Source organism: Dunckerocampus dactyliophorus, chromosome 13 (genome assembly GCF_027744805.1).
Source record: "Dunckerocampus dactyliophorus isolate RoL2022-P2 chromosome 13, RoL_Ddac_1.1, whole genome shotgun sequence".
NCBI classification, from domain to species: Eukaryota; Metazoa; Chordata; class Actinopteri; order Syngnathiformes; family Syngnathidae; genus Dunckerocampus; species Dunckerocampus dactyliophorus.
In genome coordinates this window covers 26,317,892-26,438,867 of record NC_072831.1, presented here as the reverse complement: position 1 = coordinate 26,438,867, position 120,976 = coordinate 26,317,892, and the positions used below count along the sequence as shown (strand labels likewise).

Sequence of the window (120,976 nt, the reverse complement as noted above, 5' to 3'; positions counted from 1 at the left end):
CCCACATGTCAACATATGTATCTGAATGTAAGGAAAATTTTCCAGAATATGAGGGAAAATAAGGGATATTCTGGTCTTTATCCAGATTTCGCGGAAATGATTTGTCTTTTTTGTGTAACTAACTAGTGAGTTAGCTAGTGTGCACTGTAGATGGTGACCTATCAACAACGCATGCTGAAACAACACAAATCCTCTTTTGTGGCATTGATGCTGACTGATAGTCGCCAAATTACTTTTGAATCTTAGACTACATGCTCATATCGTTTTTCCCAAAGGATCAAGGGGCAGACATCTTCATAAAAATAGCCCCGGGAAGACCACCAGCCTGGCCTATGGGCTAATCCCTTGAACACACACACACACACACACACACACACACACGGATAGGTCAGTGACAGGGATGTGGCTGCAACCCTGCCAAGATGAACTATCTTCTGTCTACACTTAACATTCCCTTCTCTTGCATTCAATCTCAAAGGAATAACGTACAGCTCCATTGGCGACGGGTGTCAGGGTTTGACATCATGTCAAGAGTTCAGGTAGAGAGAATGATTCGACTCTATTTTGTATTTCTAAGAAGATTACACGAGTTATCTGCTGTTTTGGATTAAAGCGCTAGAGCATTGCGCTTGTGTCCAGATGAGTGGAGGACAATAAAAAAAAGTAAAGACCTTAAAGTGTCACCGCCTCTCAAAGGTTCATCATTCGTAGACGCAAAGTCACGACAAGCCAAATTGCATGTCAACAATCAGCAGATGACTGTGTGCTCGCCACTTTCTAATCCTACATCATGCGCGCATGTTTTGAAGCTTTCATTTCCGCGTAGTTGACAGACGACAGGTGCGTTGAGATTATACGCAACACAAAAAAAATCTGCCTATCTTGCATATTCTTGCTGGCGTAATCCTCTCATTTCGACTCATGGTCTGCTGCCAGCTGATTCCGTCTGTCTGGCCCCAACTAAATAGGCCTTTATTTGACCTGGACTTGGGGTGTGGTCTTATCTCTGTGTATTCAGGCTTTGCAAATCCAGTGTTAAGAGGTTGTTCTCCCCCCACACTTAAATCGCAAGATCCACAAGTATTTACTCTGGCAGCCCCTTTAAAGGCGACGACTTGTTGGAGAGCAACGCGTCAACGCGACACAGTTGCGACTCTCTCTCTCTTTCATTTGTTGGGGCGTACAAAGGCCTCTGCGCTACAGATCTGACAGCTGGTTGGCATGGCGATGACAGCCTAAGTGGCATCTATTAGATGAGGGCTGACTCTGGAGGTTAATGAGAGGGCTCACACAAATGTGGCCCTCAGGCACACACAGAGCTTGATTTCAAACAAACAGGACAGCCACATTTGAGGATGGAGGGGTGTGGAGGGGTTGTTAGATCACAGAACCTTACACCTCTTCATTATTTGGGTCCAATGAACAGCATATAGTGGGTTGGTAGGTAGGTTGGTCAGTCATAATGAGACAGATCGAGAGGCCCATTGGTTGTTAGTGAGGTCAATAGCTAAAAAGGCTAAAGGCTAAAAAGGTCTGATGGACGGACAGGTGGCTAGTTAAGTAGGTAGATGTAGCTTGTTAGTTGTTCAGTCCAACAGAGGGCTGGGCAGACAGACATGTAGGCTGGACGTTCCCTCTGGCATTTCCAAAGACGAATGGACAGATGAGTTGGTAGGTAAATAGTATATAATAATGGATATGTTGGTCAGTAGTAGTGAGAGAGATAGGGAGGCTGGTTGGTTTCGCAGATGGATGGACAGGTGAGTGCAGTAGCTAGGTTGGTCAATAGATAGATAGGTAGTATGGTTTGTGCGGATGGACAGATGGGTAGGTTGGCCTTTAGCAAACATACATTTCAGGAGTTTGGTTGGCCAATAGTTAGTCAAGATACAGACAATAGGTAAGATGGATGGACAGATGGGCAGGTAGGTCGGTGCTAGACAAGACCGGTAGTTTGGTTGGTTCTATAGATAGGTAGGGCAGACGTTCACATAGATGAATGGACAGATTTGTTTGTTAGGCAAGCAGCTAGATAGATTGGACAGACGAGAAGGTAAGTCAGTTAACAAACAAAAAAGCAAGTCGACCAATCTGGCACATAGGTAATATGGTTCGTCCAGTGAACGGCTGGACAGATAGGGTAGGTAGGTCGATGTTTGGACAGAAAGATGGTGAGATAGGTAGGTAGTAAGTCAGGTAGATACATTGGTTGGTTAAATGTAGGTAGAAAGGTTGGTCAATGGACAAGACAAATTGGTTTGGGACACTCTCAGTGTGTTTGAGGCCCGAAGGAAACCATCTCCTTACTGACACTTCCCTGACTCCTTCAAACTATCGGGACAATCCCTCCCCAAGTCAACTGAGCCCTCCCATTAATCCGCAAATGACATCAGTGGATTAATGACATCACTGATCCTGCTATCACACACACACACTTATCACACACTTTGACTCTCGCCAAGGCAAAGACGAGTGTGAAGGAGTGGAAATACTAGAGCCCTTGCGAGGTTTAGGGCGTAACTAACAACAGGTTCGAGGATTGAGGCGTAACCACCACAACACACTCTCCTTGCTATCATCAATCACTTATCTGGGCTTTTGGACCATCTATTTATACCCCTGCACGCATTATATTGCACTATGTGTGTGTTGTGGAAACTACATCTGAGATGCAGTACATGCTACAGCAGCAGCTTAGGTAGCATACATAACAGATTTTATCATATGCTTCAAAAGTGGGATAATTCGGGAAAATACGGCTTTAAAGTTGCACAAAAATCTTTGCGAGTTTGAAACTTGCAAGACCGCAGTTCGGCAAGCATTAAAGGATTGACCGCGTTTTGTTTTTTCTTTGGATTTTTTTTTTTAAACCACACATTTAAAGGACAACCATATACACAGGAAGTTAGGTGGACTAACAATGAAAGCAGTAGGGTTGACATATGTATCGTCACTTGTTTAGAGGTGTCTTAGAATAGTCGGCTATTTGATGATTTGATTCGGAGGCTATGCCTATCGTTAACTAGCAGTTTGTACCCAAATTTTAGCTTGCAGTTCAAAGCAGAAAATCAACCGAGGACAGCAAAACAAAACAAAACACTAGTTGGGACACTCGTATGCCAAGGTACCGCTGTATAAATGACCGTAAAAAATACCAGCAGTGCTTTGGTACCTTCTCGCTTCTCTGGCAAGTCGACATAGTCGGTGGCAATTCCAATCACAGTGACAGTAGATACTGTACAAATAACTTTGGTCTTGTTGTGAGAGCCATCTGCCAGGGCTTTGAAGCTAAATTTAACAATCAAAATACCCTTTTCTTGTTGGCTTGTTTTTGTTTGTATTTTTAGGCCAGTAAAAACAGAAATGGTCCCTGGACCGGACTTTGGACACCACTGGTTTACACGTAAGCCTTTTAATAAAATCCCATTTGTATGAATTAGTGAAAAGAAAGTATCCCGTATGCTTCACTTGTCTTTTATTTTTCTTTGACACTACTGGACATCTAAGAGTTCAAATACAACATTTGGCAAAATACAGTGATTTTGGCAAAAAAAAAATTCAAAAATTCAACACTGATTGACTCACCCGTTTAAAAAATGAAGCGAGATGAGCGTTTCTGGCTGTTTCTGTAAGGACATCAGCAACATCAGTGCTGGGCAGCACCCCGTAATGACACTGGAACGGAAAAAAGACGGCATCTCCACCACGTTGATTTGGCAAAACAAGAAAGAGAAAACAGCAGGTGAAAGAGACACACAAAAAAACTGTTCAAAGTGTCTGAATGGCAGTGTCATAGTCTTGTCAACAATGGATGACAACATTTCCATCTAAAGCAGAACACACCAAAAAAAAGTGCTACTCATCAAAAATTACATTTTACGTGTAACATTGCTTCCCTTTGCCACGTTACAACACTTCATGAAGAGATTTGAACATTTAAAACCAACCTTTCCACTTTGAGGTTTGATTTAGAGTCACTTCCACACTTAAAGATGATTTTTTTTTGTATATACAGGATTCACTATGGCACTCCATAAGAACATAGTCCAGTGTAGAGCCGAGGAAATGAATGACAATGTTAGCTTGCATAAAAACACTTGATGTGAATTTGCACAGTGCTAAATGGAATCGTCAAGTTGACAGCAGGGATGGGCGTTTGATTGGGGTCAGTCAATTCAGCCATAGAAATGGGAGTGCACTGCTGGGCTGCAACCAGCAGGGGCACTGTTGATTCTGCCTCAACCAGTGCGCTGTCGAGAGAAGCGCAACACGTCGTCAGCTATGGGAGGTCGAGCTACATCAACTGGCATGGAAACAGGAGTCCAGAACATTTAGCGGCAGCTTACAAATAACAATTAATAAATGGAAATGTGGTCAAATCCCTGGTCGATAGCTGCAGATTGCTGTTTCAGATGCATCGTTCAGTAGATTTTGCAAAAATGTCTTAATTATATTTATTTACAGTCGATAAAACCTTGATGTATTACGTGTAAACATCTGTAAACAAGAGCGTAAACAAAACCAACCCTCCAAAAAAAATAATGAAAAGATGGAAAGTTGTCACATTCGTCACTGCACAGCTGCTTGCGAAAAAATCAAAAATAAGCTCTTAAATATTTGACTGGACAACATGCATCCAAAACAGCATAATAAGGAAAAGAGACACCACCACTCCATAACATTAGATAAACCTGAATAAACTTAATGATGTGCAATACAAGAGCTGTACTAACAGTATTTTCAAAGAAAACAGCTTCCAGTTTCCAAATGTTAAGGTACAGCTCTCAGTGTAATGAAGAGCACCACAATTGTTAAATTAATACCTCTCTGAGCATTATTATCTTTGAAAAGGCTTGTTTTTGATATCGCTCTTGTATCGGATCTAGGTGTACCTAATGTAATGGCTATGGACTCTACATGTGTATATAAAAGCCCAAAAATATGCAGGGAGAAATGGCAAAACGTGCGCAATAGGACACACGCATGACGCTTGAGCTCAGTAGACACTGCATAGGTGACTTGAATCGCAAGCACAGATGTTCATTATTGTGTGATGTCTCACTGGGATATATATTTAGGTCCTTTTTCGTTGTTACGTCAGACACGTCTGCCATTAAGTGATACTAAATTAGAATCAGATGAAAATAAAAGAGGTCACACTTTACAATAAGGTACACAAAATTACAATTACAACTACTCTACTCATTAGTTCTTCATTAGTTCCTCAGTAACTTGTCTAAATGTATGTGCCTTAGTCATTAGTTCATTAGTTGTTCATTAGTTCCTCAGTAACTAGTCTAAAATTATGTGCCTTAGCCATTAGTTCCTCATTAGTTCTTCATTAGTTTCTCAGTAACTAGTCTAAAATTATGTGCCTTAGTCATTAATTCCTCATTAGTTCTTCATTAGTTCCTCAGTAAGCACTGTATTTTTTGTACCTTATTGTAAAATGTGACCATAAAATACATCTTTTTCTGTCAGACAAATAAGCACTCACATTTAAGTCCACCAGTGCAGTAGCGGCAAAATGAGGAATGGTAAAGTAAATTATGTACATGACATGCATTTGTAATGTTAAGGGGAAAAAAAACCCTTATGAATAAATCACCACAGCTTGTTATCCCCACGAAGTGACCTCTGACCTCGAGCATCTTTTATCCAGGTGTGACATGTCTCTCAAGAAAGAAAATACAGTGGAACATCCTAAAGTTTGTACATTTTGGAATTTTACCAAAATAGCCATAAAAGATTTCCGTGACCCGCTTAGTCGCTGGGTCATTTAAGTACAGAGTTTGGCTTCTCAAAACAATATGCAATAAACCAGTATCTTTACTTAAATGACCCGACAACTAAGCAGAACTACGTTCCTCGTCACGGAAATCCGGCCAGAACTGGACTCGCGGGACCACGTGGGGGGGGCTAGTCATTGTTGATGCATTACACTGCTGATGGGGATGTCGTACAACTTCATGTCAAAAAATCCAAACTATCCCTTTAACAGGAGAATATCGATCTGCTGCAAACTAGTTAGCCAGTTCTATTATTGTTTTTACATCAACAGTTGTTATTATAGTGTTTTTCATTTGGAACTTCATTTCACTTGTGAGACCAAGGATTTACAATGGCCACAGAACGGATTATTTTATAATTCCACAGTTCCCAATGGGATAAATTGATTTCATTTGATTGTGTTTACCGCTGTAAACGGTAAATGGGCTTTCACTGGTACAATTGTCCTTCGTTTATAGCGGTTAAGTGCTTCCAGACCCGAGCATGTTAAATGAATTTCCACGATATTGGATTCAATGTTAATAAATGGAATATTTTCATAGTTACAGCATAGAAAACCTGTTTCTGACTTTCTAAATACGGTTATTAACATTATTAGAGCCCTGTAGACATGAAATAACACCCCTACAAGCACCTTTATGGTCCTATTATCCATTGTTTACACAACATTGCAACTTTTATACTGTAGGGACTCGAGACAGCCGTTAGTTAGCTCGCTAGCTAGCGTGCTAACAACCTAGCAAGCTAACCAGTGAGCCTCAAAATTTTTTCTTTTAATAAGCCAAAAATCTACCACATCCACACGGGATGGGAGGAGAGCTTTTTTTTCACTCTTATCATAGCCGTCACAACAATGTGACGGCTATTGTTGTTCCTAAGTTACAAACCGCATAGTAATGAGTAATAATTTGATGCTATTCCTCTCTGATTCTAAGGTTATCAAGCTAACCTGTGCTCCTGTAAATAGTTGAGGTGTAAAATAAACTCAAGAAAATCTACTGGAGTTGAGTTGATAAAGCGTCCTCTGCAATCTTCTCGGCCTTCTCAAGGTAAGGCTGGTGAAAGTCCTAAAGAACTTGACAGGGAGACCACTCTACTACCTGAGCCATGCCACTGTAATCCGTAAATGTTTGAAGATCAGTTGAAAATTCACACTCCAAAAATTTGCTTAAAAGTTACGTGATTGACCTCATTCCTGATGTCAGCATGTCATATTTCAAGAGTCATTTTTGTGAATATTCTCATTCGTCCAGGTCATTACACTCTCAGGGCTTTGAATCGATCGCAACGAGCTGTCCTATCTAGTCTTGAGCATGAACTGATGAACCTTGCTGAGATGTGAGGCAAAACATCTTCTTAGACAACTTGAAGAGTCCAATTGCGGTCGATTCAATGCCCTGAGATTTCAAGAGTCGTTTAAAATCAATCGCGGTCTTGTCCTTTGTGGCCAGAGAAATAAGTCTCGCGGTAACGTAGTCATACGGCCCTGCAGTCTGAACAGACGTCACTTCGCAGGGAAGACAGCAATGCAAAAGGCAAAAAAAATAAGGCTTGGCAAAATTGGCATGAAACGTAAATCTAATGAACTCAGTGGCACAAACTCTGCATAGTCCAGCAACGTTGTCTCAGCCCCAGAACCACTTGTCCAGGTTGTTGACCGTCTTGTACTCCCTGTGCCTGCGCAGGTAATCACAGGCCAGACACGTGTGCTCGGCCCAGAATAACGCCTTCTTCACTTTAAAGTGCCGCCGCCACTCAAAGTACCTGAGGTACATCTCCTCGTTTTTGTCCAGGAGGAGCAGGTAGTCAGCCAGCTCCTTGGGCGACGAGAAGTCGTCTACGTGGATGAAGGCATCCCCTTGGACGAAGTTCTCGTAGTTCTGGCGTGACGGGCCCAGCACCACGGGGACCGTCCCCACAGCAAGCGGGTTGTAGAGTTTCTCTGTGATGTAGTCCTTGTGGATTGAGTTCTCGAAAGCCAGGTAGAACTTACAGCTGGCCATGGTGGGGAAGTAGTCTTGGTCGGAGATGTACTCCCCAAAGGCTTGTCCGTACGCATGGACCTCGATGTGTTTGTACAGCTCGTTGTAGTACTTGACCCGCACATGCTCTTGGTTCCAGTTGCTCACAATCCAGCAAATCAGCTTGTTTTTGCTGGGCGGAACAAAGTCCTCCTCGCCCTCGGCGGCCACGATGGACCCGTAAGGCACTTCAATGTCGGCATCCCGGCGGTAGTTGAGGGTCAGGTTGAACAGATTCTCGATGCCGGAGAGCTGAGAGGAGTGCGACGGAGACTCAAAGTTCATCCAAATCCACTTTTGGAAGGACGGACGCTGCAGTGGTGGTAGGTTGGACAAGTCCGAGCAGATGTCCCGGTGGTGGATTAGGACACCATCTGACTTGTTGTAGAGGTTCCTGTCGGCCGTGATAAAGCAGCCCTCGATGTTGAAGAGCGAGCCACACACGTTCAGGTCGTAGGTCTGTCCGAAGGGCCAGAGCCAGATGAGCACTGTGGTGACATTTTTATCGCTCTTGGCGTAGAAGATGCCTTTGACCCGCTCGGTGGACGCCGTTGACTCGACGGGACCAGATAGCCAGCCGGTGGACGGTTTAAAATACATCAAAAAGAGAGTCACAAAGCATCCCAGGATGAATGTGGCGACAAGAAGGGGTCGTAGGATTCTGTGAGCGGTTGCAGATGACATACTCCTGGACGGGCACAAGGACAACATCACAGGACAGTGCTCTCCATCGTTTTGCAACATGCATGACAATCAATTACAGTGGCTCAGTGACTTTCAACCTGTTTCAAGCTAGGGATTTTGCGCGTATTTTCTGTGTCACTCGTCAGTGAGAAAAGCAATGGCATGGAAAGGAAGGGTCAAAGTCAACCACAGAATTTCCTGGCTTCTCTAGACGGTGGCACTGAAATCGCCATATGTAATTCTCTGATTGTGAGTCGCCGTGTGAAAGCGCACACTTGTGTCAACATCCCGCTCACTTCGCTCAGTGTGAGGGGAAAATGTTGGGAAGTACTCGAAATTGGATTTTGGTCGTTTTTGGAGGTCATCGGATCGTGCTGTTCTAAATAACTGTTGATAGGATGATGATACTGAAATAAAACCAGAGGGATGAGTTTTCCAATGATACTATTGGCATCCATCTCTAAAACCAGGAATTGCCTGAACCAGGATTCTGGAGGGGGGGCATGAACTGTTGAATGGAAGGCTGTACAGCAATGAAACCAACAGCAATCCAACGGTACTACCAGTGTGCACTTACAATACCAGGAAGGACCACACCATCGACTTTGGTCATATGGAGACGAAACTCATGTTACTACGCTTGGCCTTCTACGATACTGGGGAATAGGTTTGTTTTCATTACTCTGAATACTGTATGTATGCCATTACGGCACCATATCATTTCCAGGAGATTATAGCTAGGTAGTGTAGCTCATAGAAGGGGTTGGAGTCATGAAGACTGACCTTAACTGAGGCAAGTGAGACCTGCAGTTCTTTGGATGTTGTTGTGGGGTCTTTTGTGACCTCTTGGATGAGTCGTCGCTGCGCTTTTTTCCATACAGGGCATTGGATTTTTTTTTTTGGATTTGGATTTTTTTTCCTCACTAAATAAGAAGTTTAATTTAAAAACTGCATTTTGTGTTCAGTTATGTGGTCAATGACTAATATTGAAATTTGTTTGATGATTTGAAACATTTAAATGTGGCAAATGTGCAAAAAAAAGGAAATCAGGAACACTGTATGGAGGCTGGCAAAATTGTCGAGTTCATTTTCATTTATCGTGTGATTAATTCATTTTTTTTTCTGAATGAGAAATCTCGTCATGTTTTAATCTTGAAAGATCTTGTGACACCCCTACAGTTTGCAGAAATACACATCACCAGATATGCTTAAATACCATACGCATCAAAGTTGATGCATAGCAAAAATAATGGCTCATTTAGCTAATAATTGTGCATGCAGTGTACAAGGTGTGTCAGAAAATTTCCTGGACTGGTATTACAAGAGATACATTTCAAAATCAAACTACAAGTTGTCCCTTTTGAAGTAATCTCCCTGGAGTCCAATGCCCTTTGCCAGCCTTCTCCGCCACGCCTTCATGCACTCCTGGAAGGATTCTTCTTCTTCTTGATGTCATCCACCTCTCCAAAACAGGTCCCCTTGATGAACTCTTGAGCTTGAAAAAGAGGAAAAAAATCACCCAGAGCAAGGTGTGCTCCAGCCCGGCGATGCCTCAGTCAGCCAGGAACGGTCGGATGCTCAGAGCACTGTGAGCAGGAGTGTTGTCCTGCCACATCTCTCGCCTCTTGTGGGGCACTGAACAAATCAAACGCCGCAGGATCTTTTCGTAGACGTGTTGGTTGATCGTCTTGCTGTGTGGCAAGAACTTGCAATGGCGAAGCCTCTCATGTTGAAAAATCAACATCAACAGGTTTTGGAACTTTTCTGACACACCTCGGATAATCGAATAAGTCCCTTTGACAGACTGGTGACATGAAACCAGACCTGATTTTTCCTCATACCAACCTGGAGGATTTTGACCTGCAGCTGTAATCCAAGCGCGAGGGTGCGGAGCGGAGGCGGTGGGGAATGCCGTTGTTTCCTACATGGAGCCGTCCGTGGAATAGGTGCCGTCGGGTGATGAGCAGCCTTTGGCTGTTGCGTAATTTAACAAATACTATACTGGCTGTGTCGTGTCTTGAACTGGTCCAGCAGGTCCTCTTAAGCGGGTCGCCTTTATTACAAAAAAAAAAAAGTCATTAGTGTCAAGCTATGTCCACACGAGCACGTGTGCGTTCTGAAAATGTTCTTAATTGAAATGCAACAAATGTTGATTGATCAGGATCATGCTGTGAGGTGCAGCTCATTATATGGATTCAGTGGTAGAACTCTCCAACCTCTTTCCTTCTGCCGTGATGCGGCCAGCATTGAAATAATCCTCTGTGTCTGGCTAATTGTCCTTCCCTCGCTCCATTCCGGTAGTTTTGTAGAACAAAACAGGCATATACAGTACAGTAATTCCTCGCCACTTCACGCCTTCAGTTGGGCTGCTTCGCTCTACCACAGTTTTTTAAAATACGTTAATAAATCATGCTGTTTCATAGATCTATTATCAGTCAAAAAAGATGCATATTTTAGCAAATCTTACATATGTTTTGGCCAAATTAAGCATTTTGAAATTTAAAAAAGGCTAAATGAAGTAAAATACAAATATAAGGCATTCAGAAGACACATTCACAGATGCTGTGAATGATCTGCAGTATTGAACACTGGTCACTAGGTGTCAGTAATGTTATTGTAATGTTCGGCTTTTATTTCAGGTTTGAATGATCTCACAACAGGCACAATTGTGTGCCCCAATCCCACAGCTAAATCAACTTTTGGAGACAGTCCTGACGCTTGCTGGATTTTCTCTGGACCTCTCTCCTTGAAGTTCTTAACGATCTGGTATCCTTAGCCCTTTTTGTGTTAAGCAATGTAGACTGCACGTGTTTCCTTGCAGGTAACCACAGTTAACAGAGGAAAAGCAGGCTTCAAGCGCCACCCCCTTCTTAAAGCTTCCAGCCTGTTATTCTCACTCAGTCAGGATGACAGTCACCTCCAGGCTTTGTCCTGGTCAACACTCTCAACCAGAGAATCACGAACACGATTTCAGCTGGTCCTTTTGTGGCAGCGCTGAAATGCAGTACAGATGTTTTTTGGGGATTAAGTTAATTTTCATGACAAAGAGGGACTTTGCAATTTATTTCCGTTCATCTTATGACTCTTCATAACATTCCGGAGTTATAAATATTTCTGCCATTCTCAAAACTTTTGGCCGTGACTCGCAGCAGCAGCAACAGCAGGGTCCTTCTAATCCCGCCCATATTGGCGCCTTTGTTTGTCGCAAAAGTATGTTAAGTATGTTTAATTTGCGAAAAGGCCTCTCAGTATGTTTAAAAACCAGCAAGGTAACATTCGTCATTGTGCAAATTCTACTTTTCTCCCACCCCCCGTCCATACACGGGCGCTGAAACTGGAGTTTTGGAAAGTCTTCACCCTGGCTGGAGTTTTCCAAAATCTTAGTTTTTAAGTACAGGAAGGCCAAAATGTATAGAAAAATGTGTATTTTTAGAAAATCTGTGCTCATGTGGACGTAGACCTACAAGAGAAAACTGGAATGGAGCTTGTATGCAAGAGGGTCTGGAAAGTGTGCATCTGCTGCATGTGATTGGTTTTAAGGGGCTTGTGTGAGCATGGCGCCATCTTAAGGCCCCCTGCGTGTTGCTTAGAGCAGTCACGCACACGCACACAAACAAGACGCTTATGTATTAAAAAAAAAAAAAGCTACAACCACTGTAAAATAAATCTAAAAAAACAAAATACACCTTTAAACACAACACATCGAGATGTATCGAACATTCCCTCTGCTTTTTTAACATGAACAACTGCTCAAGTGAAAAAATAGGTTCACCACTGCAGAAGGCAAAACAAAAATGAAATAAAAATACTCGCAACTTTTAACGATGACATAATGAGATGTAGCACTGCACTTTTGAACAAAAATAGAAGTCAACTATTGTGTACTGCTTTCCTATTCATTGCAGTAAGTTCCATTTCCTGTTCTGTGGTTATCGCTTTTTTCCCCTCTTTGCCCTCGCTGGCACCATTCCTATCCTCCTCACTGAGCTGAAGTCTGACAAGATTTGCTGACATTGTATTGGTCTTTGGAAGCTGCACTATACCCTTAGTAGCCTACCTCCTATACAGAAGACTGGGCTGGTTTAGGACCGCTGGTCCTCCATTAGCACATCATCTGGAGGTTGATGATGTGCATTCAAAGTCCACCCCTACCCCTCCCTCGTGTGAGCGAAGCAGATCACTGTAACGCCTTTTAAAGGCTTACTGTATCGATACATTTTACATGCAGACAAATCCTCTTACGCTGCTGGATCGGGCTTTTCTGTCAGCGCCACTGGCGATAAGCACTTTGCTGTTCTATGCACACCTTTTGTGACATAATAATAATAATAATATAGTATACTGTGTGTATGTACAGACAGACTGTAAAGTTGCAAAGCGGTGACTAAAATGAGGCCAGCGTGACTCATGCAGTGTCTTTTAGTACTGACACGATTGTGGCGATGCTGTTTTGTGGTTTAACAGGGTGGTGGGGTGGGGTGTGGGGGGTGGTTGTTGTTGGCAAATGCATTGTGATGTATTTAGGACATGGCAGCTCTGCATGGTTGAGTAGTCCAGGAGAGGCAATTTGATAGGAACTGCGAGAAATGCTCATTTCTTTTATTTTATTTTATTTTGGATATGCTCTGACTGCCACCATTATGGGCACTGAGTGCACTGCATGGCTCACACCTACAATGTAGCAGCTGAAGGTCATTTGCAGCCGCTGTGATGCTGCGATGCCTAAACGCACGCTTGTGCAAAACGGCACGGCACAGCTCGGCGTGAAAGCACGGACGAACCGCTGGAATGCGTGCAGTGCTGCGTGAAAGGCGCGCGGTGTCATTTCACAACGTCAAAACGGACATCTTGTGCGGAACGAGCGGCTTTTGTGCAGGATAATTAGTAGGGAAGCAAGCAGGTGCGTAGATGGGAATATGCTGGAATGAAAGCTGCAAGCATTTCACTCACCATCTCGACAGGCGCGAATCAAAATAGATCCTCCTTGTCATTTCCTCCTGCAGGATGCTTGTGGAATCATCAAAAAATGGTCCGTCGTGTGAGCATGAGGACCACATCCGAACCAGCCCGAAACCATCCTTTTTTTCCCCTCCTTTGCTGCACCTCCTCACTTGTCATGTGTGGATGCGGTGGAGATTTAGAGGAGGACAATAATAAGCGATTAACCCTTCAAGTTACATGTTCAGTTGGTGCATTTATCCTCCCGCTGCTGTGATGCGATGGTCTGGCTGGTCATGCATGCACACCTGTTCACCTTACCGCCACTTGGGGGCGCCACTGGGCCTCTTTAAAGGTTGGCGCACAGGTTAGACCAGGGGTGTCCAAAGTGCCGCCCGGGGGCCATTTCCCGATAGCGGCTGTTTTTTTTGTTGTTGTTTTTTTTTTTCATTCTAAAAATGTAATTTAACAAGAAAATTAAAAAAATTAAAAGAAATAACAACAGCAAAAATTTTAAAATCAGCAGTAATTTTACAAGAATAAAGTGAAAATATTAAGAGAAAAAAGTTGTAGTCTAACAAGAAAAAGTTTTAATTTACCAAGATTAAAATGGGAATGTGAGGAATAATAACGTGGTTTTAATCGCATAAAATTTAAATCTGACAGAAAAAAGACGTTATTTTTTTAAAGTTAAATTTTGTAATTATGAGAAACAAACAAAGCAAAATAAAGTTTTTGGAAAATTAGGTTGGGGAAAAAGTCATAATAAAAGTTATAATGTTGCGGTGTGCACGGTGGTCTAGTGGTTAGCACGTTGGCCAACACAGTAACAGCCTGGAGATCGGGAAGACCTGGGTTCGATTCTCCCGGGCATTTCTGTGTGGAGTTTGCATGTTCTCCCCGTGTGCGCGTGGGTTTTCTCCGGGTACTCCGGTTTCCTCCCACATTCCAAAAACATGCAGGTGAGGTTAATTGGCGACTCTAAATAGTCCATAGGTATGAATGTGAGTGTGAATGGTTGTTTGTCTATATGTGCCCTGCCATTGGCTGGCGACCAGGGTGTACCCCACCTGTCGCCCGAAGTCAGCTGGGATAGGCTCCAGCATGCCCCCACGACCCTAATGAGGAGGAAGCGGTATAGAAAATGGATGGATGGATGTTGCGGCGTGGCGGCGGCCAACCCTCCAGAGCTCTCCTTGAATTGCATAATAGGCACAATCCCATCTCATCACATACACGGGTGGAAGTTGCTTTATGAGGCGCCTCCTGCCTGTTCTGTGACACCCGTCCGTCGGGTGGGGTTGTGGACCTGTCCGCTGACCACCGGGGCGCGGTGGCTCACTCTGTCTTGCCTGCCCTTCCCGGGGGGCACCGATTGATGCTGGGGCTTTTGCTGTGGGTGTTTTTTAAAATTCTTTTCATGAAGGTGAAATATATTTAAGTCGTAATGGTATGAAAAACAAAAAAATATATTTTTGGAAAAATTGTGTTATTGGAATAAGGACAAAATATTGTGGCAATAAAATCATAATATGAGAAGAAAATTTACAAGAAAGGAAGTAGTTGTAAAAAAACAAACAAAAAAACAGCAGAAATAGAAAAAAACAGCTGTAATTTTATGGGAATAAAGACAAAAAAAGTCAATTCTAATGGCAAAAAAGTCACAATTTTAAGGAAACAAACATGTGACATTATGAAGATAAATAATGGAACACTTGGAAAACACATCAGATCTAAACTGGGGGAAAAATGATCTTGAATATCTTTCCTGATAATAAGCAGGTGATGTATTAGTAACAAAATGATGCCACATAATTTGATAGAAATGAAAATGATCACCCTATAGAGGGGGGAAATCAAAGACACCCCAAATATCAAAGTGAAAAAAATGATGTAGCACACTGGTCCATTTTGCTAAAATGTCATTGTAGCAACTCAAAATGATTCTCAGTAGTTTGTGTGGCCCCCACGTGCTTGTACGCATGCCTGACAACGTCGGGGCATGCTCCTAATGAGACTATGGATGGTGTCTGGGGGATCTCCTCCCAGATCTGGACCAGGGAATCACTGCGGTACCTGGACGCATGGAGGAGATTCCAGGAGACAGGTAGTTACTCCAGGAGAGCTGGACAGGGCCGTAGAAGGTCCTTCAACCCTCAGCAGGATCGATATCTGCTCCGTTGTGCAAGGAGGAACAGGATGAGCACTGCCAGAGCCCTACAAAATGACCTCCAGCAGGCCACTGGTGTGAATGTTTCTGACCAAACAATCAGAAACAGGCTCCATGAGGGTGGCCTGAGGGCCTGACGTCCTGTAGTGTGCCCTGTGCTCACTGCCCAGCACCGTAGAGCTCGATTGGCATTTGCCATAGACCACCAGAATTGGCAACTACACCACTGGTGCCCTGTGCTCTTCCTTGATGAGAGCAAGTTCAACCTGAGCACATGCGACAGACGTGAAAGGGTCTGGAGATGCCGTGGAGAACGTTATGCTGCCTGCAACATCATTCAGCATGACCGGTTTGGTGGTGGGTCAGTGATGGTCTGGGGAGGCATATATCCCTGGAAGGACGCACAGACCTCTACAGGTTAGATAACGGCACCCTGACTGCTATTAGGTATCGGGATGAAATCCTTGGACCCATTGTCAGAACCTATGCTGGTGCAGTGGGACCTGGGTTCCTCCTGGTCCACGACAATGCCTGACCTCATGTGGCTAGTGTATGCAGGTAGTTCCTGGAGGATGAAGGAATTGATACCATTGACTGGCCCCCACGTTCACCTGACCTAAACCCAATAGAACACCTCTGGGATATTATGTTTAGGTCCATCCGGCGCCACCAGGTTGCTCCTCAGACTGTCCAGGAGCTCATTGATGCCCTGGTCCAGATCTGGGAGGAGATCCCCCAGGACACCATCCATAGTCTCATTAAGAGCATGCCCCGACGTTGTCAGGCATGCGTACAAGCACGTGGGGGCCACACAAACTACTGAGAATCATTTTGAGTTGCTACAATGACATTTTAGCAAAATGGACCAGTGTGCTGCATCATTTTTTCACTTTGATATTTGGGGTGTCTTTGATTTCCCCCCTCTATAGGGTGATCATTTTCATTTCTATCAAATTATGTGGCATCATTTTGTTACTAATACATCACCCACTTATTATCACGAAAGATATTCAAGATCATTTTTCCCCCAGTTTAGATCTGATTCTTTAATTTTTTTTGAGCAGTATATATATATACACAATACACATCTGTAATGTTTTATGTGTTAAGTGTTGTTATGCCTACAAGTGCCGATGGTGCAAAAGTAATGTTACATCTCTGGAATGAAATTCTCTGAGAAAATAAAAATATCAAGTATGAAATAATGAAATATTAGCTATATTGGCAAAACTAACTAAAAAAAAAAAAAAAAAAACACGTCGTGGGAAAACGGGCCATTTGGTCACCTCGCGTTAAGGCAGACAGGTCAAACTGAAATGTTTGCATTTGAATGCATGCAGCAGCGACATCCAGTGGCCGAATCGGGTTACTAGTATTTTCTGCTGTACAGGGTGTATCCAAAAAAAAGTAAGACTCTCCAAAAAGTAGCCAGTAAAGTTACAACTGAATATTTTCATGAAATGTCTTAGTTTGCATATGTTGGTATGGACATCATCCTTCCCTCCATCCCAAAATGTATTGCATAATTGCATGCATGACTGAACACAGGCCCGTTTTCTGGTGGGCAAAAAAAGAAAAATTCCTCCAAAAAACTAAAGGGTTGAAATTTAAGGAAAAGTCATAAACTGTGATGCAAAATGAGAATTTTTGTACTTCTATGCTGCGATACCCAGATTAACCCTTTGTTTCAGCCTGTTTGCACTGGGGTAATGCATGTAAGTTTTTGTCAACTTTCTTTAGATCCTGCACTGCTCGTCATTCCCGTCCCGTGTTAACTTCAGCTCCGATTCGCTGTTCAGTGCCATCGGGGTCATGTGGTGGTGTCACATACACTTTTGATTTGAGATGTCCTCAGAAAAAAAGTCCAGCGGTGTCAAATCAATAACACGGTCACCAAAAATCTGTCATCCGATGAGTTACTGTTGTCCTGCGGTGTGGTGGAGCACCATGTTGGGCACACCAAGCACGTGCCAACCGACCATAACGACGTGCTCATTCAACACTCCGAGATAATAGTCACCGTTGATGTTGTTGCGGGGAAAAGTACGGTCCAACAATTCAACCAAGTAAATTGTAAAAAGGTTGTTACTTGTGTACATTTTGCATTGGTGCTGCATGGTGAATACATTAAGGCCAGATTACATGAAGACAAAACAGCGTGGAAGTGAACTGGAATAAATAGATATACTTTATTAATCCAGTGAGGGAAATGAAGGAATGATGATTAGCCATGTCGATGCTGTGGGTGTTACTTTCCCTTGTCGTATATTATAATGAACGCGATTGCTCCCTGCTACCACTTATTGATTATAAACGGCATTGCCAAACTCTCAAAATGATCCAAAACGTAAGGAAAGTATTATGAAGTGCCACTTTTGGTCACCAGTGCACCATGATTTGCATCTCTGAGCGCGTCTGTCATGCAAGTGAGGGTTATTCCTGCCACCTCCTGCGCTCACCGCTAAACAGGGCGGCCCACTTGCGGGTGATTTCCAAGTAGAAGGTGGGCCTGTTGGGCAAATAGTCCAGATAAACAGTTTGGCCCGTTTTGGGGACGGCCATCTCGATCTGAGTGCCCTCGTGCCATTCATTGAACGACGTCACGGAGATGAAATGGGGCTTGGCCTGCAGGGCGGCGCTCAGAGAGGTCTCGTAATATTTTCCGTTGATGCGGTTCCTCGTGTTCTTGCTGTTCCACGGCCGCACGCTGACGTCTATGTAGCCCGGCCCCACGCTGGGGATGAAGATCAGGTTGTTGTCCTCACAGAAGGCCTTGATGGCGTCCCAGTTGCGCTGGGTGGAGCCATAGGAGAAGCCTTTGGTGGCGAAGTAGGTGTAGACGCCGTCAAAACCGGCCGTCAGCACCTCCAGTTTGTGCTTCTCCTCCACCAGCAGGGCGATAAAGACGGCGTCATAGGGCGTGTCCCGGATGCTGTCGCTCTCGGTGTGCTTGAGCAGCTTGGCCCACTGCTCAGAGTTCATCAGGTACGAGTCGTACACGTAGAAGAGCGGAAGTAGCTTACCCGTGCTGGTGTGGTACCTGAAGAAGGCCCGGTGGTCTCCGTACCTGAGGCGGACCAGAGGTGTCACAAAGTGTACTTGTATTGGTTCTTTTGGTATTGTTTCTCTTTCTTTTTAATTGCGTGATGCGTCACAGCTTACTTTTCAATTATGTATTTGACATTTGCGTACATATTGACTTCATCTCTCCCTTTGTAAGGCTCAATGTGAAACGCCACCTGCGGACAAATAAAACAACAGAATTTAGAGGCGACCAGCACACTTGTTCTGCTCGACATTCATGGAGCTTTTAAAACTAGAATGAGGCCGCACGGTGCCCTAGTGGTTAGCATGTTGGCCACGCAGTCAGGAGATCGCGGAAGTCAGGGTTCGAATCTCCATTTGGACATGCATGTTAGGTTAACTGGCGATTAGAAATTGTCCATAGGAATGAATGAGAGTGTGGATGGTTGTCTATATCTGCGACGTTTGTCTGCGATTGGCTGGCGACCAGTACTGGTGTACCCCGCCTCTCGCCTGAAGTCAGCTGGGATAGGCTCCAGCATACCCCCACGACCCCACGGCATAGAAGACGGATGAATGGAAGGAAAGCTAGAATGACATTCAGTAGCAACAACTGCTAACAAAAGTGAAGTGTTTTCTTATCCTGGTTTAAAGGATGACGTAATTCTGACCAACGTCTTTATTCTGAGTGTATGAGTGGTCTCAATAAACAGAAATGCAAAGAATAACAATAAGTGGATATTATCACTCACTCTGTGACGTTTCATGCAGAAGTACAGTTTGCTGCATTTCAGTGTGCTCGGAAATCCCAGGAAATTCACTCAAAACGTGAATTCAACTTAAATGATGTGGTGTCTTTGAACGCAACTCCTCATTGCTCATAATAAACACCGTTAAAGTCCAATTCAAATATTCTGCTTAAAGAAACCAGTGTTAGGTAAATCGATTTTCATGACGTGTGCCATCTCTTGATTTAAATTCTCAGTTCATTTGGCGCTGTTAATACATACAAATATATATAATCCTGCCCTGCATGCATCTTTCTTTCAATACAGTAAAATGGGCATATTTCAGACACAGTGTGACGTGATTAATCACGATTAATTTGAAAACCGAGTTTCACTGTGACTTAAATTAATTACGTATATTGAAAGTGGGGAGAAAAAGTTGAGTATTTGTTTTGGTAAATGTATAGACAGGACTACCACTGTGAGTAAAACGGGCAAAAAGAGAACATACCTTGAATGAATTTGCGCCATAGTGTTACGCAATTGCATAACAAAGCAAGCTATAACACAAAACCACTGAATGACGTTAATGGCAGTTGCAAGCTGGCACACCTTAATGTGGTACTGATGAGCCACGTCCAGCAGCAAAGGCATGATGTCGTCCACTGCCTCGCCGTTGTCGTCCTTTAAGTGGGGAGGATACCAGGAAATGGCGATGACACCTGAGGAGGTTAACGCAGCAGCTTGAGAAAAACACTGAAAAAAAAATAGATGATTAAAGGTTAAATGGGTTATTTTGTCTCACCTATGGCAGCTGTACGTAGCTGCTGCATGTGCGCTTCAATGACAGCCGGGTCTCTGGAACTGTAAGCCCCCAGAGCTGGGTAGAAGTTGGACCCCAAATCCTCAGGTGGGCTGTGCCTGCCTTGTGGATACCTCTCAGCCACCTTGGCATCCCAGTGGGGTATTTGAAGGTGGTTCCAGTGGATGTACTTGCCATCAAAGCTGGGGTTCCCATACCAGATGTAGTAAAAGGCATGGAGGTAGTAGTTGGGTGGAGGGAACTTGCTGAGGTCCTTGCCTGCCAAGGTGTTTTCAATCCTCTTCCTCCACTTGGGCTCATTCTCTTTGGCAGGGTCCATCTTGCCCAGTGACTGCTCTCTTGTGTCGCCTGTGTCCTCCAGGGTGAGGGACTTGCGCACCGCTGTTACAATGAGCACAAGCACCACCACAGCCAGCAATGTGATCCATGATTTACGCTTGAACCTGGCCATTCTTCACTTTGGGCTGCTGTCCTCTCACGGATCATTGTTGGGACAGCAATTTAGGACCCTGCAAGAATGACAGTGTGAATAACAAGTGTTGTAATAGATGTGGAATGTGCGTGTGTGTGCGGGGGGGGTGGTAAAAAAGTTTTGCTTCTTCCTACTCCTTTTGGACATGTGAAACTGTCAAAGAATGATTCATGAGATGTATTCCATTGTAACCTTCATGTTCAAATAAACTAATACCAAACCAAAAAGGGAGAGAGGATACCTTTCAATCTTCGCCATTTTAAACATATTGGCGATGGAGATGAGTTTTATTTTGGAGAGCAGGACGTGCTTCCGTTGCTTTGTGAGTCCCCTCTGCTGTATCACGGCGATTGAAAACAGCAAATAGCGTTACAGTGCATAATATTTATTCTTTATTTCAACAGTACACACACACACACACGCACCATGATAGCATCAAGTTTTTTCTCAATATTTGACGTACAGTTCGACCGGAAACTCGGACATGTCGGCCTTCAACATAACATACCTAGCGTAACAGCTGTTAGCTAACGGGCACGGCTTACATTTTAAACAAAACTACTGGGAAAAAAGCACACGACTACATGTTAGGATTTTGGACAGTCCCTTCAACGTTAGCACAGTATTAATTAAGTGGTTTTCAAATGCAGTTTAGCTAAATATAGCGGTTGACCAAGCTATAGCATGACGCTCCCCACTAGTTAATAAAACAGCAATGTAACCAGTAATTATTTGGGCTGCACATGAGTCAATCTAACTTCTGATATTTGCTAACTCAACTTTGGACTGATCACCATACCCAATGACAGGCGTTGCTGCTATCAGTGTATTAGTGTCCGACTAAGAAATATATATCTATAGCGCAAGGACTAGCTTGGTCATACCTGTCACTCCGCCAGTTTCCCCTATTTTTGCCTCTTTCCCAGCGTTCACCCGTTTCCGTATTTTTATTTTTTTTAACTTTAATTAGGACAAAAAAATACCGATAAGACACCCACAGAGTTAGCCGGAGCAGCACAGCTTCCGCTCGGCTCGTCCTCGGCAACACTGAGTAACACCACTGAACTCTACACTACTGGAAGGGGCGTCCCTGCTGACCGCATGAAGCCATTGGTCGGCCATCTTGCTTCACCCAATAAAAGCACACACGCATACACATACATGTATCTTCATTCACTACATTTATAATGGTTCGGTATAAAAATTAACACGAATTAACAAAAATTACATTGAAACAGAGTAAATCTACTAGACCCAAATCTCAAAATTTCCTTCCAGTTTAAGGTTTTTCCTACCTCCATGGTATGAAATTACAATGCATAACGGGGCCATTCGGGGCAATTCAATGTATAGAGCACTGATCTGTATAATATATCTGGATAGCTCATTGGCGATGACTTGTGAAGCCACACGGCCGCTATATTGCCACTCGCAAGAAACACTCACTGAACTCTATACATGGAATGGCCCCGATCGCTTGCTGCGCATTGGGAGGCTTGAAGCCACCGGAAGTATAGAAGTCGCCGTGTTGTTTCACCCAAAACAAGAAAGCCGCACAACTAAGAGGAGTTCGAGATGCCGTCTTGTGCTGCTATTAATTTCACAAATCGTGATACTCGTGAAAATCGCGAGAAGGGACTTACATTTCACAGGTAGGTAAATGCTTATAAATAATAAAAATAGTTTAAAAAATAGATACTTTAAACCTGTAAGCATCTTTTCATCTAAGTAGTTTTAAATGACCCCTTATTCTCCTTTAGATTTCCACACTGCAATGCTCAACTTCTAAAGCAATGGGTAGTAAATATGCGGACAGACAGGTGGATTCCTGCAGCCAGAGCGCAACTCTGTTCAAGTCATTTCACCGAGGAGAACTTCGACAGGACCGGCCAGACTGTTAGATTATGACAAAATGCAGTTCCAACAATATTTGACTTTCTTGATCATCTTCTAAAGGTATGCTAGCATTTAACTTTGATACTACGTAGATCCTTATCAGAACAAATACTTTGTGAACACTGAAATTGAGTTGTTATGCATTGTAATTTCACACCATAGAGGTAGGAAAAAACTTAAACTGGAGGGAAATTTTAAGATTTGGGTCTAGTAAATTTACTCTGTTTCAATTGAATTTGTGTTAATTCGTGTTAATTTTTATACCGAAACATAATAAATGTAGTGAATGAAGATACATGTACTGTATGTGTATGCTTTTTTGGGTGAAGCAAGATGGCCGACCAATGGCTTCATGTGGTCAGCAGGGACGCCCCTTCCAGTAGTCTAGAGTTCAGTGAGTAACACACGTCCTGCTGCAGGTAAATTGTCAGGCCTTCAGAATAAACGTACACCCTATTTGTCAAGTTGTAATTTTACCAGACTAAAGTCAAAATATGAGAGAAAGAAATCGAATTCTGAAGAGAAAAAGAATATGAGAATAACTTCATAGCTCTTTTGGACTCAACTCCAGTAGATTTTCTTGAGTTTTATTTCACTATTTACAGGAGCTTGTCAGGTTACGTTGACAACCTTATTACATATGTGATATGTATGTCACAGTTTAAAAAGAGGCCAATTTTGCATCATAGTTGTATCAGGGATTTGAAAGACATGTATTTTTTCAGCATCACAATCATAAGGATTGTGATACTCTTAATGCCTACACATTCAGTGATGTGATGCTTATTTTTAACAATATATTCTCAAATAAGACAAACTCGTCAGAACTGCCCTTGCAGTCTTCCGTTGTCCAGTATGTGCTCTAAACTGCTAAACTGTTCACAGGATGTTAAAAGAGAAAACATTTTTTTAGACTTTCCATCCACATACTTTATTCATTTATTGACTTTCAAACTTGTACAAATTGCAAAAAAAACCAAACTTGCTTTGGGTTAACGCCTCACTCATTTCATGTCATCATCATAATCATTTTTAGTAAATAAATTAAAAACTATGTGAATTGAGCAAACAAAAACAAACAGAAGAGAAATATCCAAAGGAGAACACATCTGCGATAGACTGGAGGCTGCATCATTTGGAACAGGAGGATCTTTGCACACAGTTGTTGCTGTAGGCCTACTTGGTGCTGCACTACTGTATCTAAACACCAGGTGGGGTCACAATCACGAAGCAATGCTAAACGTGCACCCACTCTCGCATATAAAAAAAATTAAATATTACATATTTAAAAAAGGAGGATGGACAATTTTGCCTCAAAGCCACCAAATGACGTCATTTTGTGCAACACCAAATATTGCGGTGTATTACGCTGCAAAAATAACAAAAACAATTGAAAATACTGACCATGAGTGGCTACTTCTGAAATGCCTGCAAATGAATGCACGTGTCTCACCACAAAACAGAAAGAGAGGATTATAGAGAAGGATGTCAATACTGGTTGTGGATTATTTTTGCTGTTTTTTAAAATATACATAATACACATGTAAGCGTATTTATCATGTTATTCATGTCGGCTAATTTAGAAAGTGCATGAAGATGCCTTTATGAGTGATGGAGGCAAAAACATCATATCTACTTTTTTTTTGTCTTTTTCAGGAAATTTAAAAAGGAAACAAACTTGCTCTAACTCAAGAGGGAAACCACAGTAATGTGTTAATGTAAAAAAATATTAACAAACAGGCAAAAAAAAAAGATTGGTCACAGCAAATTTATGTACACATTAAGAAAAGAGCAGTCAGTGGAGTCGGGGGGGTGTGGTGGGGTGTTCAGATAAGCCTGGGAGGTGGAGGTGTGGGAGTGGGGTGACTATGCAGTGTTGGGTGGGGACTGAAGGCTGTACGTTCACCTCTTCTTGGGGGCCTGAGTGGTGCGGGATGGAGTCACAGGCCGACCAGAATTGACCCCCCCATACTGATATTTGGCCTTCTTCTCTGACGGCTTTAAGATCTTTAAAGAAGACGAAGTAACATTAGACCACAACAGACATTATCTCACATTTCAGCAAGCATTTTTATTACAGTGTATCTTCTCTAGGGCCTTGAGATGTTGGGTGTACTTCAGAGTAGTCAGCGTACAGCTTGTACAGCTGCATACGTTTACCATCCACTGAAAATGACCATGATTGTCTACATAGCTGGCAATGCAAGCATGGTGGTGGTAGCGTCATGCTCTGGGGCTGCATGAGTGCTGCTGGCACTGGGGGAGCTGTGGTTCATTGAAGGAAAACAAGAACCCCAACACGTACTGTGACATTGTGAAGCAGAAAAAGGGCTGCATGGGAGTTCACAGACAAATTAAGGAGCCCAGACACACCTCCAAGATGATCAAGTGTCTTGCGGCAGAAGGTGAAGGTGATGGAGACCCAATGGAGCATCCTCAAGCAGAGGGAAGGAGGGAGCGCAAGATCCCTTAACATCCACCATCTCCACCAGTGATATCATCTTGGAGGAGTGGAAATCCAGTAACAACCTGTGCAGCTCTGATGAAGTCCATGCCCAAGAGGATTAAGGCAGTGCTGGATGACACTAAATATTCACACCAATTGGACATGTTGACTGTGAGCTGTACTCACTTGTGTTGCCAGATGTGTGTTGACACATTTTCACCTACTGCTATACAAGCTGTACACAGACTACTCTCAAGTATATCCAAGTTGAATTTCCATAGTATTGGCCCTTGGGAAGACAAGCTGGAAGAATAACTGCCACGTGGCCAACTTTCTCATGATGCTGGCAGCACTCATGCAGCCCCAGACCATTACAATTATCATGCTACTCGTGTTGCCAGCTATACCAAGCTGTACACTGACTACTCTAAAGTATATCCATGTTGACTTTCTACAGTATTGTTCTCAAGCAGATGAAATAAAACACTTGCTGAAATGTGAGGGTTGTACTCACTGTGTGTGTGTGTGTGTGTGTGTGTGTGTGTGTGTGTGTGTGTGTGTGTGTGTGTACCTGGAAGGAGCACATGAGCGATTCGTCGACGCTCATCATGCCACCCGCGTTATCAAATTCCCCGCAGTAGTTGGGTGCTGAGAAAAGAGTGACCAGTTGGCGTTTGGCAAAGAACTCGTAGCCATCCTCCACAACCTACGAGAGAGAGAGAAACACACGTGACATCATTCCAAACGCCTACAGCGATCGATCGCCAGCAAGACATCTTCCTGCCGGCGTCCAAAACCGCCCACGCCGCAAATGGTATAAAAACACAAGCTTGCTGCAAGCTTTGGAAACCACGCCGGCTCACCTGGTGGGCTCTGCAGATGAGGTCCAGGTCGTGGCGGTTGAGGAACTTGCTGACCACGTCGGCGCCGAAGGTGAAGGACACACCGCGGTCGTTCTCACCCCAGCCTTGCACGTCCTTGTCTGGGTCGGACCACAGGAGGTCGCAGAGGAGGCCTGACAGAGACGCATTGGACGTGATGACAAGACAAAAGACGGGGGGCGAGGAAAGCACATGTCCAATGGATCTCTTACTCTCCTATTTTTTCCCCATGAGAAATTCAATTCAGCTGTTCAGGGTCCAGTTGTTGCCAACACCAGCAGATTCTTTACACAGTGTCACGTTTTTACCTCCTGCTAAACCTCCTTTAAAATATGACTTATGCCATAAAAGTTTGGAACATTTTAGAGAAATATACGCCTCTAAAGTCGCCAAACAATAAAAAAAAAAGAACTTGGACGACGTCACACAAGACCTCAGCATATGGTGCCAGATATCCGCAAATCTCACAAGACATCTGCAAAGTCTCGCGGGACTTGTGCTTTGTGAACACTTAAAGGCCATTTGAGCCCTTTCTGCCACGTTTATGCCCTGGCTGCTCACGACAATATGGTTGCAAGAGGCAAAAAGTTCTAAATCCGAGGTGTCCAAACTTTTTCCAGTGAGGGCCACGTAGTGAAAAATGAAAGGATGCAAGGGCCCCTCTGATATTTTGTAAAGCAATGCTAAGAAGTGATATACTGTGGTTGGAAAAAGCCCTCCCGCCCTCAACCCACATTGTTGCTGTTTTTTGAGGGGTTTTTTTCCAAAATCAAAATATTAAAAATTTTCCATACATTTTACTTGGCAAATTTTCTTCTCGTAATATTTTGACTTTATTCCCCATAATGTCATAACTTTTCCACACCCTGTTTTTACATTTTCATTAAATACATATTAATTGTACGTTGAATTTTCCAAAACTTACAACTTTATTTTGTTGTTTGTTTAATGACTTAAAAATAACATTTTTTTTCTTAAATATTTCACCTCTATGTTACTAAAATGACATTTCCCCTCATATTACGAGTTTATTCTCGTAAAATTGCAGCTTTTATTCTCGTTAGACTACGCCTTTTTTCTCTTCATATTTTTACTTTATTCTCGGTTTTTTTTAAATTGCCCAACAATTTTATCTTTGTGCAAATTTTATTTTATGATTTTATTCCCATCATAATTTCACATTATTATTATGTGTGTGTGTGTGTGTGTGTATATATATATATATATATATATATACACACACACACACACACACACACACACACACACATAATATAATATAACATAATAATAAAATGATATAATGATTATAATTTATTTATATATATAAAAATAATTTATAATCATTATATCATTTTTCCCCAACCTAATTTTCCAAAAATTACTACTTTATTATTTTTTTTAAATATTACTAAATATTATTTAACATATTTATATATAATTTTAGTTTTCTCATTAAATTATATTTTTAGAATGTGCCGCGGGCCGCACTTTGGACACCCCCTTTCTAAATAAATAAAAGAAGATAAAGAATGCTGTAATTGAACTTAGCTTCCTGACACACTGCTTACTAGTTCTTTTGAGACACCGCCACACATAGATTGCTGTCCTGTGGGAAACACTGCGCTACCTGTGTCAGGCACGTCCGTTGGCCTCATGATCCTGCGGATCTGCTCCATCGACTGCAGGTCAGGTGAGAGTCCTGCAACACAAACTTCATTTAAGGCGATGTGACAATTAAGAAGATTTCAAGAGAAACTCGGGGAGTGGTCACCTCCATGGCAGCAGAAGATCTTCTCATCAATTATGGCAGCAATGGGCAGGCAGTTGAAACAGTCGGTGAAGGTCTTCCACAGCTTTATGTTGAACCTGCGCTTACCTGGTGGTGCACAATTCATGACTCAAGTGTGTGTGTGTGTGTGTGTGTGTGTGTGTGTGTGTTCTATATAGACGCACATTCGTCATAGAAGCCGTAGATGCGGTTGATGGAGGCACACTCATGGTTGCCCCTGAGCAGGAAAAAGTTCTCCGGGTATTTGATCTTGTATGCCAGCAGCAGGCAGATGGTCTCCAGCGACTGCTTGCCTCGGTCCACGTAGTCGCCCAGGAACAGGTAGTTGGCCTCCGGGGGGAAACCGCCGTACTCGAAGAGCCTCAGCAGATCCGTGTACTGCCCATGGATGTCGCCTGGGGACACCATGAGGAGATAATGAATTGAATGAAAGCAATGATAGACTCGGTGAGCATCACCCCAAACGCTAAACTTCACAAGTCTGTTTTTTTTCTTTTTTTTTTTCTATGTGATGTCACTAGAGAGGGTGGGCAGTGACGGCAAAGAGGAAAACTACGATGAGAACCATAGAAGAGAAAACTGGATTGCTGCTGTAGTATAGTGGTAGTGCAGCAACTGAAAAGGTCCCATTGCCTCTGCACTGGCTGCTCGTGCTTGGTACAATATTGCTAAAGCAACAAAACATAAAAAGGGCTGACGGTACACCTAAACGTGAGCTACTTTCAGTCGTTATACAAAGCGCCACTGTTGTCGGCTCATGAACAGTGCTTAAATACAGTGTTTTCCCATTTATTCATTTCATTGGGTTGACCCACTACAAATATATTTGACACTACCTGTTCAGCCTCATTCTTTTCCTGGTCTGCCAGAAAATAAGAGGATGCAGTAAGAGGGATCGGTGTTGCCAACTTAGCAACTTTGTTTATTTAGGGAGTAATCAGACCCCTCTTGATACTCCTTCTCAAAAAGTACAGTATTTTCCAGATCATACAGAACGTTGCTCCGGAGTATTCATAGTCAAAAAATGCATGAAGAGGAAGAAAACATGTGTCGTACATTATTTTGATATTTAGGCGTGTCATGGCGCCGCTTCTAACAACAATAAATTCGGAACAGACGAAGACGAAGCCAGAGGGAGAGGACAATGGTGAAACTAAAGCTACAGAAGCTGAAATAAGTCATTTTACTATATGGATGAAATTAAACCTTACTTGTTTAATAAACCCAAGAATGTTCTCGAAGACCTGGAGCATGGGAATGTATCAAACCACTGTATTTTAACACCAAAACTTACATTTTTGTATTCACAAATTAAAAATAGACTGAAAATCAAACATGACACAGCAGCTACAATCTCCATGCTAGGCATAATTAGTGTCCTAATTAAACACTGCTGTCGAAAATACCACATTTTTCAGTCCAGACGGGTATCATATCATTATAATTGCACATTACTTACAGTCTCCAAGAAAGCATTCAATAACTCGTCTGGTATGCTCTATCATTCACAACCACCCACCCACTTAAAGGCAGAACATGTTAAATTATATATACTGTATATATATATATACTGTATTTGATATATCAGTTGTACTTGATAAGTCGCAGGACGAGTCAAAATATGAAATGCAGTGTGAGTTCTAGTTTGCAAAAATACGGTAGTTCCAAGCATGTTTGTTTTGCTTTTCATGTTTTTTTACTCACTTTTTGCAGATGCATCATGACAAATTATGCAAATTTCACACTTATATCATTCCATCACCCACCTGCATAATAATTTGCATTCCTGTGGGGAAACACTGAACTAACACCTGACGACTTTGGTGGGGGACACTGACGTCCAACAATGTTTAAAGTTTAATGGCCCTCGTCTCACCTATCAGCAAGGCAGCGATGAGCTGCAGGCACAGGGTCTCTACAGTGGAGCCCTTACAAGACCTGCTTTCCTTTTATATCCTACAAGTAAGAGCTGCTGTAATTTAAGTCAAGAGCTCCACACACACAGATTGTACAAGAGCCTCGTGCTAAAGGTCAGCGCTATAATAACAGGCTGAGTTGTGGCCATGACACAAAACTAATAACAGGCCAGCTTACGCCAGGATGTCCTTCAGATCCAAACGGCCCAAAACTAATTGCAACTTTCCACCGACATCGAGCTTGATTTCTTCTATTATGATGTGGCGACTGGCAAAGAAAAAAATAATAACACCACTGGCATGGAAACTTCCTGACTAAAAGGCGGCATTTTTATTTTTGCATTCTTTCTCCGGACACAAAGACGCACCGTTCAAGTGAATGAATGAATTCAAGGACAACTAACGAAGGTTTGGGCAGTCGCAAACGGACGCCACGATGACAAACGCAAAAACCATGACGACTGGAAAGACACAGCTACAGGCTACGTGCTGTAATTATAGCCGTGGACCTTTGTTTACCTTGAGCGCAAATTGGAAGCAAGCGATAATTGTAGAGATTGTAGAGATAATTGTAGAGAGCTTCGAAAATGTGTCATATATAACAACATCAGTTTTTACCTTTAAAAGGGATAGTTTGGATTTTTTGACATAAATTGAATGACTTCCCCATCAGCATTGTAGTCCATTAACAACGACTTACTTAAATCCAGTTCTGGTCAGATTTCTGTGATGAAGAACGTAGCTCCGCTTCGTTGCTGTTGACAATTTAGTAAAGAGTTTGGCTTCTCAAAACAAAACAAAAAAATCTGACTTCACAAAACGCTCAGAGTTTGTCTCCTGCCGTATTCCTGCGCAATGTTGCCTGTGCATTCTTGACGCTTGCGTCTACTTCCGCGACGGAGCACCGCGGCCATCTTGTTAACATATGTGCTCCACAGCGGATGCGAGTGTGAACGCACAGGCGACAGTGCGCAGGGATACGGCGGGAGACAGATACTGTATAACGCCGAGCGATTGGTGCGGTTTCATTTTTTTGAGAAGGCATTTCTGTGATGCAAATGTATTAATCTTTTCAACTCATATTGTTTTGAGAAGCCAAACTCCTTACTTAATTGTCCCCAGCAACTAAGCGGAATTACGTTCTCGTCACAGAAATCTGACCAGAACTGGACTAAGGAGACCAAGTTGGGGGTAAGTCCCTGTTAATGGACCACAATGCTGACGGGGATGTCATACAAGTTCATGTCAATCTGAACTATCCCTTTAATAATGACATGGGGTGCATGAAAAAGTATGTATGAAATGGTATATTGCACAACACAGCAGCAACAGAACCAATGTTGTAACAGCGGTGATGAGCAAACTGTTTGGCCAGCATTGATAAGCACTGATGAGGTCATTGTAAACAACGCAGCATAGCAAGTGGAACACACAAGAGGTTCACACCAACTGCTGAGTAGCGCAACCAATATTTTAAAGTGCTACAGACGTAGGTACAGCTGATGGATGCTGACCACTGACGACACTTTAACTTTTGCAAATAATAAAAACTATTACACTGCTTTCAGTGCCAGTGTTTTTTGTCCCACTGCTAATTAAAGACCCACTGGTTATGTGTAGTTATAGACCCAGCAATACAGGAGATGTTCATTTAAATCGAGGCGTACATAATATAACTGCTATATCAGGCCAATGACATAACAGGAAGCCACAGCCTCTGGAGCAAGTGAATGATCGTTTTGGCCCACAAAAAGCTTGCTTTTGTGCTACCAGGAGGTGCACTGAATGATGCAAAGACATCACATGTGTGTACAGGTCCCCCGCAGTGATAAACACGAAGCAGCAGTGCGTGTGCGTGAGTGAGAGAGAGACCCAGGCAGGCTCTGTAATGCAGTCTGGTTATATAAGAAAACTCAGAGCTGCAGCAAAAGAAATATACTATGGCTCCTGTGTGTGTGTGTGTGTGTGTGTGTGTGTGTGTGTGTATCTAGAGTGTGAGTTCACTTGTGTCGCAGCCCCTCTAGACTCACAATGCTGTTTTCTGCATGAGCTGAAATCACAATCATCTCGACTCTTGCTATTTGTGAAACGATGTTGGTGTTTCTAGTGATACACGTTTGTGTACACTTATTTTCCAGCTAAGCTCCATCCGGTGCATGCAAACTATGGATGAACACAATGATCAGTTAGTCCATAGATGGATTGATTGGGGGTTAATTGAGTCTTGACGCAATGGAGGCAAAATAGAGTGGACCTATACATTTTCAAGCATAAAAATGTCTAAATGAACTAAAATACAAATATATGTGTGATGATATGTAGTATTCTACACTGGTCACGATGTGTCAGTAATTTACACTGATGAGACAAAAGCCACGCAGTATTTCCTGTGGTGGCTTCTACTGTCACTGTCCAAAAAAAAGGAACAACAATGAACTCTCTCAATGCTAACTTGAGTCTAAATTACATATTGTATATTTCTTATTAATGTCCTTGTCTCTTATTATGTCTACTATATAGGGTAATAAGAATGTGAAGTGTTATTTCATGTCTAGAGGGCTCTAATAATGTTAAAGGGGAGCTATTATGCTCATTTTCGGGCCTTTGTATTGACTTCTGGACTCCTATAGAGCAGCTACACACGATACCCTGCACAGAAAGCTTTCTAGATCTTCCAGGCTCTGCACCTCTTCCTGCAGTGTTTCCTTGGTTTTCCTGCCTCCCGCCCAAATGATCTGTGTAATTTACTCCACCCCGACCCTCCTCCAAGTATGCCTCCCGCCGAGCCCACTTTGCTGTGATTGGTCACACTCCCAAGTGCTCCCGAGGACTTCCGGACAGCTGTCGAACCGCTTTTGTCCGATTACTTAAACAAAATAAATAGTTAGGACACTGATAAAAATTGTGACTTACAGCTTACTCTTCTGACTCTTCAACACGACCAAGTAACGTTGGAAAGGCGGCGTACTTCAGCAACAGTTTGGCAGATAGTCCAGCTTCGTATTACTCATGTTCACAAACCAGTCCAGTGAAAGTGCCGTTGACAGAGGAGCATATTTTTCTCCTGCTGGCTGAGAATCAGCAGCTTCATCCACTTCTTCTGATGCTTGGGCTTGCCAATATAAGGAAGTCCGAGTTGCATTGACATAAATAGAACTCGGTATTAAAAAAAAACAAAACCCTGTAAAACACAGCGTGCAGAGCCGTCCAAAACTGCTTTCAGGGCTCACTTCCAAATGTGCAAACCTCATTACCTGACGCGTTGGCATTGTTTAACACGAGAATACAACATTGTAACAACATTTATAGGTCAGAAAAGAGGAAAAGCATTATTGCCCCCTTTAAAACCGTATTTAGTAAGTCAAAAACAGTTTTTTACACTTTAAGTACAAAAACATCCCATATATAAATAAGGGATCCTATTTTGCAGAAATTCACTCATCACAGTCGGGTCTGAAACCAATCAACCGCAATAAACAAGAGATTACTGTACTTCATAGAGGTACTTCAAGAGGCATTTCTTGCCACTAAAAAAATACATAATCTAATGTAATACAATATTAATATAATACTGCCCATAATAAACGGATGCTTCTAAATATGCCCAGCTTTAATGCTCCTGCAACAGCTTTAACATTATCAAGTGCCAGCACTTATGGACCGCTCCTGTATACAACCATTCCAAAGGCTGACCACTGACCGCAGATCTTGAGAGGGGCCTCCAGCTCCAGCAGGATGGGCTGGCTGAGGAAGATCTCCCGAGATTTGATGCAGAGGCCTCGCACTTCCGCCTCGGTCATCTGCACTATCTTCCCCGGGCGACATCCTCTCACTGTAGCACAGAGAAAGAGAGCGAGTCATACATCAACACTTGTTATACACACGACAGCTTAAACTGCCTCGCTTGCTGAGCTGTGTGTGGGTGAAGCGAATGCGTACCGTAGCTTAGCACTGCTGAGCCTTCGGCACGGTAACAAAGCCGCCGCCGCTGCCGCTTTAAGATGGTGTGACGACGCGAGAGTCCTCTTGGGTTTATTGGGCGTGTAGTAGCGCTGCGCTGGCTACAGCCTGCCTGCTGGCACTGCTGGACCGCGGCTCAGATTTATCGCGCAAGGATGTGAAGAGGAGAATTTGCTAAACGTCTGCTAGCGTCAGCAGATGGCAAAGTCGAGCAATAACAGACAAAGTCAGATTATACGGCATTAAAAAAGTGTCCCCACACAACACTAGGTGCCTACTGTATCTCAGTCATGTGACATGACCAATGGGGACAGACACAATAAATTTAACAACTTTCCTTCATGAACATTTTAGTCAGTCATCTGGAATTTGATCATTTTCTTTGTATAATCGCCGTTAACTCATTCAATACCAAAGAAGGTATTTATATGTTTTTATAAACCCGAACACCCGATCCCAAAGACGTATGTAAGCTCGGGGTGTAACAATACGTGTATCTGTATCGAACCGTTCAATACACATGCACACCAAACCGTGACCCCTGTATCGAACAATACGCAGTTTCATATTTATTTCAATCAACTTTATTTTATCAATTTCCTACGGCCGAAAGCTCAGTGTATCTGCGATCAACTACTCTGGCTTAGGTTGCATTGTCAAGCACAGAGCCATTGAGCTCCGCCTCCCACATTCATACCATGCTAAAAATGTTGAAAATATTGAAAAATGTTGGCAATTTCAATAAAATTAAAATGAAAAAAGGCAAGGTAATTCATTTTTTATATCGAAAAAGTATCAAACCGTAACACAAACGCATCGAACCGAACCGTGAATTTTATGAATTTATACGTCCTTTACGTTTTTTTGCATGAGGAGCAAAAAGAGGTGATGACGCAACTGCACACTAAAAGATGTCACTTTTAGAGCCGTTTTAAGCCATAAAGAAGCCTAAAGAAGCCTGAAGTCCAATGTGACATCTGCTATGAGAAGAACCACCACACTGTCAACTTTTGTGTGTTCAGTTTTGAAGTTTAACCAAAATGTTTTGTTAAGCCTAGGTCACAACAGGATGTATGATTTTTTTTGTCCTTGCGATTTTGGCGCTGCGTTTTTTTTGGTTTGTGGAGCACGTAGTTGTGGTGACCATGAAGGAGCAAGATCTCGACATGCATGGAGGATGTGCAAAATGTCTGAAGGTGGGTTGGCCGCACTACGCATTAAGTATGTGAGGTGCACGTGTGGCGCACAACGCACACAGGAGTCTACAGGTAGGATTGGGCATCGTTTGAATTTGAACAATTCCAGTTCCAGTTCCGATTCCTCGTTTCAATTCCGGTTCCTACAGATTCTTGATTCCGATGCTTTAAAGAGGCAGGGTCATAAAAGTTTGCATGGTTTAAATGGGGGCGTAGCGAGTTCTTTTTGGATGAAATGTCTGAACTTCTCCATGATTTTTTTTTTTTTATGATTTGTATTTGTAATTTATTTATCCCACAGCGGAGAAATTCACTCCTGATATGATGATATGAACTTTTCATGAATTTCTCACGGCTATTTTCAACCAGTATATAAAAGATCAAACCATTCAACTTGAAAATACATGATATTCATAAAAAATGTTTTCTTTTGAAAAGTAGTATATACTGTTTGCGGCCTCAATGTTGGTGTACGTTATTTTTTTCATGACACCCTTATTTTGTAAACACAAGTAAACAGAAAGTAGTCCAACTAGCGCCCGTCCTTTACAGTATTTACACCAAACTTCCACATCAGCTAACTTCCTGAAATCCTCGGTTACATTAGCATGAGACAGACGTCATTTATTGTGTGACTTCCCTGATTCTGACTGCTTAGAAAGTCCAATGTAGCGCATCAAAGACGAGGTACTATTTCTACACCATGAATGAGTCAACATGAATCATGTTGATCGTGCACCCTCCTTCGGATGATACCATTGTAAAAGGGATGCTCCGATCAGGGTTTTATGCTGTGGATTCCGAAACCGATCATCCATGAGGGACTTTGGCCGATACTGATCGCATGAATTAACTGTACATTTCAATGTATTTATTTATTTATTATGAGTGGTATTGACCAGGGGCGCTGTTAGAGATTTCCAAGGGCCCCTGGGAAATAGGTCATTGTTAAAAAATAAAAGTTTGAGGGGATTGTCTTTTTTGTTTTGCCTTTATTTGTTTGAAACGATTTTTGCACGATTTGACACCAGCCTGAATTTAATTTGATGCATGTTGTGGAGTAATACGAATACACAAGAAATAAACTGTTCAGTAATTATTTTTTTAGCTCAAGCTAACAAAATTAAAAGAAACTTCCTTTGTCATCCATCCCCAAATGTTCTAAATTGGATTTGAATCAGGGGAACATGCAGGATGGTCCAAAATGGTGAGGTTATTCCTTTGAAAGACGTCCTTTGTCAGGCGTTGTCCCGTTGAAAAAGCCATTACCACACAGACGACGGCCTTCAGTCATGAGGGATGCCCCTGGCAACATCCCCGCATAGCCATCTGCCGTCTGACGCCCCTGCACAACCTGAAGATCCATTGTTCTATTGAAAAACAAAACACCCCAGATCATGAGGGCATCCCTCCACTGTGCCGTGTGGAAAACATCTCAGGTGGGATCTCCTTGTCACGCCAGTAATGTTGGAAGCCATCAGGACCGTCAAAGTTCCGTTTTTTTCTCCTCAGAATAAAACTTCTTCCACCTTTCAATGTCTCGTTTGGTGCTCTCCTTCAAATTCCAAATGGGCAATTTTGTGGCGTTGAAGGAGACGTGGCCTTTCAGTTGGGCCAAGGATCGTCCTCAGCTCCTCCGGCTCAGGGCAGGTGAAGTTTTTTGTTCCATAACCTTCAGGATCTTTGATGAAGTTTCAAATGACTGTTGTGCTGCGTCCAACCTCAGCAGCAATGGCACGTTGCCAGAGGCCTTGCTTTTGCAGCTCAACAATCTGACTTTGGCTTTTAAAGGCTGTGGTCTTAACCTTTTGATCAGCTGATGAACAGCCTATTTTACTTTAACACTTGTTTGCAATAAATTGCTTCCTCCAAACATTTTTGTCTCACTACCATTTCTTCTTTTTGCATTTTGAAGCTCTACTTAGCACCTCCTCAAGACCCACCAGTGCAAAATGTAAGTTCTTGCAATTTTTCAACTCGTCTTAAAATTTGGATCCAGAGTGTATACTGTATATCCCCTTGAAGCGGCCGTTTGATGTCACCAAACATAAATCGCTGAAGAGCATGAATCAAATCAGTGGAATTACATAATAAGTAAATGTTTTGTTTTGGGCTGAAAGCTCAACGCCCACTGAAGACTGAAGATTCCTATAATGCATAATTAAGCCTGGTGAACAAATGTGTGTTAGTCAGAGCTGGCATTTCTTTAAAAGCTTCTTCCCCAAGGGCCATTTTGGTTATCTTTACAAAAGGGACAAGCAAATGTTTTCTTAGGATGGATTTTAAAAAGTGCTGTATTAGCAAGGAGGTTGGAAGGTTCGTATCTAAACATTGTGACTCAGACTTCCTCGCTTTGTGTACAATCCATGCAACTAGATCAGAGCCAAATTTAATGACCCGTCTTCACCAGCAGCGAACGGGCTTAACATGCTGGTAGTAGCACTTCTGCAAGCCCTGGCACTTTTAAGAGAGATTACGTTGTTCAGGACAGAGAGGGGCAAAGGCTAAAATGAAGCCATGACATGGATTTGCCAGCGTCGTAAACTCGATCTAACACGTGGAGGGACACAATGTTCTCCATGCTCATTAAAATAAAATCCCTCTTAATTGTCAGGTTTAAAAAAAATACTTTGTGGGGAATTAAGCTCTTGAAATGCCACATGTGACTTTTGTTACAGGTTTTGTGTTGTGCTACGCTTATGGAAAAGAATACAATGAAAGAGTAAAAATAAAAAACAAACTAGACGCCTGCCGCTACACTCCGCCTGGGGTGAGGACTCCCACTGCACATATCTGCCCTTTAAGGAATTTGACCTCCATTAAGGAGCTATATTTGTCCCTTATGGTCTTTACATAAAGCTGCTAGCAGCGTTGAATGGGGCCTTGCACCCCATGTCCCTGAAAACCACCCTGATAACATCCAACAGTAACAAATTTTGCTGGACAATGTATTGTCCCATGAGGACAATCCATCCTAAGATTAATTTAAAAAAATCAACCATAAAAAATGTAAAAGACAGCTAACAAGGCATGTTGTACATAATTGATGAAGGGCATATGTGGATCAGGGTGACATAATCATACACATCATAGGGGAGGCTGGTCTTCATCATGCTCATCGCAGATAACTGATTTTTTCAAGTCTGACTTGTGGACCCACTTATAAAGTCACATAGTATGGCATAGCCCAACTGTAAACTATCGTGGGATGGTTCGGATTTGGGTTCATTTGGTCAAAGCCTGTAGGAGGGGTTTGTCAAAATACAAGTCCTGGTCTGCGACCCGAAAGGACTGGTTCTCACCAAAATATTCCGCTTCCTGTGCATTTTCTAACATGAGTTATGCTGACATTTTGGTTCATCCTCTCACGACACACATCGCCACCTGATTTATTGTCGAGCCGTGAAACTGGTGGCACGTTACAAGGGCAAATTTAGCAAAAAGTGAACATGGACCTGTTCTGAGTGAAACAACACTTTAGATAACAAGACACAGTCCTCCGTCATGAACATAATATAGCCGTCCATGTGTCTCTGTGGCAGCAGTGACACTTCCACAGTGAAAATAACTGCATGGAATAAAACACATTTTATTTGCTGCTGCTTCAAAGTGTGCCAAGGACACTTTCTGTTGCCAAAGTGGTTTGGTCCACCGCTCAGAGACGACCTCTCAGGGGAACAGCAAAGCTTTCAAGCACTCTTATTAGGAAGATAAACTAGTGATGCAAATCAGACTTTTCTTTTTTTGGTTGTTGTTGTTTTTACACCCGCGCTTGCTTGCAATCTGGTCCTCCCACCAGAACATTTTTTAATTAAGCAATTGGCTCTCCAAGTGAACCAACATGCCCATGCTGTTCAACAAAAAATGTAATATTCAAATGGCACAACAATAAAATGACACGTTTTCTATCAATGTATCTGTTACAGCCGGGGTGTTCACACTTAAATTGAAGCATGCGGGTGCCACTTTGATACCTTCATCACTTCATAGGTGATGAAGCAAATTAGCGTAATATCATATAAAATATCTCTTCATAATGAATTTGTTTTCTGTTTACAATATGCTGAGGGCCAATAAAAAATGAGCTCCAGGCACAAACTGGACCCCGGAGTGCATTTTGGACACCAGTGGAACCTTGGTTAGCATCGTTAATTCGTTCCAGAAGGTCTGACTCTAACCGAAACGGATGCTAACTGAATCAATTGTTCCCCATAAGAAATAATATACTGTAAATCCAATTGATCCCTTCCAGAATTACCTCCACTGAAGACGTGATTCTTGATTGTGAGTGTTCCCAAAGACACAGTGCGGCAGCGAGACACCACACAGACACCCCCTTCCTGTTTTGCCATGAATTCTTCATTTTATGCAATAGTGTTTTGCATCTCAATAACCCAAAATGGAGCCCAAGAAAGTTTCATCTGCCAGCATTTTGATAAAGAAGGTACAAAAAAAATTCAAATAAATTCAAGAAATAATGCATGACCAAACAGGAAGGTGGTGTCCGTGTCATGTCTCGCTGCCACATTGTGTCTTTCGGAAGACTCACATCAAAAATCTCATCTTTAACGAAGGTAAAAGTCACCTTATTTACCTTATTTATCCCTTTCGTTTGGCACTTATTTGCATTTAAATCACTTTATGCATGTAAAACTATAAAAATGTGTCATGTGTTGGCTTTGAGGGGGGCGGACGCTAACCGAGGTTCCAATGTTTGATGGAAGCCACAATCTGGGAAGTTACTACATGTGTACAGGACACAAGCATTATACTGTAATGCCATTCTAAAAACTGCAAAACAGTTGTTTCTATGAACAAACGTTTGTGACTGGTTTCAGGTAAATGTTACAGCCATTCTTATAGACAGCTGACGTTTCAGAGCTGGTAAATTTGAAACGTTTATATAAACTGATATCAAAGAGTTGCGTTACGATGAAAGCTTCTGTGAACTGCTAATGTTACACAATTTTTTTCGGTCCATGCAGATTTTCTTAAGAGATGGGTTTTATACGTTTACATGTACAGATAATGTCATTAAACGTGTTATAATTAACACTTCAAAACGTTTCCGTGAACAGGCAACATTGCAGATACAGTTCAATGCAAACCTTTTTCTTCAAGGCGAACGTGACAAATGTGCAGTTTTCTACGAGCTGGTAACGTCACCTACGTTTTGTTTTTTTTAAGCTGGCCTTTAAACGTTGATAAATAAAATTGACATCAGAATAACATTATGATGAACGTTTCAAGTGAACAAGTCCTGTTAGTAACGTTCCAGAGTCAATTGGACTATTCCCAACAAACGCACACGTAGCTGCCACTCCTACTCGGTGTAACGCTATTTCCACCCCCTGAATAACAATATGAAATACGGCTAAACACTAGATAGAAAGTGGATATTAGACATTCCCATGTTACGCCAACCGCGAGGCTGTTTTTCGGAATGATAGGATGAAGAAATGTAGGCGTTCACCATCCCGACTGTGTTTATAAACACGAGAGGCTAGCGAGCTAGCTCGGGAAACACCACTAGCCGTTAGCTAACGCCAGCCAGACCGCTAGTTTTTGCGACGTGAGCGGATAGAAGAACCAGAGGATAAAGAGTCGAAACGAGGACCACGCAGCCGGTGTGGCATCCGAGAGCGTTCACTGAATCCTCACCTTCCAAAAGACGAGAGATGAGGCTGTCCACGTTCAATTCACCCTCCGCCATCTTCACTTCTGATGGAGTAGATGAAGTGTTGGTCGCTTGCGATTCTCCTCATGCACGCTGAGAGGCGCTGTTGTAAACCAGGGGCGAGGTAGCTCACTTGCCAACTTTATTTGCGTATGACAATTATTTTGAATTATTAAAAGATTCTTCTTGAATTTCTAATTCTGTTGCCCTGAAGTGTGATTCGATTTTTTTTTTAAATGAAGATCTCATTCAATCAACTGTTTCTGGATAGTTGATGTTATAGTTCAAACATGTTGCCTTTTGTTACCAAGACAAAATTGATATTTTAATTCCATTTATATATTTTAAACATACATTTTTATAGTTTTAGTACATATATTTTGTATATTTTTTAAAATGAATGAACAATATTTATAATCCGTCTGTGTAGGCTCTCAGTCGTACAGGAGTTGTCCATCGAGGAAAAGGCTTCTTGAGACGTCATCTGTACTTCTGTGTAGAAGGTGTCGGACGTTTCGCTCCTCATCCGAAGAGCTTCGTCAGCAAACTAATAAGTGCTGGTAGCTTAGGCCTTAAATACAGTAAGAGTGGGCGGAATTGGTGTGCCAACACCCTCCTCCTATTGGTTCGTTACACTAAGCCTGCATTCCTCATCTTTACAGTGGTATAATCCTATCCTGTTATTCACACCTACGATAAAAGGGAAGTGTCGCTCCCTGAATTGGGTATGAACGACTCTGATACTGGCTTGTTAGCATCTATTGTTCTGGCTCGGCCCTGCCTTCACCTCATTTGCAAGACTAAGAGCTGTGGGTTTTGGTCTCAGTAACCTGCTGAACACAGGGTCCAAATTGAACCTCAAACCACCATTCCGATTCAATGATGGGTTCTGTTGTTTGACAAAAATAGCTTCCTTTACTCCTCTTTCAAACCATCTGTTTTCTTTGGCCAAAATCTTTACCTCGCTGTCCTGAAAAGAGTGATTGGTAGCTTTCAGGTGTAGATGTACTGCTGATTGAGGACCACTAGCATTGTCCCTGCGATGTTGATAAAGCCTTTTTTGGAGCATTTGCTTAGTTTCCCCAATGTAGTGCTCTTTGCATTCCTCATCTTTACAGTGGATGGAATAGACCACATTGCTCTGTTTCTGGTTTGGAGCCTTGTCTTTAGGATGCACTAATTTTTGTCTCAGGGTATTTACTGGTTTGAAATAGGTAGGAATTTTGTGTTGCCATAAGATCCTCTGGAGTTTTTTCGGAGACCCCCGCTACATAAGGGACTACCACTCCTCTCCTTTTTAGCTTCTGTGGGCTTTTGGGTTTCTTTTTCTTTTATTCTATTTATAATCCACATAGTAGACTAACAGCCTGTCTGAAGTGCGGCAAGGGGGCCATTTGTGCCCCGCAGCACATTGTAAAATAAGTTGGTTTTTTTAAACAGCAAATATGGGAAAAATAGAGCAAAATGGCACGATGTAAATAAAAAAAAGTTGAAATGTTGACACTAATAACTAATAACGACGAATAAATAATCATAAATAATGATTTAAATATGCTGTATATATATATATATATATATATATATATATATATATATATATATATATATAATCCTTTGGAAAAAAAATGTGTAAAAATCGCAACTGTTTAATAAAAACACCAATAAATAAGTAGGACTCTTAAGACGTTTCAGTGTTGATATCAAATGATTTATTCAAGATGTCCACAAATATGAATTTGACACATTACAGAGAAAATGTAATTGCCAGGCAATCTTTATTATTATATGTAACCTATTAATATATGTACTTATATGTACACCAAGAGAGTATCATTGTTATATAATCCAAGTAAATTAGGATAATGTACAATAAAACCAATGTAAATAATGGTTTAGCATGATGTAAAATGTGTATTTTATTTACACAATTTGCAATGTTTTCATTTGTCTTGATGGGGTAATTCAATTACTGTAGTTGTTAGACCAGCTACAACATTTTAATAATTTTAACATGATAATATAGAATTTGTAAAAAATATTTTTTTAACATTTAATTAAAATAAAAATAATTACATGACAGCGAAATTGGGTGCTGCGGCATGTTGAACAGTACCTGCATTTGATTGGCTTCATGTTACTGTAGTGTAATATCAAGATATATACGACGACAACAAACAAACAATTGGAGACAAGTACAATTACGACGTGCACCTGCACCATCTTCCTGAGATCCAGTAAAACCACTCTATTCAAAATCTGCCTTTCCAGACATGATAACGCTCCATTTTAAAGGTCTATTGTCTATCAAGTGGTGCGTTTCATGGTTAAAACAAGGAGCTCTTCATCTCCACTGTAGTTGTGTTCATCCGCCTCTTCCTCCTCTTGGCATTGCAGGTGAGCAACAGCCAGGTAAGGCCCCAGCCAATGAGGAGAGCGCTGACAGCCAGCACTGCAGCCAGCCACACCGGGACATCCCCGGGGCAAGATGGCGGCGTGACGGGAAATGCCGTGCTGTGAGTTGATGGTGATGTGGTGGTGGTGGTGGTTGAGGTGGTGGTTGAGGTGGTAGTTGAGGTGGTGGTTGAGGTGGTGGGGTCTACACTGGGCAAGCTGTTGACCTTTGTGAAAATGTAAGGATGCTCCTACGATATACATTGGAAATAAGTATACAAGCTTAACAAATGACAGTATGTGAATGATGAACTTCTTGTTTCATACCTCTGTGGGACACCTGATCCTATTTCTGGCGTTTGTGAAATGATTGTATGTCTTCTTTTTGCCCACCGGCTCCATCTTGGGGAAAAAAACACATTTGCATTACAGTGGAACACTCAAGTCAAAAAACATCTAAAAATCCACCCAAAATACACCTGTAAAGACACATTCTACTCATTTTATGCTTTTTCCTTGGCTCCGTGATGCCGGTAATGGCAAAGAGTGTGAGTGTGATGATAAACATAGAACAGGAAGCGGTTGCGTAGGCACAAAAGGCTACAAATCCGCTTCCCTGACCTGAATGCTCAGTACAACATGGTGACAGTTGGTCAACATCGCTCACAAAAGACAGTCATCAGTTAAATGGTGAGCACACAATTTTTACATACGGTAAGGTTCGGAATCGCAGCGTAAAAGGCGATATCCTATTGATGCGATATTTTGCCACTGCTGACGACAGCATCATGATAGAGCGATGACAGCACGTTATATCAATATATTGCATCAAGATATTTATGGAACTGAAAAATGTTTTTGTTGTCTCGCATATCAGGCACAAAAGAAAATACACTGAAATATGATAACATACTTTGGGTCCGGAACACAGCTAATGAGTGATTTGACAAGGCTGCTCAGCACAATATGGCTGACACATCAGGAATTGAACATCAATAGTAATTAGGGCAGTCAAAAATAACACGTTAACGGCGGTAACTAATTTATATCATTAATTAAGTTTAATATAATAAAAGAATGCTAAAATGTTAGTTTTGTGACAATTAAAACAAATCAAATCATAGTTTGTCTCCCTAATAGCAATGCGAGTTTATAACATAATTTAATAAAAGTGGTTAACTTTTTACACTTGTAAAAAGGAACAGAAGAACAGAAACAGAAGAATTTAAAGAAATCAGACTGCTTTTCGACAGAAGTTCTTCTGGATTTCCCCCAGTTTGTGGTGAGGCTGCAGGGCAAACTCATCCTTTCCAAGGGCTTCCGCATCATCCACCTCGCCAGACCTTACCATGTTATTCCACATGGCCACAGCCATGTCGGCATGTCCCCTCTCACTGAAGTGGAAACAGTCCTCTGAGAAGTAGGTGACGTCAGGTCTGCCATCCTGGAGAAGTAAGCGACAGAAAGGCGTAAGTGTGTCAATGGTTAGTCTCAGTGCTAAATAAGTGTGTGTGATGGCTTACGGCATTCAAAGGAAGGATGGAGTTTTTAAAAAAGGGCTGCACCACCACAGCAAAGTCTTCCCTGTTGTCATAGCGACTGCTGTGGGCCAAATTCTCTGTCTCCATCTGGAAAAGACTGCTCATTAGCTAGACTCCATTACCAGCGTGCATCAAAGAAATCTGCCCTGACAGGACAACTGAAACTGTTACACAATGAAACCCACTTAAGTTGGTACTGTTTGTGTCGACAACCCGTTTATGTCGACCAGCTCATCAAGTCCTGGTCCACTGATGTCGCGGTCATGACAAAAGCACTACACCAGCGGTGTCCAAAGTGCGGCCCGTGGCTTGTCTTTTATTGGGCCACAGCACGATGTAGAAATAAAATCAAACCAAAAAGAACAACAAAAATAGGAAAAATAGCGCAAAAACGCAGAATGTGAAAACCACAAGCTGAAATGTTGATACTAATAACAACACCAAGCTTTGTCCTGAAATATATTTTTAGAAAAAATACACAAAGAAAAAAGATGGCTGCTCAGTACAATATGGCCATACTGACAATAATGAAAGCCGAACAACAGAATGTTCGTCACAAAGAAAAAAACAAATAAAAAGCGTGACCATATACGCCACTTTTAGAGTTTGCAGGGGAACCATTCCCCCACAACAAATTGAAAATGGTACGGTTCCTGCCGTACCGCAAATACCTATCTCTACGATTTATTTTCACAGTTGAAGCCTTCTAACCTGCACTTCCCGATTGATCCTCTTGACCTCAGCCAGCTCCAGCGAGTCGTCACTCGGCAGCACGAAGCACGGGCACCCCAACCTGAAGGTAAAATGGTTTAAAAAACATGTGACTATTGAAAGATGATGCAAAGTACCGGATAGAACAATAAACAATGAACATACGGTTGTAACACGTTGCACCCGAGGCTATCCCTCTTGATCCTACGCAGGCTTTCAATCTGCAGGATCTCCAGAATGTTTACGATGGTCCTGGGAACCTACAGAATGTACAATGTATGCATTGCAACATGGACTAGAGATGTGCGTGTCATGAACGAGTCGTTCAAAACTCGCAACTTTTTTTTACTGAATATGGACTCAGGGGTGGCTGTCTCGGTTAACTCGTTCACTTACTTCCTACTGCTTACACGAGCTGCATCACAGGTGCTCGACAAAGACTCGAGTTTCACTGACTCAGGAGAACTCTACGAAGACTTGAGGTTCATTGACTCCGGTATCAGATAAAGATTCGAGTTTAACTGAGTCACGGGTATTCCATGGAAACTAGTTTCACTGAGTCATGGGTACTCCACAGAAACTCGAGTATCACTGACTCACAGGTACTAGACAAAGACTTGAATTTCACTGACTCACCGGTACTTGACGAAGAGTGTAGTTTCACTGAGTCACGGTACTCCATGAAAACTGAAATTTCACTGACGGACAGGTAACTGACAAAGACTAAAGTTCACTGACTCATTGGTATTCGACAAAGACTTGAGTTTTACTGAGTCGCAGGTCATTGGTATTCGACAAAGACTTGAGTTTCACTGAGTCACAAGTCATTGGTATTCGACAAAGACTTGAGTTTCACTGAGTCACGGGTGCTCCATGAAAACTTGAGTCTCACTGACTCACAGGCACTCAAAGACTCGAGTTTCACACACTCATTGAGACTCGATGAAGACTCGAGTTACACAGACTCAGAGGTGCTCGCTGAGCAGCTACAGCTGGACTGCTAAACTTGTTACGCATGTATGTGTTTCTGCGCTTGTGCTTTGCAATGAGTGAATCAAGTAACTGATTTATTTCAGTGAGTGACTCATAAGAACCAGAGTCAGTGAAAGGAGTCGAGTTTCCCATCACTATTATGTACTTCCCGGGAAAAGACGGGAAGTACATGCAAGATTGCATGAGCTCACCTCTTTGTAGAGCATATCCAAACTTGTCATCATGTGGTGGCTGAAGTTCTGAGGTGACAAGGAGGCCTTTAGTTAGGAGAAAAAAAAACATCATATTTGTGCAAAAACATTTGGAGTAATTGTGCCAGTCTTCAACTACAACTGCACCGACATTGGCCCGGCAATTTTCCACCTTTTAGAGGTAGTGAAGATGCACATGAAAGCGAACACAGTTACTGACAGTATCCCATTTCATTGGGTTTTGTGCAAAAGGCAAAGGTGGATAAATGCAATTTTACAGGATCTCTGTGTAAAAGAGGCTGCAACAACAAAGTGGGTATTGATTGATTGAACTGTGTGCACCCTTTCACACAGCTACACAGCACAGCTCTGTTACGGCTCTAATGCTCTAAATGGTCGCATTTTCCGACTAAAATATGAGACATTGTGAGTGAATTTTCCATCTACTCGCCTATGTGGGACCAGACAAAAGTACGTGTCCCATATTGAGTTAACAAAGGACGTCCCTTATTACAGTGAGAATGAAAAATAGTCTATGAACAACAACAGCTATTAACAACAGCTTGTCACAGTGTAAGCCTATCGATGCTAGCGTATGTGATCGCACACGTTTACTCGCATTGAAGTTCGACTATTCTACCATCTTTGTTTACACATTTTGCACACAGAGAAATTACCAACTTTGTGCAGTGTCTCCTTTCTGCTTTGTTCGCCTTGCGCCGTGAAGCGTTCAGGCGCACTTGCAATTGTGAGTGGTAAGCGCTAATTGTTTTTCATTTTTATTCACGTACCCCCTATTACAACTGGAATACCCCTTGGGGTACGCATACCCCACTTTGGGAACCTAGGATGTACATATATAATGCCAATAATGACGCCTTCCAGAAGCTAGGGGCAGAAACCGGGTGGATATTTATCAGTAGTTCAGTGACAATGAGAGGAAAACGTGAATATTTACTTTGCAAGTCGATTTCAGTGTGCGCCCATAACTTTCCAAAAATGTTAAGTTAGGGGTCACTGTGCTCCTAGTAAAAAAAAAAGTTATTCTGGAGCCCTGAGGATGGACCCCCATGAAAATCTTGAACACCATTATCAATAAAAGCATCTGATTGATACAGTACATGCACTGAAGCGTGTAAGTGTGTGTTGACTTGTGTGTTGTTATGCAACAAACAAGGTCGATCACTGTGCAACAAGCCTGCTGAATGAGAGGAGAAGCAGGGAGGAAGAAGTGGAGGACGAGCAGGACAGAACAGAATGCGTCCATTCAAAGGACGCCATGTCTGCTCACGTCCCACTGACACAATAAAAGCATTTTACACGGCGCTTCACAAAGCTCCATTGTTCCCCCAGGCTGCCTTGCCCTGTTTGGAGACTGATATCATTTGGACAACTCTTGAAGAGGAGGCCATTAAACTACACGGAGATCCTCCCTGCAGAAGTGTCGCATCAAAAGATCTTAATTACTACTTACTATTACTTAATTACTACTTCAACATTTTCCAAACAATTCCAACATCAAATCGTTCAGCACAATTAAGGATATCTATTTTTCACATTTAAAAAATTCAAATTTTCCCCCAAATTCCCATTTTTCCAGAAAACAAATTCATTTAAGGATATTCCTTTGATCTTAATTACTCAGTTACTTCACGTAATAACCCTAGTACTCAAGTACTAACCCTTACCCAAAAATTCCAAATTCGCAACATTCCCACTATTCCTTTGATCTTAATGACTGTAATTTCCTTTGATCTTAATTACTCCACTACTTGAACATTTTTCAACCAATTCTAACAATTCCAACATCAAATCGTTCAGCACAATCCAGACATTAAGGCAAGCTATAACATTTAACATACATCATACATATTTTGTCTTTCATTATGTCATAGTCGTGAATACTCATATATGTCACATATAATTTCTATTCCTTTTTTTTCTTTTTTTAATATTTATTTTTGCACATTTTTGTTTTTCCTCCACCTCGTCAGGCTTTTTTGTTCATTTTTACTTTGTTCTTACATAATTTGGGGGATTTATTTCTCGTAATATAATGACTTTATTCACATATTGTACATTTTCCTCCAACCTAATTTTCCACAAATGACAAACTTTGTTGTTAATTTCTCATAATATTACGAATTCTAAATAAATTACTTATTGTTTTTAATACTTAAATTTAATGCTACTAAAATAACATTTGTCCTCATTGAATTTATTCTTGTAAAATTGTGATTTTTTTTTCCTCATTTGAATATGATTTTTTTCTCTTAAGATTTTGGGTTTACTCTTCATCTCAAATAATCTTTGTACATTTTCTTCTTGTAATATGAATTTATTCCCTCCCACAATATTTTCAAAAAGCAACGCATTTTTTTTTATACTAAGAAATTACTTATTTTTCCTTTTTTTTTTTTTTTTTTTTTAAGTGTTCCTGTTAAAGAATGTGCAGCGGGCCGTCAATAGCCGCCGGGACGCACTTAGGCCTGATACAGCATATCGACATGAAAAAATGTGTAAGGACGTTCTGCAATGCCAAGACAGGGGTTTCAAGTATAACACCCGAAATGCAGTTCTTCCGCCCTGCTGTGCTGAAAAGTACACACACACCATTTCAGGAACCTCTTTCACGCAGAAATCCTGAATCTTGAGGTTTCTTACAGGCTGTGTGAAAGGGGTCGATGTGGACTTTTAAGAACAACTCACCCGGTCGTTACAGTACTGACACAGGTCATTGCCTCCAATGAAGAGGGTCACCAGCTTCCAGTCGTTCTCAAAATCCACGGTCTGTTTCCATTGCGAAGGTAAAAAAACAAAAAAACAGAGCATCTTGGTAAATGGGAAAATCTTTGAAAAGTTAATTTATTTCAGTAGTTCAATTCAAAAAATGAACCTGTTATATTCTATAGAATCACTTATACATTAGTGTACTTAATATTTGTGTATGAATACAGCTTACAGATAATAAAAACCTTACAAAATGTGAAAAATTGTCAAACAGTTGAATATCATTAACTACTCGTGTCATCAAATGAACTGCAGAAACTTCCTGAGCCTTTAATTGTTCCCTTTGTTTCAATTGAACTCCTAAATCATCATTATTATTTTGACATTTGAAAATAATTTTTGATGTCACATAGGAAACTCACAGTGTCGTTTTTCATTTTGTCAATCAGGCGCCTGACTTGCTCCGGGATTCCCCTGCGTTTAAGACTCATTATTTTAATGAGTATATAACAAATAACATCTATTTAATCAAACTCACGAGGCTTTGGCTCCTCCCACAGACATGTTGAAGCCGCTCCTCCTTTTTCCTTGACCCTTTGACGCTCCCTTAAGGTTTGGATTAAACTTCCTGAGAATGTCTGGAATAGTAAGCGTGTTTGTTTGTTTTTTAAGCGTCAATCATGCCCCCTAGTGGCATCAATGTACATTACATCCTTACTGGCTAACGTGGTGACAGTATCAAGAGTTTTATCTCCTCCAATGCTGTGAAACAAACAAGTAGTGAACTAAAAACCATGAAATGCAATTCATTGTCATATCTTACCTCCATGATACTCCTCTGTACTCTGTTCTTAGCTGGAGAAGATTCTTTGCCTTAGCGCCAAAGCCAGTCTCGACACAAAGAAAACTTTTTGTTTAGTCCTCATCTTGTACGAAATGTTGTTTGTTTTTATGCAAACTTACTGTGACCGAGTCTCCCAAAGCGGCCACCACCTTGATGTCTGCTGGTCGTACCCTGTGAGCTAACATAACACGCAAGTCAAATCATTTGAAGCCCCTTTCACAAGTTGACTTCTGGAAATGCGGCCTTTTTTCCATGTCATTGTTCTGTATACAAAGTATTCACTCAGGAATGTTCCACCTTTAGTGATAGTAGCGGAAGCACCGTCACACTGTCAGAAAAAGTTCTTACTGTGTTACTTTTTGTATAAAAAGGCACTGGCCCAGATATTTCATACTATCTGTACAAGTTGACATTTTTCCATGTCAATTTTTTTGTATAAAAGTCACTGATCCAGCCATTTTCCACCATCTGATTTGGTACCTGCAGCCCCTTTCACACTGTCCGTGAAAGCAAAATTTGTTCCTTGTCGCTTTTTTGTACAAACAGCAGAGACAGTGAACAGTTAAGGTGACCACGCATTTTTGTAACTTTAAGTAAGGTAGAATCAGAAGCTCTTTTCACACTTTGTAAACGTCACCTTTTCCCTTCTTTTTTCAGTGTCACTGTTCTTCATAAATGCCACCGACAGAATGGGGGATGAAGTCAACCTGGTCATTTTATGCCTTCAAAGGCCTCTTCCACACTGCCTGAAAAAGCTGCCTTTTTTCAGACTTTTTCCCCCCAAGTGAATATTTTGTATAAAAGGCACCAGCCAGGCCCTTTTCTACCTTGAGAAATAGAATCATAAACCCCTTTCATACTTCATGTTTCCCTGACCTTCCGTGTCACTTTCTGTAGAAATGGCACTGACACTGAAATAGGAGTTGGAGTCACCCCAGCAATTTTTCCACCATGTCAGAAGTCCCTTTTACACTGTCTGCAAATGCCGACCTTTTTTTTTTTAACCATTTTCCCTGTCACTGTTCTATGTAAAAAGCACCGACATGCAAGGGAGGTATGAAGTCGAACCGGCAATTTTCCATCTTGGTAGGTCGTCCCAGAAGCCCCTTTCACACTGCCAATGTTTCATTGACTGTTTTCGGCCTTTCCATGTAAGTTTTCTGTAGTTTCTGTACACTGAAACTGAAATAGGGGTTGAAGCTGACCCAGTAATTTTCCGCCAAGTGTCAGAAGTCCTTTCACACTGCCAGTAAATGCCGACAATTTTTTTTTTTTACCTTTCTCTGTTGCTGTTCTATATAAAAAGCACCAACATAGAATGGAAGTATGAAGTCGACCCGGCAATTTTCTACCGTATCGGAAGCCCCTATCACACTCTCTGTAAAAGCCCCCGTTTTTCCATGTCATGGTTCAGTATAAAACAACAAAGAATGGCGCTGACATCGATTCCAGGTTGTCGTGCGGCTTTGTGAAAGCCAACAGACATGCAACAATATCCCACTTTGCTGGGTTCTGTATAAAAGACATGGGCTGGACCTACGAGTACGGCTCTGATGCGGCAGACTAGACTGTCTGTGTGAAAGGAGCTATTTAAGCAGCCTTGAGTTTTACCTGAAGCAGGCACAGAGTCAGATGGATGCGTGTTAAGACAGGAGAAGTCGCTGCCCCAGTTCTAGAAAACCACGAAATACTTTTTTTTAAAACAAAGATGAAGTTCAGCATAAATAAGAAATACAGACAACCGACCGTCACTGGAGGAGGAGTTGGCGGAGGTCCCGGAAAGGTGTAGTTGCTGTTGACCGCCGTTCTAAAGAATGGAGCAGCCTGGTGGAGACAAAAAGTGGCACTGAGACAAGAATTTAGGTACATCTGCGCCAACAAATGAGTGTTATCAAGCATTCCACCTCAGAGGGACACTTTAAATCAACCCCAGCCATGAAGTCTTGAGTGAACGTCTTGTTTCCCACTGGCTCCAACTACAACGTCATGAAAGATGAGTGCTTTGTGAGGAAACATTAAACCATACGTGCGCGTTTCCACTGCGACTGCCTACCATGTTATTCCACAGGGCTCGAGCCATTAGAGTGTGAGCTCTCTGGCTCAGGTGAAAACAGTCAGGTGTAAAGTAGGAGCGATCTGGCCTTCCGTCCTTCAAAGAACGCATGAGTGTGGGAGAGGACATTTGGACGTGCGCCTTCTCTTACCTCCAAAGTAGGAAGGAAAACCTCTCTGAAGAAAGGCTGCAGTACTACAGTGAAGTTGGCGTGCGTGTCATAACGCCCCGAGTCGACCAGCTCTCGCATTGCATGCTGGGAAAACAAAAGCAAGTCAACGTCCTTCTAATATAATCTAATATTTTATATAAAACTGGTTATGGAAGAAATACGTTAATAAAATGGTGCCGAAACAAAAGGAAAAATTGGCTTTGGTGAGATGATAATAATGGATTTGATTTTATATATCGCTTTCCAAGGAACCCAAAGCACTTCACAATGAAGCGAACCCGTTATTCATTCACTTCCTTCTGGAATGGATTAATGATGTACCTGATAGGCTCTACTGTATTCGTTGACCTTCTGGAGTTCTGCTGAACCATCATTTGGCTTCAGTACGCAGGGGCAAACTATTCTGCAACATAAAAACATGCAACTTGACATTCATTGCAGTAACAAAGTGATGTATAACGGCAATCACTGCAGACCTGACAAACCAGGTGGGGCAGCCTAGAGTGTAATCTTTATGCAGATCACGCAGCGGTATAATGTTCAACAGCTCTACCAGGTTGACCAGCGCACGTGGCACCTTCACGGAAGGGAAAAAGAGCTCGTAAACCTGCAAATCAAAGGTTTTTGTGAGAGCCGGCCATACTTCGTCATGGAGTATATCCAGAGCTTGACGGATACGGCCGGCCACATTCCTTGGTGAGAAAAACACCTAAGGAGAAAAATAAGTTTCAAGAGTCCACATTCATAGCAAAGCCGTGTTTTAGTTGCAAAAAAATATTGAATGCTCACGCTGTCTGTGCAGAAGTCACATATGTCATTGCCGCCAATAAACATGGTGATCACTTTCCAGTCCTTGTGGAAATCAATTCTCTGCAATCAACATGACAATTATTATTGCTAGCATTACTTCTTAAGCTCTTGTATAGGACTTAGATTACCGTGTCATTTTTCATTTTGGCCACTAGGGTGCGCACTTGTTGCACCACGTCACTGTAAAAACAGAACAGTTCAATAAGCTCTTGGACTCTTGAATGGGAGCCAATAGTGGTGTTTGGTGTTTTAATATCCCAACAGTGTGGCTAATGTTCTATAACATATTTTGCTTTTTCATAAAATGAAAAATAAATATATCAAAATGTAGCTTTTAAATAGGAGCAACATTTAATTGGGATGGTCTCACGGTTAGCATGTTGGCCACACAGTCAGGAGATCGGGAAGACCTGGGTTCGAATCTCCGTTGGGCATCTCCGGGTACTGCGCTTTCCTCCCACATTCCAAAAAAATTGTCAAAATTGTCCATAGGTATGAATGTGAGAGTGAATGATTGTTTGTCTATATGTGCCCTGCGATTGACTGGCGACCAGGCCAGGGTGTACCCCGCCTCTCGCCCGAAGTCAGCTGGGATAATTAGGATAAGCGGTATAGAAAACGAATGGATTTAGGTGGGATATGTGCAGTAAGGCTCGCAAAGTAGTGAGAGTAAAATAAAGTTATTACAAAGTGAAAGTAGGACGTGAGGATGACTGACCCACTCTTGGCTCCGGCTACTGCCTGGTTGAGAAAGGCTCCAGGAGAGTCAGCCTTGCTTATTCCCTGAGAGAAACCCGTCAGAGAAGGGTTGAACTCCCTCAGGATGTCTGCACGGTGCACAGACGCAAGCAGATTACATTAGGTAAGTACATCATTAGATATTCTATTCATATTCGTTTTTTTATTACATTTTGGGATACAAGTTTGTCACACATCTTCAATTAATTTAAAAATTTAAAAGGTTTAAAAATAAAAAGGTCTGAATACATACTTGGCAGAGTGGTGACTGTGGTAATGTTTTCATCACCGCCAATGCTGAAAAGGTGAGAAATAAACGCATAAAGGTGAACATGACAAAATATTAAACACATTTTTAAACGTTCCTGTTACCTCCATGACAGTCCTCTGTACTCGTTGATGACCAACAGCAGGTTGTCCGACTTTGCACCCACGCCATTGCCTGCCTGCCGACAACGCCACAATATGCAAAACAGGCGGAAATGGATCAGCCAGACGTTTGTCGATATATTGATTAGCCGGGAAATAGATGAGTACAGAGTGGCAGACACTGACTGTCAGAGAGTCGCCCACTGCTGCCACCACCTTGACATCTGCAGGTCTGAGCTCATGAACTGCACACAAGAATCAAAGCAATGCAGTCGCTCGCGTAAAGTTGGTTTCAATCATCATGTTGGACTTTTGACGTACCCGAGTTTGGTGCTGTTGGAGATGGATGGCGGTCTGTGCAGGGTATCTCAGTTCCCATGACCTGAAGAACGCTCATATTTATACATGCAGTAAAAACATGAGCTACAGGCAAAAAGTTAGGACAAAATTGGGAAAAATTAAAACAAAAGGAGGGGGGTCGCCTGCCTACGTGTGTGTTATATATTATGTATACTTGTATCTATTTTGTAATTTTGTTATTAATAACTCTTTTTTCATTATTTTATTTTCATCACTTTTTTCACTGTTGTACTTACTGTATATTACATTATATTTACATTATGTACACTATGATTGGAATATTCATACCTCAGATACAGAATATGTTAACATTGAATTAATCATTGGTTGTCATTCATATGCATACAGTTGTATTACAGTTTTGGTATTTTAAAAAACAATTGTTATTGTTATTATATATCATATTATATTTTAATAATTATAGTACATAATACAACATAAATACAACAAGGAAATAAATACAAATCTTAAATAAATTAATTTAAAATCAAATATATTACTATAATATTTTAATAATTATAATACATAATATAAATGTGAACAATGTAATAACATTAGGGCAATAAATAAAAATATTAAATACATAAATCTACTACAGTATGTTTATAACACATAAAAAATAAATAATTATATTTGTATTTATATTTTATTATTATACTTTAATAATTATAATATATAGTAATACAATATAAATACAAGAGAAATATATTAATAATTATTTAAACATTAATTATAATAATTATTATATTTTAATAATTATAATGCATACCAATACCATATTTTTTATTAAAAATGTACAGTAGTTTAATATAGATATAGTTGAATATATTATTCTAATATGTAAATTATAATACATAACAATAAAAATATAAATAGAACAGTGTAATAAATGCAAAACTTAAATAAATAAATATTAAAGTAGATATAATATATCATTATTGTATTTTAACAACGGTAATAAATAGCAATACAATAAAGAAAAATATGAAATCAGTAAATACTAAAATATATTAATACATTTGAATAATTATAATCCATAACAAAACAATATAAATGCAAGAGCAAAATAACAAATAATACATACATCAATAATAAATATAATAACACTGTTAAATAACAGTCTTAATAAACACCTTATTTAATCTTAATACTTTATTATTAACAACTCATTTTAAACGGACTTAATCACCTGGTCTGTTTGCAAAGTAGCTGTGATGTTATTCACTTCCTGTCTGTTGTTGGGTGAATTGACCTTTGTCCTCAGGTAAGGTCGTTCCTGGGAACAAGAAAAGTCACCTGACACATCATAACGTTCAACAGTAATATTAGTTTGGGTAGTTTTTGAGTATTTGTTTTTTTGTTAAGGACATGTGTGGACCATACCAACCTGTGTCGGACAAGTGCTGACCTCTGCTGGACTGGGAGACGGCTGAAGCTGGAGACGGGCGGTGATTACACAATTTCAAAGAGCAAAAGTGGAGAAAGTCACAATGTTGCCATCATTCTGTTAATCTTTAAATCTTTTTTTCTTTGATCTAATCTACCACATAAGACAATAAAGTTTCATTGTTACGATGTTTTACTTTTGCTTTGAGCTCAACTTTATGCGGCCAAGTACAAAATGAGTTCAACGTAAAGAGCGGAAAGTGTACAAGTTGGAACAGGATGAAGTATAATAGCCCCTCAGGATGTGGCTACACATGTAACGCGGCAGGATGGTGACTCTTGTGAACACACCTCGAATTCGCTTACCATGCTTGCCCACAGCTGCACAGCCAGTTTGCTTACGTCAGACAAGGTGTCCTCCTAAATAGAAACATGTAAGAATAGCTCAGCGGTCGTTATGTGGTATTTTAGACTCCCTCCATGATGTACTTACTGAGGTGTGCTCCAGGATAAGTGGTAGCGGCTGCAGCAGAGCCGTGAAGTTCATTCGGTGCCACTTTGAATGTGCCAACACACCATCCAAGGAATCCTGACAAGAAGGCCCGTTTAGTGAAAAACTCCAAAAAATCCAAATAACGCAACAAGGAAAGGTTCTTTACCTGCATTTTTTGCACAAGAGTGGCCTCACACAGTCGACGGTTTGAGTGTTTAGCTGCTACGCACATGCTACGAGAGCAAAAAATACATCACAGGCTTGACTGTCCATGTCACATTTGTATTTTTTAGTGATTTTCCAAGCAAAGCACTCACTTGTCCCTGTGTTGATTTGAACTCCACACCACAACATGGACTAATGCGTGATGCAACTGTCACAATACAGAAAAAAAAGTCATATCATAACAGGGGTGTCCAAATATTTTACACCAAGTGTGGTGCCCTGCACTGCCGCCTGTCTGCCACTCTCTTCCAGTGCACTCCTTCTGCAGAGGCGGAGCCGGGAGAAACACACCTGTTGACAATTACTGCCTGTGCTACTTACAGTATACTCCAGGCCTGCGTTACCTTGTTGCCAGATTGCACCCATGCTTACCTGCTCACTGACTCCGGTCTCATGTTATTCCCTTTTTCACAGCTTTCTGGTCGCCCTTTGTAAGTACTCTTGCTCCCTGCTTGGTGTTTTTCCAGCAGTGGTATTTTTCTGTTTACGCTCTAGTTGTTTTTCCTGCTTGGTTCCCAGCAGCGCCTGCCAGTTTCTCCTGCAGCATCCTACATCCTAGTTTAGTTTTTGGCTTTACCACACCTTTTAGTTACATTTTTGTCTTTTATGTTTTTTGTTGTATTGCCCTTTTTCCTCCTGCGGAGTGTTTTTTGGTAATAAAAATATTCTTTGAACTTTTTTGGTGTCTCACTCTGCATCTTGGGATCCATGCCCGGCCTTAAGTCGTTCTTGACACCAAGGGCTGCAGATATTCTTCCGATTTCTGTTCATAAAACGCGGTAAAACCATCCCAATGTAGGTCAAGATGTGCTAAGCCGTTACAAAATAGAGGCAATTCATTTTACACATTTTTTTCATCCAAAATGTATTTGAATTTACTTCATCATCTAGATACTATATCAATATTATTTAGGCCAATACATCTTTTCATGGATTTTTTTTTTGGACAGTCAGTTTTTTTAATTTAAACTTTTCTAATATAACATAAAAAAATATGTATAACAAATAATTAAATTAATTTAATTTATTAGTCAATTAAAGGTAATTATGATGGAAGATAACTGACTTCTATAATTTTTTTTTGAAAAGTTGTTTAGTTTTCTAATTTTTAAAAAGTTTTTCAGTGTGCCCCTATAATGTTGTGATGCAGGCTAAGTTTTGATTTTTTTATTTTATTTTATTTTTTAAATATGCCGCGGGCCAACAAAAAAATGAACTGTGGGCCGCAACTGGCCACCGGGGCCGGGCTTCGGACATCCCCGTTTAATGACAAAATATACACATGCCAGGCGCTTCATTAGTTACACCACAAATTTATAAAAGTAAATGTTCATGATTGTAGCTGTAGTTTGCAGTGATGTACACATTGCGTCGTACTGAGAGCTGTTCCTAACATTTTGGCTACACTAATTAGATACATGAGTGGGTCAAACTATTCGAAAGAGCCTCGCTGCAAACTACAACCATAAAAATAAACATATTGTCAACATATTGTACCTCACAAACCGTGTTGGAGCATTATTATTTTCAGCGATTGTTATGTTATTACTATGTATGTACTCAGACTGAACAAAAAGGACCAATACCTGTTCTTGTAACATCCCCAGAGCTGCTTCTACCTCCCGCGCAACAGCGCCGACCTCATCATCAACCTTGCAAAACAAAATAAACAACGCTTATTCGGCTTTTATTATATTTTAACATTTTAGCGCAGCTGTGGAGCGAGCAAAAGCATTCCTACGTGTGGTGAGCATGCGCACAGGTGATCTGTGGAGACAAACAGCAGCACTAACTTCCAGTCTGACGCCTGCAAAAGACACACAAGCATTATTAAGCATCTTTTCTGGATAAAAATATGCAATATTCATAAATATCCATCATAATACATACAGTATTGCACTTTTGATAAAGTGTCATCATTTATCCATGGGGGAACTATGCCAAAAAATGATTACAAAAAATGCTTTAGGGCCCTAATAAATGAATGCTACTAGTACCCCCCCTTCAATACTTGTATACTGTATGAGGAAATACTGTATGGTGTCCTGCAAGGGTCAATGCATACCTGATGTGACAGAGAAAAAGATAGCTCCTCCACTTCCTGCAGCAAACTCCTGCAACACATTAACTTCACTCATGATGTCATGGCGTGTGTGTGTGTGTGTGTGTGTGTGTGTACCTGGGTTGCAGTGATGCGTCCCCATTCCCAGTGATCACTTCAGGGTTAAAAATTGACAGCAGTTCTATCCATGATAAGTCAAATATCAAGCGTTAGTGTTAGCTATTGCTTAGAGCTACACAGAAAACATCAGGCCACTTAATTATATACCAAATATATATATCAAATAAGGATTCTTTGAGTTACTCATCAGTTTTTCATGGATAATATGCACTGACAACATGAATGGAAACAGAGATACTAACGTCCACAAATTACAGGTTTACAGTGATTTAACGTATATTAAAATAACTTTTTTTTCCTTGTTTAAATTAAAAATATAAAAAATATTTTAAAAGATTTTTCATTTATAATATATATATATAAGAAAAAGAAATGATCAATTATAATTATTAATTGTATTAATTATTAAATAATAAATATACTTACAATTAATAATGTAATATTCTAATTATGTATAGTTTATTAATAATAATTATAATTAATATTTTGCTTTTATATGTTTCGTTGATTATTTGAACTGTCCAACCTACTTTATAAGTGATACTGCGCATGAAGTGAAAGTTTTCCCTTACCGGCCACCTGACTGGCTAGCCTGGATGTTACGTTCCTGCAGGTAAAAGATACAGGAAGCTGTCAGTGAGGCTTTAACGCAAACACATCCACTAGAGTACCGTGTGTCTACCTGCCAGACAGCGATGTGCTCAGGGAATACAACACTGAGATATCGGCAGGGCGGACAGCGTGAACTAATACAGAAGGAAAATGAAAGACATTTAAAACTGGATTATATTGTATACCGCGGTATATACTGTATACCAGTGGTCCCCAACCTTTTTGGACCCACGGCCCGCCGCGTGGTCCCACAAATCTCCGCGGATTTAGTATGTATTGTTTAAAACTACGACAGGAACAACATCAAATTAAAAGCACAAAGTGAATACAGACCCACCATCCACCACTATAAGCTTGGAGTTTGTTTTTCAGAGAGAAGATTATAGCGCCGCTGCTTGATGTGTGTGGTAACAGGCAGTGTGCTAGCATGAATTAACTTGTAACTGTGCACACAACAAATATACACATTAGCACTCGATAACGTCATCAGACTTTACCTTTATGCATTCCCACAGAGTATCAGCATTTGGGAGCAAATATGAAGTGAAAAAAAAGATAAAAATACAGTATAGTTGACAATCTGTGCTGAGTGGGAGAAGGCTAGCGTACGTACGATGGTGCGTTCATGGACTGTCAAACAAAGTGGGACACTCGCAAAAAAACAACATAAACATGCAAAAACTTCAAACTATGTTATTTTTTTTAATAAAATAGTGGCCCATATTTCCAAAATTGCTGTGCATTTACTTAAAATTTTATTTAGTTATTTACAAATGTCGGTTTTTTTGTGTATTTTTTTTTTTATCAATGCGCCTAAAAGGTTTCCCACGGACCGGTGGTTGGGGACCCCTGCTGTATACTGCATACCGGTAGATATTATATGCAGTAACAGCGGCATACCTGAGGAGGAAGTAGTAGAGAGTGGAGAAAGTGGTGATGGTGAGCAGAGAAATGGCATGTAGCTTTCTATCTGTAACATATTGTACACATTAGAGACATACACTGTACATAGCATAGCATAACATAACAAAACGTCATAAATGGCATTTATACTACCTGCACCTGCTCATCGTTTTGGATGTCAAGGCTGACGGCGTCTAAAATTAGAAAAAAAATGTAAATAAAAAATGAGTTTGAAGTTTGAAGTTAAACAATTTGTAAAATAAATAAATAATAACAATTAAAAACACTAGGTAGGACAGCTTGAGTCTGACTAGATAGAACAGCTCCAGTCTGAGGGGCTGGCACAGGCTTCAAAGTATTTATCCTCTACCCAGAAAAACAATGCTGTCAGACTAGAGCTGTCCTACCTAGTCTTTGAGCACAAACTGATGAAGCCAGCTCGAATGAGAGGTGAAGCGTCATTTACGACAACCTGAACAGTCCAGTTGCAATCGATTCAATACCATGGGAATAAAACAAAAAAGACTTCTAACTTCTATACATATTGTCATGTTGTTTAGGCTTTTTAATTATTAGCATTGTAATTATTAGTATTACTATAATTTCACTGTAATCTTTTTTGCATTTTGAGCTGATCATTGAACTCAGATTCGTGTTATTACCTCAACCAAGCAAGTTGGTGCAAATCCATATTAGGATTATTTGGCTTTAAGGTGAGGTTGGTGCTCTGTAGTTCTGTTCATGTTATATTCTATTTAACTAATTGCTGCAAACAGAACCATTCGACTCTCGGCACATCCATCAGTTTTATTGTACAACAACAATCAAATACATTTCCTATTTATGGTAGAGAGCTTACAGTACCTGAGAGCACAGCACCGCCCCCCATGAGAATGGCCAGGATCAGGAGAATAGATCCAGTCATGATGGGGGAAATGATCACCTTCTGAGGAAGTGAGGCTGTTTGTCTGTCTGCGCGTTTATCTCCCTCCTCGTCTTTACGAGGCCGGCCCACACTTTTCAAGGGCGTGGGGCCGACTTGCAGAGAGGAAGAAGTAACACAATCAACTATCTCTTCTGTCTTTGCATTTGCATCACACGTAAGAACAACTATCTTGCAAAGTGACATTTTATGGAGGGTCGTGGTCGTGTCAAGTCACATTTATGACTTTGAGAGTGATATAGGTGACAACGGTGTGGACGATTGTCGTCGTCTACACTGTTACCTGCACACAATCTAAATACATCGGGTTCAAAAAGTGGTCGTGAGGCGTCTAAAACAATTTTAAATTAAGAGTGCTAATTAAAATGCTAACTGTGTTAACAGCCGCAGTACCTGAGTAAACCCACTGTGTTAATATTGGGAATGTGTCTTTTCGAGGCAGGGAAGTTAAATCCCAATGCGATATATGTAGAATGCTAAGATGCTAACAATTGTTGACTTGAGTACAGAAAGTGTTAAGGCAGACCCACGAGGATTATACTGTATATCACGCCTTGTAGTCAGACATTATTTCAAAAAGAGAACAGATGAAAGGGTAACATGCTATAATTGGCATGCTAACCTATGGCATGATATGGGGGGGGGGATTAAATGCTAAGGCATTTCTAAGGATGTTGCCTCATGCCTTGTCTGTTTAAGTCAGTCAAGTCAGATATTATTAAAGAGAATATAAAAGACTGGGTTGAATGCTAACATGCTAACAATTGGCATGATAACCAACAGCATGATAGAAACTGAGGGGTCCAGGAGTGCTTAAGGCAGATATACAGTCAAAGAGTTCTACATCATGCCTTGTAGTAGTCAGATAATATTTCAACACAAAATGGATACCATGCTAAGCATAGGTACGCTAACACATAGCAAAGTAGCAACATGGGTTTTGCAAGCACTCAGTCCTATAACATTTTACATCATGCCCTGTAGTCAGATATTCTATCAAAGTAGAATTGATGAAATGCTAACACGCTAAGAATTGGCATGCTAACCCACATCATAATCCCAACTGGGGGTCAAAGTGTGCTTAGGTAGCTATATAAGGGCTTCATATAATGCTTTTCAAAAGTAAATTGATGAAATGCTAAGAGTTAGTATGCTACCCTACAGCATGATAGCAACTCGGGGTTAAATAATACTAAGTCAGACCGATCAGGAGTTTATATGATGCCCTGTATTCAGATATCATATCAAAGTAAAAGGGATTAAATACCAACATGCTAGCAATTGGCATGCTAACCTACACCATGATAGGATAGCAACTGGGGGTCAAAGTGTGCTTAGGTAGCTCGATAAAGTTTTACATCATGGTCTGTAGTAGTCTATTTCAAAAGAAAATGGAAAAATGCTAACAGTTAGTATGCTACACTACAGCATGACAGCAACTAGGGGTCAAATGGTGCTAAATCAGACTTATATGGATTATACATCATGCCCTGTCGTCAGATATTATTTGAATAGAGAATGAGTAAAATGCTAATGTTTGCTACCATCTGATATAGGCAAGATGACATACATACAACATATGATATATAACAATGAGGGAAGATAAAGCACATGAGGCTAAATGATGATTTCACAGTTGTTTTGACATAAGAGCGTCCTAAAATGTAATCATTTGTGGACACAGTGATAGTAACTAAGAGAGAGATTGTTCCGGAGAGCGATACAGTGGCATTGCAGCCTACTAATAAAAGTCATTTGGGTGGAAATGCACTGGTTGAACTTGCACAATACCCTACTTTCTGTGCTTCCTAGTCGTCAAGCTTATGAAGACTGTTTTTAGCAAGCTTACATGCATTATAATAGGATGCAAATGTGATCTAAAATGTGTGAATAAATTGCTCTTTAACTTGTCCTTTATTGCAACTTCCGAATCTTCCCCACACTTCGCCGTCTTGCGTAATTAACAACCAGCAATTCAGTCAAACGTTGCAGTTGAGTCGAGTTTTCTTGGAGATGATGATGATGATGATGATAAAGAGATATGTTTTATGAGCTTGTTCTTAAGATTGCCTGAGCTGATAACCTGACCCTTGGAATCACGGGAAAGAAGACAGTTAATCTTGATGAGGGTGTAATCAGATTACCATCAACCGCCTTTTAGATGTGCGCCACAAAAATGCAGGCAAACTGACAATAGGCTTCTTATATATCGGCGTTCTTATTTTACATCAGAGAGACAAAATATTAGAAACAGCTAAGCTGTCTGAAAGATGCAGATACGGATTCAGAACCCCACGGCAAAAATAATACCACAATATGAAAGTAACAATAATTAATATAACAACAGCAACAAATAGTAATAGAAATTAAGATGTATGCGTGAAAAAAGATTGCACTAATTTAAAAAAATGGTACAGATTTAATTCACGACATCAAAATTCACCATTGTTAGACTTATACCATTATTTATATACTGATAAATTACTCAAATAATTTAACAATATTCATTTTAGATATATAGTACCTAAATGTCATGTAAGACAATAACTGATAAAATACAAGCAATAAAATATAACAAAAGAGTAATAATAAATAAACAAACACATACATGAAATATACAACCCTTTAAAGATTAATAGGTGTCCGTATAGATGCCTGACGACAAACGGTATTTTTCGGAGCAGGAATCAACAATCTTTATTTTAATTATTTATTATATATACTCGTTAATATCAAAAAGACATATATATATATATATATATATATATACACTGTATATATATATATATATATATACACTGTATATATATATATATATATATATATATATATATATATATATATATATATATATATATATATATATATACATCTATATATAGTAATTATTTCTTTATAAATGGACTAAAAAGCACTTGTGAAAGTCCTAAAGTTGGAACATTTACTGTTACTCATTGCTGCCCTCAAGCGTCTCCTGAGCACCGAAGCGTTAGCCCTGTTGTGCTGACGTCATCACCGGATGTTGACAAATGATCACGTGATCGTCAGACAGGAACAGCTGAACTGCAACAACAAAACCTATTGGTCTTACAACAAGATGTCCTGTCTATAAACAACAATCGAAATAATCCCTGACATCGCTGCTCGGTGGACTGTCGGATCTTTCCACCACGCCCGCAAAGGTTGCGAGAAGTCGACGACGCGAAGAAAAGTAGTTAAAGACGTCTTTTTTCCCACGTCTGTGTTTGTTGTCGCTGTTAGCTAAGCGGCTAATGTGGCGTTCGCTTCTTATCGTCTTATGTGACATTTTTAACCGATTAATGTTGTGAGTGTCAAAGAGGTTGAATGTGTTGGCAACACACTCCTGAAGAAAATCTAAAGACTTGGGGGAAATGAGTAAACATCACATACAATATATGAAAAAATAAAACATCATTGAAAACTGCATTTGCGTTCAACATAATCTGATATAAAGTTAAAGACCATTGCCTTAAAAAGTCCAAATCTGCGATAAAATCTGCATGTGTGCATGTGTGATGTCGATGTGACGTGGCCACTGTGTTTGTGCAGTCAAAATGGGGCGCATCTTCTTGGACCACATCGGTGGAAGGCGCCTGTTCTCCTGTGCCAACTGCGACACCATCCTGACTAATCGCTCCGAGCTCATTTCCACGCGATTCACGGGGGCCACGGGGAGAGCTTTCCTCTTCAACAAGGTACGGCGCTCTCAGGACCCGTCCCTGGTGTATGCCTAAAACTTTACAGACTGGTAGGTGAGTCTCTTCATTGTTTATCGTCGTCGACGGCGGCCATGTTGTACTGAGAAGCTGGGACAGAGGCCACGTTTTGCAAGATTCAGTGATTATTGTCACATTTTTTTTTCCTTGTTGGCGTCATTAAAAAAAAAACCCAAAAAACGTTATAGTCCACTTGCATTGGGGGCCAACTAGGGTAGGGAGGCGCTGGATTCAGCAGACTAGTGGACATTATTGGCCCCTACAGGACTGGAGTGGAACAGTACCAGGCACAATGTTTTACACAGGTACCTGTTGACGTACAGTGTGCATACATACATACCTGAACTCTGCATACAGGTGGTCAACCTGCAGTACAGCGAGGTCCAGGACCGCGTGATGCTGACGGGCAGACACATGGTGAGGGACGTCAGCTGCAAAAACTGCAACAGCAAGCTGGGCTGGATCTACGAGTTCGCCACCGAGGACAGCCAGCGCTACAAGGAGGGGCGCGTCATCCTGGAGAGGGCGCTGGTCCGCGAGAGCGAAGGCTTCGAGGAACACGTTCCCTCCGACAACTCGTGAGCCTTCACCGTCCTATGACCACTCCCAACCATTCTGCACCATCTGGAGACTTGGCGCTCAGTGACGTTACGGCTACGCTTTGCTTCCTAAAATCCTGGTAAGCACAACTTCCTTCACCCGGAACACAAATAGGTGGAAATGTCCTAAAATGTCATTGCTCTACTACAGTGGACAATTATTGAATTGAATATGTTGAATTGGTTTATGTAATATTTAATTGCTTGTATTGTACTGAGCAGCCAGATCTATGGTTATCGCCACACGTTTCCCCTTTGCCATCATTGGGATCCTTCTGCTGCGGCATCACAAAAAAGCCAAAGAAATAATAAAACACACTTGTGGCGTTTATCCTGAGCTGAAGTCTCATGTGGCTTTTGAGGCATTCCCCCCCCCCCCCCCCCCCCCCCCCACAAAAAAATAAATTTTGGATGGATTCTTTTTAATCACTCTCTGAATGTTCTGAACTCCTGCTTCCATGCATGAGGCGTCTCCAATTTTTGGCTATACCTCTATTTCCCACAGCTGATGCCACAAGACGTGCGACTTGACTGTTCATTATTTTCTCAAAAAAAAAAAAAAATTCTACCACTATTGGGGGGCTTCGTAGGTATTATTTTTAATCTCTCGCTGAATGTTCTAAACATCTGTTTCCACACCAGCATCATAAGATAAACATTTCCAAATCTCCGATGCCATCGCTGACGTCATGTGGTTCGACTTTAGATTAGTGAATTAGTTGAAAGTGAATCAACAGCGCCTCTGCTGGTTGCAGTGAAGTAGTGCACTCAAGCTTTATCTCAGTTTGCTTCAGCTAATCAACAATTAATCCCACAGCTGGCTACAATTTTGCCCTTGGCCAACAACTTTAGCACCAACGTCATTAGCGTTAGTATAATTAACATCAACATTGTGATCCAAACAATACAAACACAGAGAGAACACGCTTGACGTCACCTTCGAGGAGCGATAGCAGCGTAGGACAAAGGTAAGCATGACTGTCAGTCTCCCGTTCACGGTGTGGTGCAGTTAAATGCCATTCTTGTCTCTGTTCGTCACCATGGAGTGCGTGCATACATGTGACCTGTTCTTTCACGAGCCCGAGGCCTGAGTGAGTCAGGCTTTGTGTCCTGGCTATAATGGTAATGGTTTAATTTTATTTGAACATGCATACATGGACCACATTCTTAGCCCGTCTCTTGGTTTTAAGAGCCGAGAGGAAGGAATGGTCATTTAGTTTTGCTGTGACATATAAACAAAACATTTTTTTAAAGATGGCTTTACTGCTTTATACATGACGAAGAGCACACTGGGACACTCCATGTGTATTTAGCCCCTTTTTGTGACTCTTCTGAAAAGATGAATAAATTTTTTTTGGGGGGGGGGGGGGGGGGTGTTACCATACATGTTTATGAGAATTGGGGCTATTTTGTGGGGTCTGCCTTGATGGTGTCATTTTATAAAAAATAATCTGAACAGTTTGTTTATTCCTCGTGTGTTATCGGTTTTAATTTGCTGTATGATTACTATTATTTTATTGACATATCGTGCATTTAATTGACTTGAGGAAAACATGTGTTTACTTGTGTGGCCCAAAAAAAAGAGATCTAATTTCTAAATAAAGACATCATTTTGCTGTGATTTGTGTATTTTGTGTTTTATTTTTATATTGTGTTTTTATAGCCTTTAAGAGTTTTGTGCACGGAAAAACATATCCAATTTTTAATTTTGTAGTTATCTCTAGCCTCTTTTATACAAAGATCCTGCAGAAACATGAGATCCGCCTGTACCTTTTTATACAGATAAGGTGGAAAAATGCCTGGTCAACTTCCATTACTCCTGATTCAGTGTAGGTGCCATTCATACCGAATAGTTACATGTGCACATGGGAAGTGTGAAAGGGCTAAGTACCTGAGCCGCAGGGATGCCGTCTGTGTGTAAGGGTACTCCACAATGCCAGGACAGAGCTGTGAAGTTTTAACACCCAAAACTCATTTCCCGTGCCCTGTTCTGTTGTAAACTCCTGTCTGACAAGTCATTGCTATGTCACGCCAGATGCTGGTGCTGATATTTTTTGTGAAAGCGCACATATTTGTGACAACATCCCTGCAAAAATTGCTGCATCAGAGCTACAGTATAACAGAAAATCCAGTATTTATCTACCATTGCACAACCCGAAAGAAGAAGTGAAATATTGCCTCACCTGTGTACCTTTCACACACTTCAGCTGAAGCTCTGATACGACCTAAGGTGCAAAAGTGCCAGGTTGACTTTGCCCTCCCCCCATTTTGCCTTGGTGCCGTTTATACAGAACAGCGACACAGTGGAAAGAAGCTGGCTTTTACAGGTAGTGTGAAAGCAACATGGCATCCCGCAGTCAGATAATTAGATGCACCCTTGCACACAGGTGGCCTCCCGCTTCTGATACTACCTCTTAGGTGGAAAATCGCCAGGCTGACATAAAAAGAAATCCAAAACAGGGGTAAAAAGATTGGGGGGGGGGAGGCAGTGTGAAAGCAACGTGGCATCCCGCAATCAGATAATTAGAGAAGTGAGTTCCGGATGTCACGGTTTACACCCAGGTTCCGGCATTTTGGAGCACCCATACACACACTGAGGTGGAAAATTGTCGGGTTGACTTCTACAGAACAGTGACATGGGGGTAAAAAGGTGGGGAAAAAGCCAGATTTTACAAGCAGTGTAAAAGCAACATGCCATCTCCCAGTCAGATAATTAGCTGCGTGACTGTCAGTGTCTGGTGTGTTTACAGTGCATCCAAGCAGGGTAGCTTCTACTGTAGAGGGGCGATAATGCTGCTTCCCAGCCTGTAGGTGGCAGTATTGCACTAAGACCAAGTCTGTCTGAAGATCTGATTCAGGGAGGCCTGATGTTTCCAGTCCCTCGTCTGCCTCTGACGTCAGCGCCTTGCAAACAGTGTGTAGTGTGTCACTGCAAAATGCATGTCAGTGATGTTGCTCCCCGGAGCTAGAGACAATGAATGACTGAATTATTTGCGGGCTCCTACGTTTCAGAAGGGTCCTAGTCATTTCTGTTTTGAATCCCACCTATGGAGTTTTCTCTGTCAGTCCAGAAGAGGTCTGATTGGGTTTATAAATAGGCCGTGATGATTCACCCACTAAATCCGCCCACTTAAAGGTGGCAGTGGAGTTATTCATAGCCTCATTGTTGGGTCTGCCTATCAGGGGAATCAACAGGAGCAGCCATTGATTACAAATCATGCACACATTCACAAGATGCAGCAGCCACAATAAAAAAAAATGGGGGAGGGAGGTGCCATTTTAAATCTTTAAATGCTGGACATAGCTGGAGGCTCCATCTTCCTAAGAGAGCTCCTTCTGCTTTATTATTCATACTCGTCTTTTGACTCTGTCCCGGCGCAACCTCGCCATCATCTGCTACGTCTCTGAAAGAGAAAGCCATCTGTCCCTGATAAGGATGATTACACTGGCTTGCTTAATCATGTTAACCGCACTGACACGGCACACTAATCTGGACCTCTTTTAAGGCTCGGTGTGTGGCACTTCTGTCTGAGACACCTCAAAGGCTGCCCATAGGGATGGGCAGTGGAACCTCCAAGGTCAAACATGATATGTTCAGTGATGCTGGTTGACTTCGAAGCCCGGTGCAACCTGCTTACCTGAATGCCCCTCGGACTGGTTGACTGATGTCGACATTAAGCGGTTAATTGGTCCCGACTGTGATCAGTGAATTTCTGTGAAGTAGCATTCCTTATTTATGAATCAAATATTTTTGTAGTTAGAGCCTGCTTATGACCTTCTAAATACTGTTTTTGAATATTATTAGAGCCCTCTAGACATGAAATAACATCCCTATGGTCATCTTTCCACTCGCATGACCTAAAATAGTACACATAATAACAGAAAATAAGACGTTTGAGACATAAATAAGACGGTAAATGCGTTCCCGTGCTAGGGGGTCTGAGTCAAGGGGGGGGACAGACAGTGACGTTGGGGGTTCAGAGTGCAGTTTTAGCGTGGAGCGGGTTACGGCCGCAACAGTAGCCCGTGTTAGGGATTATTGTGCCTGTTGTGAGATAATTCAAACCTGCAATAAACCCCTGGTGTTCCGGTGATCAAGTCTCCGAGAACGTTACAGTACCATTACTGACACCTACCGGACCAGTGTAGAATAGTACATATCGTCAGAGCGCCTTTGATTGAGTCTTCTAACTGCCTTATATTTGTATTTTTATGCTTGACAATGCTTAATTTCAGCAAAAAAGTAGTAAATTTTCCCTTTTTTCTTTAAGAAAAAAAGAGGCTGTATTCATATATTTTTGAAAAATCGTGATAGAGTGAAGCCACCAAATGCCAAAGGATTTTTAGCACACTGCAAAACCTTTGAGCCTTTCATTGTATGTCTCGTCTACAATGACAATAAAGCTTTCGTAAATGCACAAGTCTTTCTTCCAGTGGTTAGCAATCTAAGAATAAAATGAATTTTGTTAGTTGCTGTGGTAGAACGCAGGTTAATACTGCCATGCTTTTATAATGAAACTGTCTTTGCAGTGAACAGGAAGTCATTGTTTAACTAGACAGTAGTTACAGTATGTTGCTGTTGTAGTTTTACGCTGCTCTGCAGTAATGATGAAATTATCGACACTCCAACACCATGTTGACGTAAACTGACCACACCTGGAAAGCTTTGTCTTTAAATACAAAGATTTGTGTTGTTATTGGTTGTTGGTGTCACAACATTTCAGTCTTTTCTCATTGTGCCTTTGCTCTATTTTTACAATTTTTGCTGTATTTTAAATTTTATTTTGTTTCTGCAGTGATGCAAAGACAAATGAGTCACGCACCGCGGATGGCCCCCGAGCCACACTTTGCCACCCCTACTTTTGTGGATGTTCGTCGGGGTGGGGCTTGCGGCGTCGGCTCCATGAGCGATGGTGGTTGAGGGGAGAACGGTCAAAGGTCAAAATTACAAAGGTCAGCCCTAACAAGCCGCAACTCAAAGGTTTTTTTGGAGGTGCACGTCTTTGTAGATATATTTTTGCCTTCATTTTGAGGTAGAAAAGGCAGATTTTGAGCCATATTAACTTGCAATAACTACTGTTGTGTTCTCAGGCACATTGCTGCGCTCTGGCACTCTTTCTCTTTCGCTTGTTGCTGAACGCTTGTTGTTACGGGGCGAGGCGAGCCGGTGCACATGCGCTGGTACCTCCGACTGGGTTTTGGAGACTGGGCTCCTGGCTGGAGCTTACCGGTTGCGTGCCTGGAGGGCAGCAAGATGTATGGGCGTGTTCAGTGGTCACGCTCCCGGAGGGGAGGGCACTGATGTAATCATACATTTTCTTTCTAATATGCGATGGACCGGCAAAGTCCCAAAGCTCGACGGGTTGGTGACCCCTGGTTTAGATGCTTATTCAGCTGAAGTCATGCGTGATAAAGGTTTAGTTTGACTTTAGAGGCATATTTTGGTTGAATTACAAATTTTGCGGTGCGAGAAGGGGGTCAACGTGGAGGTTCCACTGTATTCTTTTTAAAGGGATGGGTGAATATCTATAGGAACGTTCTAAACTCCTGTTTCCAAGCCACTATTAAACAATCAATTCCACACAATTCATCCACAATTAACCAAATTCATTATTATTCCCATTGCTAACATCCATCCTGTTAAATAGTGGAAGACATGCGTGAACTTGTGATGACACATCCTGCATGAGTAAAATTAGAGGTTATTTCTCAATGCGGAGGATGATGCCAAAAAAAGAGTCAGTAGCAACAACTGGATCCCTAATTGGCACATGAATCATCATCTCCCCCTCCCTGTGGATATTTTAGTTTATCACTGACTCCCAGGGATGTCACAACATCACACCCCCCTTTGCATCCCCTTGGCAGGGCAGAGATGCTCTCACACACACACAAGGCAGTGACATTCTGTCAGCGGGAGAAAATAGCATGCTTTCCATTGACATCACTCCACATCCCGTTGCTAGGAGACAGGGGAGACAACATTTGTTACTATGGCGACTGCACTTCACCTTCAAAAGCTCCTGACCTTTTTTGCTCGCCTGCGGTTGGGAGCGCGGCGGCCCCCGACGAGGAGGGAGGTAGCGGCGGTAACGACGGTGGCCTCCTCTGCTGTTGTGTAACACCAGCACTCCAGGCCTGACTCAATGCAGCCTCCAGGCGTCTTTCCTAATTTGAATGGAGAGAGCGTACACACGACACCCCCCCACACCCCAACAAGACGGAGAGCCGCCGCAATGGAAGGAGAGCGTTAATGTCCGCATCTGTGAAATCCTTGCACTGTGGCAGCCAGGGCTTTTTGGAATGGGTGCCACTTTTTTTTTTTTAGACATGATGACACCCTTCACAAAAATGAGCAAGTCTTACTCACTGTCCAGTGAACAGTGGTACAAGGCTTACTATAGAAAATAGCCTACCAACATATAAAACCATTATTAACTGCACAGGTTGACATTTTAATAACATTCTCAACTGTCGTTCAAGTGTAAAAATAAGTTAGGCCATAATGTCTGTCATGTAAAAAGAAGTTAACCACGACAAAAAAACAAACAAAACCATCAACTTTGGCTTTGATGAAAAAAGCATTTTTAACTTACCCATGGATACTCTTCTCTTTTAATGTTCTCTTGACACGGTTCCTTTTTTCAAATAAGTGATACAGAAAAGGAGAAGAAGTAAACCATACCCATCCATCCATCCATTTTCTCAATTATATTTTCCTGTGCTTCTTTCTCTTCCTCAAGTGTGGCGTGCAAGGCGGCATTGTCATCCAGTAGTACCTTGATATCATTCTGTGGAACCTTGATATTATTACACGGTGTTCTATTTTCCGCCATCGGGTTTTTAACTTCCTTAAGAGCAGCATGCAAGGCAGCATTGTCATCTCGTAGTACTTTATCATCTCTTAGTGCCTTGGTATCCTTGCGCAGCGCTCTATTAACCTCCTTAACTTCATCATGGATCTCCCAAGAATCTTTTGTTGAGGCTGATGTTCTGCAATTGTACTTGTCCAATCTGTGTTAGCAGCAGGCCTCTTAGATCTTTCCTTATTTGTGCCAGTTTCCTCCTGTAGCTCTATCATTTTCCACTTCAAGGTGTGAAATACATCACATTTTTGTTATCTAGACGTTTGTATAATTCTGGAACCAATTTTTACTTTCGGGGCGCCATCCTCCTCATCCGACAGCCAGACAAGCCCCGTTTCTGATTTTGGACCCGCATTTCCAGGGCTGGTATCATTTCTCTTTTTTGTTTGGCATTGTTGGTAGGCAAACGCTTTCAACTTCAGCAGTTAGCCGGTTAGCTTGGCTTGCTGGCAGCTGTCAGCACTTGTAACTCGTTTTTTTCAAAGAATCTGTACCTCTCGCCTGTCCGAGTTAAAGTTGAGGGTGTCAGTAAGCTGTTCTGATCTTGTGTTCCTCAAGTGTAGACAGGAAAGCACCAAAGTAGTTCAAAAGTCTAGTATTGACAGCAGAGCTCTAGCCATGCGTGTCCTTTCCATCAAAAAAACTAAACAAAACTTGACCATCGATAATAGCTAAACTGAGATTTGCTTCAAAGTTTTGTGCAATTTTTGCAAGATTTTTTCTAGATTCGGGTGCCATTTCATTTTATCTCTAAATCTAAAAAAAAAAAAAAAATCCAAAACATGAAGGAAATACCTTCAATGCTAAAAAAAAAAAAAACATTCCATGTGACATGGGTTCAAACCACAAGATTTTCCCCTCCGATTTTGTATAATTTTGACTGCATTTAATGTTTGTCAAAAAAAGGTTGAAAAATCAGAAACATGAAAAAAAACTAACTCATAAAAAAAACGGACATTCCACGTGGTGATGTTTCAAACTACGAAGTTGCATGCAATTTCAGAGGCAAGCTTTTACATTTTTTCCTGATTTTGTACATCCTTGATGGTATTTAATTTATATACATTATTTATTCATTTATATTATTATTTATATTTAAAATCTGAAACATGAAAAAAATTAAAATCGTATAAAATGTGCAGTTGACCTTGAATTCTGGCAAAGCTGACATTCTACGTGACGACAAGCTTTTAAAATTGTCCCAATTTTCTGGTATTTCATTTTTATTTTAAAATCTAGTTTTTATGTTTTGTGCAATTTTACGTGTTTTACTTTTTTTTCCAAAACCTGACGAAATTACATTTTTTTTAAAATCTGAAAATATTGTTTTTTATCCAAAACATGAAGAAAACTAATGTTTCAGAAAAAAACGTGCCCACAGTTGACCTTCAGTACTAGCAAAACTGACAACCCCATGACAACGGTTCAAACTACAAAAGTGCGTACGATTATCGAGGTTTTTGAGTTTTTTTTACCCCCACTTTTGTACAACCTTGACTGCAACCCAAACATGAAGAAAACAAATTTGAGATATGTTTATCATTGGACAGCGTTTAAGGATAGTCAAGTAGACCAAAAAAAACACAAAAAGAGGCATGTAAGGAGTCATAGTTTATTTAATCAGCTGTATTTTTCTTGATTTCGTAAACTTTACTTGCGACTCGCTCTGTGTTTACCTGAGGGTTCTCGTGTTAACAGGTCCAGCATCGGCAATTACTGTAGCAATAACCACCAATAATAACAACAAAAATGACACAGATTCAAGCTTGCCGTGTTTGGTAAATTCAAAATCACAGTGAGCGGAGAAAAGCACAGAACAGCTACAAATTGGTCTTCGCCGCATACATGTGGTCAGGTTTGATCGTGCTGAAAGGATGTTAGCCTCGGTGGCACTTTTGCTACAAGAAGCTGTCGTCCAATCCACATGTTCCAAATCGTAGCCCCTCCGCCGAGTCATCAAACATTGTGGCGTGAAATGTCTAAGCGTGGCCCTGCCCTTGTTTGGCACAATCCCGTCAGCTGTCATTTGGTAATTGAGTTTAGCAGGCGCATCAATGTCTCTCCACTGCGACACACGGGAGAAGTGAGAATTAAGGGGCTTTTGTTGGGGGATTAGATTGACTTCAGGGGGCAGTTTTCCACTCCAAGTGTGGTCCTCCGGCACTGTGCCACCCTGCGTGCTGGTGGGCCATGTTGTCCCAACAGGGCTTTCATCCCAAGCCCGGCAATGCGCCCCTCCCCCACAAGCCCAGTAAGGACATTTGCTTTATCCAGTGATTCTCAACTGGTGGGTCGTGAACCAAATGTGGTTTTCATCAAGTCGCGACAATTAATCTTAAAACCAACAACGTTTGTTCTTGTTCAACTGCCATTAAGACATTGAGTGTGCCATCCTGTCTCTTGTTGAGCCATATAAAATGTTTGACCGCAAGCATTTTATGCTTATTATATATGAGCTGTTTAAGTGGAACTTACATATTAGTTGTCTATTCAATTGTCATATGTGGAGGTGTTCGGAATGGCCTTGTAAAATTGCTAATTGTAATCGCTAGCGGGGTTATGGGATTTTACACGTTAATTTGCGCATTTGTTTAAGTGCATTTCGGTTATGTTGAAAGTCACAGAGAAATTATTTTGCATCTTAAATGTAAACGCACACGTAAACAAACAACAACAAAAAAAGTTTTTCCTTTTCCTCTGTTGTTGTCCAGAGCTATACTGTTCTCCAGTCCAATCGCTTGTAGTCTGGATAGCTGAATGTTTCCCCTTCAAGCCGTCTTTCGTGCTGTACTGTGAATGTTACTAAATGTAGATACATGGGTTCCTTATTCCAGTACTTCTTGTCGAGCAGGCCTTTGCTACATGGTATTGATGTCAATGTTATTGAATCTAACCATTCCAACTGCATGGGTCTTTGTTCTGTTTGTGCCATCCTGTCTCTTGTTGAGCCTTACAAAATGTTTGACTGTAAGCATTTTATGCTTATTATAAATCAGCTGTTTAAGTGGAATTTACATATTAGTTGTCTATTCAATTGTCATATGTGGAGGTGTTCGGAATGGCCTTGTAAAACTGCTAATGCTAATCGCTAGCGGGGTTATGGGATTTTTAATGTTAATTAGCATCGAGCTAGCGCATTTGTGCATTTCGGTTATGTTGAAAGTCACAGAGAAATTCTTTTGTATCTTCCATAAGTTAGCATTGTCATGCTTTATTTCTGCATGTTCAGTTTTCGAACTTTTACAGACAATTTTGTTAAAATAATTGAGTTTGTGGATACATTTTTTTTTTACTAAACTTGTGCACTCCCTCAAATTCCAGCTCCTTGTGGAATAGAAGATACTTGAGAAATTTCAATTTGGGTCACCGCTTGTCATTAAGGGCTGATGATTCGGTGGTTCCGCAGCCAAACCAGTTGAGAACTACTGCTTTAAACTGCTTTAAACGCTAAACCACATAAAAAAAATCTTCCAATCTTGACTTGATTATGAAAAAGTGTAGCTATGTGAACCCTCGTCAGTGCGTACATTCTTTTAATTTTTTTTAACATCCATGGCAGGATCACCTTTGGCTTTTTATGTGCAAAAAAAGCGTGTTTTTTCCTGTAATTACCCACTTTAGGTATTTTATAATACAGGTAGCCATTTACTTTAGTGATAATTCTCCAGGAATTATAAAATGTCCTTTCTGCAATTTTCTCATTTATTACCATGACTGACTGAACGGTATGGATGAGTCCTTGCAGGTGCAGGTGCAGGTGCTCTGTACGTGTATGGCTTTGCTCCATCGAAGGGACGCGTGGGACAAAAACAAGACAGGACGACACAGAAAATGTATCATAAAACGCAATGGTGTAATTGTAACTGATTATTTTTTAAAAAGACATAACAATGAGAACGAGAATAGATAAATCTGTAAAATTGATTACTTTAATACTATGGTTCAAGGACGACGATGTAAATGGACAAACTGCCATTTTTAGCACTGCAGCTGGTTGGTTCGCGGCGTCACCACTCGCTATTGCCGCGTTTCCAGTGGTAAATGCAGGTACTAGCTGGGGCACCATATGGGTAACGTAAACCACTGCTGGTTGCTCATTGGTTGAGCTATAGAAATGACACAATCTAATTTGAACTTGTAGTATTATACTCCATAGTCTCCACTTTGCTGCAGCCCTCAGTCTCCACTTGGATTTGTCAAGAAGCAAATATAGGAGGAGACCCTTGTTCGCATCCATTGTTGCTGTTTGTTAGTGGGTCTCCTTCCGACGGATATGTTTGGTGGATTTTGCAGTTTCCAGCGGTACTATTTTGAAAACTGAGCCTAGTAGTGCTGGTACTGTGCAGAAAAAAAGCGGCTACAGTGATTCAAGCGAAGAAAAGGGTAAATAAATTCCTGCACTAAAATTAAATGGGTTCCTCCTTGACTCGTGTACCTGGTGAAAATTGGGTTGCTGTTTTGTGTAATACTTAGGGGTGTCCCGATCCAATACTGATATCAGATATCAGGACAATATCAGCAAAAAAACAAATTATAATCGGCCTACATCTAAAATCTCTGATAGTAGCAATCCACATTCCAGACTCCGCCCCAGCACGTCAATCCAGCAGCCGCCGGATAGAGCCCGCGTTACCACAACAACAGTATGTGCTAAGATGTTAGGCAAGGATCTTCATTAAAGTCCGAAAAAGACGTTGCAGCTGAGTGCAACACTTGTTGTGCACAAGTTTCCGATGGTGGGACAGAACCGGGGAAGTTTAATACGACCAAACTCACTGCACATTTGAAGCAGCGTCACACGGGACAACAGAAGTCATTAGCTGTGACAGAAAAGATGACCAGCCCCTGTCGATGGAGAGTAAAGTCGGGTTTAAAAGCTTAATTGAGCACCTCGGACCTCGCTATATTATGCCTAGCTGCTACTACAATGTGGATAAAACTACACCCCACATGCTTAAGGAAGTACATGGGTCCGTTTTTCTCATACCTGCTGATTATTGTTCTTTATTTGAGTACTATCACTTGATCAAGCCTTTCCAACATTCCACACCAAAAAATAAGTCCGAAAATTATGTATGATTCATGCTGATATTGGATTGAAATCGGTATCTGATGATATTCAAGGCTGCAATATCGGTATCTGATCGGAAGTGAAAATGTTGTATCGGGACACCTCTAGTAGAGATAGTGCAGATAGAGCTAACTAACAAAAGAAATCGTCTACCACAAGTAAACCCTGCGTCTTACGCAATTCGATGATTGGCGGAGCTAATAAAAGGATACACAAACTGAGGATCACGGCGGATGAAGTCCCCACATCCTTGTAAGGGGTCTCCGCTGAGGTCAGGAGGTCTTATTCCCTTTCTAAACGCATTAGTGGACCGTCAAGTGTCCTCACTTGATCTTTCCATCCAGCATGTTCTCCTTCTCATTTGCAGTGGCAGCGCAAACAGCCGTCCAATAGCGATGGCAGGCCAGCTCCAGCAGCTCCAGCCCGCCGGCCAGCTTCTGCTGGGCAACGAACACCCCCACCATGACCACCAAGTACAGCCTGAAGGGGGCCCAAAGCCACAGGCCGGCGAAGCACAGCGCGATAAAAGCGCTCCAGTAGAGCAGGGAGGCGGCTTTGATCAGAGACACGCGCAGCTCCGATTTGCACGGCGGCACGCGAGCGACGCCCTCCCGCTCGAAGCCCCGCGGCTGGCCCGAATAGAAGTCCCGCAGGCGGACCTCCTTCTCGGCCCAGCGCTCACGACACCAGGACTCCAGGTCGGCGGAGGGAGCAGGCAGCGACGCAACGGGATAGCGCCGCACATGGAAGTGGATCTCACGGGGGAAATGGCCGAGCATGAGGTGGCGTTCCGTCTGGGGGATGTTCTTGGGATACGCCACGGTGATGTCGTGGACAGCGTCCAGGTTGTCTCCTGAGAACAGACCCAACATTTTAAGTGTTTAAATAAACATCTGTCCTTGTCCCACTGGAACGTAGAACTATAAAAATAAAACTGAGGCAGACTGTTGAAACCACCACCACCATGTTCATCAGGGACACAGAAGGTACAGAATTAGACGAGTGCGATGACATCACACTTCCACAACACCTGCTTGGAGAGTTAGTGTCCAGCATGATGGGAGGTGGGGAGTAGTGGGGTCAGAGTTAGTATTTAAGAACATTGGAGGACTGCCAGAATGATTCGCTCATAGGGAAACATTAGAGGCAGCAGTTGGCTGTCTGGGAATTGGAAAAAGACGCGAGTACGCTGTAGTGGGTACTGGGACATTACCGAAGGTACCAAAACATTTACTTGAGACGTTGGCCTGAGGCATAAAGAGAATGGGAATTGTTGACAAAAGCTTAAGCAGGCACTTTTTAGTACTAAAAACTTGGTGGACCAGGGCTTGATGAGTATTTTTCCCCAAACATTTGATGTATCATTACAAATAAGGGAACACAAATTCAATTTTTGATTTAATTATTCTGGGGTTTGTTTTTTTTTTGTGTGTGTGTGTCATGTGTTTTGTCCACCGTTTTAGCTCCAATTTGATCAGCAGCCTTTGTACATTTTTAATACAGCCCCTACAAATTTGGAAGCCTAGATTGTCCAAAATAAATGAATACTCAATACTTTCCCCCACAAAATAACCCTGAACTCCGAGGTGCGCTGGTTGCGTCAACCACATAGTTCACCACATTCTTTTTACCCTGGAAACAATGGTGGAAAAGGGGCTACATTGTATGATCATTCAAACATCCAGCTATCATGGCATCAGGGCTCATTTTGGGGGGCCTCTGTTTGACAGATTAAACTTCTGACCTTTCCGTAACCGGTCCACAATGAAAGTGAACCCGGTGGTGCGTGGATGCAGTACGTGTTCGTATTTCGGGAGGTTGTTCTGGGCGGCGAACTTGTCGCTCCTCGCTCTCGTATTTTCTGCAAGAGAAACAGGATAAAGTTCGCAGCTACAGTCACAACAACTGTATGGCAGAGATACAATTGTATTTTTATGGGCTGACAATGAAGGAACACTTAATATACTGTAAACAAAAGAGGACAACCACTGTAATAAAACAGTACTATTGTATTTAGATTAAACTAGTAGTAACAATAATAATAATAGTGGTGTTGGTCATAGGGTTAGTGACTACGTTCCAGCACAGACACACAAGCAGCAGAGAGTGGGAGGATATAAACATAGCAAAGATGAGTGTTTATTAACCAAACATTTCCCTGGAACATGTAAACTATATGGTGACTCATTAGTCATATTATGTAACGCAAGAAGCTCCTTCAGGCAGCCATGGAGGACAAAAGGGACTACAGAGAGGCAGTTAATCTGGACGTCGACTTCATGTGCCCCCCCCACCCAGATTGTGATTCTTATACAAGCTTATATGTCATTTGTAGAAGATTTAAGTCAGGCTTAAGTGCGCCTTCATCTCCTGTTTGTAAAGGGTCGTATGGTTCTCTGTTAGGAAAAACCTCCATTAAAACTGCATGAACATATGCAGTATTTGGCGCACACAGCCCTGTTTTGTACCTCCAATATCGGATTTCCTCTAATAGCGGCCTCCATTCTAATAGATGCCGTGCCCCAATTAATCGCTAGGTGCCACTGGAATAAACAAGCACTTGCACCCCACACCGACGCACAGACTCCGTGTGTTTGTGGCTGTAACTTATGCTTGACCCCCATCTGCACTGCCTCGAGGTCACGTAGTTGAAACCCAGAAATAAACACCTGGTACTCTCTGCAGTTTTAGTAAATAAACAACCAGTATACAATGACATACAGTAATAAATATATTGTGAGCTTTAATGACATAGTTCTTGTCATTGATTGCAAAAACTGTACATAATATTGGGCAAGTGCCCCCTGATGTCCCCCCATGTCATGCTCCCAAATAAGCCTGGAGGTTTAAGAGGCTTACATGCTTTAGTGTGCACACACATGTCATTGAACATGAAAAGGCCCCAAAGCTACTGCTCAATTATGACGTCAGCTTCACTGGACCCTTGATGGCATGCCGATATGCGCATGGACATTTGGCTTCCCCTCATAAAAAAACAAAAAACTGGGGACTTTGTTTGGCTTAAGGAAAGGGATTTATGCGCCGGTGTCACTTGTCACATCAAGAGCATTGTGGGCGGGATAACAGTGTCGAGTCCAAGCATTTGGTTATGCATTATCACTTTCAAATTGCGTTTGCAAAGTGGTGTCAGCGCCAAGCGCCGAGGCAGGTGACACGCCATGCTGGGCAAGAGTGACTAATGTGAAATGCGGGCCATTTATCACAAAAATGGCGGCGACGGCGGCGTTCTTTGCCTCTCACCGGTGAGGTCGGTGCCCTCGGGGAAGAGAAGCAGCTGCAGGGGCTCTCTGATGTCACAGAAGTAGTCGAGCATGTTCTCCAAGTGCTCCTTGTCCTTCTCCCAACGGCGATGGATGAAGACAAAGCAGGCCACCTGCATTGCCCAGCCTGGAATGTTAAGTAGGCAGTTTTACCCAAATTCATTCAATACACACCATGTACATTTTTGACGATTGAGAGTCTGACAATTAAGGACATCATGGAAAAACTGTAAACGTATCCCACAGAGTATCCTTCAACTCTTACGGTAAATACACCGTAAAAGTTGTTCAACAAAACAACCAGGTTCCAATAATAAGATCAGTTTAAGTGAAATGGACTTGTGCCCATGTTGAGATCAAAGACAACGTAATACCCCTGGGTTCCCTCTTGGTTCAAATTAAAATCCACCTACCAAAGCCCGGCACGGCCTTCAGCGCAGCCTTGAGGCAGATCTTCTCCAAGCGGAGGTAGCTGTACCTCAGCAGACAGCACCAGAGGAACATCCAGTCAAGGCGCGTGCGGTGGTTCATGATGATGACGCTGCGCTCCCCAGGGACGAACGCGTCGCCCGTGATCACCACTTTCACCCCGAACACCAGCTCCAGCAAGGACTGCATAGGGGAGGAGGATAGGTGAGATGGTCTGTACGAGTATGTATTATACTCTCTACAACTATTACTAGCAAATAACCAGTTACTGTAACACATGCAGTTGTCACAGCAAAATGTCAAGCGGTGCTTACACCTGCACGCATTTTGCCTCCGCATTGTCCCGAAATACGTCATTTATTTATTTAGGCCGCGCCTGAAACACGCAGAGACTAGTTTGCACATTGTTTGTGTTCACGAAATGACCGCGCTCCCGCAGGACATATTTGTACTGTTTACGTCTAGTGTATGATGTGCATCGTTCCTGCATGGGTATGCATTGTCACTACCACTTCCCGCATCCGTGAAGCAGTCGTGGCATGACTTGGTCTCGCTTTGTCCAGCGCGACGTCACGCAATAGCAGGCATCAACCCCAGGCTTCATTAATTCCTCTATTTGCAAGGGACCTACAAGATGTTGAACTCCGGAGAAGAAGCTCTCATTGCAGAAAAAAAGGTAAGTCTATATTATCTCGCAGCTGCAGAAAGAGCAGGAAGAAGGCATAAACTAGAAAAAAGAAGGCACGGACAGTGGGGGGAGAGGGAATTGCTGACGAGAAGACATCGCTTTGAGCAATATGATCACTGATTAACAGAAATGCAGAAGAAAGACCCAAGAGGCTACAGAAATAAATTCCCTCCGACTTGCTCCAAGAGGCGGGACAAAAGATATCCTATAAATCATATAAATGAGAAACGCTGAGACGCTTTGATATGCACCGCCTGCATTGTTGCATTCACAACTAGTTCAATGTTCAAATTTTGAACATTTTAAAATTTTCTTTCTGCACTGGTACGCAATCCCGCACAGTTTACACATACGTCACACCTGTTTACCACCAATTTATTCATTGGCACGCAAAATTGCGTACCACTGCAGGGACAAAATGCAAATGTAAGCTAGCCTTCAGGCTTTCAAAGATACGCAATAAGTACAACACATGTAAATCCCTCCGGTTGTTTATTTGCCTATTGCAACTGCCTATCGCAAAAATTTGGGTCAAAAGTCTTCTATCTTTCCTGAGTTCAGTGAGGAATAGCAGCAAGCTGCATATCAAGTACTGTCATCAAGTATGTCTATCCACAGGTCGAGCATGTGATGTGATGTAAAGCCAGCTAGCCTATCTTCCATCTTCACATTCCACAGTTCAATTAGCATTGTCTGTAGATTTCGGCACATTTTGTGTCCAAATTAATCGTGATTCTATTCATCGAGATCCGCCCCAGAGCGGAACCGATCATCTGCACCACAATTATGCACACACGTACATCACGATGCAGCTCGTGAGTGTATTTTTCTATTTAAAAAAACAAATCAAGTTGAGAACACACTTAAGTAGGCCGAGCAGATGTACCCACCACAGGCAGGGTGAGCCAGGTAGCGACGATGCGGTCGGTAATCCAGCGGTACCAAGCGGGGGACAGCAGCATGAGGGGTAAGACTGGACCCAACATGAAGATGCTTCCAAAGAAACTGGCCAAAAACAGGGTCAGCATAAAGTACAGGCCCCGCACCGACACAGCCATCTGTGAAGATAGACAGAGCAAGGGGATCAAACTAGCTTGAGGGAAAAACTCAAAGCAATATGAAATAATGTACTTCTTTCTCATGCTTCAGCAAACACACGATGGATTACGGATGCTCATCAACGGCAAAGCCTGCTCTTCGGCTGTACTGTATTTTCCCACAAACAGTGGAAAATCCAGTGCGGACATTCCTGGAGTGGAATGTAAATAGAGGAACCGTTCTGACTGTGGGTAAGTAATTTTGGCTACATGGTCACTCAATCAAGAGTGGCTTCAAATTCCCGGAATGTATTGGTGCATTACCGTAGCCCACTTTTGACAGCTTCTCTCTGAATTCAGGCACTTTGGGGTTGGCAAATTCATCAATTCCGAATCACTGCGTGGAACGATTGTTGATTAATCACATTCTGAAGAAATGGGGCAATGTGGAGCCCACTACATGGCCAGTCTCAACTTGTTTGCCATCTGAAGAAGATCATCAGCTATGGGACCTCCGCTATAGCCGTATTATTCTGGCAGTGAAGCAGGAGCTCAACATTATCATCGCGCAAGAAACTGTAGTAAAATGCCCATCCCTAGGTGGCAGTAATGCGCACAACTGTATACTCTCCCCCCAAAAAATTTAAGTTGAAGCAGTCATGTTTGCCATATTTGTCTGTCAGAGTTAAATCAAACAAATCCTGTAGAAAGTCCAGAGAAAGTCCAGAAAGTGTACAGGTATTTTCTAGGGCCTGATGAGTCAGCCCACAGCTGTTTTTTTTTTTATTTTTAATATTATACAAGTCATAATATTAAGAGAAATTAACATCATAAAGTTGAAATATTAAAGACAAAACATCCATAATATGAGAAACAAAACAGACAATCAATTTGCAACTTTAGGAAATTTAGGATGGGCAAAAGTTATATCATAATAAAGTAAAAATATTATTAGAATAAAGACAGAATATTAAGAGAAAAAAAATGTATGAGAAGGAAGTTGAAAACATTTATGTCCTCCAGTGGGGACATGACAGAAAGTAACTGAGAACCACTGATTTATACTAAAGCTGAGATGCAGGCTGTTCTTTAAATATAAAAAACTCAGCATATCTACATGGGTTGCATTAAAAAATGTAAAAGTGGCATAAAACTAAAATACAAATATGAGGCATTCATAGAACGCATTCAAAGACGTTGAAATATAATGTAGCATTCTACACTGGTCAGTAGGTGTCAGTAATGTTACTGTAATGTTCGGTGAGACACGCAAGCGCACCAGACTTGATCGCCGGAGCAAGCTAAAACTCAACTTTGAACCCCCAACGGCACGTCGCCCCACCACTCAGTTCCGCAAGCATCAGAGCACATTTACAGCAACGTGAGTCTTATTCATGTCTTAAATGGCTTATTTTCTGTTATTCGGTCTCGTATATTGGATGTTTTTTTACCCAGCCATATTATTCAATTATGCAATTCCTAGTACATTCCATTTAATCCGCATTGCTTAATTTACCTGTGGAAAAATGAATGTTAACATCAGACAACTTTTGGCCAATTACCGATTATTCTGCAATGGCTGTAATCGATCTATTAATCGGTCAGGCCCTTGTTTTTTCTGCAGTCCATGACACATCCTGCCATAAAGTTTCTTAGAAATGAGTTAAAATGTATGTCAGCTGTGCCGATTAGTTAAAAAAGGCACCCTTATGTTCTGCCTCCCAGTGAAAAGTGGGTTTAGGCACTGTACCGCTGCCGTTGGACTGTGTGATTTAGATGCGGATGCGTTCTCACGTACAGCTCTTCGGAGGCAATCACTTTGAGGAGTACAAGTATGAGCGGGCCTTTAATGAGGTCCCAAGCTAGAATGGAACTAAGAATGGATATTGCGCTACTTGTTAAGTAACTCGTAGCTTTATGACCTTGAAAAAAGGAAAAGGATATGAGGAAGGTGAAGCGATAAAATCATACATGTCTGAGTCACAATACAATAGAATGACCGCTTTATCAAACTGTTCCTTAAAGTGAGCTTAAAGGATTGCTTTTACTTGCTATTCCACTCAGCTGTGCAACAGCAGGCCTTCTTAAAATCCCTACCTGGCTCATATGAGTATTGGTATTAGGACCATCAATCTAATTATCAAACAGAACCACTGTTGCTCTTCGTGAACTCACTACCTACCGGGTTCTCTTTGACAGTTGCTTCACAGTAGCTGCCACATAGCAGACATAGCAAACTGGCAATTAGATCCCTGAGGGAAGTGAGTCGAGCCTGTGATCCTTCTGAAATTCAAAACCCAGAAACAGGACCAGCAATTGTCTGTTACGTAACGGCTATGAGGGGGACTCATCTGGATATGTCAATGACAGACAAGCCCTTGGCATTTCAAGGTAATTTTACACTTGTGGAACATGTGCCCCCCCCACCAGCCTCACCAAATGTGCTATACCGACCAAAAAACAGGTATCACAGCATTCACACCATGGTTGCTAACAATGCCAGAAAAATATTCAATTAGCCAATCCAAAAGCAACGCCGTGCAGTGCCACACGTCATACATACATACCATAAATGTTCCAATTAATGCCGGGTGAAAAAAGATTGCCGCTAACCAATGTTGTTTTTGTCGACGACGACAAAATAATTTCAATGACACCCCTTTTTTCATGACGATAGTGCGACGGTGACGCGCTAAACGTTGCTCTTTGGTGACTAAAACATGACGAGACGTGTGCGGGTTTCCATAGATGAGACGAGACTGGACAAAAATGTTAGTGGGTCTGTTAGTAGGTCTGTCAGACGCTCAAAATGCAGTTCAATATGCACGCGGTGTTTAAAGGTCATCCAATTCTTGAAACACGGATTATGTGAGAAAAATAGCACACTTTTTGTTGTTGCATAAAATACATACACATTTCATAGATGTAAGTCAATTAATTTTCATTTGGGAAAAAATTAAACAGATTCCACTGGGTCCTAGTTGTATGTCCGACAAAAAAAAACACAACAACAACAACAAAACAAACAAACAGCAACGTCACCCTTCTCATCTTGAGAGACAGAGTCCGACAGCCCACCGGAACCTTTGACATCAACGCCTAAGGCCCGTTAAACCAAGTCGAGGCGCTGTTGAAAAGTGAAACAGATCTAGAGTAAGTAAAGCAGTGTAATTTTGTGTTTCAAATTGTAAGGGGGCAGCACGGACAGGGACAGGAGCAGGATCAATAGCCTGATCAGGAGAGCGAGCTCTGTCCTGGACGGTCCTCTGGACTCCGTGGAGGAAGTGGGGGAGAGAAGGATGTTGGCTAAGCTGACATCCATCATGGACAACACCTCTCACCCGCTACATGATACTGTTGTTTCCCTGGGCAGCTCCTTCAGCAGCAGACTGTTACACCCACGGTGTAAGAAGGAGAGGTTCTGCAGGTCCTTCATACTGACCGCTGTCAGGCTCTACAACACCTGCACCACCTGAACCATGTTGTAGTCACTATGCATTTCTTTACACTGTACTCTTTACTTGCGTATCTTGCTTGCTGCTGTAACAAGTAAATTTCCCCGCTGTGGGATAAATAAAGTACAAATACAAATACAGTAAAATGTTGTCTAAATTAAATAACGTGTTGTTGTTGTAATTGGCAGTTGTGTAATCTGTAACTTTTTACATTTTTGACAAAACAGTGCCTCAAGAAAGTACCTCTAACTCTTGTATAAAACATTATTTTTCAAATAAAAACTTTAATCCTTCATGAATGTCGCATTTGTATGAGGAGGGCTATGTAGTGGCATTTTAAAGGAACTATAGTTGCTACAAGGCAAATAGTTATGGCCAGTTGAGCCTATAACAATATTATTGATAGGGAACAAATACACGTTATTGTTACTACAGTATATCACGCTTGAACAGACACATCTCTGTCGCAAGGCAACACAAGACTGCCCTACTCCTCGTATGACGTCACACTTCTACACCATCCATCCATCCATTTCCTATGCCGCTTCTCCTCATTAGGTTCGCGGGGGTATGCTGGAGCCTATCCCAGCTGACTTCGGGCGAGAGGCGGGGTACACCCTGGACTGGTTGCCAGCCAATCGCAGGGCACATATAGACAACCAACCATTCACACTCACATTCATACCTATGGACAATTTAGAGTCTCCAATTAACCTAACATGCATGTTTTTGGAATGTGGGAGCAAACAGGAGAAAACCCACGCACGCACGGGGAGAACATGCAAACCCCACACAGAAAATGCCCAACGGAGATTCAAACCCAGGTCTTCCTGATCTCCTAACTGTAACTATTAACTTATTTTTACACTTGCATGACAAAAGTTTGATAACGGCAACAGTTTGACACAAGTATCATTCAATTTGTATGATTTCCTAAGAAAAAGACCATTTTTTAAAATCCGAACAGCAACTGGGAAGGGATTGTGTCAGACCAGAAATGTTCTACTTGGTGTATGATTCATTTTGGGCATGTTTATTTCTAAAGACAAACTGAGGGGTCACCAACCCCCAACATATACTGTGGATGAATCATACATACGTACACTACTCTATACTACACAAATGTTTCAAACAGCTTTACACTTCGCACCGGGGGCCAGTCAATTATTGCCAAGTTTTCCACCACGTAGGTTAAAGGGGGCTTGCAGAGTCTTGAATTGATAAGGCTTTGCTGACGCAGTGAGTGTCGAGCAGATGCTACAGGGAATTATTTCATCCAGCAGGTGCGCAATGCAGCTCACCCCTTTCCACCTCAATTATCACCATGTGCATGTGCGTACGCACGCGCGCACACACACACACACGCTGGGCTAAGACCGGCCTTCGACTGGGAACAGCGGCGTGACGCAGCAAGACTCGATATATGGCAACCGAAGAGGCTGAAGATTTATTAATAACAACACAAATAAAGTGCAAGCGTGCAGGCAGTAAAGGTTATTGATATTAATGATGGAAAATGTGCGGCAAGGGGTATTAAAATTTTCTTTATGTCGGAACTCACCCAAGAGTGGCAATTGGAATAATAAAGGACAGGATAAAACCTACAGTATGTAGCGTCAACAGCAGTGATTCCACTTTCTTACATCTTTCTCTTATAATTAATGTAACCACAAGAGACTTGTTGGGACGCTAGGGAAACTATTTTCCCTAATGCACCCCCAAAAACCCTTTTGTTTCCAGACTCTGCATACTCGAACCAGTTATTAGTTTGATTTAGTCCAATCCAATGGGATTCCATTTAAACACCACAGTGATAATAATCCTGCAAAGCACCTCCCTCGAAACGCAAGGCAGCATGCAATTCGCAGCGTTTCCCCGCAGTATGCGGAGAGAGCGGCCCAAGTCAGACTTCTCTGGCAGCCGTCGTGCATTCTTTTGCTTGAAGCCCGACATCAGACATCCCGACAGATGCGCGCTCAACAATAAGTGTCGTGTGCGGCTTTATGACACAAACAAAGAGGGAAGGAATGAAATAAATAGATAGGGCCGTCAAATAAATTACACATGCTCGTCTTATTTTAAGTTCTCATAAGCAGCTTGAGAGAAGCGAACGCCTCTAGCGCTGAACAAACAACAAAATCTCAAAAGTAGAATACGCCTAAAGTTGTAGTTTAGCCACAAACTGCACTGGAGTCGGCTAGCACTAGCAGACTTTTACACTACACTGACAGAACCCCACGAGGGACAGAGTGCTTGAGTGCTAAAGTGCCTAGGTGTTAAAGTACTTGAGTGCTGAAGTACCTAAGTGCTACTAACGCCGGCAACGTTCTCATACATGAAAAAGTGTTTGAGTGGCCCCTTTGACGCTGCCTGTAAAAACCCGGTCACTGTTCTGTGAGAGGACGGCGCCGACGGATTGAAGGAGCAATGTCAACCTGGCAATTTTCCGACTTTGAAGCCGTAACAGAAGCAGGACGCTGCCTGTGTGTAGTGGTACCGCGATAGCAAAATTAAATTGTGTGAAAGGACACGAAGCTGTGGCAAAAACCCATTTCTCTGGGTTCTGAGTTGAACAGCAACCATTTTCAGACGGCCTGTAAAAGCCGGCCTTTTTCCTGTCATGTCGTGGAACTGACACCTGGCAATGTTTTTTCGCCATAACAGAATTAATTAGTTCCAGGCGGTCCGACTCTAACCGAAATAGACGTTCACCGAATCAATTTTTCCCCATAGGAAATAATGTCAATCCAATTAATCTGTTCCAGAAAGCCAAAAATGTTAACACAAAACGCCTTTTGAAGTTTGACATGAAGAAAACAATTCACACTGCATATAAATGATGACTGAAAGAAATATATCAACATTAAAGGTTACTTTTAACTTCACAGAAGATGTGACTGAAAACAGGACGGTGGTGGTGCTTGATCTCGCTGCCGCATCGTGTTTTTGGGAACAGGTCATGTCTTCAGTGAAGGTAAAAGTAACCTTAAATGTTCATTTATCCTTTTCATTTGGTATTCATATGCATTCAGAATTGATTTATGCACGTAAAACTACAGTATAATTGTAAACAGAGTCAACAGCTGATGACGTCATAAACGGGCGACGTAATGTCCGGTTCCGGTTGCCATTTTGTTCAGCTAGCTAATAGCAAGGAAGAACGCCTTGTGATAAAAAAAAAAAACACAAATATTAAGAACACAGTTAGACTCACACAGTGTATTAACAACACAACAAGACGCGCGGAATACTGCACGCTAACTGGAGAATGCACGCACCCCGAGGCAAAAGTGTGGCATAACTTTTCTACGTTAACCCAAGAACACGCTAACCAGGGCAGACGCTAACCAGGGCAGATGCTAACCAAGGTTCCACTGTATCAGTTTGACGCTGGAGCTGACTATTTCTATTTCCAATGCCTCCTAAGGGCGAACTGTTGGTCAGAGGTGGGAACAGCCTCCCTTTGCGGTTGCGCAGTACAATGAAACTAAAGTTTCAACATCAACTTTGCAAAGACAAGCATACAAGGTCATGGAGTCTCTCTGTAATTACACGTTTGTTTCCGAGGTCTGTAGATAAATGCGGAGTATCCTTTTGGAAAATGAAAATAGACGGGAAGGGGAAAAAAAAAATCATCATATGCATGGAGATCTGAGGGTAGAGAGAGATGAAGGTCAACATCTAATGTGGTTTTTAACAAGCACTCAATCAGTCTGAAGGCATCAATTACAGCCCGAGCTACTGCTGAAGTTGAGCCGGGAGCCTAACAAGGTGCAATCAGGCTAAATAACAGCTGGTGTCGCTCAAATCAGAGGTGCATTTTTCTAAAGGTTTGCACCTCAAGGCTGAGTGTGTCACCAGTGACGTGTTTAGCCTGACGCCCTTCAGTGCGTACTAGAGAAATGGTGCCCGGGCTTTTTTCAACTTAAAAATAACAGCCTCAATGACACTAGTTTTAAGACACAATAACACGCAGGAGAGCGCAGACCTCTGCCAAAGCAAAATAACGATGCCGGTGGACCCTCTGAGGTCAAACATAAACTATCCAACGGAATACACAGTTCCAGTTGAATGTGTGCAGACATATTCGCATTCAGTTTCTTTTGACTTGTACTATACTCCAATGGCAATAGAGATAGTCTGTCACAGGGTCAAAGTGTCAAAGTGTACAGGCAATGTTAGAACATTTGTAACAGGCACATAGGATGTAAAAATACATCAACACCGAAGAGCAATAAAATATGATAATGATTGCTAGCCACATTGTATTGAGTAGCCAGGGTGGTGACACGTCACACTTTTGCTGCTCAGCTAGTGGTAATTCCATTCCTATGGAATATGTGGGGGCATTGCATTTTTTTTAAAGCCAAATAACAAGCAAAATAAGCTTGTGGAGTTTGTTAGGAATGGAATATGTTCCACTCCATCATGGACAAGTGCAAGTACTTCTCCAAAACAGCGTGGAAAATATTCCATTCCTAACAAGTTCATCCTCTGGCTAGCTTGCAAAAATTTTCAGGAATGTTTTTGCACATGTCATGCACAACAGCGGTTCAAATAGCCAAAACACCTCATCAGGGGTCTCATCCATAAAAGTGTGTGGAATTGTGACTAAAAGTTCCAAACCCAAAATGTGCGCGTGGACAAAAATATTCACACTTACAGTAAAAAAAAGTGGCACACACACACACACACACACACACACACCTTCATGCCATTTGTGGTGGAAGTGTGCGTACACAACTCCACCTCACATTACGCCCTCTCCAGGCCTCCACTTCACCATAGGTCAATGCACAGTGTTTCGTGAATGCGGCGTCAGTATGTAACATGTATGTGAATCACGGCTGGTGAGAAGACGACGAGGACAAAGAGGCGGAATCTCATTGAACTGTAGGTGGAAATACTGAAAAAAAGTATATTTGGATGACACAGTAGTGGCATAACACATAAATGAAAGATGACCGAGGCCTGAGTGACAGCACATGCACTGTCATCGGCGTGTGTGGAACTTGGCACACCGTGGAAGAACTTAAAAAAAAAAGTGGTTGAGCGAGCATGTTTTTAATATAGCCTACATTACATTACATTACATTACATTACATTACAGTATACGCAGTTCACTCAAGTACTTTATGCAAAAAAAGTCACAACAATGATGAAGTTATGTCACAGATTGAGTGCTGTATTTCCAGACGGATAGTTGTAAAATATTTAACAGTACGCTGACTTTAACACCATGGAGATATTGGTAATATCGTCATTTTTAGGAACTCATTTTGTGTATTAGTAATAGGGAATCAGAACAAAACGAATGAGCAAACTCACATTTAGCAAGAAAGAAAACGATTAAGAGTAATAAGTACACACACGGCCCTGACCCTATCAACACAAATATACAACCTGTCTTCTTTTTTCCCCCAAATTCCATTTTTCACGTTTTAATTTGTGATGCGCGAGACCGCAGATTTGGTTTCCGATCCGATGCTGAGCACAATTCAGGCTGGTATCGGCGATACGCATCCGACATGTTCAAATTCACCTCACGTGTCTTGTAAAATGTTAAAAAGCAGTGTTTTTCATGTCTTAGCATAAAGAAGACAAGACGCTTGCATCTTCTTAACAGCACATTCCATCCGCGGTTCCGGCCCTACAAAATAGAGGCCGTGCTAACTCATACGAATGTTGGTATTGACGACATACGGTACTTCACATCTGCAACACAGAACTGTCTTATTATTCGATCAACTGTCCCAAGAAAAGAAAGCAACGGCGTGCCGGGGACATGCATATTGGCTCTTTATCTTGTAAACTTAAACACATAGAATTATTTCATCGCTAACTTGATGTTTATTACAGTCAATGATGATCAAATACATAACAATATTCTCATGATCAATTCAAACAACGACCATCAATTATCAATTTACACTCACTCCTCATATATTGACGAGCACATACAATATAGGATATTAGATCTGATTAATAAACATGTCAAATAACAACTCTTTCCACACGTTTTTTTCAGTCAGTAACGATGTGATGATAAATGCAATGATTGATGAACCTTTACTGGCTTCTTTGCTTGTTAATTTCTAACACATGACTTCATTTCATCACTTTTCAGCCCTGTTTTGCATACGTAAGCTTTATAAACGAGAGCCCTGATCCTTATCCGGATCAGCAACTACATTTTAGATCTGGATCCAATCTAAAATCACAAGTTACTTTCTTGTTTCGTTTGGCCATACTTAAATTTACACACCAAATTTATTGGATTTCCTCAAAAAAAAAAAAAAAAAGACACCGGCCCTTTAACAGGCCTCAATTGATCGCCGGATGTCTCATCATTTAAGACAAATGCATGCCTCCCTCAAAGAGACATCTCGGTCTACGGGTAGGAAACGCAATAACCTCGCTGCACAGACACCATCGTTCACCCGTTAAACATCAACACTTTACTTGTCGCTAACCAAAACAGCAGCACCTACCGAGACTGGTAAACTGGCTTTCAGATTAAATCAAATGTGGAGTCTTAGAACATATTTAGAACGAGTTCCTGTTCAGTTCTTCCCGTTTCTATGCATTATGACAGGGGCGTCCAAAGTGCGGCCCGGGTGCCATTGGTGGGAATTTTTTTAAAGAATTAACGTAATATTAATGGAGAAAAAAATAAGGTAATTTCTATAGCAAAAAGCTGAAATATTAAAATAAAAATATGTTATTTTTTAATTCGTAATATTATGAGAAGCTGATGTAATTTTTTTAAAATAAGGTTGGGGAAAAAGTTATAATATTATGCGAATAAAATCAAACTTTTATGGGAATACTGTAAAGTCATCATAGAAGAAAGTTGAAATAGTTGGAAAATATAAAAAAAAATAGAGCAGAAGAAACTGAATATCATACAGTCAATATCTTAAGAGAAAAATGTCCTAACAAAAAAAAGTTGCAATTTTACGAGAAGAAAAGATTATTAAAAAGATTATTTAAAAGTCGTAATATTATGAGAAACAAAAAAACAAGATGTTGTACCTTAAAATAAATAAAAAGTTACAATATTTAATGCAAATAAAGTCAAACTTTTATGGGAATAAAGTCATAATAGAAGAAAGTTGAAATGGTTGGGGAAAAAAGCTGTAATTTAAGCAGAATAAAGTCAATATCTTAAGAGAAAAAAGTCCTATTCACAATTTTACAAGAATAATGCTGTAAAATTATGAGGACAAATTATTATTATTATTTTTTTAAAGTCATACCATTATGAGAAACAAACGGAACAAAAAGTTATTAGGTCATAAAATTAGGATGCGTAGAAGTTATAGTTTTATGGGAATAAAGTCTTAATATTACAAGAAGAAAATAAAAAAAAGACTATTTAAAAGTCGGAATATTATGAGAAACAAAAAAACAAGACAATGTTGTAATTTGTGGAAAATTAGGTTGGGAAAAACATCACAATATCCTGGGAATAAAATCATAATGTTACAAGAAAAAAGTTAAAATAGTTTGAAGTTTGAAAAAAAAAAAAACAGAGCAGAAAAAGTGGAAAAAAACAGCTGTAATTTTACTAAATAAAGTCAATGCATTAAGAGAAAAAGTTATAAATGGAATGAAGTCAAAATATTATGTGAATAAAGTTTTAATATTACATGAAGAACATTTACAAAGAGTATTTAAGAAAGTTGAAATATATGAAAAAAAACAACAGCAAAAATGGCAAGAAGACCGAAGTTCATACTAATAAAACTAATAAAATGGAGATGAAGGTTTTTCTTGAAATATATTTAACTTTTTAGCATTGCTTTTACAAAATATCAAAAGTGGCCCTTGCATCATTTCATTTCTCACTATGTGGCCCTCTGTGGAAAAAGTTTGGACAACCCCGCATTATAAATAAACGCCAGGCTCACCAGACCCCTAATAGGAAGCCATATCGTTCCAAATGATTCTCAAGCATCAAGGTCTGCGTCATTAATAGACGCATGCCCGCAGCTGCAGTTGAGTAACAAACGATATCTGTTCCTAACTTTCTGGAAACATGCAACACAGGTGAAAAACATAAACGTTTTGTGACTCATCCCGGCTGGCTGTGTCCTGGGTGTCAACTGCAGCTGTCAAGGTTGCTAGGCAACAAAAGTGGTGCTTTTTCAATCAGCTGTAATGCACAGCATATAGAAGGGAACATTTGGTGACGCAAAATGGAAACACTTGGTAGAGTAGACAGTTGTTTTTGTCTACACCAGTGTTGCACGGTGTACTTTTTATTGGGTTGTCCATTCGTTTTTTTGGAAAGAATATGCAATGCATTCACACCATACAGATGTGAACAGAACAAAGCCACATAGTTTCTTCAGCGGTAAATTGCAATATAATTAAATGACGTTAGCAATTAAATAGCAGCGGTTAATGGGAACCTAGCCAAGTAGGCTACCAGTGTTTATATCAAACTCAAACTTGCAGCATGATGACCTAAATGCTATCCAAGCTAGGTGGAGTTAACGCACAAATACAGTTTGTCGTTCAAGGGGACGTCACACTCCGCAGTCAGCAGGTACAATGACTAGTCGACAACAGGTGAAGCATGCTGTCACGGAATACCATACACACCTTGCGTGGGCTCCTCTTGCCTTACAGTTTGTCACAGTGTGCGAGCTAACTGGCTAGCTCAAACAGGTCCAGCCATTTGACTGCTACATAGCAGCTTGCTAATGGAAGCTAGATAGCTCAACTCGGCTAGGCTCGCTAACGGCTAACAACTACCTTCCTGGTCCTCGGATGACGATTAAAGTCGGAAGAAACGGTCTATTGATAAAAAGAAAACTTGTCGACCTTCTACGTGGATCACGTCTAGCTTGTTTTGGCGGTAGCTACAAGTGTAATGGCGTTAACCCGTTGCTATCACGGCCGCCCAACTTGCTACATTTCAGCTGCCGTTGCAGCCGGCCATCGACAGGCGGTGCTGTTTCTTCCCCATACGGCTGGAAGAAGGCTCATGTACAGCATGTTCGTATAGAAACTTCACTGACCCTACTGCGCTTTATGCTCAAATGCATCCATTGCGTTGGACTAAAAGTTTAACATTTAATCCAAATCAACATGCACCCCAAATACAACATACGTGCAATGTTGTAAGCATGCATGCAACATTATATAAAACCAGGAGCATAATATATAAAAGACAAAAAAAGTAATAAATAATGCAATAATTATCTTTTATTATTAAGTATTATTAATAATGACAATAATATTTTGGATATTATTTTTGCCTGTCTGGAAAAAAGCATCCGGTGTATCTCCATATTGTATGAGATTTCAGTATACCCCGTATGTCTGTAGCATACAGCATGTGTATGTGTTTTTCGCACTTGTGCGGAAGTGCGAACCAAACTCTGACACCGGTCGTACAGGGAATGAACACCTTGAGTTAGGTTGTCCATATTCCCGCAGTGCTCCCCACAGAATTCCTCAAGGAAGACGGTTGAATAACTTCTCCAAGTCCACAAAACACATGTAGACTGGTTGGGCAAATTCCCATCCACCCTCAAGGACCCTGCCATGAGTGTAGAGTTGGTCCACAGTTCCACACCCAGGACAAAAATCACACTGCTGCTCCTGAATCTGAGATTCAACTATCCGGCGGACCCTCCTCTCCAGAACCCCTGAATAGACCTGGAACACACCCTCCGGTCCCCCTTCTTAAAAACGGGGACCACCACCGGGGTCTGCCAATCCAGAGGCACCGCCCCTGATGTCCATGCGATGCTGCAGAGTCGTGTCAACCAAGACACGCCCAAAGCGGGGCCTTAAGGAAATACGGAAAACCTCATCCACCCTAAGGGCCCTGCCACTGACGAACTTTTTGGCAACCTCAGTTCCAGAGGTAGTAGAGCCCACCGTGTCTGCTCACTCATTGGAAAACGTATCGGTGGGATTGAGGAGTTCTTCGAAGTATTCCTTCCGCCGCTGATTGTGCACTGCTTCCCCCTCCTGAGACAGCGGACGGTGGTCCAGAATCTCTTCGAAGCCACCCGGAAGTCGTTCTCCATTGCTTCTCCGAACTCCTCCCATGTCCGAGTTTTTGCCTTAGCGACTGCCAGAGCCGCAGACCGCTTGGCCTGCTGGTACCTGTCAGCTGTCTCCGGAGTCCCATGGGCCTTCTTCAGCCTGTCGGCGTCCCTCACCACTGGTGACCTGATTGGAGCATCCCTAGTATATACGGTACATTATCCAAAACACTGACAAAATATTTTTTGGGTTTATTGTTATTATTTATTATTATTATTGTGTCAATCAAAACAGAGAATTATTATTGTTTAAAAAGGCAGAATATGTACATATTTTTTTTAAAAAGAGTCATAAATAATGCATTAATTATCTGTTATTATTATAATTAAGTATTATTAATAATGACAATACTATGTTGGATATTATTATTGGTACCTTTGCTGTTAGTAAAAAAAAAAAAGCATATATCTTTTGGGTTTTCAGTTTATGCATATATACTGTCCAAAACACGGAATTGTTTTTGTTTTTTATCCTAAATTACAACAAACGTTTACTTATCTTTCATTTTTTCTTCTTGACTTTAATTAATTTATATAGCATGTTTACCTTACCCTAGCAACAATTTGTACCTTCATTTTTAAAGCATGTCGTAAAGAATGCAGTCTTAGCAACGTAACCCCACTGTATTAAAATTCCATTACTCATGTGTGTGTGTTTTTTTTTGTTCCTTCCTCATCCTCAGGTTAATTACATGTCTAAACTGATTCTAATCTCCAGCATGGAATCGGCATGGCCTTTTAAAGTAGAGCGTGTGTCATTTGTTTCTTTTACCCACGCTTACGCCGCTCTACTGTTTCACATGACGTCAGTATTTAGTGATGTGTGTGTGTGTTGTGAGTGAGTTAAAGACAGACTGACAGGCAGGGTAAAAAAAAAAAGAGTGAGAGAGTGAGTGCACTTAAACTCAAGACTTTTCCATGACCCGTTCCCTGTGGCATGCACTCTATCTAATAGACTGGACTGAACCATCCACGCTTTATCAGGATAAACCTCTCGGAGGTCAACGCATCACTTCAGAGGAGGACGGTGGACGGAAAATTTTGCATCTCTTTGCCAGCGCACCTTCAAAAGGGAGCTCGCTAACGTGATTAATTACAGCTGTCTGACATCATTTAGCAAAACATGTTTGATCGCTGTGATCGTGCCTGATTACATTTGGAAAACGGTGCCGTAACTGGAATGGCACTCCGTGGAGCGCAAATTGGTATTAAAAGTAAAAAAAAAAAACAACAAAGACGTACTATCTTTTTCAGTTTGTTAGCTAGCAGGCAGCAGACCACTTCCTGGTTCAAGGATGATGAGGTACGACTACCGGACTGAACCATTTTTTATTCCGGGGTGGGGAGAAGGGCTCTATACTGACTCAAACAAGAGTGAAAAAAATTGTGAAAAAATAATGTAGCACAGTATTTGTTGTATTGTTTGTTCGTATTTTTAGCTAGCAGGGTACTTAGTTTATGGCGGATGAATGAGGTCGGCAGGCTCGTTTCATTTTGGATTCTGGCGTGGACGGTTCTATCATGACTCAAACAGCAAAAATAAACACTGAATATGTCTAACAGGAGTACAAATAACAAACACGTCCATTTTTAAGGTCCATTTTGATCAGCACAGTATTTTTTGTATTGTTTGTTTATCCGGCAATTTTTTGGATAGAAACTATTTCTGAAGGATGACAACTGGACTGTACTATTTTTTATTCTGGGGTGGGGAGAACGGCTCCAGTGGAAAAGAAAACATGTAGCACAGTATTTGTTGTATTGTTTGTTTATGCAGCAATTTGGTAGCTAGCAGGCTACTTCCTGGTTTAATGATAATGAGGTACAAATACCGGACTGTACCATTTTTGATTCCGAGGTGGGGAGAACGGCTCCATTGTGACCGAAACAGCAAAAATAGCGAGAGTGAAAAAAAATCAGCACAGTATTTGTTGTATTGTTTGTTCTTTTTTTTTTTTTTAGGAAGCAGGCTACTTCCTTGTTAATAGATGATGAGGTATGATAACCGGGCTGCACCACTTTTGATTCTAGGGTGGGGAGAATGGCTCCATTGTGACTGAAATGGCAAAAATAGCAAGAGTGGAAATGTTCAATGATATGAGGTACAACTACCAGACTGTACCATTTTTTGATTCTTGGGTGGGGAGAACAGCTCAAGTGAAAAAAAATATGTAGCACAGTATTTCTTGTATTGTTTATTTTGCCAGCAATTTGCTAGCTAGCAGGCTAGTTCCTGGTTCAAGGATGATGAGGTACGACTACCGGACTGCACCACTTTTTATTCCAGGGTGGGGAGAAGGGCTCTATACTGACTCAAACAAGAGTGAAAAAAATAGTGAAAAAATAATGTAGCACAGTATTTGTTGTATTGTTTGTTCATATTTTTAGCTAGCAGGGTACTTAGTTTATGGCGGATGAACGAGGTCGGCAGGCTCGTTTCATTTTGGATTCTGGCGTGGACGGTTCTATCATGACTCAAACAGCAAAAATAAACACTGAATACGTCTAACAGGAGTACAAATAACAAACACGTCCATTTTTAAGGTATCTACCAATCTACTTCCTGTTTCATGGAGGATGACGTAAGACAACGGAACTGTAGCATTTCTGGTTTTGGGATGAGTACGGCTCAAAACATCTCAAATGCACATTTTTCTCAGTACAGTATTTGATTAAATCTACAGATAAATACAGTGGAGATGATTACATTCACTCATGTTCCACTTGACATCCCTCTTATGTAAGCCAACGTGGGAAAGACACAGTGACTTTTTTTGGGCAGTGGACTCGCTCTCTTTGGAGTCTATTGATAGCACCATTGGGGGGAAAAGTTGACTTTGTTATTTAGAACGTTCTTGCCTTTAAGAACCTCTTGAAGGTTCAGTTTAAAGCTTCCACACCTGTAATCCCCCTCATCCTTTTAAGCGTCTCTCTGGTTTTGCGATCTGCTATCAGTGTGTTCTTTATTCTCGTGCGTCTCCACTCGATGCTGAAGGTAAGGATTACAGTGGAAAGGCTATAAACTCTCTATTTAAATCAACACATATGACTTTTCGCCTCGGGGAGGCAACATATGGGATGATTGTGAAGCGGATTGCTGGTTCAACTAACACATCTTTAGGACTGCGTCCACTTTTTCATTTCAAAACAGTACTGCCAAAACCATACGACACTGAACGCATCCGTCCGAACAAGACATGCTAACCAACAGCAACAATAGAGCAGAACGAGGGTCCAAGAAGAGGAAAAAAACTATAATACTGGAACAGCAACTGGTTTAGCTAATGTTAGCATGTGTGTTTGTTTTTATCATGAGGGCAGCTGCAGCAAAGTAGCACCTGCGGCGTATAATACTGCAGGGTCCATAGCTAAGGTACAGCGACAGGGTAAGCTAACGTTAATGCTTGTTTTGGTCATTTTCAGCAGTTTATAAAATCTTGGACAGCTGCAACAAAATGGAGACTTTGGAATATAATTGTGTAGGCACAGTGACAAGGGAAGCTAACGTTAGAGTTGGTTTTTGTTGTTTTCTTTTATTTTATGTCACCGATATGATATCGGCGCGGCACGCTTGGAACCCTAGCTAGCTTTTACCCGAGAGGAGACTGAGGGCATCTGGAGCAAAGTGCAGACTGTCGAGTATAATAGTGTAGAAACTGTAACAAGGTAAGCTAACGTTAGTGTTGGTTTTGTCATTTTTAGGTGTTTATTGTGCACCACCGATTTGATATCAACTTGGCATGCTTGGAACCTCAGCTAACTTTTATCCGAGAGGAGACTGAGGGCATCTGCAGCAAAGGAGAGACTGCAGAATAGAATACTACAGCATCTAGAGCTATGGCACAGCAACAGGGTAAGCGAATGTTAGCATTTGTTTTTGTCATTGTAAAGTTTTTATTTGTTACATTTTTATCCAAGAGGAGACTGAGGGCAGCAATGTCATTTTTAGCCACATATCCTCAAATGAATGCCGTACTGGCTTCGAACCCCAGCTGATCAGGAACTAGAACCTTCGTTTCCACTTGAAACTTAATTTTCTATTCTCGCATGACATTTTGTTAAATTATATTCTGACAACTCTGAGGGAAGCGTTTCGGTATGAGCCCAAATTCCACGCTGGCGTAGGTGAGTCAAGTGCGGAAGAATGTGAGGGCTCAGACCTCAACCCCCATCCGACACCTTTGGGATGTGTCTACAAGCTATAGGTCTGGACAAAACCCCCACAAAATACTCTGTTCCATATCAGGCGGACTTGCATTCCATGACTTCTTCACCTTCTTGTTCCATATCAATCCCCCCCGTATCCCCCTTGTTGACTGTGCCAGATATCCACACTAGCTGGGCCCGCCTCCAGACAGGTTATAAATAACCACCGCAGTCTTTTTTTTTTCTTTTTTTTAACTTTTTTTTCTTTTCTTCTTTAGCTTCATGTCCTGAGAGCTCTACTTTCTTCTCACACTTGAGGAGCAACCATGGGAAAAGAATCTTTCTCTTACGCACATGAACACCGAGTCATAATAGCGTAAAAAGAGAAGCTCTGCAGCACATGCACAGGAACACTTTGTGGTTTTGGGTTTTGAAGATTGTTTACAATGAAATGTTAAGGAGGCAGATTGCATAACCTGGTGTGTGTAGTCTAGTGCGCTGGTGCCTGGTTACATTTTTTACTGCTGTGCACCTATGGAAAACTTCTGTAAGTACAATGGCACTCAGGAGACGGCAAACTGTTAGCAAAAGTGGAAAAATATAGCATCTGTGGTGGTTTGTATGCATGTCAGCTAACAAGGCGACAGGACTGTACCATTTTGATGCTAAGATAAGTGGAGTAGTTCTCTTGTGACTCAGGACAAACTAAATTCCACCTAGCAAGCAGGCTACTTCCTGGTTCATGGAGGATGACTTAAGACGACAGGACCGTACCATTATGGATTCTAGAGAGTGTATAGTTCAATCAAACTGCAAAAAGAGAAAATATATTTCTCTAAAAGTGAAAAAGAAAGTACAACGCCGGAGTAGTCTTTGTTTATTTGTCCATTTGCTAGCTAGGAAGCTACTTCCTGGTTCGTGGAGGATGACATAAGATAATAGGCACCATTTTGGTATCTAGGGTGGAGGAAACTTCATCGTGACAAACGATGAGATTAGATACGATGCCATTCAATGGTCCCATTGAATAGTTGATGTAGACGCGGGAAACCTTCAGGTGCAAGGATAAAAAAAAAAAAAACACTTGAAGAAAATAAAAAATAACTAAGTACATCATTTTGTATGTAAATGGATATCAATTTTGGAAGTCTTTTATTCAAAAACGAATATACAGTATATATAATCCCACAGGTTTTGCATGTTGAAGCTGTTTGTTGTCAGCGGCGACTTCCCCCACTTTGTTCAACAGTCCTTGAACGCACCATCTAACTATCACCCAGGCTGCACAGGTAGACTACTGTACTGTATTCATCCCATTTTACTTTCACCTCATATTTGGTCCCAAACGCTGATGCGATTGTGGGAATGCATCAAGGTAAGATTTGATGCTAATGTGCGTATTTGTTCTGTGCACATACAACAAACTCCAGCTACTGTGCTTTTAATTTGCCGTCGTTCCTGTCGTAGTTGTACACAATATATAATAAATAAGATCAATTTGATCGCTATAATGTTTTGCTGATGTATTGAAAATCTCGTCCTGGCGACTAGCTAGCGCCCATTTTCGCTTTCCGTCATGCTAAGCTACAAAGCATGCGTGACGGTTGTTTGCCGGCAGCCAGGGCCCTCATGTTGTCTAAGAGACGGACTGTCATCCAGCTGCTAGTCTCGCGATACCCGATGCGTGTCTCTACAATCGATTCATCTAAGCATTTGTGGCTGATTCTTATCGGTCCAGGAGGCTGCTGCCGATGCAGCCGCATCTCCGGTAATATCCGGTTGCATCGGTTTATCGTTCACAAACTTAGTAACAAGCGATAATTACTCTACAATTACTGGCCTTTGACAGGAGAGTGAAAACAAGCAAGGAGTGTAAAAGCAGTCCGTCAGATTAAGTGTTCTTCCTCCCGCGTGTGACAGACTACATGGAGCAGCTGTCTGTTTACATGCAGGAGGAAGGACTACAAACCGGCTGGGAGTCAGCGTTTGAGACTTCAGGGGTTGGCAGGTCAGACTCTGCTGACACTCTGGGATCAGCGTTAAGATTGTTTCCATCGGAAAGAATGCCGAGAATGAGCGAGAAGATCTATCAGTGACTTCACTCTGACAACACTGTTAATGGACGTGCTCGCGCGCGCACACACACACACACACACACACACACACACACACACACACACACACACACACGCTTTTTAAAAATACACTTTTTCCGCATTTACTCATCAGAGCATCACCTCTGTCCACAGGAAGTGCCGGGGCATGACATTAACACCCCACACAGTAGTCATTAAGGGCTGAGTTGTATTATTAGCTTGGTGTACTAGCTAGCTAGATACTTGCTAAGAATATAGTTACTGGTTAATGGTCTTTCACTTGTATGGCGCTTTTCCACCTCTGAGGCACTCAAAGCGCTTTGACACTGTTAGCACATTCTCCTAGCATCAGGAGCAACTGGGGGTTCGGCATCTTGCCCGAGGTTACTTCGTCACGATCACGGGAGGACGGAGGATCGAACCCGCGACCTTCAGGTTGGGAGACGACTACTCTACCGCCTGAGCCACGTAAGCGAGTTTTGGCATTTTTAACTGGACAGTTCAGAGAGCGCCGTTAGCAAGTCAAAACGAACAGACTTGAGTAATCAGTTTGTAGGCGTCTTGGCGGCCTTATCAGGGTTCAGTTAGCACAAGCGTGCTAACCGAGCACTGTTAGCGTATCCCAATCAACAGAGTTGGGTAATCAGTTGTCTGGTACAGATCTACAGTGATGTGAAAAGGTGTTTGCCCCCCCCCCCTTCCTGATTTCTTTTTTGTCACACTTAAATGTTTCATCATCAAACAAATGTAAATATTAGTCAGTGACAACGCAACTGAACACAAAATGCAGTTTTTAAATGAAACTTCTTATTAAGGGAGAAAAAATCCCAACCTACATGGCCCCGCGTGGAAAAAACGATTGCCCCCCCCAATCCTAATAACTGGTTGGGCCCCCCTTAGCAGCAACAACTGCAATCAAGCGTTTGTGATAACTTGCAATGAGTCTCTTACAGGAATTTCAGCCCACTCATCTTTTCAGAATTGTTGTCATTCAGCCACACTGGAGGGTTTTCCAGCATAAAGTGCCTTTTTAGGGTCATGCAACAGCATCTCAATAGGATTCAGGTCAGGACTTTACTAGGCCAAAGTCTTCATTTTGTTTTTCATCATCCATTCAGAGGTGGACTTGCTGGTGTGTTTTGGATGATTGTCCTGCAGCAGAACCCAAGTTGGTTTCCAGCTTGGCCGGCCACTCCTGGGAAGCTTCACCACTGTTCTATGTTAGGCCATTTGTGAATAATGGCTCTCACTGTGGTTCGCTGGAGTCCCAAAGCTTTAGAAATGGCTTTATATGCTTTTCCACACTGATAGATTTCAATCACTTTCTCACACAGGGCTGTGTAGGTTTGGATTTTTTTTCTCTCTTAATCATAAAAAGTTTCAAATAAAAACTGCATGTTGTGTTTAGTTGTGATCTCACTGACTAAGGTTTAATTTAGTTTTATGATCTGAAACATTTAAGTGTGACAAACATGCAAACAAAAAAAAGGAATCAGGAAGGGGCAAACGCTGTTTCACACCACTTTATCTCAGCTATGTGGCATTATAAACTTCTTGGCTGCCTTATTGGACTTCACTTAGCGTTAGCTTGTTAACTGGGCTGTTAGCATGTCACAACGGATTTGCGTAATCACTTCGTCTGATTCAGAGCTATCCTGTTAGCTTAGCCATTATTCGAGTACAGATGTGTCGTAAACTCAGTGTTATGCGTGTCTTGTTGGTGTTCAGCTGGCATTAGTCTGCGCCGACGGGACTGAGTGCTAGGAGCATGGTTAGCGTGTCATGCTAACTATGCTGCCATATGGAGAACAGCGCACAGACATATCTTAAAAGGGGACATAAATGCCTGTGGAAGCAGCTCCTCACGCTCTTCCCATAAACAGCGACCACAATGATACAAGACTAATAAAAACACGGGTGCACGGAAAAGCGCTAATGGGGGGAAACTGGAGGTTTACAGGAATAAACAACACTTTCTGATCACTGGAAACTTCTCAGGTGATCATGTGACTGTGGGGTGACCACCATGAGGCATCGTCACTTCCTGGTAGAGAAACAATCAACTGACATTCTATTCTGCTTCCTTTTTCCTGGAAAAAAATGTATTAATATCCTCCAGCTGATGAAGGGAAGCCGTAGCATTGTCGGCAGAAAATGTCATGAGACGCTGGAAACTTTACAGCGGGCGTCAACTTTACGACTTTAGAGGGCAGCAGAAAGAGCAATATTCTTCACTTTTAATCATTAAAAAAAAAAGGTCTCACATGGCTCAGAGGCAAACAAGAAGTATGAAGGGGGAAGAAAAGCCTTGACTTCTATTTTCAGGTGTCACTTTGTAATTAAAACATATTTTGGACTGCCAGCAGCAATTTAACGGAGCTTTGACCTCTGCAGCCTGAAAGTTTTCAGGGCCTTCCCCGGTTACACTTCCTCTTCCCTTTAATCAGCATGAGAAGGAAGTTTGTCATTGCAGTCCGAATCATTAACCCAAGCTTAACATGCAGAAATAACCAGCATTTGTTCATTCATCACAATAGCTGCTGTGCTCGCAAAGTAAACAGTACCCGCAAAGCTAACTATTTCTGAGGTGGCTTACGGTGTATGAGGAGAGTTAATGTTTCACAAATTTTTAAATTTGATTTAAATTCCAACAAATAAAAAAAATAATAATTGCATTACACAAAGTATATTTCAATGTTATTTCAATTATGACAATCCATGATTTAGCAGCCTAAAATGTAAGGTGGTGAATAAATCTTGACATGGCAACAGCACGCAGTTAAGCTAACGCTAATAGCACGACTGCATATAGACGAGTAGGAAATCCACAAAGGAAAAAACAAAAAAAGTTGGTTTAGCAAATTCCAAGTTTATTTACAGCCTCTGCAATGGTCGGGGGGGAAAGTGGTCTAAATACAAACAAAAAAAAAACAAAAAAAAAAAAACAGATGGCAGCTAATCTCCCTGAGCTTTACAAAAACATGTGGGACATTTAAGAAAAAAAAAAAAAAAAAGTCCTGTACACAGCCCTAATGCCACACAAATGTAAAGTAACCACCCCTAAAAAGAACTACAGTCATGCTTGTGTCCATAAAGTGAAAGGAAAATTGCCCGACATGGAGACGGGATGAAAGACGACGCTATAAAGTCGAGACCAGTCAATGAACTATGTATTAAACTGGTGCCCCCCCCCCAAACACCTATAGTACATTGTGAAAAAGTATGGCTGCATCTGAAAAACAGGAAGACTAAAAGGAGGAGTCAATCAGGATCAACAACGACCACAACTGGCTTACAGGGACCAATTATTTACACGTTCAAATTTGTTACATTGCTTGATGCCGAAGAAAAAAACGGCAATTCCCAACCTCCAGGCAAATAGCATGGCTGCCTACTGTTAACACTTCATCACGTAGACCCCATTCCTTCGCTTGCTTGCTCACTTCCCTAAAACCCTACTTTGAATTTCCAAATGCAGACCACAAAAAACAGAATCCGCAGAACATTTTACACCCACATCACAAAACGCTGGTAAAGAGACAACTCTATGGACAGTGGCGGCAATCACAAAACACTTAGAACAGGAATATCCAGGAGAGTGAACACGGGTATTGTAGGCAAGTTTGGTTGTCATCTTTGACTAAAATGCACCCCCAATCAGTGCAAGAGCTGTCCACGGAGCGACACCTGGTCTTGAGGCGATGGAAGTGTGGGTTCAAAAGGGTGGCGGTCTCTTGATGTGAAAGTGTGTATTGCTTCGCTTGGCAGGGTGGCAAGATGGCTGCCACGTTACATCTGCTGGAGGTTTAAGGTGCAGCGTGACCAGTGCGTGAAAAAGGGGGACATATTCATCCTAGAGACCTAGCGCTGGGATGTCGGCGTCTCTTGTCCGTTTTGTTCCTCTTCATCGTCGTCGTCGTCGTCGTCGTCATCGTCGTCCTCGTCCTCGTCGTCGTCGTCCTCCTCCTCCTCCTCCTCCTCGCTAACCAGGAACTCCTCCGGAGGCCAGCGGAGCTCCCCGCTCTCCACCTCGCCCTCTGTGGGCTCCACCACGATAGACGGCAGGCGGTCTTTGAGCTTGCAGCAGCGCTCAAAGTCGGACGGGTCGGGGAATATCTGCAGAGGAGAGACGCAAACGTTAAAACCAGCTGATGGACAGTTGACCAGTCCAGGGTGTATAGTAGTCTGCCGGGATAGGGCGTTGCCATGACCCTGAACGGATAAGCGGTTTTGAAAAAAAGATTGTAGTTGGGTCAAACCAAGAACTTTTACAGTTATCTGCAGTTCTTGTCAACCCGGTACCGGATCAGTGTGTTCTTGAAACGTGTTCTGTACATGCCAACAACCAGATTTTGTTGAACCAAAGTTAGGATCCTATCCTGTGGTGTGACCGGAAAATGGTAAGTTAAAAAAAATAAAAAAAAAATAAAAATAAAAAAATAAAAAAAAATCCTGCAAAGGTCAATACAGAGGACGGCCAAGGCTCTGACTCCGATTGTCACAAGAAGTCTCAAGACTTAAGCAAAAAACAAAATGGTAGCGACCGGCAGCGACAGACCTTACCACAATAGCGTTGGCAAGAAATGACCACAACCGGGGAGTTACTAGATAAGCTTACAGCTAGCCCCACTGAGCTAGCATAGCTTTTTAATTGCTGGCCCTCAAGGCCCTGCAGCCTCACAGGTCAGTCCAGGTACTACGTCAGGTCACAGTTGATTGTGCAAGAATCTGTGGGGCGAGACTCTTGATTGTGTGGACCAAGGGGCTATAAGTGTTTGACCTGATGTATACCTTTACCATCTATGCTGAAAACAGCAGTCGTTGTCCACTTAAAACCTAAACGACCGTTTTTCCTGCATGACTTTGCAACACTGCTCAGCCAGATGACCAATGGACTGCATGTTTTTGCATCTCCATTGATTGTCAAGTGAACAAATGCATATTTCTGCCCATTTATTTTGTGTGCAAAAGAGCTTTTAGACTCCAAACAGCTCAACCAAGAACCGGCGGTTGTGCAAACAACCTTGGATAATAAAACGTAACATTTGGAGTTAATGAAATTCTGCTCAACTGTCACATTGCAGGTGAAAATCAGGTATTTTTAAAATGTACACATCCAGAACAGTTAAAAGCTAAAATTGTGGCACTGCCCAATAACAGTTGTGGTGTGTTTTCACTGAATACTTTTCTCTTCATCCCCCCCCCCCCAAGAGAGGTACAGTAATTGAACTTATATGGTGAATGATACACCGTCCAAAGCTTCAACATCAAAGCTAGCTAGCCTGGCCAAAGCAGCACATGGATGAGTTACATCAGTGGCTGTACGTGGGCAAATTAAACATGTCCGATGAGACTGAACTAAACGCTGTATCGTGTTTAATCTAAGTGCTTTTGGGCATAGGGGCGACATGCCAAGCTGCTCATAGCTCGTTATGAACTCATCCAGTCAGTACAGCATGGCCCCACACACACACACACACACACACACACACACACACACACACAAGATTATACAAGGGCATAATCACGGCGAATCAATAGTAAGCCGCCCGACTTGGAAAGGTACAAAAAAAAAAAAAAAAAAAAGTCTACTGGGACGAAGACCGACAGCAGCGATTACGCGCATTCGTTGTCCTCGCTGAGATTTGACATCAACCTCCAACTTTTGTGCGTTCTCAGGAACCGGAGAAGTGACCCAAAGGGCCTTTCACTCCTGGTCCAAGAACAGCAGTTTTTTCATGGTTGTTTGGATAAAAGTGGCTGAATATTTTTAGACATGCATATTTCACTCTAAGACATTCAAGGGTGGTGGGTGCTTGAGTAGAGTGGGGGGTGGGGGGTTAGCGTCTGGGCAAGGTGCCGAGTGGAAAGTAAGCATTAGATGAGGCAGGAGAAGCAGAGACAGGAGAGAAAAGAGGGGATGCAGCTGTGTCCAAGCCTCCAGGAATTCCACCAAACATATAAGGGGGGGGGGGACAAATATGTCTTCAGACTGTGAGAATTTATCAGGTTAGGAAAACATGGCGTGTCCATCATAGGGAGTTTAGACTCGCCGGGGCAGAGTAAAGAGATGAGTTGCCAACGCTGGATGTGCGTAATCGCCAATGGGGGGAGTTGGGCGGCGGATGACTTTGCCTTTGGCCGCCGAGGACACGGACACGCGTCACAACTCGTTTCACTTACAGCGGCAGGAAGCGGTGATGCTGCATCAGATGCTATTTTTGGGGCTTAGGATTGTTGTGTTGAAGGACCAAAGCTTTGCTGCGATGATTTGATAAACATTTACTCCGATTATATTATGCTCATTTTTAAATGTTCTTACTAGCCCCACCATCGAGGTCATACAGAAACAGTCTTCCGCCGTTACCGTTTTGACGGATCTATTCACCCAAGCCATGATGGAACGCTTTTCAAAATCTAAAAATTCTGGGCCCCATTATGACTAATGATTTCATTATCGTTTTCAGCCCAGCCCCCCCAAGGTCTGTTGTCATTTAATGAACAAATGTTAACCATTTTCAGTTCAAACTGTATTTGTTCAGGCCCGGGTTTCTCCAACTGTGGCATAGGTAGCGTCCCTTCACAGAACACAATACAAGCTGGGTTTCTTCACCCCCCTCCCCCGGAGTACAATTCCTGCTCCCAAGTCTCCCTCACCGAAGGAACTAAAAATCAATTGATTTCACACAAAACTGTAGTTAGCTCACAGCTTTTTTCCTGTTATGCGGAGGTTGAAAAAAAGTCAAACTTTCATCATTTCTGATCAAATCTCTTCAGGAGTGTATGAGACCTTGAGACAAAAAGGCCAAGGTGAGACAATACAACCAGATGGATGCATACACAATCAGTACCCTCCTCTGCTACCACTCCGGCAGCTGGCGTATGAAGCAGGGAGAGGAAGGCACCCTCTTCCTCTGGGGGTCAAGCCACATCCTCTTCAAGACGGCTATGGCATCCATGGTGCCAGGTTTTACAGACACCCCGCTGAAGACGCATATCCTTACAAACCACTGGAGTGATCTCAGCGTTCGCATTCAGCTCCATAATATAAGACAGGGAAGCAGCTGTGTGTTTTGGCAAGTTTCTCAGATGACCTTGTCGAGCTGACAGTTTTAACAAAGCTGCCGGAAGGCGCTTGTCAAGGCCACCTGATGGCTGCGCTCACGTCTCCTAAACGGGCAGATTTACTGATCTATTTCAGAAAGAACAGGTTGCTCCGAATGGAAACCTTTTATTTCCCCATTACCTCCGCTTGTGGCTATTCTAGTTACATTTGTATGTTGTGGGTTAACCTAAAAGTGCTACAGTGGAACCCATTTAAGTAGACAACCCATCAAGTCCCGGTCCACCGTGTTCTTGTTACTAAAAAGTGCCTGCTTAAGCAGATGTCTGCATACACTGGAAACCACTTGTTGAAATTTGAGAGCCAAAAAGGGGTCATATCTATGAAAAACATAATCGGTCCGTTTTTTTTCAGTGACGTAAGCACAGTGTCGTGACACAGCATTAAGAAAAATGCAGTGTTCAGTGTAAAATATGCTTCATAATAAAAAGCACGGCAGTATTCACCTGGATTCTACCACAGCAACCAACAGAATGCACCCATTGCATGTATTTGGAACAAATATATGGAATGGTAATTTCCGCAAAGTAGGATTCAATATTAACCGAATATTTTCTTAGAGCATAGAAAACCTGTTTGACTTTCTAATTAGAGCCCTCCAGACAAAATAACAGCCCTATTCTTTGTTTAAGCCACTTTGCGCAGGCTACGGGATCACTGCAGGCCAGACAACCGCTGCTGATAGCATATAGCAAGCTACCGAGCTAACTAGTTAGCCTCCAATTTATTTGTTCTGAACTTAGCGTTTCAAATGGAGTGAGTAAGTAGGACAACATAAACCAAAAATGTACCACTTCCACACGGAATGGTAGAAACCCCCCAGTAATGTAATCCAAGATAATGTCTCAATGTAACATTACTGACGCTTAGTGACAAGAATACTACGTATGACTTGGCTTTTAATATTTTTTTTACTAATAGGCCATAGTCAAAGGAAACTGTGCTGATCAATTAATTTTTGAAAAACTGATAGCGAGGGAGCAACGTAGCAAGAAACGACTACTGAAAATACAGTCCCTTGCAATATTGCGGTTCAATTATCGCTCCCTCACTATCCCACGCTTTTTCAGAAATTAAATGATCACCGTTTTAGTCAAAACATATTGAAATACAAGTGATATGTAGTATTCTGGTCACTAGGCGGCAGTAATGACACAAAACACTGACATTACCTTAAAAGGGGATAGTTCGGATTTTGTGATATGAAGTTGTTTGACATCCCCATCACCACTGTAGTCCAATAACAGCGACTTACCCCCCACTTGGTTTCCCAAGTCCAGTTCTGGTCAGATTTCTGTGATGAAGAACGTAGTTCTGCTTAGTTGTGGGGACAATTAAGTAATTTGGCTTCTCAAAACAATATTCTTTTAAAAGATTAACACAAATCCAAACTATCCCTTTAGCATGAAGTCCGCAATGGCATATTCGACATGAGTGAAAAGGTTCTCCTCCCATTCCATGTGGAAGTGGTAAGTTTTTGGCTTCTTAAGTTTAAAAGTAAAAAAAAAATTAATGACTAACTGGTTAGTTCGCAAGCTAGCGTCCATCTCGAGTCCCTGCAGAGTTGAGCAATGTGTTGTAAACAAAAGAATAAAAGGAGTGTAAAAGGTGACTGAGTGTTCACATTGAATCCTATATCGCGAAAATTCATTTATCGCGGTCGGGTCTGATCCTAAATCCTTTAAATCGCCCACTCTCCATGTCATGTAAATGTGCAAGCAAAGGCCAATGGTTAATTTTAAATTTTGGTTTGGTTAAGTCAGTGCGAGGCAGCCAGTCTGAGGGTTGTTGACTGAAACAGGTTCCGCTGTATATATGCGTGTATGAAACCTACCTGGAAGGACAGTCTGTCCTTGGTGGGACTGAGCCTCATGTCATCCATGGGGGTGCTGTTGATCATCACCTCAGTCATATCTCGGCGGGGCACAAACGCTGATCTATGTGGGGAGGGGGGGAGGGGGGATAAAATAAAATCAGGAGGAACTTTGTTTAGACAAGTGTTCATCAGCAGACATTAGTATTGAGAGTCCTAATTTTTATATCCCAGCTTTCATTTTTTTGAATGCTTATTCCTCATTTTTGTAAATGACATTTATGGCGGCTTACTTAACACCCTAAAGTTGCAGTGGGCGTATGGTAGAGTGCAAAGAACGATGACGTTTCAAGTCAGTCCAACATTAAGGAGGTCAAACTTTGGTGTTTGTGCTAAAAATAAACACAGGCAAGACAGTAGAGGTGCATGTTTCGACATTTTCACCATTTTGTTCACGGTTCAAGAGTAGAAGTACATTTCTAGCTTTGGACGGTTTTGGAATGTCGATGTGTGTGCCAGTGTGGCTGTGTGAGAGTCACGCTGGACAGAGTTGCCTGCTCGGGCTTTTCGCTCGATAGCTAGAGCTAGACTCATTCTGCGAACCTTGGTTCGAGCCCCAGGAGGAATACGTGGCTGGCCCCAGACCAGGCAGGTGACAGATTGACATCCATCTAAATTTCCTTGATTGGAAGGATGGGAATCCGTTTCTGAATTCTCAGACACTTGCTTTGATGCCAGTGTTGTATAGAACAGAACAATGGTGTGGATGTAGCTCAACATACCATCGTGGACCTTTTGTTTTTTGTTCTCTGGACCACAAACTAGTTCAACAGCACCTCTGCTGGTTGCAACCAAGTAGTGCGCTCCATTTTGCCTCAGATGCCATTAAATCAATGACAAAATTCCCTACGACTAATCGATGATTATACCCATCCCGCTGAATGACAGTCTGACGTCTAAATGCATTCTATTCCTGACACGGTCACAGTTCTTAAAGGCCAAAACACACAAGAACAAAGTCTGAACAATATGAAGTTATGTTTAAATGTTTGGCCACAACACAGCCAGCCAAGGATTTGTTTTCATCGCACACTGCAGAGCTGCACACTGCCTCAGTCATTGTGAGAGCGTGCTGGGTGGGGAGATGGTTTAGGGGGGTGCGCTGTGGAATTTGACTGGGTAAGGAACTCTATGCACTCGTTCCACCTCTTGTTCCAATCAAAACTTTACATTTTAGAGCGGCATGAAGTTGTTTATGTGTTGGGTTTGTTGGAATTGTAAAGGCCTAAAACAAACACACAAAAAAAAACCAAAAAAAGACTGCAGACATTGTGCACCCTGATGTGCTGCTACATCTTGAGACGTGATGCTTGCTGGCCTTCTCACGCGGTCTATTTAAAGCGTGTGGTCAACGGCCACAAGCTTTGGCTTTTATATATGCTCACTGGCGCTATAGGACAAGAATAGTATGCGACAAGACGCGCAAACAATCCAGTATGGAGATTTGCACGACCTAAATTAAATCTCAAACATGTTTATTTTACATCGAGGCAGTGATTAACATGTCTTTGAATGGAGTACAATTATGTAAACATTATGTTCCACTCACAGTTCACCACAGTCTTCATTTCATTCATCTCTTACTTCTGGAACATGAAGAAAGATGATTTAATTAAAGCTAACAGAATGCACCAAACATCAATTACATCACAGCGTGGCACAGGTCCGTCTTTTGTCTCCATCTATGAACGCACTCAATGAACAGAATCCTATTTAAAAGCACGAGGTCAGAGGATGTACGTATTTATAGCGGCATCAATCACTTCAAGTAAACCAAACTAATGGATGAAAAGTAAGACTGCATTAATTTGGCACGCACGTGTACACACACACACACCTCACCACATCAACCTATTCACGGCTTCACTGTTTTTTAAAAAATATGAATAATCATGCTATTGTGGTTGAATACGGCCCATTAGTCAAAACATGCATATTTAAACAAATTTTAGGCATTTCTTTGCCTAAATTAAGCATCAAAAATGTCTAACTGAACTCAAATACAACTATAAGGCATTAAGAAGACGCATTCAAATTGTGATATAGTATTCTACTGCGTCATTAGGTGTGGTAATGTTACTGAAATGTTCAGTGAGACAAGCACCAAACTCGATTGCCAGAACAACAGGCTTTTATTGCAGGTTTGAATTCTCACAACAGGTGCAATCATCATAATCATAACACGGGTTAATATTGCAGCCGTAACCTACGCCAAGCTAAAACTCAACTCTGAACACCCCCCCCCCCACACACACACACACACTTCCTGTTCTCCACACATTCACTACAAAACACAGCACGAGTTTCGTCTTAAATGGCTTATTTTCTGTTATGTCAATTGGGGTGTTAGAGGGCTCTAATGTTAAAAAAAAAAAATGTATTTTGACTGTCAAACAGGTTTTCTACGCTTCACCTACGAAATTATTCCATTTAGAAATAAGAACTCCAACTTGGCAGAAATTCACTCATCACAGTCGGGTCTGGAACCAATTGACTGCCATAAACGAGGGATCCCTGTGCACCAACTCTGCATGTGTCCAACATATTAGATGCCATATCACAACACAACACTGCTAACATTTCAGTCAAGAAAAATGTAAACTTACAGCTCACATTTGTAGTTGACAGCCTTCATTTTAAGATATGCAGCAAAGCCTACTTTTTTTTTTTTTATTTTGATTTGGTGGGCTTCTACATGCAGCATGCTCATCTAGCATCACAGTCTGTATCCTGTCCTTGAGGAGGGCTGATTTTCCTTCATGACGTCATGAATCCCCAGAACTGCAAAAGCAACCGTTTGAGTGACTTATTTCAAAAGTGAAGGACGATTATAGATTTTTTTCTAAGGTTTTGGTGCTCATAAACCAGGTATAGGCACATACTACCAATAGGATGAAAGGCAAAATAGTGGACCTTTAGCCAATGGCCAACGACTAAATGTCCAACTGTGCACTTAAGTCCCACAAAGTTCTGCATAACATTTCACACACATTGGACAAGAAACATGATCCAGCAGGAAACAGGACAGCGACAAGTTAAAGAATCTTCACAATTCGTAGTCATGCAGACTAGATTCCACTGGTCCTAAAAATTTAGAAAAAAAAAAAAAAAAAAAAAAAATCCACTGGCGCTCCATTGACTGACAGATCAAGTAACGTGGGAAGGTTAAACTACAAAAGTGTCATCTCATCACAGCCACAAGAGCAAATGAGCAGTCGTTTTTTGGGGTGGGCGGGAAATCACATGACATGAGTCACTACAGTAAGTGGCAGCTGATTAACCCCTAAAGCAAAGACAACTGTTTTTTAAAATCACTTTTTCCATCCATGATCACACACACACGCACTTTTGCTTGCATATGGAAAAAGTGACATCAAAGCAGCCAAGCAGGGTGGCGGCAAAAGTGAGAATAATCTTCTCGTTGAGGCACTGTCAATTCATGTTAGTAGCACAGCAGGTCAAAAGAGTCAAAGGGGTGGGGGGGGGACATGCAACAGATGCAAAATCTTTGCATATCCTGAGACTTCAGCTCAGTGAGCAAATACAGGGTGTACACGCACGCACGCACGCACGCACGCACGCACGCACGCACGCACGCACGCACGCACGCACGCACGCACGCACGCACGCGCGCGCGCTTTGAGTTTTTTTTTTTTTTTTTTTTTTTAATACATATGTGGAAACAACCATAGAACCAGAAATGTAGTGAGTCAACAAAAGCCGAGTCCTGGCTGCTCAGTACAATATCGCTCAGGTTGGTCACCAGCCACTGGAAACTATTTGGTCGGATAATTGCTTTCAACTAAGCACAGGCCGGTCACCGCTTTCAAAAGTACACCACAGAATGAAAAAGTCACCGTTTCAAAACCACTACAATTTTGTGTCATGCCGTTGCAGTATGAGAGAAAGTGGTGGTCCAGCGCGGCCACTACGGGGAAATACTTTGTCACATCCTGTGGACTTCAATGTGTTGAACCCACAGGCGTTAGCTTCCTTGTTAGCACTGACCGTCGCACTGTTGTCGGTCAGCATATTAGTCATGTCGAGGGTCTCCAAATGTGGAGATGCAATTCAGAACGAGACAGGAGTGGAAGATAAGCGGTATGAACCATTTTACTCTCCAACGAACAAGCAACAACTACTTAACGTTTCAGTTGCCAACAATCACTTTGTGGACTAGTGTGACCTGCCCCTAAGAAATAACGCAACATTGAGTTTTTTTTTTTTTTTTATTATTTTTTATTAAATTTATGTTGTGACCTTCTTGAGCCACTTGTTTATTTTATGCAGTAGCCTGCATTGAGAACTACATTTTATTTAGAAAGAATTGGATTATTTTAAATACATACTTATGCTTTCATCATGTCATCTGCTTTAAAAATGATTGTTTTTACTTTACTTTTTTCCTCTTTTCAATAAAGATACTTCAAAATAACACATTTTAGAGCTGTAAATATAATGCAGTGAAACCGTCAAATAGTGATACGTTTGCCCAAGGTTATACTGTCGGGATCTCACACCGGCCCATGCTTGCCTTCAACACAAGGCGGTTGAAGAGAGCCTTAGATCCGTCCTGCATTTCCGGCCCGCGTCGTTATGGCTGTGATACTACGCGCAGAAGGCGGCAAAATTCAACATCAGCAACCTCCAATCCTCGTTGCTGTACAGAAAAGCGACAGGTGACAGTCACATGCAAAAAAATTTAAATTCTAAATGTACAGCGGTTAACTTATTTTTACACTTTCATGCGTCTTCAGTAATCCTTTCCTTTTTACCTTTGAAGTACAACTTCTTGTATAATGAAGTAGTAACTTCTTTTTGCACTTGCACGACTAAAATGTTAGACATTGCCTATACACTTAAATCAAGGTTTTATGATAGCGACAACTTGATTATCGTAAGGTTCCACTGTAATTATAATGTATGCTGAGAGACGTGTGAGGTTTATCATGCAAGATGTCATTTCATCCTTGAGCGGGATGCAGAGGAGGGCGAGGCAGGCATAGAAAAAGCAGCAGAGGATGAGGAGGAGGAGGAGACTGAGGGATGCTCAGGGAAGTGTGACAAGTGAGGACCTGAGGAAAGGGAAGAAAGATAAACACTGGTGCCTTGCCAGTCATATTTCTACTCGGGGATCGTATAAACATCCTGCTTGGCTAAGAATAACAGAACATTTGCCTAATAAAACATAAGCGGGTGGGGTGGGAGGGGGAGCACAATGAGGAGGAAGCTCACAAAATAAATTGAAAATGGTAGGAAACATTCAAACAGTCCCATCTATTATTGCTACAAGTGTCATGTGCACTACTACAAGTAACCAAGCTGTAAAATGTACTACATAGAACAGCAGCACAGCTCGGTTCTAAGGTGTCATAAGCACCATATACAGCAGTTAACCCCTCACACAAACGTTGGTAAAATAATTTACCTTATAAATCCAGTTAAGATGAAATGCATCCGCCATAGGGCAGCTGGCAGGCAGGCAATGGGGTCTACTTACATGTCAAGGACCAATTTTACCCATCCTGTATCTGTCCACAGATGAGGTGCAACGTGTGTGTGTGTGTGTGTGTGTGTGGGTGTGGGTGGGTGTGGGGGGCAAACTTGGCCGTGCATTGGACTATAGTTATGGTGTGCAGTTCTGTTTATGCCTGGAATTGGACTCGAGCCTCGGTCTCAGTTTAACTGTATCGCGTCTCTGCCGTCATCCGCGCAGGTAAACAGGTACGCAGGCGGCATTGCGCAGTGATACGAATGGAGAGAAAAGGCAGATTGTGAGGTCTTTTTCATGGAAAAAAAAAAAAAAGGTTTTGCGATGCAAATGTATTATTCTTTTGAACGCATACTGTTTTGAGAAGCAAAGTGACCCAACAACCAGCTGGAACTACTTTCACCCAAAACTGACCGGAAATTTGCTGACGGGATGAAAGGAGGGGGAAAGTCACTGTTGATGCACTACACTGCTGATGGGGATATCATACAACTTCTTCCGAACGATCCCTGTAAGGGGTCATTTAAGTGTCACACCGACCTAGACATGTATCATCAAGCTAAAACTTTGGGAGGTAATGTGGGTCTGACTAAGACTTAGCAGATTTAGTCTCTTCAAATCATGACTCATTTACCACACCGGGGTGTGATTCACAATACTCAATGCACAAAAACACCGTCTGGTTCTATGGCCAGCATCACACATTTGTAATTGTTGGTCCCAGACCAGATGTCCAAGCGCACCGAACATGAAAAACTAGGATCTCCTTTACCTGTTGGCTCCATTTTGAGAAGATGCGCCTCTGTTTTTTTGCCCCGGGGTTTTCACAACATCATGAAGGGAAAACCATCTTCCTAATGCCTCTTACCCACTCCAAGCTAGGCCACTTCACACCAAAAAGACTTTGCTACACATCTTATAATACAGCCTGAAACTTGGCCAACTATCAGTCAGTTACAGATCTTTTTCTTCTAGGCTAACCGAGCATAATGCTGCTGTTAAAAAGGGGACTGCAATGCTAGCAACGGAGCTCACAAAGCTGTGCTAGTGGTGCGTTGTGTCTACTGCAGTGATTCACACCTGGTGGGTCGCAGGTCTTACAAAATCATGTAATAACCCAGTATCCATGAATGCACCTTGCATTCTTGTCTGTGTCTATTCAAATGCTACGCCGTTGCAAACAGTCCCTTTAAATACAATATTTTAAACGTTTACGTGTTGAAAAAAAATTCCACAATTTGGGTCATTGCATATTATTGAGGGGTGATGGTGGGTCCCGCCGCCAAAATCAGACGACCGGTCGACTAGCGTTTGTATGTTTAAGAAAAAAAAGATAAAAGTGCACAATCGCATTTCTTGGAGACAGGCGTGGGAAAACTTGTCTTTAGGATGAAAACTTTTTAAACGGCGAAAATGTCAGCAACAAGGCTAAATTTTTGACAATGCTTCAAATACACAATTGGGAACATTTCAAACAGTTAAAAATGTCGAAAAGCAGCTTCCTGTTCGCACGCCAAGGCCGCCACAGAGATTCAACATACAGTCCTTGACATTTAGCGAAGTCTGTTCATAGTTTTACAAGGTGGAACGCTTCGCAACACACATGCCTATATAGCACGAACAACAACAAAAAGTGTGGTTAAAGTAAAGTATAGCGAAACTTCTTGGTAGCAGAACAATGCTCGCCAAAAAAAAAAAAAAAAAAAAAACAAGCAGCTTGCACATCCTCTCTCAGGAAGGAGGTTCACCACAAATACACAAAGTCCCAAAACTAACATCCACTTTCATGTCAAGGTGAATTAAGGCAGTGGAAGTTAACAGAGAGACGTTAATGGGCAAAAATGCCAGTGGTTATAAGGAAGATGGGAGCATCTTCATCCTCCATCCTGACTGCAATGCACCTGCAGCATTACACAACAAGGAGTTTCAAATGTGCCCCCGCAGCAGGGTGCATTGAAAACTGTGAGCTTTGCAGTTTTGCCATCTTTTAGACACATTTCAAGCTAAAATGCCGTACTTTGTCGTTGGGCAGCCATTTTGGGGTTAATTAGTAAGGAGTCTGGACAGCAACAATAATTTGAATTGATTGAGTCTTACCTGTTGTTGGTTTATCTGACAGTTATCTCACAAAAAATGCTTTTATACACATATACAAGGGAAGAAACAATACAAAAGAACTCACCTGAATTAGTCCGGGGAAATATAGACATGAATCACACGAGCTGCCAATTCAGCTAATTAGCTGGTAAGAGTTACGGCGTTTGGATTCAATTTCACTCCCTTGTTCGTCACAAAAGCGGCCAACACTTTACGTTCAAAAGGCAAAATAACAACTAAATAGGACACTAAAGTACTTCTTTAGCTCGCTGGTGTCGTCTGCTCCTCGCTGACACTTGTGTGGACTTTTTATCCTGGAGGCGTGTATTTGCTGGGCGAACAGGCCACGCCCCCTTCGCGCAAATTTCCTCAATGGTGCACGGCCCCACCCTTTCACCACACACAGCCAATCAGAGCGCGGCACGGCGATGGCGTCACAGCCAGCCACCGCCACGCATCATATCTCATTAGTTGAGGTGATTTGGTGGCGAAGATGCTGCAGCAGGATGCTATCGATTTTGTCGTCTCCAAGGGAACACATTCTTTTTTCTTTTTAAATAAAACGTCTTTGAATGACAAGTTGGTTAGCTTTGCTGGCGTCACATTATGAGAGGAATGTATTCATTAACGAGAAGGGGGCCAGAATAAATATTTTTCAAGGGCATGCCATGTTTTGAGTCATTTGTATTCATAAAAAAGGCAAATGCACATTTAATTATCTTTATATAAACATGTGAGTATGACACCATTCAAATTAAAATATTCCAAGCTTGTATCATAGCGTAGCAAGCTTGACCTTCACGCCCAATAAACTATCTTCTCCTTGCATGCAGCCTTCAATTGGCTTAGATAGACAGGTGCGCACACATTCTGGTGGTGGTGGTGGTGGAGGTACTACGGTAAAATGCAGCAGATCTCTACTGCCACCATCAGGTTGTTTTATGGTCATAGAAGTAACAGAGTAGATTTTAAAGACACAACTTATATTGAACTATTAAAATTATGCAGAAAAAATACATAAATAAATTCTATAAAAAATAGTTTTGTATTTATTCATTTATACTTTTGTTTCTTTGTTGACATTCTGCCCTTGTTAAAAAAACTACAATAAAAAGTATTTTTAATAGTAATATGGACGTCTGTTCATTTGTTTGTGAGGGGGTCAACGCCCAAAATCGGCAGGGGATGAGTTTAAATGAATTTAAGTGGAATATTGTTTTATTTTAAATTACTACACATCTAATTAATATCAAATGTAATACAAAAAACAGGCCTTTAAACAATAATAATTTCAGAGAGTTGTCAATTTAATAACATCTTTATCATTTTAAATATTCTGGGAGATATTATAAATATTAAAACATATATATAACAATATAGTATCTATTAACATGTACAATAAAAAATGAACAACAATGACTAAAATGTATTCATTTGATTATATGAAATATAAAAACAGGGAGCCAACAAATAAAAAGCTCTCATATGACATGTATGACATTTTGCATTGCACTGCATTGCAGAATGAAAAGAATTCCACTAAATAAAATAATAATAATAAATAAAACAATGACCGGAGAATATATTTACATACATTTAGATGTACAGCCCTGCGGCTGGCTGGCGCCAAGTCCAGCGTGTACCCCCCCTCTCGCCCAAAGTCAGCTGACTCTAGTGAAAACAAGCGGCATAGAAAATAGTTGGATGGATAGTAGACGAAGACGTCGGCACTGACTAGAAAACGCTGTCCGGAAATGTCTTGTACATGCAATGACTCAACATATCCACAGCGTGTCGCTGCTGTCTTAGTCTGCAAACACGAAAGGCGAGGTATCCATCCATCTATTTTCTATACCGCT

The 120,976-nt window shown here is 41.7% G+C and overlaps 7 protein-coding genes across 17 annotated transcripts; 1 reads left to right on the top strand and 6 right to left on the bottom strand.

Annotated features, from left to right (window-relative positions):
• Positions 1–3,670: 3,670 nt before the first annotated feature.
• On the bottom strand, positions 3,671–10,484 carry fut9a (fucosyltransferase 9a). Its single transcript, XM_054797263.1, has 2 exons — positions 10,341–10,484; positions 3,671–8,499 (listed from the first exon to the last, which is right to left on the bottom strand). The coding sequence occupies exon 2, from the start codon at positions 8,493–8,495 to the stop codon at positions 7,416–7,418; it is 1,080 nt and encodes a 359-aa protein (XP_054653238.1). The 5' UTR covers positions 8,496–8,499; positions 10,341–10,484; the 3' UTR covers positions 3,671–7,415.
• Positions 10,485–17,768: 7,284 nt separating this feature from the next.
• On the bottom strand, positions 17,769–21,791 carry manea (mannosidase, endo-alpha). Of its 6 annotated transcripts, none has more exons than XM_054797258.1 (6): positions 21,535–21,791; positions 20,892–20,986; positions 20,161–20,687; positions 19,968–20,077; positions 18,766–18,842; positions 17,769–18,670 (listed from the first exon to the last, which is right to left on the bottom strand). In XM_054797258.1, exons 3-6 carry the CDS (start codon positions 20,627–20,629, stop codon positions 18,037–18,039), a joined length of 1,290 nt encoding a protein of 429 aa, XP_054653233.1. In that variant the 5' UTR covers positions 20,630–20,687; positions 20,892–20,986; positions 21,535–21,791; the 3' UTR covers positions 17,769–18,036. The 6 variants fall into 6 exon arrangements, with proteins under 6 accessions (XP_054653233.1, XP_054653231.1, XP_054653234.1 ...); XM_054797256.1 differs by having other exon boundaries at positions 21,649–21,791; XM_054797259.1 differs by having other exon boundaries at positions 20,892–20,983; positions 21,649–21,791.
• Positions 21,792–23,437: 1,646 nt separating this feature from the next.
• Positions 23,438–40,558, bottom strand: LOC129192860 (serine/threonine-protein phosphatase PP1-beta catalytic subunit-like). The gene is made up of 8 exons (XM_054797264.1): positions 40,399–40,558; positions 33,282–33,413; positions 27,830–28,060; positions 27,648–27,752; positions 27,504–27,575; positions 25,856–26,007; positions 25,564–25,698; positions 23,438–24,553 (listed from the first exon to the last, which is right to left on the bottom strand). The coding sequence occupies exons 1-8, from the start codon at positions 40,448–40,450 to the stop codon at positions 24,449–24,451; spliced, it is 984 nt and encodes a 327-aa protein (XP_054653239.1). The 5' UTR covers positions 40,451–40,558; the 3' UTR covers positions 23,438–24,448.
• A 1,585-nt stretch (positions 40,559–42,143) lies between these two features.
• Positions 42,144–61,081, bottom strand: plb1 (phospholipase B1). Of its 5 annotated transcripts, none has more exons than XM_054797250.1 (43): positions 60,983–61,081; positions 60,272–60,312; positions 60,116–60,185; positions 59,286–59,349; positions 59,176–59,210; positions 58,601–58,664; positions 58,487–58,535; positions 58,163–58,228; positions 58,008–58,073; positions 56,514–56,569; positions 56,363–56,429; positions 56,197–56,292; positions 56,055–56,123; positions 55,705–55,752; positions 55,507–55,593; positions 54,279–54,339; positions 54,144–54,202; positions 53,961–54,034; positions 53,842–53,885; positions 53,569–53,677; positions 52,979–53,030; positions 52,830–52,910; positions 52,684–52,749; positions 52,517–52,617; positions 52,362–52,443; positions 52,020–52,124; positions 51,869–51,964; positions 51,720–51,791; positions 51,562–51,639; positions 51,427–51,487; positions 49,935–49,993; positions 49,795–49,862; positions 49,690–49,733; positions 49,510–49,609; positions 49,394–49,445; positions 48,951–49,031; positions 46,242–46,307; positions 45,223–45,317; positions 45,058–45,139; positions 44,329–44,433; positions 44,154–44,249; positions 43,133–43,207; positions 42,144–43,056 (listed from the first exon to the last, which is right to left on the bottom strand). In XM_054797250.1, exons 1-43 carry the CDS (start codon positions 61,041–61,043, stop codon positions 42,739–42,741), a joined length of 3,321 nt encoding a protein of 1,106 aa, XP_054653225.1. In that variant the 5' UTR covers positions 61,044–61,081; the 3' UTR covers positions 42,144–42,738. The 5 variants fall into 5 exon arrangements, with proteins under 5 accessions (XP_054653225.1, XP_054653226.1, XP_054653227.1 ...); XM_054797251.1 differs by having other exon boundaries at positions 56,070–56,123; XM_054797254.1 differs by lacking the exons at positions 42,144–43,056; positions 43,133–43,207; positions 44,154–44,249 and adding an exon at positions 44,532–44,659 and having other exon boundaries at positions 44,374–44,433.
• Positions 61,082–64,103: 3,022 nt separating this feature from the next.
• LOC129192493 (protein yippee-like 5) lies at positions 64,104–67,018 on the top strand. Its single transcript, XM_054796590.1, has 3 exons — positions 64,104–64,272; positions 64,632–64,777; positions 65,156–67,018. Exons 2-3 carry the CDS (start codon positions 64,637–64,639, stop codon positions 65,378–65,380), a joined length of 366 nt encoding a protein of 121 aa, XP_054652565.1. The 5' UTR covers positions 64,104–64,272; positions 64,632–64,636; the 3' UTR covers positions 65,381–67,018.
• Positions 67,019–73,856: 6,838 nt separating this feature from the next.
• lclat1 (lysocardiolipin acyltransferase 1) lies at positions 73,857–95,186 on the bottom strand. 2 transcript variants are annotated; one of them, XM_054797281.1, is made up of 6 exons: positions 94,835–95,186; positions 82,623–82,790; positions 81,029–81,227; positions 80,596–80,742; positions 79,079–79,195; positions 73,857–78,187 (listed from the first exon to the last, which is right to left on the bottom strand). In XM_054797281.1, the coding sequence occupies exons 2-6, from the start codon at positions 82,788–82,790 to the stop codon at positions 77,658–77,660; spliced, it is 1,161 nt and encodes a 386-aa protein (XP_054653256.1). In that variant the 5' UTR covers positions 94,835–95,186; the 3' UTR covers positions 73,857–77,657. The 2 variants fall into 2 exon arrangements, with proteins under 2 accessions (XP_054653256.1, XP_054653257.1); XM_054797282.1 differs by lacking the exon at positions 82,623–82,790.
• Positions 95,187–105,748: 10,562 nt separating this feature from the next.
• Positions 105,749–119,442, bottom strand: lbh (LBH regulator of WNT signaling pathway). Its single transcript, XM_054797214.1, has 3 exons — positions 119,203–119,442; positions 111,491–111,593; positions 105,749–106,649 (listed from the first exon to the last, which is right to left on the bottom strand). The coding sequence occupies exons 2-3, from the start codon at positions 111,566–111,568 to the stop codon at positions 106,395–106,397; spliced, it is 333 nt and encodes a 110-aa protein (XP_054653189.1). The 5' UTR covers positions 111,569–111,593; positions 119,203–119,442; the 3' UTR covers positions 105,749–106,394.
• Between the last annotated feature and the right edge of the window lie 1,534 nt (positions 119,443–120,976).

Excerpts from the sequence above, each read along its gene's own strand:
- fut9a (XM_054797263.1), bottom strand. The coding sequence starts at position 8,495 with ATGTCATCTGCAACCGCTCACAGAATCCTACGACCCCTTCTTGTCGCC.
- manea (XM_054797258.1), bottom strand. The coding sequence starts at position 20,629 with ATGGCCAGGTTCAAGCGTAAATCATGGATCACATTGCTGGCTGTGGTG. Across the intron at positions 18,843-19,967 it reads CTCATCAGTACCACATTAAG|GTGGCGTTTCACATTGAGCC; the intron begins GTGTGCCAGCTT and ends ATTTGTCCGCAG. Across the intron at positions 18,671-18,765 it reads GTCAAATACATAATTGAAAA|GTACGGAGACCACCGGGCCT; the intron begins GTAAGCTGTGAC and ends GGTCCGCCTCAG.
- LOC129192860 (XM_054797264.1), bottom strand. The coding sequence starts at position 40,450 with ATGGCGGAGGGTGAATTGAACGTGGACAGCCTCATCTCTCGTCTTTTG. Across the intron at positions 27,753-27,829 it reads CTACGGCTTCTATGACGAAT|GTAAGCGCAGGTTCAACATA; the intron begins GTGCGTCTATAT and ends GTGCACCACCAG. Across the intron at positions 25,699-25,855 it reads TCATCTGCAGAGCCCACCAG|GTTGTGGAGGATGGCTACGA; the intron begins GTGAGCCGGCGT and ends TCTCTCTCGTAG.
- plb1 (XM_054797250.1), bottom strand. The coding sequence starts at position 61,043 with ATGACTGGATCTATTCTCCTGATCCTGGCCATTCTCATGGGGGGCGGT. Across the intron at positions 53,031-53,568 it reads GTAGCCGGAGCCAAGAGTGG|TGACGTGGTGCAACAAGTGC; the intron begins GTCAGTCATCCT and ends CTGTTTTTACAG. Across the intron at positions 49,734-49,794 it reads TACAGAGGAGTATCATGGAG|CATTGGAGGAGATAAAACTC; the intron begins GTAAGATATGAC and ends TTTGTTTCACAG.
- LOC129192493 (XM_054796590.1), top strand. The coding sequence starts at position 64,637 with ATGGGGCGCATCTTCTTGGACCACATCGGTGGAAGGCGCCTGTTCTCC. Across the intron at positions 64,778-65,155 it reads GAGCTTTCCTCTTCAACAAG|GTGGTCAACCTGCAGTACAG; the intron begins GTACGGCGCTCT and ends CTCTGCATACAG.
- lclat1 (XM_054797281.1), bottom strand. The coding sequence starts at position 82,790 with ATGGCTGTGTCGGTGCGGGGCCTGTACTTTATGCTGACCCTGTTTTTG. Across the intron at positions 81,228-82,622 it reads CCTGGCTCACCCTGCCTGTG|TCCTTGCTGGAGCTGGTGTT; the intron begins GTGGGTACATCT and ends TCCCCTATGCAG. Across the intron at positions 79,196-80,595 it reads CGAGGGCACCGACCTCACCG|AAAATACGAGAGCGAGGAGC; the intron begins GTGAGAGGCAAA and ends TTTCTCTTGCAG.
- lbh (XM_054797214.1), bottom strand. The coding sequence starts at position 111,568 with ATGACTGAGGTGATGATCAACAGCACCCCCATGGATGACATGAGGCTC. Across the intron at positions 106,650-111,490 it reads AGGACAGACTGTCCTTCCAG|ATATTCCCCGACCCGTCCGA; the intron begins GTAGGTTTCATA and ends TCTCCTCTGCAG.